This window comes from Uloborus diversus, chromosome 3 (assembly GCF_026930045.1).
Source record: "Uloborus diversus isolate 005 chromosome 3, Udiv.v.3.1, whole genome shotgun sequence".
Lineage (NCBI taxonomy): Eukaryota > Metazoa > Arthropoda > Arachnida > Araneae > Uloboridae > Uloborus > Uloborus diversus.
Window position 1 is genome coordinate 188,279,639 of NC_072733.1, and position 144,179 is coordinate 188,423,817.

General features: G+C 32.7%; 1 protein-coding gene across 1 annotated transcript; it reads right to left on the bottom strand.

The window, feature by feature from the left end:
- Positions 1–5,814: 5,814 nt before the first annotated feature.
- On the bottom strand, positions 5,815–94,409 carry LOC129218454 (integrin alpha-9-like). The gene is made up of 27 exons (XM_054852729.1): positions 94,093–94,409; positions 61,019–61,155; positions 59,806–59,918; positions 59,170–59,296; positions 57,514–57,590; positions 57,044–57,092; positions 55,990–56,094; positions 55,700–55,788; positions 53,809–53,880; positions 52,899–53,042; positions 52,280–52,382; positions 49,718–49,809; positions 49,103–49,193; positions 48,845–48,890; positions 41,440–41,597; positions 41,056–41,213; positions 40,097–40,234; positions 38,227–38,309; positions 34,713–34,935; positions 33,261–33,424; positions 33,099–33,174; positions 30,673–30,774; positions 25,202–25,465; positions 23,210–23,332; positions 10,616–10,717; positions 10,165–10,287; positions 5,815–8,806 (listed from the first exon to the last, which is right to left on the bottom strand). The coding sequence occupies exons 1-27, from the start codon at positions 94,269–94,271 to the stop codon at positions 8,690–8,692; spliced, it is 3,255 nt and encodes a 1,084-aa protein (XP_054708704.1). The 5' UTR covers positions 94,272–94,409; the 3' UTR covers positions 5,815–8,689.
- Positions 94,410–144,179: the final 49,770 nt, after the last annotated feature.

Consider the following 144,179-nt stretch of genomic DNA (forward strand, 5'->3'; position numbering starts at 1 on the left):
ATTAGCAATTCATTATGAAACATTGAAAGTGTTCGTTCTTAAACCAAACACAAAAAACTAATTTTCACGGTATAAGAACTTCGGAAGTGCACATTTATGTATGTGAAGTTTCCATTAATTTTCACGCATGATTTATATATTTGTTGACATGAATTGGAATACATTGGTTTGACCAATTATGGCCACCTTCGCTTAGTTATCGGCATACCAAAAACTAGTAATGGTGAGCCTAGTTGAATTCAATTGTTTTCAGAAAAATTATTTAGCACTTTTATCAAATTTTAAGTATCTTAAATTACTAATTCGACATTAGTAATTTAAGATACTTAAAAGTAGTAATACATTAAAATTTAAAAAAATAATTAATTTGAATTTTGTCATCTTGAATTCAAATTATGTTTTTCGCAATCACGAGTGTGTGTATGTAGGGCGTGTGTGTTTGTGTGTGGGGGGTATGTGTTTTTGTGTGTAGGGGGTATGTGTATGTGTGTGTAGGCATATGTGTTTGTGTCTATGTGCAGGCATTAATGTGTGGGTAGTTGTGTGTATGTATGTTTTTGTGTGTGTATGTATGCGTGTGTGTATGTGTTTGTGTGTGTATGTGTATGTAGGTGTTTGTGTGTGTATGTATTTGTGTGTGCGCGCGTGTGTGTGTGTAGTTGTGTATGTATGCGCGTGTGTGTAGGACATGGATGCAACCTGTAAGCGGCTTTTGCTATAGGAGCAGCATCGTGAGGAGCCGGTCGACGGTGATGGTGCGGAGGGTGGCGGTGGGAAAATAAAATTATAGGAATTCAAAACAGTCAAGTAAGAACAATAAGCAATCGTGATTGCTCAAAAAAAAAAAAAAAAAAAAAAAATCAACTTCGAAATTTGCCACCCATAAAATCTGCCGCCCTAGGCTGCTTCCTAGGTCGCCTACCTCAAGAGCCGGGACAGCGAGTCCAGTAGCTAATCTGATATGCTAATGCATTTTGGAAAAAGAAAATATTTTAAATATCAAAGTTATCTCCACTCTAAATATCTCTCCGATTAGTTATTCTTCAATTAGAAACTAAACTTTTGTGCCAAGGTTGGCAAAGTTTCGCCTGTCCAAAACTTTATTTTAGGTGAAATTATATTTTTTGAGCAAGTATCAAAAATATAATTAAATATTTTCAAATAATATTTTGTCGTTTAAATAATAGTGCAAATAAAGGTGTTCAAAATGTAGTTCAATAGTTGACTGAAATGCAACATATAACAATTTTTCCACTGAAGAAAAAAATGTAACTTTAAGACTTTGAAAGCTTTGGTATACATTTCCTTCTCTTGAGTGATGAAATGACTATTTTGCTATTTTATGATCTGAAATAAAAGGATCCCCAAATCTACTTTTGTTTATCGTAGTTAGAGTGTAAGTAAATTAAATTTAAAAATAAAAAAATGGACTAGTTTTAAAATATAAGTGCCTACATTTTATCACTCACCTATGCTTTGAGAAAAAGGATTATTGTTAAAACATCTTGTAATTTTTTTTACAGAAACAATTGTAAAAATTGAGCTTTTTTGCTTTAAATATTACATATTTAATTTCATTCTTTTGAGTTATAAGTGGAACTGAAGTTAGTTTTCCTTGGTAGTGTTGTGAAATTATTTTCATAATACTACCAACTCTTACATAAGGAAGTTTTATGTAATAGATTTATATTCTTATTTTTACGTAAAATATTTTTTCATGAACATTTCAGAGAAAACTATTAACAAATATTCATTAATTAAAACTTATTAATATTTATAAATTACTAATATTGAAGTAAACGCAAATGGATTCGATTTAGACCCCTTTATAGCTTAAGCACACTTTTGGAAAGTCGAAGACACTTTCCGACTTTTGGACGGTAAAAGCCCCCTGTCCTGTCCAAAACCTACTTCGGACGTCCAAAACCTAACCCTATTTATGCCGTTCAAAACATGACAACAGGGTGCTGATTATATTTCTAAGTTGAAGAAAAATAATGTAGAGGATATTCCACCTTAAAATCAGAAGCTGAAATCCTTTCCGATAAAACCAATAATTCTAAAGTACGAAATCGTTAAAAATACATTGAATTTAATATCTAAAACAAACACATAATCCATTTTTTTTTAAATTTAAACACAAATAGTTACAAACTCGACCCCTCAAATGAAATGCTGAAATGCCGCCCCTGGGCGAAAAGATTGTGGAACTGGTCAGTGAATCTGTAGAAATTCATTTAAGGTATTAGACGCAAGGGATGGATGTATATGGAAAACTTTATATTTGCAAACATCAATGCCAAAACTGAGTGGTAGTTCAAATTCAAACCTTGATTTAAACGTAGACAATTGTTTGAAATGACATAGTTATAAATTTATATTATTGAGAAGATTGGATTATACAGTAGACCCTCATTTTACGCGGTTTAAGATTTGACTCCTTTATTTTATTTTACGCGGATGAGTTTCGGTTTTACGCGGACGCGGCAATGCAAACAGATAAAAAATTTCCCCTCTTTCAAAATCCAAACTCCTAAAGATTGCAAATTACATCTAATAAACTGCATTTTGGAGTGAAAATGATCGAGCTTGGGCCACTGGAAACATTTTATGCAATTGTTTCCAAAGCTCTTTCCAGAAGTAAAGTTATTGAACTCACCCAGTTCAGAACTCACTGGAAGAGCTTTTAGGAGTGACAAAGGCGGCCAAAACCAACGAGGATACCGACATCGGTGACACATAACCAAAAACGTTCACATTGAAAATATCGAGCCATTCCTAGAAAACAGAAATGATCTTTCTGATCTGTTAGTGAAGGAAGATTCTATCATGGAAATGATGCAAGTGGTCATGAATGCGTTAATGCTCTGATAAGAATTACAGAAAAAAAAATCTTAATGTCTGCCAAACGTCTATCATTGCCAGCTTATCTTTATAAACAGAACACGAAATTAATTTATGTTTTCTTTATGCATATTGTGCATAAAAATCGATATAAGTACACATTAAACTTATTATACAATTAGTCATCACTTGAATGAAGTAGTTTTTTCTTAATCTACGGAATCAAACCCCTATTTTAACACTACTATTAGGTCTCGATTTACGCGGTTTCGTTTTACGCGGCATTTCCATGGAATGTAACCACCGCGTAAAACGAGGGTCTACTGTAGATACAACGCAAAAAATTACCTATCAAGAAACATTTTTATTAGCTACGATAAGATAATTTCTTTCCCCAATATTGAGATTTGAAGCTTTGAAATATAACAGTTAATTGATTGATCAACGTGTTTACTTTCCTCCACTTTAATGTTGATTTAAAAGACAAGGATATTTTATCATTTCAAAAATTGTACATTTTCTTAAGTATGCAGTCTAAAACGGGCAGGTGAAAGGATTGTGGAACTGGTCAGTGAATCTGTAGAAATTCATTTGAGGTATTAGACGCAAGACATGGATGTATCTGGAAAACTTTATATTTGCAAACATCAATGCCAAAACTGAGTCGTAAGTTAAAGTTCAAACCTTGATTCAAACGTAGAAACTTGTTTAAAATGACATAGTTATAAATTCGTAAAGTAACTTCATTCGCAATAAATCCTGTAAATAACTGCTCTTCTTAGGAATAGCTGAGTGGAACACAAAGTGCAACCACATACTTGTGGTGGGTTCTGGGTTGCTAAAGCAATAAAATGTAATTGCATTTCCAGAAAAGAGCTGCATAGCGCACATTTATTGTAAAAATATAACTGAGATCTGAAAGAAGAAATATTGCAATGTGCAAAATAAGCTAAAGATGCCGATTTGTGGTTAATTTCAATTAACTTTGCGGCCTATGTGTGCGCTAAAAAGTGCAAAGGAATGTAAATATTTTCAACGATATATGGAAAAAGGAAGCATTTAAACAGTATTAGAATAAAAATTTTAAACATTTGGATTTTTATAAAAATATTTGATAATTGACTATTTTTTACCTTTTTTTCGAATTTTGCAGCCAATGCGCGATTTGAAGACATAAATATTAATTTTTAAAATCATTTTCCCCATGTTTAGGATGGCAATACACAACTGTTTTTTTTTTTTTTTTGGCTATTAGAAATTGCTTCTCGAAAATATCCTTTTTTCGCCCCACCCTAGGGGTCCTAAATATTGATCCACAACAACTTGATAGATCATATAAATTTTCGCGACATGCTTCAGTTCCTTGTATTCAAAAGGACGTAGCCAAAGGGGGGGGGGTCCGGACCCCCCCTCCCTCCTTCCCGAAAGACCACGGTCTGCTTTTTGTCAGTTGTTGCACTTCACGTCAACAAAAATTTTTCAAAAGAGAAAAACTTTATGAAACCCAGTGTTTACCCCTTAAATATTCCCATTGATTGGCAATTTTCCCGCGTCTGAGTCAATTCAGAACACGAGAACCTCGTGCATCTGCAGTTCCCTCTTGCCACATGTCTTGCTGTGTCGCGTACTCCGAAAATGACGAATTTCCGTTTCTTCTTTCAACTCAGCTGGGTTGTGACTTTGAAATTCGGCCCATTTCCCTTGGTCCACCAGATTGCCATCGGCAAAGTAATTGAAAACAAACATTCTTTGTCACTTTCCCCGTACCCCAGTCTCATTGGCGTGGTTTTCCTTCTTTCTTTTTTGGTTTTGACTTTTTTTCCCGTTTGGACTTGATTTCCTAGACACATGCTGCACGAAGGACAGCCAGAGTGGGGTGCCTCAATCGTGAATCAATAATTGAAATTCCTTTTATTTTCTGTTTTAACACACAGTATTTTTCTACCATACACCTATAGGAAACATATCTAGAACAAATTTGTAATCAGAAGAAAATTAAGTTTGTAGTTCCCTTTTAAAGTTTTCTTAACAATATGAGCAATTTTATGTGTTAATGTGTTTTTACATTTAAAAATTAAGTTCAGACAGCAACGTTAAGGAAATTCTACACATTTTGTGTGTTTGAGGATGAGAAAAAAAAACATATTTTGATTAATAATCTTGCATAAGACCATCTTCTTCATCACTTTTCTCTACTTTTTGTTTTATGGAGTTAATTGATTTGACAAGTGAGGTATCCATTTGTCAGTGACATTGTTAGACATAGTTTGATGTGTGACGAGGTTCTGTAGCTGGGGAATAAGGAAAGGCTTTTTTTCGGAATCAGTTGATTGTTTATTTTCAGCTCTGCTTTGAATTGATTGTGGGGTAAAATGAACGCAAATAGGAACGACGTAAGCTTATACGCTCAGTTAAATGCTTTGGAAGCACTAAAAATTAGAAAAAACACAGACGGATGGTTGAGAAATAATTTGGGATTTTTAAACTCAGGATTCGAGAGTAAACCAAAACACTGATAAAATTGAGGAAGAGTTCTTTAAGAAAAAATAAAACTGAATGTAATTTTTTTATCTTTTACATATAAAAACATTAAATATTTTAATTTTGATGAAATTCATGTCTATATTTAAGTAACGAAGTATCATTTATGATTTATCATAGTAATAATGAATACAATACCAGCAAAATACTTAAAAATATGTTTCTAGTATTCCCCTTATTATCGAATACCCCGCTTAATTGAATATAACGCAGGTCAGAATTGTTGATATTTGTTTAAGCGGTGCTGACTGTATCACTCATTCTTTCAGAACCTCTAAGAGTTAACTCTGAACATGAACAAATGTGATGTAAAGCTTAAATTTGCTTTTGAAATTTTATAGAAGTAAAAGATGACAGTTTTTCTAAAACAATTTTTTTTTATTTAAAACAATTTTTTTGGCACACTTTACAAAAGATTTTTAACAAAAAAAAAAAAAAAAGAAAAACTTTTATTTTCAATGTAAATCACATACATTTACTCATTTGTAATTCCATAAAAATATGCACTTCTATTAAAAAAAATATTTCACTTCCAAAACTTAATGCAGCTTTTTACAAAAACCAAAATGAAATTTTAAAATTTTCATATATTTTAAATGAAGAAAATTAAGTTTCAATGAACATGTTTTCTCTTTGTGTCAGCATTCTGTAAAATAGTCAATCACTTGAATTCCAAAATAAAACATTTATTTTGCTTTATTTTGATTTATAAAAAAAAGGAAAGTCATTAGTAATTTAAATGAAAAAAAAAAACTAACCTATAAAATGCTTATATCACATTATTTCAGCTTTCTGACAATGCTAAGATGTATTATGTAACAATGCTTAAAAGTAAAGACATAAGGGGGGGGGGGGACTGATATATTTTGTTCAGGATAAAAGGTTAGTATTATTCCTTTCTCAGTAATTAAGATTGAATGTAGTTTCAAGTATCACAAAAAGTGAATTTTCAAGTAAAATTTAAAGAATTGTATGCTTTTGTTAAAACAATTATTTACAGTACAGAAAGCATAATGAAATAAAATGTTCAGATAAAAATAAATTACACAGATTTCAATTAATTTTATGCACAGTATTTTATAATATTTAATATCTACTATTTTTATGCAAAAATATTTTTTTCAGCAAAAAGCACTCATGCTCTTTTTTGAACATAATATCTTGTTAATTTGTCAAACTTACTTGCATATGTGTTTCAAAAACTTTAAAGCATATAGCTTTGGTAAAACGTTGAATATAGTAATAAATTTTCATTATATAATAGAAACAAATGAATGTGCCCACATTCATTGAAACTGTACTTTTGTTCATGTCAGTAAGAAAAATTCAACGTTTAGCAGTTTCCTGTTTACATAACTTAAGCTCTAAATTATCCACATGAACTTGAAGCAATATGGTACAAATGTTCATTTAAAAAACAATGAATGAAAGATGATAGATATATATACAATGGAAAATAAATAAAATGGAAAGAGCTTTTTTTCATATCTTTTATACAGAGTGAATATCAAATGAAGAGCAATCTGCATATACAACAAATAAAATTTTAGTGTACTAGCAAAATAAAATTTAAAAAAAAGTAAAAAAAGAAATATAAAACTAGACATATTTTCAAAAACTACTTATGCTAATAATAGTTATTCTGCAGTAAATATTTACTATGATGCTTTCTGTACAGATAATAGATTAAAAGAAATATGATCGATTGTATTCAGCATATTTGAAAAGAAACTTGTTTTTAAAATTCAAAAGCATTTTGTCTTAAACCACTGTTTTTCCACTTTTGTCCCGTAAAAATTTCAAATCCACATAATATAAATTCCGCATTAAATTAACAACAGCTTACAAAATCAGACTGAAAGAAATTTTAAATCAATGTGAAAAAATCTTAATATCTACATTGAAATTATAACCTATTTTCACAAGCTCATTACAGTTGTATGTGCTGAAGTTAAAGTTATGCAAACTAGAAAAATAATTATTTACTATTATTTATAGTTTATGCAAAGCTAAATTTCTTACAATGGGTAAAACCATCAAAGATAATTTAAACTGTGTTTTAAAAATATGACCTTTAAGACAAAATATTTTCATTAGAAAGCATGATTTATGTAACAAATTTTAATTCCAAAAATTTTTGTGCACAAAAATGAAATATTTACTTTTGCATGATAGATTTTTTACTAATGTAACTTTTTTTTTTAACAAACCACAAAATTGTGTGTATTGATGGGGGAAGAGTGTAAAACAGTCTCCTCAAAAATAAAGGAAAACATCTTAAAATATAAAACTAATGCACAAAAACATTTAAAAGGAACTTGAGAATGACAAAACACTACACACTTCAACATTAAAGCTATTTACATGTGCAAAAAAAGACAAAAAACAGGACACCAAGTTTTTGTATTTTCTTATGTTATATAAGAGAGCATTTTTTCTATTATTCATTGGTTTGTAAGTTTTAAGCTAAATAGTTGCAACAAGGTAAGAGTTTTAAGAGCCTGCTCAAAAAATACGCTGCGGTGAACTAACTTTCCTTCAGATTTGGAAAACATCACAAAGAAAGATCACATAAAGTAAAATATAAGTACAGCAAAAGACTCAACCATTTGAAAAGTATGCAATTATTTCAAGCATCAAAATCCCATGTACTAAGAAACTGACGTGACATTTATGATGTATGAAAGAACATAAAGCATCAAAAACCCATGTACTAAGAAACTGACATGACATTTATGATGTATGAAAGAACATAAAGCACACAACATATATATATACACTTACGTTAGAGTCTGACAACTTATAGTCTCTCAGCTGTTTGAATTGTTTGTTGAAGAAATACTTCTTTTCAGCATTAAAATTTGTATTAGAAAGTGAATTTCATTCGAGTAGTTCAACAACAGAATCTATAAGTAATTTTCTTTATCTCCTGCTCTCATTTTCTTAATATATATGTGTACACAAGATTCACAAATGCTCAGTTTCTGCATTTAAAGTTAGTAGATGAAGATTTTTGCTTTGTGCGAGACCTTCAGAGGAACTTGAGATCCGTTGATTTTATCACATTATAAAGCTTGGTTGTACATACATGAAATTTAAAATGCATTAATGGATAAGTTTCTTATATTTATATGAAGATGGCACATTTGAATCATGCTTAACCACTTCATACATTCGTCCATTCAGTCTTCAATTAGTGGGCATTTCAATTGAATAGCTTTTCAAAGGAAACCCTACTCTGCTTTTTCAAGTTTTTTTTTTTTTTTTTTTTTTCACATCTCAGTCTCTTTGTCTAAAATCTCTATTAATCTGACAGCTTATCATTGCTTTCAACATCATTTATAGGCTCATAGTCCTTTGCGTTGGATTCTGTCATCATTTCCTTCATTTTTTCCTTTTGTTTTCGTTTGAAAAATCCAAACTATAAATAAAATAAACATTATTTCACACTGAAATAAATTTCAAAAAGCATCTAAAACATGCTTTGGCAATAAAAAATGTTCTAAAAAATTTTATTGCATGATGCATTATCAAGCTCATTTTTTTAACAACACCAAAAAGCAGAAATTTTTTAATGCCCCTACAAGCGAGTTTTAAGCATTGATAATTGAAAATACAACTCAAAATTTTAATTAAGGGTCTTTTCAAGCTTTGTAACTTAAATAAAAATTAAGCATCACAGGAAATAAAGAAAAAGGTAATTTCAATTTTAAAATTTGTATGTTTGAATGTTTCTCAACTTGATAAAATTTACAATGTCAAGCTTTCTATAGGTTAAAAAGAAAGAAAAAAGTACACATCTTTTCTTTTCCTCCCATTGTCTATCTTATCCTTAGAAAATTTTTTTTCTTTTTTTTTTTTACAGAATTGAACACTATTATGGTCTTTACTACTTCTGTATGTTTCACTCCTTCAAAATGAATTTCTCTCCTCTAAAAAATATCAAGGAGTGCTAAAGGTTTTCCTACACATTGGAAAAAAAAAATGTAGTAATACCTCAAGCCAAATTACTTTCATAGCAATAAATACATTATCATTAATTAAAAGACTTCTTGTTTACATTTATTAATGAATAAAATGCAATCTTTATAATCCTCAACATTTATGACAAAGTTTGGGAATTGCTAGTTTCTGTTGATTGAAAATGAGCTCAATTTTTGTCTTTCTTTAACTAAATCACTTTAACTATTGTAAAGTTCTGATTTATACCCTTTTTCAAACATTTTAATTTCTTTTAAAAAGAATCGAGTCATGTACTCTTTAAATCATTGTACCTGTAACTATTAAATAACAAATTTTGTTTCACAGAAAAAGTTACTAATAAAAATATTTGTTCTAAAAAAATAAAAAAGAAGACGGGGGAAAAAATTGAAGATTTGCTTGCAAATCAGGAGATCTTTAATGCAAATAAATGAGAAGTCAACCTAATAGCTATAAAGTAGACCAACATTTCAGAAGATAAAGCCACAAAAATTTAGAAATTCGAAAAAGATTTTGTATTCCTGAAGCTCTTTTGATAAATATATAATTTTTATTAGCTTCAAAACAGTAATATTTTAGCATCTTGTTGTGAGTTTTACTATGATTTTTCCAAACAATCTATATCAAATATTTCGTTTCTTAATTTTTTGTTGCTTCAGGTTTCCTGTCATTGTTTTCGCAAGTTACATTTTTTATGAGCTGCTGACTTTTATGTCAAGAAATTATTTTTCTGATATTCCTCTTATTTGAATTTATAAAACTTCTAAAAAGAAAATCAAAAAATTATCTCCTACTTACATGAATCAACAAAATAAGAATTAATATTAGTAGGAATACACCAACACCTATGCTAACAAATATGATCCACTGGTCGATTTCTTCTGAAGGTGGAGGTCCGGGATGAACAATAACAGTTTTCACCTATGAGCAAATGTTCCAATTTTATTGGCATGTTACATATAAGAGCATGATGTGCATAATTTATGCAAACATTATGGCATTAAAAATATAAGATAAGCAAAACTATGAAATAGTAATATCATCCCTCAACATTAACTAAAACCTGAAGTAAAATAAAACTAATACACTTTATCACAAACGCTAATATTTATGTTTCACGACACAAACATTTATTGCATTTTTGATTACTTAAGGGGGGTGTAAGATGAAAGGTTCAAAAAATTTTAAATACTTTTAAAAACTAAAATTAAAACATCAAAGTGAAAATGGATTTTGAAAATGTACGTACTGCTGTACTGTCAGGATAATGTTCCTTAGGTTGAAGATCTCCATTATCTCCTCTAATAGTTACTTTTCCTTTCGTCACAAATTCGATTTTATACCAAGGGTCCTGTTAAAATGCAAGAACATTACATAAAATTAGGACATTCAACGTTTTGACCAGTACATAACGAGCCATCAATTACTTTTGGTTACAATTTCATTGTTGTGAATACTTTAAAGGTTTGTTTTGTGCAGGGATACCAGTAAGCTTCTTATGATTACTTTTTTTTAAAAGATAAGTAAAAAAGCATGAAGAATCCCTAAATGACGAGGTGTGATCAAAAAGTAAGGTGAATGAATTTTTATTTTTATAGCAGCAACTGTGTGTTGATGCTACATGTATATGCCATAGTTTGTTCAGTAGCGTGATCAGCTGAGACAGAGACAAGTTATAACACATTCAAATTTGTCAGTCAGTTGCCAGAGCCTCTAGAGAGTGGTAGAGTTAATCGTGTCTACAGTGCAACGTGGATTTCGAGCACCACATTAATGGTAAGTTTTACTTTAAGTTTCAAAAGAAGTTTACAAAATGTTAAAATTGGTGTATGGCAATAAGTGGCAACTCTGAAGACAGTGTACAAGTGGTATGAGTGATTTAAAAACGGAAATGAAACTGTTGAAGACGAGCAGCGTGCGGGACGTCCAGTAACCTTCAAAACAGAAGAAAATGAGCAAAAAGTGGAATCATTGATTCGTTCAAATGAGGAATGACTATTAGATGGCCGTCAAAAGACCTTAACTTCTCATACGGTTCGCTTCAAAAGATTTTAACTGATGCGTTGCAAATGAGACGAGTGAGAGCAAAATTTGTTCCCATTCCTAAAGGAAAATCTTGTTTTGTAAGGTTTTTGGCCGGAAAAAGTGTTTCTCTCTGTTCAAATTCGCCATACTCACCAGATTTAGCACCATGCGACTTCTGCCTCTCTGAGAAAATTAAAACTGTGCTTAAAGAAATATGTTTTAACACCATTGTGGATATTGAGAGGGCCACAAACGAGCAGCTGAAAGCCCTTCCGAAAGACGCCTTCAAGAAATACTTCCAATCATGGAATCAAGGTTTGGATAAGTTCATTGCTCGCCAAGCAAGTACTTTGAAGGAAATTAAATCAAATTCTATGTAACCAAAAACTTTTTTAATAAAAAATTATTCACCATATTTTTTGATCACACCTCGTAAGTATTCTTGATACCAAGAATGGATTCTTGCATAGGCAGAGTAAATGTGACAAGTGGCAAAATTTGAATTAAGGAATTATATGATACAATATAAGTTTTTGTATGCTTAGATATGTTTTTTTTCATAAAATAAAATGAAGTAAAAACATATTCATTAAAATACACTCTGTCTTAAAAAAATATATGCACCTAGAAGAATTAGAGCCACAATCATGAAACTCGGCTGATATGGTAGTTGCTCGGTGTTGGCAACAGTGGATCACGGAAGGGAGAGTCTACCGTCGCGGAGGGTCAGGGCATCCCAGGAACACAAATGAAAGCGAGGATCGCACAAACAGAAGAGTGGCTATGTCGGCACCAACAACGTCACTTGCATCGATTCAGTACCACTTAACTCCTTCCAGGCATCACATCACAGGCAGTGTCGATTGGATTTTTTGCAACCTCGAGCAGCTTGGAGTGTAACAGACTGGAGGCGTGTGATCTTCAGAGATGAATCTCGATTCAGTCTCAGTGTTGATGATCACCGTACACATGTGTGGAAGCGCACCAGCCAGCACTCCGATCCGGCATTTGTTGTTGAGCGGCTTACAGCCATTTCACAAGGTGTGACAGTGTGGGGAGCGATTTCTTTGAACACATGATCACCTCTAGTTGTTCTCCAAGGCACTTTGACAGCTCGCAGATACGTGGACAGCATTTTAACTCCGATTGTTCTGCCCATGCTATCAAGTCCCCCAGGTGCCATTTATCAACAGGACAATTCTCGTCCACATACTGCGCGACTCTCTCAACACTGTCTTCAGGGACATGACGTACTCCCATGGCCTGCCAGGTCACCAGACCTTTCGCCAAAAGAGCATGTCTGAGACGTGCTGTGAAGGCAACTGAAGTCATTCTGGGATACAGGGGAATTAACGACGCAATCATAAAGATTATGGCATGATCTTCCGCAGGGGTCATAAGTGACCTAACTGATTTATTACCACGTCGTATTTCGGCTTGTATAGCTGCCAGAGGTGGCTTTACTACTTACTGATTTGTAACCTTTTGCATGCTGTAACTACTTAATAAAATTATCTTTTACTCTGAATTTTTAATCATCTTATCTCCTTATACACTATATGCCTACCAAGTTTCGTGAGTGTAGCTCAATTTCTTCTGGGTGCATATATTTTTTTGCGGCAGAGTGTATTTTTTAAAAAATAAATCAAAACATAAATATGCAACTTGAGCCATGGCATATATAGTACAGAATATGAAATCCAAAATGCTTGGGACTTTGAAATTTCCAGATTTCGGAATTTTCTGATTTCAGGGTTCATACTCAATTTGGATAAAAAATTTCCATGACTTTTCTAAGACTTTTTCAGGACTTCATAAATTTTTCATGACCTTGTTGCATGAAGAGAATAGTACTATTTAGTGTAAAACTTGACAATTTCCGGAAATGGGCATTAGAAAAATTGCTACGTGAGTGCCTCTACGTCATTGGAGCACTTGAAAAAATATCAGTGCACACTGCAGAAACTAATAAATTATTCTTATTTGTCTTTTTCATACAAATTCAAGCAAAATAAAAATATAATGAATGCAATACACTGATGTTTAAATGTCTAAAAAATATTTAATATATAGGGGCGAATAGTAATGCATGGGACAAAAATTGAATGTGTCATTACTAAGTTTCCAATAATAAATTTACTTCATAAAAACATTGTCCTTTGGAGTCAATAGTGTATCTAATCATCCATGTAACTTGACAGTATATGCGTTCATTAAAATAAAGCCACGTTTTTCAGTAAATTCTTTTTTCTAAACCAGATATTTCAGTTAGCCACAAGGATCAGTTTTGCGAGCTGTATGTAGGGCACTACTGTTTTAGAGTATTAGAATTCCCCTATTTCTATGTTCTATAGCCTGACTAAAGTCTTCATTTTCTAAAGCCTTCAACATATTAAGATAAACTCTGGTAAATTTAATAATGAATTTTTTTACAAGTAGTTGAAACAAACTCGGAAGCAATTGAATTACACTTTTTGAGGGGGCATGGCAAAAATCAAGAATGTGCAAGTCCACTACTACAGAATACAAAATATAAGAAGTGCTGAAAATAATGGTGAATTCAAAATTGGTGACGCCCCAGTAGTAAAATCACATTACAAAAAAAGGCGAGCCGCTGTTACAGAAGCAGATGAAGTTGGATTCCAAAACTCGGATTTGTTTTTGAGATCGTTCAATTTACATGCAATATTACTAAATCACTCAATATTTCTAGCGCTCTTTTAGCTATTGTTACTTTTTTACTGCCCAAGACATTTTTCCATGACTTAAAATAAATTTCCATGACTTATAATGAAAATATTAAATTTCCATGACTTTTCAAGGTCTGAAATTTGTTTATTTTTTTCCCATGATTTTCCAGGATTTCCATGATCCGTACGAACCCTGGATTTTGACTCAAAAAATAGTGAAAACTCTCCTGTTGTGTGGTATTTGTCACGTTTTTCCTAATTTCACTAATGTCCGTGATAAATTTCCTCTATGTTTTGACCAATCTGAATAAAAGTGCACTTCATTATGCTAAAACAAAAGATAGGAGACAATTTGCAGCAGCATATATTCTGCGGATGTTACTTTTTATTATTATGCAATGCACCGATCGATACCATAATTAAATCATATTTTCCCTAAAAATAATTTTGTACTTTTGTTCAATAGACTTTGTATTGCAAACTTATGAGAAGAAGAAAAGTAGTATTGTTAACCGAAAGTAGATGTTAAAAATTGCAGCACAACTCAGCAAAACGCTTATTTACACCCGTGGCAGTGGAAAAACGTTTAAAAAAAAAATGCTGAACTGAAAGTACTGTGTTTGTAACAAGTAATGGCTAAACGTTAACAATTTTGAACATTTAAAATTCTAAAAGAAGTGATGAAAAAAAAATATTACAGAAAAAAGTTAAGTTTTTCGGGACTTCCGTATTTTGTGATTCTCAAATTTGGATCTCAAACTGTGCAACGTAGACAGGTGTTGTCAACTACAAATTGCATAAAATGTAATAAGAATATTTTTTTAGTTAAATCTATCTGAAAGTCATCACTTTTATATTGCAGTGTATTGTAAAACACCAATAAAACACTTAAGGAAAAAACCTTAGTAACAAAAGGAGGAAGTGCTGATCAAGCATGATCCAAAAACCGAAGTTACCATGAAAATATAACCGAACATAAATTTTTCATATTAAGACATTATCACATTAATAGTGCTTTGGCTATAAATTCAATATATTTTTTTAAGTAATAAGATGTACTTCAATAAATAAAAGGTATAACAAAAAATAATCAGATAGGAAATTGCACAGTAGGATTCATGCATACAACCAGTAATATTATTCATTCAAAATTTTTATTTTCAAATTGCTAGATTTATAAAAAAAATCATAGACCATACATTTCCTGATTTTTTTGGTAGAAATATAAATCACACGCACATTACTTCAAAGTGAGGATAAATAGTTTTTCTGATAAATAGTTATAGACCAAGAGCTGACCCCCGAAAACGCGATTTATCTCTTTTATGGCTTGTGGCCGGTTAAAATAATAAAAAAATGCAATTTAAAACTTTGGCTCGAATCCCCCCCACTAATTTTGGGTCACACGGCTGCGTGGGTGGATGAAAGGTCAAAAAAAATGAAAAATATCAAAGTGATGAGTTAAATGGCTAAAAACTATATAATAGCATTAAATTAATAAGAAAAAACCCGTAGCGAATTTCCCCCCCAGCTATGTTGGGGCGAAGGTGGTGCCCCCCCAGGGGAAAAGTATCGATTATGAAACTTAAAAAAAATGATCACTTTCGTGGGGGGGAATTTTACAGGGTATTAGTTTCATTATTTTGATTGCCAAAAAAAATTCCCCCCCAGTAACTATGGGTCAATTTGTCAAAAAAAATTTTTTTTGTTCCTCTTTATTTGGTTCAAGTCGAGTATTATTCGAACTTAACGCATGACTGTTTAAGTTGCAAAAAAAAACCCTAAAGTTTGAACGTTTTTTCATTAAAAAAAACTCGTAGCAATCTCCCCCCCACACCTATGGAGGGGGTTGCTACGCGGTGCGCAGCTTTACAACGTGGTGCCCCCCCACCCCCAGGGGTGAATTGTCGATTGATTAAATTAAAAATAAATGATCACTTTCGTGGAGGGAATTTTACAGAGTATACATTTAATTGCAAAACAAAATATCTCCTCCCCAGCAATTATAAGTCTACTAGCTGCATTGCCAGGCGTTGCACGGTCTACCTCAAAAATGTACGTGTATTCGGCGTTCTAAGCATTTTATACAATTATATAAATTTTCTCGCTTTCATTACATTTCTTATTGCTGCTCCACTCCTATTAGTCAAAGCGCAATGTTATATAGCCTATAGCCTTCTCAATAAATGGACTATTCAACAAAAAATGAATTTTTCAGTTCGAACCCGTCGTCCCTGTAGACCAAGAGCTGAGCCCCCAAAATACGGTTTATCTGTTTTATGGCGGGTGGCCGGTTAAAATAATAAAAAAATGTGATTAAAAATTTTGGCTCTAATCCCCCCCCCTCCGCCCACTATTTTCGGGTCACACGCTGCATGGGTGGATGAAAGGTCAAAATAAAAGAAAAATATTAACATAAGTGAAATGGCTAAAAATTATATAATAACATTAAATTAATTAAAAAAAACACGTAGCAAATCTCCCCTCCAGCTATGTTGGGGCGAATGTGGGAGCCCCCCCCCCCCAGAAGTGAATATCGATTGTTAAAATTAAAAAAAAAAATCACTTTCGTGGGGTTGGGGATGGGGAACTTTACAGGGTATTTGTTTCATTATTTTGATTTCCAAAAAATCTCCCCCCCCCCCAGTAACTATGGGTAAATTTGTCAAAGAAAAAGTTTTTTGTTTCTCTTTATTTGGTCCGAGTCCAGTACTATTCGAACTTTCCCATGACCTCTTAAATTGTAAAAAACAATTGCAATTATTTATTCGGTAAAAAAAAACACGTAGAAAATCCCCCCCCCCAGCTATGTTAGGGCGAACTTGTTGCCCCCCAGGAGTGAATTATCGATTGATTAAATAAAAAAAAAGATTACTTTCGTAGAGAGGAGGGATTTTCTCAGAGTTTACATTTGATTGTAGCCAGGGAAAAAAATCCCCCCCCCCCCAAAAAAAAATGTTTTTAATTTAAATTAGAAATTTTGAAATATTTTTCAAAATGAAAGGAAGCAATTCAGCGTCCGTACATCTGCTTCTACCATTGTGTGCTCAGCATGAAAAGAATGAAGGGGAAAGTATACGCCTGTGATGATTTCTTCTTGCTGTTTCGAGAGCAGTTTCGTCAGTGATCAACTGTAGCCAACACAGTGAAGTCGTTATAGCTGTTGGTTTTTCTTTTCGGAGCACGCTGTACCGCATCCTTAAACTGAAAACGTAAAAAAATCCTTTTTTCAAAAATATATTTTGATGTTTTTATATTATGAGTGTTTTAAAGGGTAATTTAAAGTGTAGCCAGCCACCAGATAAAAGATAATGTTTTGACAGAAACTTTATTTGAAGGAATAAAAGTTTCAAAGATTCGAAAACACTGAAAACTGAAATTCCGTGATTTAGATTTTTCCGAGTTCGTAACAGAAGCAGATCTATATAATCGAGATTTCAGGAACATTTTTATCAAACTAGATAGACACTATCACAACCAATATGCTGAAGGTAAATAAATCTATATGAATTTCCAAATTATTATTTTAAAAATTCATTTAACGCATCAGATTAACGCATTAACATTTACAAGTAAAAAAGTCGTTATTGCAATTTTAACATAAAATCACTTTTGTTTGTGAAATAAACTCATAATTACTGGGGTAGGGGGAGATTTTTTTTTTTTTTTTTTTGCAATTAAAACAACTAAATGTATACTCTAGAGATAATATACTAAATTATCTTTTATCTGGTGGCTGGCTACACTTAAAATTACCCTTTAAAACACTCATAATATAAAAACAACAAAATATATTTTTGAAAAAAGGATTTTTTTACGTTTTCAGTTTAAGGATGCGGTACAGCGTGCTCCGAAAAGAAAAACCAACAGCTATAACGACTTCACTGTGTTGGCTACAGTTGATCACTGACGAAACTGCCCTCGAAACAGCAAGAAGAAATCATCACATTCATTCTTTTCATGCTGAGCACACAATGGTAGAAGCAGATGTACGGACGCTGTATTGCTTCCTTTCATTTTGAAAAATATTTCAAAATTTCTAATTTAAATTAAAAACATTTTTTTTTTGGGGGGGGGGATTTTTTTCCCTGCTACAATCAAATGTAAACTCTGAGAAAATCCCTCCTCTCTACGAAAGTAATCTTTTTTTATTTATTTAATCAATCGATAATTCACTCCTGGGGGGCAACAAGTTCGCCCTAACATAGCTGGGGGGGGGATTTTCTACGTGTTTTTTTTACCGAATAAATAATTGTAATTGTTTTTTACAATTTAAGAGGTCATGGGAAAGTTCGAATAGTACTGGACTCGGACCAAATAAAGAGAAACAAAAAACTCTTTTTTTTTTGACAAATTTACCCATAGTTACTGGGGGGGGATTTTTTGGAAATCAAAATAATGAAACAAATACCCTGTAAAGTTCCCCATCCCCAACCCCACGAATGTGATTTTTTTTTTCAATTTTAACAATCGATATTCACTTCTGGGGGGGGGGCTCCCACATTCGCCCCAACATAGCTGGAGGGGAGATTTGCTACGTGTTTTTTTTAAATTAATTTAATGTTATTATATAATTTTTAGCCATTTCACTTATGTTAATATTTTTCTTTTATTTTGACCTTTCATCCACCCATGCAGCGTGTGACCCGAAAATAGTGGGCGGAGGGGGGGGGGGATTAGAGCCAAAATTTTTAATCACATTTTTTTATTATTTTAACCGGCCACCCGCCATAAAACAGATAAACCGTGTTTTGGGGGCTCAGCTCTTGGTCTACAGGGACGACGGGTTCGAACAGAAAAATTCATTTTGTGTTGAATAGTCCATTTATTGAGAAGGCTATAGGCTGTATAACATTGCGCTTTGACTAATAGGAGTGGAGCAGCAATAAGAAATGTAATGAAAGCGAGAAAATTTATATAATTGTATAAAATGCTTGGAACGCCGAATACACGTACATTTTTGAGGTAGACCGTGCAACGCCTGGCAATGCAGCTAGTAGACTTATAATTGCTGGGGAGGAGATATTTTGTTTTGCAATTAAATGTATACTCTGTAAAACTCCCTCCACGAAAGTGATAATTTATTTTTAATTTAATCAATCGACAATTCACCCTGGGGGTGGGGGGGCACCACGTTGTAAAACTGCGCACCGCGTAGCAACCCCCTCCATAGGTGTGGGGGGGAGATTGCTACAAGTTTTTTTTAATGAAAAAACGTTCAAACTTTAGGGGGTTTTTTTGCAACTTAAACAGTCATGCGTAAGTTCGAATAATACTCGACTTGAACCAAATAAAGAGGAACAAAAAAAAATTTTTTTTGACAAATTGACCCATAGTTACTGGGGGGGAATTTTTTTTGGCAATCAAAATAATGAAACTAATACCCTGTAAAATTCCCCCCCACGAAAGTGATCATTTTTTTTTAAGTTTCATAATCGATACTTTACCCCTGGGGGGCACCACGTTCGCCCCAACATAGCTGGGGGGGAAATTCGCTACGGGTTTTTTCTTATTAATTTAATGCTATTATATAGTTTTTAGCCATTTAACTCATCACTTTAATATTTTTCATTTTTTTGACCTTTCATCCACCCACGCAGCCGTGTGACCCAAAATTAGTGGGGGGGATTCGAGCCAAAGTTTTAAATTGCATTTTTTTATTATTTTAACCGGCCACAAGCCATAAAAGAGATAAATCGTGTTTTGGGGGGTCAGCTCTTGGTCTATTAGGTTTTTATGATAAATCCCGGTTTGACTGGACAGTTTCGATTTTCAGCCAAAATCCCGGTGTCCCGGTCAGGGCCGCGTTGTCCCTGTGCAAGGTCATGCGGGGCATGACGGCACCAGAGTCAAAAAGGCACCAAGCTCTACCAATCAAAAAATGCTCCAAAAAAAAAAATTAAAAGAAAAAGGGAGAATCTTTCTTATCAAAAAAATAAAAATGAACTTTTCATTGAATTCAGAGCCTGATCAAGCCAAAGTGACGCCCAGGTCCTGGCAAAATTTGAGCCCCTCTTACAAGAAAATCTCCACATTTTTCAAGTGGCAGTTTCCAAAAAAAGGAAGAAGAAATTTACCCTATTTTGATATCCTTAAAATTGTGGTACACAGGTCCATGGACCTGCCGGACTGTGCGTTTACCAGGCCCTGATTATATCCAATTGTGGCGGTGAAATTACACTGCTCATTAAAACAAGCAATCCGCTCACTGCCTATCCAAAAGGAAAAACTAATGCCTTGTTGTGTCTAAATATGCTATTCAAAAGCACAATCTTTTACAGTGACACAAATAAACACATGATGCTAATTATTGTATACATTAGCAATATTCTTCCTAATGTGGAGCCATGAATGCTATTTTGGTATGTCTATAGTACACAAGTCTGAGTGAACATATGAGGCGCAAGAAATTCATTCCCCATTTTGGCTTTTGAGGTTATTATATTGTACTGTAATTTGTGAAATATGTCCTTTTTTGATTTTAAACTATTGTTTTTGGCAATTCCAACAATGCTATTATACATGGAAAAATACTACAAGCCCATTTGCATATATTTTGCTTGTGGGTTAAAGCAGTTTCATACTGCTCAACTCTTCAGTATGAGCTGCGTTTGTCGCACGCAAAATATCAAGCCGAGATTCAATGTCACGCTAAGTGGTTTGGAGCCTTTCAGAAAGTATTCCTGAAATGACTTGAATGATTATAGGCTTTAGCTCATCGGTATACAGAACTTCAGTTGCGTATATGGGTCATTCTCCAGAAAACGTAACTTTTGAATGCAAATATTTTTAAATTTTGAAACCTTTTGTTTTCTTTTTTTGTTGTTACATGAGAGTGGTACCTACTAAAAGTAACCATAAACAATGGAACAGTTAAGCTCCAATTATTTTACTCATAAATTAAAAAAAATTAAAAAATGCCTTGTTCATAGAAATAATAAAAAAAAAACCTTTTAATATTTAAAAATTGAGGCCAATTTAATATCAAAGTAGTACTTTTGTTAACTGTGCAAACAATCAGCTGTTTTAATGATTAAGGGAATATAATATTAAGCTCTCTTAATTAAAGTACGGCTTAATTAGTAGTTTCAAATTTATGTTAAAAAATAGTATTTAGTAAATTTGAGGATATACTGGTAATTTATAATCTTGGTAGAATGCCTATTATTTATGTACTTCTCCTCCATCATTTATTTTCACCTCAGAAATAATGGCATTGATGAGTGCTGGCATGGAGGAGAGATTCACGGAGGTGAGGAATTTTCCATTAATATAGGCCTAAAAGATACAATTTTCAGGGAATTTTTTTTTTCTTTGTTGCTACAATCTACACATATTAAGTATATGAAAACATGTTCAATTCTTTTTTTATATTAATTTAAATCCCTGAAATTCAAGTTCACAGAGGTGAGAAGTCAGAATAATCATACACTAAGTTTTGAAGCAAAATTAATCTTTTTGTTTTTTGACAAAAATCTCACAACTTCAACTATAGCTAAAAATAAACAAGGGGGCTACCTTGTATCATGGAAAATAAAATTTGATGTCATCACTGCCATGTGTTAATGAGGAATGGCATTTTGTGTTTAGGTAACGGAGGTAAGAATTTATTGTGTGACATGACTTCTTGTCGTACTAAAACAAGCTAAAACACAATATTAAAATATTAAATATACTTAAACAATTAGTATTTGAGACACTTGTGAAAGGAATATTTAATGAATAAGTATATACTTTTAATTAAACAAGTTATTAAGCAACATAAACAGTCGTACAAGGTGTGTGACATGTCACGGAGGTGAGAATTCACATGATGTGAACCAAAAATATACTAAAATAAAAATTATTATTAAAAAATTGTTGGCAAGTTTAAATAGATATATTTTTTGTGAAATTAAAAATCATTGTTAAATGAATTGTCCCTTAAAGTTTTTACTGTAAAAGGCATGTGACAGAAAAGTTACACTTTTTGAAGAATGACCCTTGTGCGTAATGTTTGTTATTGTTCCAAAAAGTAGAGACTTGACCATAATTTCTTGATTCCCTCCCCTCCCCCTCTCTCTCTTTTTTAAAAAATTATTTATGTATTGAAAAAGCTATGGACAATGAATTTGTTTTAGATATCATATTCACAATGCCTTTTTACTTATTCCGTGTTTTAGAAATATTGGTTTTACCAGAAAGGATTTCAGTTTCAGATTTTAAGCTAGAATACCCTCTATACTTCAATCTAGAAATATAATGAATTGAGTACCCTGTTGTCATGTTTTAACAGGCATAAAAGTGTTTAATTATTCATCAGTTACAGATTAGAGAGATATTTAGACGGGCGTTAACTTTGATATTCAAAATATTTTCTTTAACCAAAATGCATTAGCATATCAAAGGAGCTACTGAACTCGAAATGGCGTCGAGATATGAAGTAAAAACATACACTGTAATCCAAAATTTCATACACATATTTACACATTGTTGTTTTTTTTTTACTAAATTAAATGCCAAACGTTTTCTTTTTTTTTCCCATGTCATTTTTGTCTAAAAAACATCATTCCGCATATTAACTGTATTTTCGCAGGAAGCAACTGCATAAAGGCACTTAAAAGACATTTGCACAACGGCGCCGATCTGGCTTGGCCGACCTGGTCTCGGTAGAAGATAAATTTGATAACAGATGTCCATAAAAGTCTGAAGATTACTTTGAAAGATTATTTTGAACTTACTTTTGTTATTTTGTCATTTGAAACATTGACTTGTAAAATGAATATTGTATCAGCTTGTCAGGATTTTTACAACAAGATTTGAACCAAAAAGGATATTGCTCAAACTTTTATTTCTTATTCAAAGTGTTTCACCTTAGTAAAGTAATTGATAAGTATTAACATGTAAAAAGAAAAATGTTATCTGATTGTGATATTTACTAATACCCCTGGTTTAGGCTCATAATTAGTAACCAACTGTTCATTGCATTGAGAATGAACTACCCTCTAAAACAATCAAAAACCAGCCGGTGTGGGTACCCTTTGGAATACTTATGATATGGGGGGGGGGGGGCACTCTGGTGTCCCGGGTTGAACATTTCAGATATCTGGCAAGCTTTAGCTTTGCAGAGAAAGTGAACTGATACATACCAAAAATTCATTTAGCAAGGACATGTTGACTAAAACAGAAACTTTGATCTTTGCATTGCTTCTTGTGTTTTGAAATGGCGATGTAGAGCATTGAATGGCTTTACATTCTGCAGTATCACAATTCTATATGAATAAGAAAGGGAAACTTTTATTCTGGGAAAAGTATTATCAAGAGACATTTATGAACTAATCAGCATTAAAGTAATTTAACTCATTTTTATATCCATTACCTGCATTACTAAAAATTGAATATACAATGAAATCCTGTTACAACAAATACCAATACAATGAAATATCCGTTCCAGCAAAAAAAATTTTCAACTCTGATTTAATTCTTTTTTACACTGCTTCAATTGCATTACAATGAACAAATTTGCAGTCCCTTGAAATTTATTGTAATGGGACTTCACTATATAATAAATGAACTTATAAAGATACTTCCGATTCAAAGCAAATTTGAATACTTCATAATTATTTTAATAACAATATTAAATATTTATATTTTTAATTTTAAAATTACTATTATCATCTAATCTATTAATTTTTTAACAAAATATATTAGTTATGACATTACATGCATAATAAAGCAATAAATCGGAGAAACTGACAAAAATGCCAAAATGTGACATAATTTTGAAAGCAATATGAAGCACTATCAGCACTTAGAAGCGTAAAGCTGAAAATATCTTGAAAAAATCTAGGAATTATAACTTTTACTGGGGCTATCCACCTTGGTTCAATTTTGTCACAAGGCCTCATTTTATTGGGTTGAAAGACTAGAAATTAAAACATTTGGAGCAATCATCTTCTGTAGCTGTTTCTAATTGAATGTTAGAAGTAAGCTTTTTTCAGAGGCAGAATCTTTGAATGATGTACTCAAAGTGAAACAAGGTTTAAAAACCTTTAGGTTTGTTTGAAGATAAATAACATAAAATAACTATATTAATTTGAAGGATAATCTTTTGATTCCTTGCAGTCTGACTTGAAGAGAAACAACTTTGCAGCAAATATCCATATTAAAAAAACATGTTTCATTTGATCAATAAAAATATTGCTAATTGAAACAATACATTTGATTTAAATGGAATTGTAGCTATTTGTTCTAAGGGGGAAAAATGCAAATCTTTAGACACACTACCATATTCAACATTAACAACTACTTTCCAAATGGTGCTATTGTAAAGTAAAACATGAAAACATAAAAAGAAAAGCTAAAATCATAATTTTCTTTCAGAGGTTAGTTAAGAAAAATTAAAAGTTTAGATAATGCTTTTTACTTGTGTTTTATTTACATAAATAACATATCCAATGAGTAATAATTACATTATTCTCTTACAGGATAATATTTTTCTGCCGTTCATCATAAATGTTTATCTGAATACCTTGTAAAGCGATGCTTTTTCTTTACTTTTATTTTTTTAAATATTTAATTTTCATCAAACATTTGAAAAAACTCTTTTACTTGATACCATGGTTAAATAGTTGCTTTATTTACCTGTTTAAAATCATACACACTTTTTTCTAAGACAACATTAGTTAAAATAATTTAACAGAGTATGTATTTTTTATACATACAATTGGAATTCTCTCAATTTAATTTCATCAATGGAAAAAGCACCAGTTTAGTTAAGTATTATTTTTTTACTTCATTAGTTTTGCTAATTTAAAAGCAGGATCTTTTATAATCATGAATGTCCCACTTCTCTTGGAATATGGCCCAGATTTTCACTGCAGTAGTTCAAATATTCATGTTCTAAATTCATTAGAATATTGATTTGAATTTTACTTCAAAACCAGAGTATAGTCATTTAGCATTAAGGAATTACAATGATTTATAAATTATGTCAGCACCCAGACTTTATTTTATCTTAAAACATATACTGGTCTCCAATGAAATCTTGAAGTTCACTTTTTTTGTAAAAAGGATTTCAAAGAATAGGTAAAATTTATCGTTATTGAATTTTTGCAGTTATCTGAGTGATTATTACTTACAATAATGAAATCTTTTCTTTTTTTAGTAGTCATAGTTGCACTCTTTTTCGAACGAGATGTGACAGACATTTCCTCTAAATTGGTTGGCTTATTAAAAATGTATTCTTCACTATCATTGATATTTGAACCATTTCGTTCCTTAAAAACTAGTTCTTTCTCAGGACTTATACTTCCATGTATTTTTTCATCTGGTTCAATAGGCTTAATCTGAAGATAGGTATCATTGCACTTTGCTGAAATTATACCAGGTTTTCCACTGTCAGCCTAAAATATAAAATTTTAAAATTAATTATGCTAAGTATTCTCTTTTTGTTTTTTTAAATACTTGAAAGAAATTGCAATAATATAAAAGTATGATCTCAAAGTTAATGCAGAGTAAAAGTAAGTAGGAAATTATAGATAAAATATAAATCAACTTTAGTACATCTCACTTAAATCTACCAACCTAAAACTGAATATCCCTAAACGATAGTAACTGAGATGTAAGAAGTTAAAATTTACAGCAAAGTGTTTAGTATAAATTCAAAATGGTAATAACGTTATAAAAATAAAAAAAAGCTTTTAAAAAATCATTCTAATCATTCCAAAGACAATTTTAAGGGTTAATAAAAATATGATGCAAATCAAAAGTCAAGGCTATACCTCGTCACATAAGTTATGACTCCTTTAATTCTTATTTTTTGCAACATCTCCTATCAATCGATCATCTTCAAGATTAAATTACATTTTATTAAATCATTTTTTTAGATATGTTGAGAATGAAATAGATGCATAATGATGCTACAAAAAAGAAAAAAAAAAGAAAAAAGTTATAAAGGGACACCTTTCACAAGTATTAGTAGCAGAGTTAAAAATTTAAAATTCTACAAATGCAAAACTTGCTATTTTTATTGACACTCCCAGAAGTCTGAATTTCATGCAACTTTTGTTAGAAGGGAAGTAAGGGAGAGAGGAGGGAGATGATGGTTTTGTCTCTTTGGAAATCTTTATCTATTTTCTTTCTCAAAACCTAAGCGCTGAGTATTTCATAACATCTTCAGGTCACTAATTGGCCCTTGAAACTGAAATTTTGGTTAAATTTCTAATATTCAGAGTCGATCTACAGTCTACTCCCGCTACAACGCGATTCGACTTACGGGAAATGGCTATAGTGCAAATATTTTACGAGTAACGAATTTTAGAGCTAACGTGAATTCTTGCGATCAAAACGAAAATATTTGTAACGAAATCCTGGTCCTAAGTCTCAGCTTCGTTATCTACAACTAAATATTGGTTTTGTAAATAGACTTTCATCTTTTTAGCATCACAGGCTGCACATGTTCTCATACCACACTAGTCTAATAAATATCGCATTGTTATTGTGCATAAAAAAAACCACTCCACATTTTTCATTTAATTTTTTTAATTCTAAATACAAAAAGTGATGAAATATTGGGCAACTAGGCACGCTGTTTCATCTAAAGTTTGTTAAGATGGAAAGAAAAAGCGAAAGTGTGAAGGAATTTAAGAAAAGGTTAAGTTCCATGATAAGCTTGAAAAAGTGGATAGAAGGTAGCACGAAAATTTTATGAGGGAATCTTCTGTATGTACGATTGAGTCAAGAAAAGGCAATCCGTAAAAGTTCAGAATTAAGTTTTAATCTAAAGCTTGCAGAGTAGTGTCTAAGCAAAATGCAAACTATGAATTTAGAAGCTACGCCTGTATTGTGGATCATAGAGGGGCGTCCTCATATATGGAAAGATAATAAAAGTAAACCCAAAGCAGTTGCATTAAAAAATATATTAGAACAACGATCCAATTGCACAACTTAAATTATCATCTTCAATTTTTTAGTTATAAATAGTATAACTATTGTATCTATAGTGTAACGCTACGATTTATCATTGATTTTGTGCATCATATTTTATGTTGAATAATGCAGCTTTTTAAAAAATACAGTAAAAATTCAGCTTTTTATGTAAGAAACGATAATGTATAGTTGAGAAATGGTCTAAAACGGTTTGAGGGGAATTTAAAAATGTTCAAAATAATTGGGTATGATAATAAAAAAAATTCGTTTTCCACAACGCAAAATTTCAGCTTACGCGAGGGGTCTTGGAACGCATCCCACATGTAAGTCGGGACTCTACTGTATTCCTGTATGGTATCAGTAAACTGAACACTTGGAATGCGCAAAAATTTTAAAAGAGATTTTTGATTTTAAAAGAAAAAGTTGAGTAACTGACAAAAAATTGAAAAGGACTTTGTGCTTGATGACACTTAAATGTATAAGGGTGATTTCACACTATTCGTTACATACAGTAACATTTCACAGCTTCATTTCAAGAAATTTGCAATGGAAAAATATATAGGAAAAGGTTTAGATAAAAATTTTGATGCATTTTTTATCCGTTAGCTACATTCTACTGTTTTTTTTTTATAATTTGAGACAAGAACTATCTTTAAGAAAATTAATAATATTTGTTTCGTATGGGACATTATAAAACATTCTTTTGAAAGTGCATCTATAAAGTTGTGTTTTGCTCTGAATTTATTGAATATTTTCAAATATAAAGTTTATAGCTAGAAAGAGAAATGTACATTTTATTAACTGACAAGAAAATTCCTTTCAAAAATATGTCACTAATTAATGGAAGCTAATTATTTGCATTATATAAGGAAAAATTCAACTTGTTACATATGGGAGGTGTAAATTAAAACATTGGCCAGCAAGTTAAAGTTTTGTATAAATGTTAAATCAATGGACTGAATAATTTGCTAAATGTGATCAAGGTAGTATTATGTTTAAATTATAGAAAAACTTCAAAAAGCAATCATTTTGTTTTCTTTTCTGTCAATGTGTCTTCATTCCTTCTGTCAAAATAGGGGCTATTCCTTCTTATGTGAAGATTTTTTAATTTTAAAAACTAAATATTATCTTTTAAATCAAAAGTATAATTCAAATCGAATATTAAACAATATTATACAAAAAATTATAATCTCATTTTGGTTTTCTTGTAAAAAATGATTACATCGGGTAGTGTTCAAAAACTTTAAGCTGCAATTGAAACAGTAGCTACAGCTTGCCACATATGAGGTAGCGAGAAGCGAAGTGATGTAGGTGGAAACTTTCAAGTTTTGAATAAAACAAGTTTAAACATAAAGTCCTAGGTAGGCTTTCCTTGAAAAGTTTTTCTAAAGCATGCTGAATAGCAGATCTTATTAGGGCTACTAGTACTATCTCTTGCCTCAAGACAGAGGAGAGGTTCACCTACCATTTGTGCTCGTTATCTCGAAATTTTTGATTTTGCTTTTTACATCCTTTTGCTTCTCACTGCCTCATATGTTAACTTGTACTTTGCTTTCTGTTTATTGACATCTATCTAAAAATATATTTTCCCAGGGTTTTACACTTTGCATTTTGTCCCATATGTAACAGATTTACCCCCCCCCCCCCGCCCCAAATAAAAAAATTCCTATTTGTCAGGCCACACTTATAAATAAAAAAAAAACATAATATTTTAACCAATAATTTAAAAAGCCTACTGAACAATTGAAGAGAAAATAAAAAACTGTTTAGCTATCCTCAGTATTTTCAGTTGAAAATTTAAAAAGAAAAAGTTTAAAACTGTTTTGTACGGGACAAGAAAAAAAATCATTGAACATTTATTAGAAAACATTTTTCTATCTTCTTTCTTTTTATTATGATACTTATTAGAAAGCTGTCATTATATACACAAAATCCTTTTTCTAAGTAACTGCAAACAAAATGTTCTAATTTTTTTTTTTTGCTTCAAAATACTGAAATTCTATTTATAAATTTTAAAATAAGAGAAGTGAAACTTAGGTAACTTGACACACGTATAACTCGACTACCCTGGTAACTCGACATTTATTTTTCTTATGGTTAACCCAATGCTACTTTATGTGGGCGAAAATCTCTCTAACTTGCCACACAGTTGCAGGAACTCCTATAAGTCAACATCCAATTTCTATTCTAGTCCAATTTTGGCTAATAATATTCTTTCATATTGATCCTTTCTCAGAATTTTCCCTGCAATTTCTTGGTCAGTCAACCTCTTTCTGGAAAGCTCTTTTAGAAAATTCCATCTTTTATCCAGGGGAGTCATTTAACCCTGTGCTGTTAGTGCAACTCTAAAAAGCTAGGAAAGGGTGGGATAAATGTACCCAGAGGAGTTCTTCAGAGAGAGAAAGCACAATGATATGTTTTTCAAACAAGTTTGAGCAGGACTTTTTACCGTTAACAGACCTGACTGACAAGAAGCTTTTATCTCTTTTTTTTTTAAATTATATATTTATTCCTCATGAGGGATTCAAATACTATTAGTGGTTTCATTATGTACTTTTCAAAAAAAGAAAAGGAGAAGAAAAGAAAATTCATTTACTGGAATTAATTTTCATAATAATGGAAGAATATTAAGCATTAGTAAGTAAGTGATATAGAAACTCTTTAGGAATTAAAACTATAGAACCTCCGTAAGTTGACAAGTTTTCATGTTCCCTTGGGGTGTTGAGTTATCACCACTGTATTATTTTTTTCCAAACTTTTGAAACGAAATACTGTAAACCCATAAATGTGGCAGAATGCAAATAAATGATTTATTGAAAAGAAAAACTGAAATACAAGACCAATTGCATGAGAAAAATACTAATTTAAAAAAGGGGTGGGGGAGGATAAAGAATAGAAATGATGATCTTGATTTTCTGTTATTAAAGTGGTTGGCTAACAACTGGCAAAACGTTTTCATTTTCTGAACAAATGAACTATAGAAACTTAAAGTTTGGAAAAATATTTAGGCAAAAATTGAAGTATTGAAGTTCAAGCTGTTGCTGTCTAAGGAAAAGATCACGATTGATTTATTTACTGTCATTTCTCTAAGTATAATGCATGTGGAAAATAAAGTAATTTGGGGAGGGAGGAGCTATAGGATCTTACCAACAAATTATTTGAAGCTACGGTTTTCTATGTACAATGTATGCAAAAAGACTTGAACAAAATTAAAAAGATACATTGATGTTTACTTAGTTTGCTCACTTTAGATATTCAAAGCTTGATTTTTATTTTTCAAGGTTCTGACTCCCTAAATAATAACCAGCAACCACTGGGTTGTTTATTGGCCAATGTATGGAGGTTACGTTTTGCTTGGAGGATATAGAAACGCTTACATTTAAAAATAATTTTTACTAAACAATTTTAGTTTCCTAACATTTTATGTTATAAACAAATAAGCAATAATATTGATGAAAAAAAGGTGATAATTTTGTGCAACATCACAAAATTTGTAAACAAATTAGCTCACTAATTTATAAACAAATTAGTGAGCAGTAATCTCAAAAAAAGCTATATGGATTTCAGTGAATTGGTTGCAGACAATGTTAGCCAAACAGTAATCTCAAATATTAAGTTATACTCATTCAGTAATGAAAACAAACATAAAAACATTTTGAGAATTACAGAACAAAATAATTACCTCTAAACTTGTAAAAGTCACAAATTCTTGACCTTGATATGATATTGGTACATATAACTCGATATCAACTGTTTGGACTGGGCTTGGGCCATGATTCGTAATCTAAAACAGTAAAGAAGTATTATTTCTCAACATACAATAAATTCATTGAACTGTAGAGTGTCTACAGTTCACACTCATTTTTGAACCATTGATGAAAATTAAGATAGTAAATTTTCACTCACACTTCATTTCACACTTCATTTTTGAAACATTGATGAAAATTACGATAGTAAATTTTCTAGAGACTAATAATCTATTGACTAGTTTTCAGTACGGTTTCAGGAAAGATAAATCTTGTGCAACTAATTTATTACATTTCTATGACAAAGTTACCATGGCTTTGGACAATAAGAAGCCTGTAGATGTTGTTTACATTGATTTTCAAAAAGCTTTCGATAAGGTACCGCATGTTGCTCTACTTAGCAAATTAGCTGATATAGGAATAGGAGGGAAAACTTTCATTTGGGTAAAAAATTGGCTGACCGGAAGGAAACAAAGAGTAGTTGTAAGGGGATATTATTCTAATTGGAGTGAGGTCTTAAGCGGGGTTCCTCAAGGATCAGTGTTAGGGCCTGTTTTGTTCATTGTCTTTATGAACGATATTCACAAAAATATTTCTGGGAACATGAATTGTTTTGCTGATGATGTCAAAGTTATGGGGACTGTAGAAAATGAAGAACAAGCAAATCAGCTGCAAGAGGATCTAGATCATATTACGGAGTGGGCTGATAAATGGGGCTGTTAATGTTGGGAAATGTCAAGTGCTACATTTAGGGCATGGAAATAAGTGTACAAGTTATTATTTGCAAGGTTCAGTCATTAGTCAGGCAGACAAAGTTACTGATCTGGGGGTCCTAATAAGTCAGGATTTAAAGTTTAGCCAACAGGGCAGCATTGCTAGCAACAAAGCCAATAAGATGCTTGGGTTTATCAATAGATCTATTTCAAATAAATCTAAAGAAGTTCTTCTGCCCTTATATAGAAGTTTGGTAAGACCCCATTTGGAGTATGCTGTTCAGTTTTGGTCTCCTTATCTTAAGAAAGACATTAATGTATTGGAAAGGGTTCAAAGGCGGGCTACAAGGCTAATAAGTGGACTTTCCCACTTAGATTATGATTCCAGGCTTAGAAGGCTAAAAATGTACAGTCTTGAGCAAAGAAGAGACCGAGGGGACATGATTCAGCTGTTTAAATTTATTAAAACGAAAGATGTTACGGGGTTAAAGTTTAGCACTGAAAACAGGACAAGGGGTCATTGTTTTAAGCTATTTAAATCTCAGGCTAACATGGATATTAGGAAAAATTATTATTTTAGCAGGGTAGTGGAACCTTGGAACAGCTTACCGGAAGAGGTGGTAATGAGCAAAGGAGTAGACAGTTTTAAGAGGGCCATTGATCTTCACTGGGGATTGTAAATTGACTAGGACCAGTCTAGCTGGGCCCAGAGCCTGTTGCTGGTCGTCACTTTTGTATTTGTATTTGTATTTGTCTACATAATTAAAAGCTCTGAATTATCTTAAATATGTGTTTCCTACTTACATACGATTCAAATTTAAATGCTTGCTAAATTATTTTTATTTAATCTTCTATACATGAAATTGGAGGATAAAAAAGCATATCTTGCATTTTTTTATCCACAGGAAAAAACTATAGTGCAAAAGAGTAAAAACAAAAAACAAAAATCAAAATTCTAAGAAGTCATGTTGATATATTTCATGTACAACACTTATGAGTATTAACTCTGCCTAACTGTAGAATGAAAACTTTGGACAGCATAAATTAAAATGGTTGCTAAATAGAAATACTGTGTATGCCTTAGTTTGGCAGTAGCTATTCTTTAACATTAACCAATTTATGTATTTCAAACATATAGCTATAGGTAACAAACTTTGGATACAATTTGAAGCAAACTTTAGGTTTGAATCAAATGGTTTCTTCTAGAGCTTTATTTTACTCATAAAATATTCCCTTGAATTTGTGCTGATTACTTTAATTTGCATCTACAATCCAACAGTTCCTGGTAACCCTGTACTTGTATCTTTGCACAACTTATGAGGCCTAGTTCAAGGCAGTTGCATATGAATGGCTCCCATCTTTAATTTAGAAATTTCAACAAGCTTTTTCTAGAATGTTGGTTTTTTTTTTTTTTTTTTTTTTTTTTTTTTTTTTTTTTTTTTTTTTGCTAGTGTAATAACTGAAGAGTAAAGAACTCAACAAAGAACTCAAGAATAGTTAATACTTTATTAACTATGAGCAACATCAATTTTGAATTAATGTTTTTAAATTATATTTTCCTTTCACAAGTGATAATTTTTAAGTAACAAAACTAGCTACACATTTTTAATAATTTTTTTTTTTTGTAAGAAATCTTAAGTTATACTTACAAAATATGTATGGCTTATAGACACTGGAACATATCCATGTGCTTCTTCATTGTAAGGAATCTGTTCCGAAGGGTTACTGAAATAAACACAATTGGTAAAAACTTTTTATTAGAAGATAATTTTCTGTTAAACTAAATATCAGAGGAAATATATTCAAATTACCCAGAAATGCTAATATCAGACACAGCTTTAAAGTTGATAGGAATTAAGACACTGTTGTCCTTAGGAAACACTTCTGTGCTCACTGTTTTTGCATCCAAAAAAATGAATATCTTCTTTTTAGCTGTTGGAACTCTACTTACATCAAGTTTGATTTGAATCTTTGTCTAGAGAGATAAATAATTTGGTGAAAAGCAGATTGAAGACAAGAAGTAAGTTCATTTTTTTGAATAGTTAATGTCCTGCAAAAAATCATTTTTAATTTCCTTTTTTTATGAAAACTCTTTCAACAATTTTCATATAGTATTAATCATACTTACATCACATAAACATTTGCTGAAGTACAAATTTTGAGTTGGAATGAAAGTACAGTCAACTCACGCTACAAAGCAATCTAACTTACATGTAATGGATATTATATGAATTTTCACGAGTAGCTCTCATGCAAAATCCTCGTTCAAAACATGAACTTTTTCGGAAGTAAAGCGTGAGTATCTGCTATTTGATTAGGCACTGTGATTTAGTACTTTCATCTCTAAAGCAATATAACAACTAAAAATAACATCCTTCACAATAGAGATGTCTGATTCACCAAAACTATTTTCACAAAAGCAGGAGTTTAACAAGCATTTTTTCTTATTCTTCTTTTGACAAGCTGCTTAATGTGTTGGCATGGTCAGAACCACAATCTGACTAGGGTCACAGTACCAGTCATCATTATCTTAACCCTACACAGTTATGATTATTTATTATTACAATAGAGATAATTATCATAAAAGTACAACACTTTATCTATACAGCTCATCATCAATTTTATCTATTTATAGTACTATACAGAATTATATTGAAGAACATTGCTCTTTTTAACACAGTATTTTTTCATTAGTTTATCAGAGAAATAGTAATATTTAGTTAGTTTAGTTAGTAATGGTTTAAAGCATTGTGAGGGATGTTCATAAGTGTCTAAAATAAGTGTAACAATTTCACAAAGTCATATTATACACATGTTTCATATTTCACAACAGAAAATTTTGGCTTCTACAAGCGGTCTTGGTTGAAAAATAGGTTGAATGTTTCATATTATTGTATGAATCTTTCAACGATGCAGTGAAACTGCTAATGCAGCAATTTTATACCATTAATGTTTTTGTACACATTCATTTATTTCCTCCTTACATGAAGAAGCAAAGATTATAGAATGTTTTTTTTTCACTAACTCAATGAAGAAGGTCTATTAAAGAATTTGGTTTCAATTGTTTTTACTGAAAGAAACAATTTCATACAATGATTTCTTTTAAAAATTAGACTGTTACACTGATCTTATGAGCAATGGAAAGAAATTAGTTTCTTTCCGTTTACAAACCTGTATCAAATATAGAGCTCAAAAAATTTAAATAAAATAACTATAGTGAAATTTACAAATAAAACTTAAATGAGGCAAACTACATGTCATACCTCTTTTCCCTTCACAAAAGGATTTCCCAAGTCACAAAATAAGCTTGCATTGCTTTTCTGCTTTTGTTGATCGCTCAAAGAGGAGCAAAAATCTTGATTAATACTAGTTATCTCTGTAGGTAGGCGTATCCATAATTCAGACAGATATGCTGGTTCTCTTTTGTTACTGACTTCTATAAGCAACGTAATTTTTGTGTCCCTTCCGATAATTAAAGTATTATCTCTGAAAATAGAAATCGAAAACTTCAAAAATCAAGCTACTGAAATGTATAAAATGTACATTCAGCTATAACTTAAGAAACACAATTGAGGACTATGTAATATGTAACTAAATGGAGTGCTGTTTGCCATAGTATTCACAAGTAGCCCAGTAAGCAAAAAATGTTTTCTTAGTATTGCATAAAGGTTCACATGTCAGAAAAGATCATGTTGTATAAATGCTGCCTCACTATTGCTATGTTACTGCATTTAAACTTTCACAAGACTGCCACAATATTGACTGTCAAGGTGTACGCCCATCTAAAAACAGATTAATACCAAGGTAGGCTGTGTTTGCAATGCTGCATACATATTGTCATGAGAGCATACATTAGTATGACAGCATGAAATCAGTCTTTAGACAAGATGTATTTGCTTTTGCAATCCTGCTTACATCGCCTGTTCCCATTTAATCTGCAAGACCTCTATTTTTGGAACCGTTAGTACTAGATACATACTTCGAATTGCAAAAACAGTTTTAAAAAAAGAAGCAGAGTTAAAGCATTAAAAGTTTGAAGCAAAAAATATAATGAGTATAAAACTAAGAAGACTAACTTTTTATATGGACCCAAGGTCTCATTATTTATGTCAGGGAAATTTTCTCCATTGAAAAACAATTCTAACACAAAAAGTTTGACATTAGTACAACAAATATTCACAGAGATATCAAATACAGCGTTTTGTGTCACACCACTTTACACTGACAGTCAATAACAACTTTTGGAAGGAAATCTAGTTGCCAACAAAACTTTAAAATTATATGTGCACTTACAGTTTATTTTTTCAAACAGCATGAGCATTTGTAGTCTGGTTTTATGCAACATAATTTAACATATGCCTTTTTTTTTCAATATCAATGAAAAATACAAATATTTCGTTTTTTTTTTTTTTTTTTTTGAAAACCTGTTTTTCTTCTGATATGTTCCTATCTCACCTTCTGCACAGTCCCTTAAAATTTTGAACACCAATACCTCCTTGAGTATTGGTCATAACGGTCTCAAATTTTGTGTGTTAGAATTATTATTCAATGAATATTATTTCCCTATAGATGAGTTGGGCGACATAGGGTCCAATAAAAAGTTAGATTTTCATATTATTTCACTAATTTACCTTTCAGCTTCAAATTTTCAAAATCATAACTTTGTACATTATTTTGACCACTTTTGCAATTGTTAGTATGCATCTAAGATTAACCATTGTGAAAACAGTGGTATTGCAGGTTAAACGGGACATGCTGTATATGTCATAGGCAAGATGTGTCTTTGCTTTTGCAGTGCTGAATGCATATTGTCTTGACAGGTTACATAAATATGACGGTGTGAAATCAGGCTCTAGGCAAGAAGTGTTAGCTTTTGCAATCCCGCATTGATGTTGTCATGACAGGATACATTCAGGGGCCGATCGAACCAAAATGATGCAAAAGTACTGGTAAAATTTGGTGCCCCTCTCACAAGAAAGTACATTTTCAGAGTAACCAAAAAATGGAAAGAACAAAAGAAATTAACCCAATTTTGGTGCCCCTAAAATTATTACAGCAAATTCATGTGTTAACCAAATCAGGTCCTGGATACATCAATATGACTGTAAAATCACTCTAGTCAAAGTCTGTTTGCTACAGTAAGGCAGCAAGCATACATATTGTCATAACAAGATACAGTGACACGACAGAATTAAATCAGTACATCGGCAAGGGGTTTTATTTATTTATTTTTCACATTATTTTTGCTCCAAACTCAAAAATAAAATTTCATTATTTAACTATCTCTGTTATTCTTCGTTTTTTCCCCCCTAGCTTAAGAATGTTTTCAAGGCTGACACCTGATTTTTCAGTTTAGCTTGTAGACTTCTAAACGATGTAAAGCCCTTAGAATTTTTTTTGAAAATCATAGAAATTACCTTGATGTAGTATGGTGTAATACTTGATTTATTTTTTAATTTATGCTTCTTACAGTATTATAAAGATATAAAATGCCTACATGGAAATTGCCTACAATTTTTTATTGCACATTAAATAGTAAAAAAAAAAAAAAAAAATCAAGTAGATTTCTGAGTGGATGACAGCAGTAAAAATATTGCCTGAGCAAAAAATTAATTTATTTTAAAGAACAACATAAATAGTGAATGAGTAAAATTTAAACTTACTCATGAGCATGAAGTCGTTAAAACAAACTTTTTATTGATAGTAAGAGCCTGTAGTCAGCTACGTTTAGGACCGAAAAAATTTATCTTCAGTCAATTATCGCACATTGTCTGTGACACGGCTTGTCTAGCAAAACTACATTAATAAATAAATGCAGTTATGAGTCATTCAAAAATATTTCCAAAAAAATAATTTTCCACGCTAATAGTTAAGCAACTGACTGCTCACTGAAGCAATAATCAGTCCACGCGATGCGGCTTCGAGTTTCAGACAGGAAACTACTAGAAAATTACCAGAATGAACAATGGATAAAATAAACTTCCTTCCTTTTTCTATGTATGTGCAACTATTAACTAAGATTCACCCGTTCTATTATCTACTAATTATTCTGGTGGCAGCAGCATGAAATCAATGTTATTGCAACTGATTATTTTTAATACTGATGCTAATAACATGTACGCAGTGTGGATAATGCAGCAGAAAATCAATATTAAGTTAGAAAGATGAATTAAAATATTGCAAAATTTACTTCATTATAGATAAATCAATATGTATGCAACCTTATAACAAGATTAAAATATTAATACAAACCCTGTCAATGTATTTTAAGGCTCTGGCAAGGTTGCTGCAATAAATTTTGCTAATAGTCTGTGGTCTGGCTAAATAATACAAATTGCCTACTAAACAACTTGATTTTGAATTCAAGTGGGTATTAGATCATGTTAGGCCATCGATTGTAACACTCAAGTAAAGTTTATTTCTTCTTATTTTTTAAATTCATGCTAGTGTGCTGTATACCACTCTCACAAGCTGAATGATGAAAATCATGTTATAAGTACTCAAGTTTTCATAATATTTGAAAAAGGACATTTATTCCTTGTTATGCTTGTTTGAAGGTGGTTTGAGCTAAATATGAATTTGGTACCAAATTTGTAAGGAAAGTTTTACATTTGTTGATATATTCCTTTACATGCTTGGAAAAACTTTGAATCAACAGGACAAAAGGAGACAAGAGCAAAAAATGTTTTAGGTGATTGGAGCAGATGGTGGTAGACTGTACAGATCGTAGTACTCAGGTGAAAATATTAAGAATAACACAAAAGAGTTAAAACTCACTTTGGATCTTCCAGTATTTTTGCAGTTACAACTAGGTCAGAAAAACATTCATCAGTTTTTCCACATCCCGTTTGGAAAGTTACCTAAACATAAAAAAAGGAATATAATTAACATTCCGGATCAAAAATATTTAAAATATATATTTTAAAAAAAATCTCAAATTCAAAAGAAAAGTGCATCTTTTTTTCTGACTTTTCAATAAGACAATTATTAGAATGTCAGTCAGTTGTGCCCATTTTTCCAAAGTAATATTCCTCTTGTGTATTGTCAACAACTAAAATTAAAAATGTTCAAATTAACTGTTGTCGAAAGTTGTAAATAAGAATTTGTTTGGCTAAACTTTGCAATAAGAATTGTTCTTCATAAATATTTGGAAACAGAGCACAATATAATTCTTACAGCTGAAACGGAAGCGCGTTTTAAAGTAAAAAGAAATTAAACACTGGAAATTACTAATGATGAACCACAATGAAAAATATTTAGTTTTAATAATCACCAATTTTTTTTTAATCTAATTTTTTTCACGGCAAAATAGCAATAAAAGTCCCCCTCTCCCCTTAAAGAAGTTTAACTACTGTTTAAGAGATCCATATGCATTCTTTTACTGCAACTGTACAATATCCACTATATATTAAAATCTGTTCGCGTCCCTGTCTGTCTGTCTGAAGATCGATCTTCGAGAACTGCTGGGAATCGAGAGTCAAACGAGATACCGATCAATTCGAAATTTTCCAAAGAAAACAATAGGACCAATCTCGTAATTGTGCGACTTTAATTAGCGGAGATATTAATTAAAACGTTAATTAACATAATGTTATTCAGGAATTTTTATTTCTTTCCTGTTGCCATTTTGCATATGGGTGAGCAAGTAAAATTCTAATAATTCTTTTAAAAGAGATTTTTTGGCTGCTGTCCAAATCTTAAAACAACGTTTCCATCCAGAATTTTTATTTTAAATTAGTCTAAAATTGGCTGCACTATTCGGACATAGCCTTTATTTTATCGTCTGTCTTTTTTTAAAATTTTTACATTCAAAGTTCTTAACTCTTTTCAGCATAGGAAAGTTGTTTCTTTAGCTATGTTTATTGATTGTAGTGTAAGTTTATCATTCACCGGCCTCATATTTTGGTACATTTAGGATGTGCGACTAATTATGTTTATTTTGTTGGACCTTTTCCCATCAAATGGGTGAGTTTTCGAATTGTAATAACTATCTTTTTCCTTCCTGTTTCTGTTTTTGAAATACAGTTTGTATCGTTAAAAGAATATGTTAAATTAAGACTTTGAAATTCTTTAAGTGAAACAGAGTTGAACAAAACAGATTGTTTTTAAGGATTTTAACTAAAGCTAATTTGGAATCTGATGACTTGGTATTAAATTAATGCTTATTGGTATTTATTTAGTCTTGGTGCTTTAGTTTCACGTAATCAACCAAAAAGTGTGTGTCATTTTAAGTAAAAAGCTGATTGTAATTGTACATAAATATTTTCGATATAGTCTATCAGATGTAATTCATTTTAACGTGAGCACAGATTATAGTTAATAATGCATATATTTTCATCTTTTCTGCTAATTGAAAATGCTCATAACTTGTATCATTGATAACTATGATTAACGCTAAAGACATTTTTGCCAAAAATATGCTCTACTGGGGTTTTGAAACCTTGCATTACGCATATTTTTTTACTCCTTAGCGCTTTAGAAACTGATGTCAGAGTAATACAAAAACAACAATTGGACATCTCTTTCATTTTTTAAGTAGCCCGTGCAACGCCGGGCACGCAGCTAGTGGTGAATTATTTGTTGACCATAAGTACTTCACAACTTCAGATTAAAATCTTAAAAAGATACAGATTACATTATTACTTACGGCAGAAGTAATATTTGTGGGAGACTCGGGATGTATCACAGGAAATGATTTGTTGAAATGTATGTTATTGTTTGCAACCTCCGACAACTTGCAACTATATAAAATCTGAATTGGAGTTATGACATCTTTTATACCAGGCTATAAAATAAAATCAGACAACCATTAAAATAGTGCAACAAATATAATCACTTTAAAGTCAAGAACCTAAACAAAGGTAAAACAGTAAATCTTTAAATGCAACTTTTCTGATATGAGAGCATTTATTTATCCTTTTTCGACTTAAAACTTCAAGGTGGTCTTTTGTTAAATAAGTTTATAGCTTTTCTGTTATTAGTAAATAATAGAAGCTATGAAAATACATTAATTTCTGTATATATATATATATATATATATATATATATATATATATATATATATATATATATATATATATATATATATATGTATATTGCTGCCTCAGAGCAATATTAAGACATCTAATCCCAGAAATAATCTAAGATATCCTACTGTTGCTCTGAGACGATGATATACTGAGTTCCAAGGCAGTCAGTATTAATGCATGAGATGTTTAAAGAAAGTATCTGCTGGTAGAGTATCAGTATATGCTGCCTAGTATCACTAGAGAACCTTGAAAACAACATTATTTTTCTTGCCACTGGTTAATAAAACATCCCCTCTCCCAATTTAAACTTGATTTTAATACTATACCAATATGAACTTCTCACAGTGATTTAAACTTTTTGATTGCTCAGTCTTTTTAAATAGTAGAACACTTATTTCAGCAATATAAAACTAATGAAATTCCTTAAAAATAAAATCATATATTTGAAGGAATTGTTTAATGAATTTTTCATTTTAAAATACTTAAATCATACCAAATTTAATGACTTTAATCAATTTTACAAAAAATGGATTTATGTTTAGACTTATTGGGAAAACTTTATATATATGATACTCACTTGAATAAGTAGCTCATTTGTTATGCAGTTATTTTCATCAATTACCAGTTTTGACTTTTGTTTGAAGACAGAACTTCTGATTCCATTGTGAATAAAAAATCCTCTGGAGGAAATCAAATTTTGAGCTGCATATTCAATGAAGACTTCATTCTCAAATTCTAAAAGAAGGATAAAATATTTAAACTTAGCATCTATAAGGTTTTTTTGGCAACAAATGAACTAAACTTAGTATAATGGCATAAAGCAGCAGTCATACTGAAAATCACCTAACTTAATAAAAAAAGCAAAGCTACACTTCAACTAGATTCACAGAATTATTACTTTCACTGTTATGGAACAAATGATTCTCAAAATGAAAACAGATATGAAATGATAAATGTGTACCTAATGAGAGTGGAGCATGCTTTCCTCTGTAGCTTAGGCAAATTGTAACATTTACACAAGATGTTTTCTTTCCTTCATATTCACAGGAAGTAATATTTGTATTCAGTTGTTTCGGATTAAAAGAAATTTCTGGTAACACTTGAACAACTGGTCGGGTTCTGGAAAGAAATGTAATTTGCTTAAAATTCTATCAACATTCAAGTCTATTCGTTTTTTTTTTTTTTTTTTGAAAATTATTATGATTCATGAAATTTTACAGCAATAAAGTCAATAATCATCACTTAAATGTTAAACATTAATACTAAGTCAGAAGACAGAGCATCCCAAAAATGAATACCAGCTTAGTAAGTAAAATATACTGTTACAACAAAATATTTAGGCGGATAGGATACATCAGCAATGAGCATGATATAAATATTATACCAATCTTACTCTTGTTACGATGTGAAGAAGCTACACAGCAACATTGATTGTCAAAATATATGCAATGGTGCAGTAATGCAGTCAGGATTTCATTTTGGAAGAGAATCAATGAAACTTATATGTACTCGAATTCAAATTTTCTTATGTATACAACAGGAAAATTATGCAAAAATTTAAATGGTAGTTTTTTTTTTTTGAAGGCAAGGTGCATGAACTTTGAAATAAAATAGAAAATAAATATAATTATACACAGAAACAAGCTATGTAATTGAAAGCGCATGTTTTGGAGTAACATGGAACTGCTGTATCACTACATAAAATTGATTTCAAGATGATTTTCATTCCAAAGCTCACAATTTGATGCATTGACTAATTGAAGAATTACACGCTATTCAGAAACATGCCTACAAAATTTAATTACTAACTTGTGCATTTCACTTCAAACTTGCCTATAAGTTTAATTTTATTCATCAACTACTTATATAATTCTTTAAGATAAATTGCTCTTCTAGCCTAGCAATACTTTTAATATGTTGTCTGGTTATAAATGAACTTGGAATATTTGTTTGTTAAATTAGTAATTTGACGTTGCAGTAAAAAAAAAACAAAAAACTTCCAATTCAGTATTTTATATATTGGAATTTTAAATTTGTTTAAGCCTATTCTTACATATGTTCTTGTTCATTAGAAGTCATCTTGATGTGAGGTGGCATTTTATTTTGTTAAATTATTTAAAAAACAAAAAACAAAACTGCATAACCAAAAAATAATAAGGAAGACATTTTTCATCTTGCATTAATTTGCAAATAGAAAAAATAAATAATAAAATTCATCTTTGTGTGAGCAGATATCACTATAAAACTTGAACGACTGGGCTATTAATTAATCTTGAAGAATAGCAAAAATGTAAATGAATGAAAAAAAAACTTACTCAAGAAGTGAAATGAATGTTTGAAAATCCTAGCTGCATATCACATACAACCAGTGCCTTCCACATTTTAGAGTGGAAAAAAAAATCTTTCCAGCCTTTTCGATGGTAAAGCTAACACGTTTGCCTAGTAAGCGAAGAAAAATCGACTTTTTAAAAATATCTGACTGCAACTTATTATTTTTTTTCATGCAATGATTTTGATCTACTTTACAAAACATTGCAACAATTGCTCAAAGTGATTCCGCTACCGGATCCAGCGGCAAGTCGAAAAGATAAACAGCACCATGGTAACAGCACTAACAATGTCGTTGCCAAAGCAATAGGTACAAATAAGTTATAATACTCAAGGCAATAATAAATTCAAGGCAGATAAACTATTTTGGGAAACACAAATGTATGAAAATGCGATAAATGTCAACGCAAAAAATAAAATAATAGTTCTAAAGTAACTAGAATATCCAATATGCACTATGTGGATGTGTCACTGTGTTGGCAACGGCGTCATTATTTGAAGATGTAACTCGGAAGTTGCGTTTTAGGGCCGTGGTAGCCTGATCGGTAAGGCATTGGACTCGCGGCCGGAGGGTCTCGGGTTCGATCCTCGCTGGTCGAAGACCCACCGTCGTCATTAAAGGGGACTGGGCGACGTTAAATATGCTCGTGGTCTCAATGTCCTCCAAGTGAAACGATACCTCTGGGGGTGCTAGCACCAGGTAGCTATTAGCTCTTGGACTAGTTCTAAATTCTCATTAACTGTTCGATCCGGTGATGGTGCTGCTATCTATCGGTACATAAAATAATGGAGGCAAGGCACTCAGTATGCAGTCCTTGACATAAATACAGTTGAAGTCAATTGTGACTCTGAATAGGAATAGGAAGTTGCGTTTTCATTGTTGTGTGTTTACCAGTAAGATGTTAATGGAAAAGAAAAATACATTAATGCTGCGTGACCAAGTACACGAACTCGAAATGTATGTTACCAATAAACCGAAACTTAATTAATGCTGTGTCATAAATGGTCCGATATTGACAATTTATTTCTCAGTAGTTGTCGGTTGTGTTTGGGATTAAACACAATGTGAAGGTAAGATCTCAATATTCAAGAAATTGTAAGATCTTTGATGACTGTTAAAACTTTATGCCAGTTTATGTACTGAAAGTAGAAAGGTTATTGTATTTTGAAAGTTAAATTTTATTGATATCTTTAACTAAGGTAAATTTCTTGTAAAATATCACAAATTAAACGAAATACCTTATTGTTATTTTACTTCCAAAAAAGGAACTTCTCTTACGAGCCCAGTAGCTATAAAAATAAGTCAACTTTGATTTTTTTTTAAATAATGTATAATGTACAGTGGACTCAAGCTACAACGCGATTGGACATACACGAAATGGCTATAACGCGAGTTTTTCCAAAGTAACGAATTTTAGGCTACATTCGGAAACAGACTCCGATGCCACCGCAAGCGGAAACGATCGAGTTCTAATACGTTTTATAGTGGGAATCAACCGTTTCGACCGCTTTTGGTGGGCACCGGCGCCTGTTTCCGAATGTAGCCTTAGAGTTAACGTGAATTCCTCGGCCGCAACATAAAAATTTTGGACGAGAATCCTTAGGTTTAGGTATCGACTTCGCGGTCTAGGAAGATTGGGCGCCGAGCATATTACACGTCGGGAAAGTTGGGCGCTGTCGATTGGATGCAGGGGCGGATCTAGAGTGGGGACATGGAGGCCATGGTCCCTCCCAAAACCTTGTAATTGTAGGATTTTTTTTTCAGTAGAAAAGAAAAGTATGAGAAGATAACAAAACTTAACACATGTGTTTTACTTTTAAGAGATTTAGGTCTTAATTGGGAGAGAAATTCTATCCCTCTTTTCGAAATAGATCTATTACTTCTCAAGTTTTTCTTCATCGTTTACATCATCTCTTGATTCCAACTTCAGACACTTGGACGATCTCTAAATGCTGCTGTCCTGAAATACACCTATTGCTCACGGGGCCAAAGAGAGCCTAAATTTGCGTTTTTATGGCTTTTATTTCGAAACTTTTCTGGGGAAGAGCCCCCTTTTGCTATGCTTCTTCACAAATGTCAAGAAAGGTAACCAAAAATTGCATTTCAGGACAATTAAATTCAATTTTTAAAAATTTTCAACGGAGATTAGCTTACCCAGCCTTTATCCCCTAACTTGCCCTCAAAAGCGGCTAAAATGGCCTTTTGGGGGTTTCAATTGCCATCTATTTCCATTAGAACCCTTTTCCTACCCCGCCCTCCGGTTAATATTGTAAAGATAACTTTTAAATGAGGTTTTTGGAGGGAGAGCTCACGAACCATCCATCAATTCCTCTAATAAGTCCGAAATTAGCTTATAAGTGGATTTTTAGATCCTCAAGCACAAAATATTTCCAGGAAGGGGAGATTCCAATCACACTCACTCTCTCTATAATGTGTTTGGTTTCTAAGCTTCATTTTCAAAACTATTTTGGGTTCAGCGCCCGAACCCAAACCTTTTTTCTTACATTGTCAAAAATAGCCTAAAACGAATTTTTAGGACCCTAATTTTCAAAAATTACTCGAAAATTTCAGTTTTGAAACATTTTTGAGGGAGATTCCTAAATATATCCCCCTGACCTAACGTCTAAAGATAGTCAAGACTTGATTTTAAAAAATTCATTTTTATAAAATTTCTAGACAGTTTTTTCAAACATTTCGGAATGTCCCTCCCAAAATGATCGGCTAGATCCGCCACTGATTGAACGCACAGTTTTTGGGCACCGAAAATGTTGAACAGCGCCCAAAACCTGGGCGCCCAATATTCCCGGCGTCAAATGTTCCCGGTGCCCAGGGCCCGATTAAGATATCAGGGAGCCCAAGGCCATATGCTTTTTCGGAGCCCCTGTGTGGTCAACCCTTACAATTTTACCTATCGGCAAAAACAGTTTTAGCTATTGGTTTTTTTTTAAATTAGCCATTTGGGGGCCCCTAAAATGTGGGGGCCCTAGGCCACGGCCTAGTTGGCCTATTCAGTAATTCATATTGCATCACTGAAGTGTGGAAGTTCTACACTCTACTAGTCTAAGCATCGCTTTGTTTTTGTGTACAAAGAACAAACTCTGTACTTTCCGTTCAGAATGTTAAAGTTAATTTGATATGGAGGCATCTAAGCACTTTGCAACATCTTAACCAAGGGCCTAGGGAAGAGAAAGTTTCTTATAACTCAAAACTCAAGAAATAGTGGTGATCTTCGATATCCAGAACACTGATATCTATCTAATCAACTGCACAGCACCAACTATCATCATCTTCATTTTTTTCTTTAGCAGGGGTGCCCACCTAGAAGGGGTTATGACGCAGCCTGCGCCATTGAACTTTTTAGGATAGGGGAGTTGAGGGGTATTTTTTTGAGGTGCGATATTTTTTTTTTGGGGGGGGGGGATTTATCCTTTTCACGATATTTAGGGGTGCGCTCTTGCTCTTAGAGAAGGGGGCACCCCTGTTAACTTATTACTATTCTAGCAACTGTACAGTAGTACAATAGTTCTGCATTTCATTATTATTGTATCGTACTGAACATATAGTATTGCACTTGGTGTATTTCTCTCCCATTGATCATTGATTTGAGCATCATTACAGTATTTTATATCGAATAACGCAGGTTTTTTAAATACAATATAAATTCAGTTCTTGATAGGGAAAACGTTGACATATACTTAAGGAAGTGTTTAAAGCTGTTTGAGGGGTGTTTACGAGTGTCTAAAATAATTGTTTATGTTTATCAAAAAGTCTTACCTTTTTTTATAAACGCGAAATTTCGACATAAGCGTGGGGTCTTGGAACACAGCCCTCGCGTTAGTCGAAACTTCACTGTAAATAGGTATAGGTAATTAATTTTTGCTATTTTAGTAGCATTTCTGTTCGCACACGACATTTATGGTATTTTCACGCATTTTATTTGTTACGTTTACGATGTATTTTGTTGATGTTTTCATTTTTAAAATAACGAAATTTAAACCACATTGCTTTTCTTGGAGACTACGGTGAAATCTCTTGTGTGCGTAAGTGCTTGTTTTTGAAAAGTTTTAAAATCTGTTACTGGTATATTTTGTGTTCTGAACTGGGGGGGGGGGGGCTGTAGAAATAAGCTAACTTCAACACGTTATTAAATAGTGTTTTTATTAATTTTTTTAAAGATAGCATACAGTTTTTGTAGCGTTTAATCGCGATGAGTTTTACCGTTGTTTTATGTTTTAATACGCACTAGTTATTCCATGTTAAATTATGGCACATAATGTTTGGTTCTTTTGTCTTGTTTGCTGAAGATTTTATTTGGCGTTTTAGAATGTGGATGAGACATTGTTGGAAAAGCATCGCCAAGACCAATATACTTGTTCACTTTATGGTGTCCTCTTGGCGAAATAAAATTGTCGTATATGTCCCACCCTTGACGACGCTTTTTTCGTGCCAATAAGAAAAAACTGCCTGGTTTTTTTAGTGGTACCATATGACATTTATTCCTTTTTAACACGGCTAACAACGTCTTTGAATTTAATAGCTTTTGTACTTATATTCCAAGAAAAAGAATTAGTTCTGCTGGACTGTCATTTGATCTTTCTTTCGAGTCTTCGTTGTAGCATTCTTAATTGAGGATTCTTATCATGGTAAACCCGATGTAGCGTGATTAAGCCATGGTTTAATATGGCAATGTGTGTATCATCTTCCATAATAAGTATGATACGAATTTGTTTTCCTTGTACCCGGTGTGATTTTGTAATGTCCATTGTACGCAGTTCGGACAGCATCCGTTTTAACAAAAGCATGCACTAATGTGCAGGAAACTAAGAGGTCATTCAACTCTAACAGAACTTGATCGAATCGAAAACGAACAATTGTATCTGAAGAGTAATTTATCAAAAGGGAACATATCCACTCTTTAGAAAAACTCATTTTATGACATTTTTTTAATTCTTTCAAATTACCTTAATCAAATCACATACTCTCAAGAAGTCCAAACGGGGCAAATGCTATTTTATTTAAAGGTAAAGTTTTGACTTTTTGAGCAAAAGGTAACAAATCCGTCCTCTACACTTCTTATTTTGAACAGAAGGGAAATATATCCTGAATAAAAGAACTTATGTCCAAAATAATTAAATTAATCCATTACTTTTAGGCTCAAGTACTTCGATAAGAGAATGTGAGGAGGTACTAAATATAAAATATACATCAAAACGTAGATTTCAACTACATACCACGTGTACTTATGTTTCACGGTAGGGGGTGCAGCGTTCCTGACGTTCCGCTTGCGGTATATTGCATGTGTTTCGCTTACGGGTTCGTGGGAATGGTGAGCAACAGCTAGCAGAGGCAGCAGCCCCCCAGTAGTCTTATAATAATTAATTTTGTTTTTGTTGTTAAGCTGTTCTTGTTCATAATTTAGTTGTTTTTACTACTAATATTGTTTTAAATTTAAATAAATTGAAAAACTAATACTGCAAAAATTGAGGAATTTGGCTATTTTATTTCATCCCTCCCTTTGCGACACGTGTTACTCAAAATTTTTTAAGATAATTTTTTCCAGTTACTTACTATCCTAAAAGTAAAAGAAATGGGGGATGTATGTATTCTGTTGTTTTTCATGCAAAATGTATTGTGTATATACTCCCCTTCGTCGGAAAAAGACGACGAGTTTGATTAAAACATACTTACTTTTGGAACTAAAGAAATTTGTATCATTAAAACAGAAATTGCGCGATTTTATTCACATGGCTATTTAAGCAAAGAAAACAAAACTTTCGTATCTGATTTTATTCACTTTCTACTATTTAGAGCACATTATCTAAAAACTTTCACTTGTTGATTTTGAACAATGTAGCTCGAAATTTTAAAGCGATGATGCAAGATTGAATATAAATATTTTTAACGATTTCTTGTAAAAGTTATGGCTTCTATTTTCAAAGGAAGCTTTCTTGAATATTTATGAATAACTAAAAAAGAAATTTCCGAACCATTTAGAAAACTGGAAAACTCAATTTATGTGCGTACATAATTTCATTACCTGAAGAGTACAGCTGTGGATGAAGAGTAGGCTCCAACAAGGACATCTAAATCCAGCAAAAAATAAGTAAATAAATAAATGAATGAATAAAACAATAAGTAAATAAAAGCACCAGGTATTTAAGACTTAATACAACTAATAAAAATGATATTCACTAAAGTATACAAAGAAGTGTTCTTTGTCTTTTAAAGTGATTAAACAAATACTATATAGCATATAAATGAAAGTTAAACAAAAAAATTTCCTATAGATTATTACCAGGATATTGATTGCTATCTATATCCAACCCTCGGGAAATATGAATTCCAAATCCTGATAGAGAAGGACTAATATCAGCAGCAGAAATTTTCTGTAAAGAAAAAATACTTGAGGTAGATAACTTGTGGAATTATATAATTAATATCACACGCTATGAGCACTTTCTCAAAAACACCCACCTGCCTCTAAAAAATAAACAAGATCATAATTGTAAGGGATCGCTCACAAATTAAAAATGCTTGCCTGCAATCATTCACTGTGATTCGCGATATAACCGATTATTTGAGAACGATCCCTCACGATTCATCGTCCGTCCGAGAATAATTAAAATGCGGCTCATTAGGTCACCGATAGCTTTCCTAGTTTTTATGATATTCAATTGGATTTTTTTTTTATAAGTTGACAAATCTATTTGGCCACAAAATTTTAAAAGTTATAAATTACTATCTCTCCTGCATGCGCAGTGAGAAATTGCTTTAATTGTATTAATTGTGTAATAGTTGCACTAATTTTCATATATTCCTCATCGTTGTAGGGGTGCAATACTTTCGGATATATAGCGTTTCGAAAACGAATGAATGATTTTTATCGAAATGAAAACTTTATATATTATACCTGGACAAACAGTTTAGACAATCCACTCTTGGAACCATGGTATACGTAAATAGCGCCGCTTCCGTCTTCGTAAGGGGCTCCTATTACAATATCTGAAAAATAAATTATGATTTTATGGATAAAGACGTAATAGTTGCGGCAAAAACACAAAAGTTTGTTTCTTCTTATTTTATTTATTAACAGCTTTAATAGGTTGAATGTGGTTTGTTTCCTGAATTTCTTCTGTCTAGAGCGCCTTTAAACTTCTAAGGTTACAAATGTACATACGTATTGAACAGAGGATAACCGGGAAATCACCAATCAAATAATGTCATAATAATTTAAACGTGTTAAACTAACCATCTCACCTCCTTGTGTCTCAAAACAATGACTAAAAACACCGGGATCGGAACGCGTGATCGTTTAATTTTGAGCCCTATATCTTACCGATGGACAACTAATTCCGCTGAAACCATTCGATTACTTTAATTCAAATATTTAAGCATACATTTTAAAGTTCAACTTTATGAACATAACGATTCACTATGTAATTTCTAACGAAATTGAAATTTTTAAAGTGTGCTGAGTTCATATGACTTAAGACAGTTGGAGCAGTATAAAACAGGGATGGGGGTCCAAGAGAAGGGAGGGTTTTTTGAACCATTGACATTTTTAGCGGTGTTGTTTTGAGGGATTTTTATCTACTGGAGGTATCTGTGACATTTGAGGAGGTGCACCGTTGCTCTAGTAGGGATAGGCATCTCTGAGTAAAATAAAATACACACTTTAGTGCTATTCAACAGCTCTTGCCTTTTTAATTCTGCTCACTGAATACTGCATAAGTAGTGTCTAGGTGGAGTTCTTTTATTGGGAAAATTGTTCAGAAAAAAAATTCCCAAAATCGTATCAAATTTCAAATGTAAAACCAATGACCCGATTCAGGCCCGTAATTGAGTCGATTACCCCGGCCCCCCGGTTTTGGAAGCATAATGTAATTATGCATTCTTGCTTGTCTTTTGATGTTTTTTTTCCTTTTACAATGCATTGAATTCGCATCTTTTGCACCCCCCCCCCCGAAACTTTGAAATGGCGGACCTGACCTAGGTCCCTTTAATCTATCATCAATTCGTCTATTGATGCAAAAGAAAAAAAAAATGTAGGGGAAAAAAAAGAAATATTTCTGTGTTAAAGTTTTTTTTTTAACATGCGAAGAATTAGCCAATTTTAAATTGCTATCCAAAAATTATATACTTCTTTATGTGGATATATTCTTCGTCTTTGCTCTATGTCGGACCTCAATCACCAGGATGGAATTTTCAGGATGGAAAAAAAAAAAAAAAATGCAGAAAATAAATATATTTCGCTTTTCCATAAATTATCTTCTCTATCCGTGTTTCCGTCATTTTTGGGCCTCCTCTGGCCCAAGAGATTTGTCCCCTCTTTGCCCTATCGACGGTTCTGTTTTCAAGTTCATGAGAGCCCCCAAACCTTATTTCACAGGGTACATTAGCACACATACGAGGGGGGGACCCAAAAATAACCGGATTTTCGTTCTAAAATATTTATATATTAGTTTATTCACAAAATTTCTTTAGTCTCCTTCAAAGTGTTCACCCTTCGATGCAATACACTTGTTAATTATTTTTTTCCTCTGTTAGAAGCTTCCCTGGAACTCTTTAACTTTGACCATGTCCAGTGCCCGTTGCGAAACAGTTTTTCAGCCTCTACATCATCAAAACGCTTCACTTTCAGAATTTTTTTCATCCTCGAGAACAGAAAAAGATCACGGGGGGCTAGGTCTGGCGAATACGGGGGTCGAGGAACGACTGGCCACCCCTGAGAGGCCAAGTAGCGGTTAATAGTGACGGAAGTGCGTACGGGAGCGTTATCATGGTGAAGGAACCATTCTTCCGATCGGCCCGCGCGAGCTTGGCTCCAACTCACTCTTGTTTCTTCTAAAGTTTCGTCAATCGTAAAACGACGACTCTCGTTGTTTTTTTGGCGGATTTTTTCAACGTTTTTATCATTTCTAGACGTTGCAGAGCGCTCAGAGCAAGTACGATCTTCAACATTCATGCTACCACGTTTAAAGCGCCCAAACCACTCGAAAACTTGTGTACGGCTAATAGCATCGTTCTTGAAAGCTTGTTGAAACATTTGGTAAGCTATTCCGTTGCCGACTTTTCCAGCAGGAAACAAAATTTCAAGTCTACAGTTTGTTCTTTCAAATCTGCCATAATGAGTTCGCAGACGGAAAGCAACAACGGCTGAGAAAACCAACACTACGATCAGACGTTCACAGCTGGTTTGTGAAGGTCTCTACTTGAGCCATCTAGCTGGAGCATCGTTCTACAACATCTAAGATTGGCATCGCACCATTAGTCCGGTTTCTTTTGGGTCCCCCCTCGCAAAAATTCTAGTAGTGATATATTTCTACGCAATAGATGTTTTAAATAAGAACAGGCAAAAATTTTAATTTTTTAATAGAATTTTCAAAAGCAAGTTTGGTTTAAAAGTGGCAAAACTCCTGAAATAGTAAACTTAAATATATGTCATTAATTAACTTTAAAAATATTTTACTACCGTTATAGCCATCCTGATTCAAATCTCCTGCATTTGCAATAGCTGTACCAAACCGAGAATTAGGTTTATTTTCTCCAGTTAATTGTGTGTACTCTTCTAAGCCCTGTAAAAAAAAAAAAAAAAAAAGTGCAGTTTAAGCAACATAAGTATAAGACACATTTCAAAAACGTTTTCAACGCAATAAATATCTGTATACATATAATTCATAAATAATGTAGTTAATGCAAAATTCATATAAGCGTGCAATATATATATATATTCTGGCTCGAAAGTGCTCTCAAGTTTTTTTCAAGTTCACTTTATGTTTCTCAAAACTATTTCTTGAATCGGATTTTATTGCATCATAAACGGACAAGTCGATTTTTTTTAATATTAAAAATAACTTCATGTCGCTTTTTTCACAGTTTTTTTTTTCAAGCGAAAAATCCAGCCAACCAACCAAAATCATTCTTCGTCATCTGTGTATTCCCAAAAATGGATCTTGTGGATATCTTAAGTATGAGTACACCACATTAGATGTGTTAACAATAAACTATTTCCAGCATTGAAACCTGCGTCATTATTAAATGTTGCTAAAAGTTTGAATAATATTTTTTGGATAATAGAGATGGCTTCTTACCATTCCATTGCTGATGTAAACATAAACTTTTCCTTCATCACCTTCTAAATCAGATGACGCAAAAGGAGCTCCCACGAGTAAATCAGTCCGTTTATCATTGTTAAGATCAACACCAAGAACAGCTGCGCCAAAGTATTCACCAAACTGGAAAAAAAAAAAACATTCAAAAAAAAACATTCAAAAAAAAAAAAAACATTCAAAAAAAAAAAAAAAAACATTCAAAAAAAAAAAAAAACAGTTTGTTACAAAACAAACTGTGCCAACGATTAATAATTATTTAAAGAGCAATTTAGATTGGGTTGTTTTAAAACAAAAGAACCTTCTTCTCAAAACAGTGGCCTTTTTTTTACTTCGTTATTATGTGTTTTGGAACTTATAGATTCAAAACCAAAATGAAGAAAAAAGAAACTGCCATGCAGTTATTCTTATTTTTCAATATTTCTCTCCTAACGATATCCAATGAACGACCGAAATAAACCAACGTCACTGAAATCAAAGGGAAAATTATCTAAACAAAAATTACATTAATAAAAAATTTAAAAACAAAATCGTCGAATTGAGCTAATTTAAACTCATAAAAGCAATACCCTTACACCAAAAATGATATATAGACAGTTGAATCCCGCTTCAACGAAGCCCAAAGGAGCAGTAAAATCATTTCAGTAACGAAATTTAGTTGTACCGATATTACTAATGTTGAAATTGTTCCTTTATTTGAACTGGGGAATACCAAAGCTTTCGCTAAAACGAAATTTTCGTTGTAACAGACTTGGCTACAGCGGGATTTGACTCTAAAAAGGTTTTGATTCCATAAATAGATAAGAAGGTTGTTGTGGGCTTTTTGTTAGACTTTTGTAACACATGAAGTAACACTTAACAAGAATACTTAAAAAAGAAAAAAATCATATACCTGCAGTCCTTCTTTTTGTTGATGAGTCATGATTTTACTTGCTGAAGGCAGTAATGTTTTAAATATGTACACCTAAAATAATAAAGAAATTTTACTCCTCATAAAAGTAACATTTTCGTTCTTCAATGACAAAATAGTAACATTTCAAAAATGAAACATAGCGTAAAATGGGAAAGTCTAAAGTATGGAGGTGGAGTGTATGCTTAAACCCATGAAAAAAAGATCTATTTAATCATCTTCACCCATGAAGTATTAATAAGGATCAATATCTCTATATGGGGCATAGAAATACAAAAATAGTCAGTAACTGGAAACAAATATTTGTTTCTGGAGCGAAACATTGGTAAAACGGATTCTGTCCCGATGCAGCAAAGCCTCTTTATACAAGGTAAAAATACAGTCTCATTCAACTCTTTTAGCAGTACATGTTCGACATCCGCCGAGCCCAGCCGAACGGAGGTCCCACTACGGGGACCCCTCGTGTGATAAAACCTAAGGCGTATTCGGTAAAAGGTGGGGTGGGGTGGGCAAAAGTACACGTTCAGCAAGGGAGTCACAGTTCACCAACGAGGTATGGTTAGTATCAAGACACACGTTAAGGTGTAAACTCCAAGCAGGACTGGCGCCCAGTGTGGAACCTTCCCCGGCGCAAAGCACCTCAAACGTAACCCACTTTCACCCTCCACTCCCAACCGTGCGAATCTTCGCATAGAGAAACCTAAGGTTTAAAACTAAAAGGTGGGATGTGACAGGAGATAAGTACATGTACAACAGTATTTTTATTTCCGAGATGATCATTAAAACTGTAATCGCTTCTGCTAGAGTATGATATGTAAACTGCGTGAAACACGGAAATACATTCAATATTTTTATGGAATTCATTATTATAAATAGTAAGTTAGCTACATCATGCAGATGGTAGAGAATTTGACAGAAACTGTACGAAAACATGACACACAAATGCGTTCTTGAAAAAACTTCAAACCTGCCAGTTTGCATGCCTGTACAGAAAATATATTTTTCTTTGGATTAGAACGGGTTTATGTTCTGTGATTAATTTAGTGGCTCAAAATCTTTCATATCCATTTATCTACATATCTATATATTGTTTTTATGATAATCAAATCATCGTTGTTTTTTCTGAAAAATTCTACCTTCTGCAGAATGTTTATTAGTGCAACAATGAATGCAATTTAAATAAGTAGCAATGGAAAGAGCATTGCGAAACATATTTTTGACGCATAAAATCAATTGCTCTCGTTCCCCCGTTATAGAGATAAGGTTTTAAAGTCTGCCAAAAGTTTAAGAAAAGTTGGCAAACTTAAAAGCCTGATGAGAAATGAGAGGTACCACACGACTTCAGCGCCTACATCTAGCAAGAACCCTCATTGCTTGTTTGCCAAGAGTGTGAAAGATGTCTTTTATATCTCACCGAAGCTGGCTAAATTTGGCGACTTTTCTTAAAATGTCAGGTTTAAGACCTCATATTTCGATAGCGTGGGGACGAGGACAAATAATTAAAGCATGTTTTACTATGATTAAGGTGAAAAAACAACGTAAATAAAGCACAAATATTCGAGAAAATACAGCATATAGCTATTTCAAGGCTACAATGGAGCCTTTTCATCAGTGCAAAAAGCTCACCAACACAACCAGAAGTTGCGAGAGAACTGACTCATGTTTTACTATGCTCTTTCGATTGCTATTTATTTAGATATTTTTCATTATTATACTCTCATATGGTTTCCTGGTAAGCTTTCTTTTCAGTCTATCCTCCCCTCATCGTTCTTTGCTTACTCCAATTACTTTTATTTTGCCTTTATGATCATAGGCAAAAATGGGGAAGTTTCAGTATCGTGCCAAACATTCCAAGTACAAAAATAATACTTACTCTTCCATGACTTCCACCATCTCTAGGAGCTCCTACTGCAACATACATGTCGTTGCTGTCATAAAATTTTCCCGATGTAACGGAGTAACCTAAAAATCATTAAAGCACAACTTTTACTTTCAATCTTTAATACTTATTTCGTTACGTAAACAGTCTAAATTACGCTTAGTACATAAAAAATTCACATAGAATTAAACAGAAGTTTATGAGCTCCCATGCAAATTAAGTCCTGATAATAATTAGTATTTAACGATTCTAAATTGCTTGGATAAAATAAAATATTACATTACCAATATAAGAATATGAATTCATCCCTCCAGGTGGGTCAGGGATTATTGGGCTTTCATAATTATCATGCACTGCTTTCGGATCAGAAGAGTAACTTACCACAGTTCCTATAGAAAGGGGTGGAAAATATCTGATTATTAATAAGAAATTTCTGACGAAAGACTAATTTTTAAAAAGGTTCGATTTCAAAGTACATATGATTCAGAGAGAAGCAAAGGGATGTAAATGCCAAAATTAAAAACTTGGAGATAACCAGTACAAATGGAAGGCGAACCTTTCCTCTGTGTTGTGGCAAGGTAAAGTACTAGTAGCCCTGGTAAGCTCTGCTATATAGCATGATTCAGAGAAAAAAAAATCAATGAAAGCCTACCAAGGACCTAATCGAACGCGTTCCACTCAAAACTTGAAAATGTTTACTTACCTCCCTTTGATTCTTACTGGTGCATATTAAGTTCTGAGCTCGTTTCGGGTAGAAAAGTTCAGACACATTTCACAATGCATTATTCTTAAGCGACATTTTTAACGTTAGGCTTTTCCCTTACTCCAAATGCTTATCCGTGAACTAGATTGCACTTTTGAGTGATACTCGAAAAGGTCTGATTTTATGTAATGTATCTATGTCTTGCGTAGATTTTTAGAAACACATTGCAAGAAACGCTAAGTAATCTCAGTACAATGGCACATTACACAATATTTCGTACAAAGCAAGGAACAAGTAAAACCTGCATCATAATCAAAATGTAGAAATTCAAACAAAGAAAAAAAAAATCTTAATTCATATATTTGCTTTTTTATTTTGTTGTGACAATTTGAAAATTCGGTGAACTCTAAAATGAGACTAACCTGCTGCTGCTGGATGGCAATTACCATTATAACTGACAAAGAAATAAATACGCATTGGTGATATGAAAGCTATTTCTTATTTAAAGATAAGTTGGAAATAAGCATAAAAAACATTTTCAGTAACTTTTTTCTGACAATGAAAAACAGAAGTATTTGAAATAATTTTAAGAAATACACAAATGTAATGTAAAGTACAGAAATGCATACACTTACCAGACCAATCAAAAAATCCGGGCGCCCCGAGAAGCAAATGGTTTCCGTCCTGTTAAAAACGTTGGTTATAACAGTTACACATAAACAATAAGTATCAATTACGCATAACATAAAAAATAAGTATCAATTAGAGTAAAAAAGTTTAATAGTATAAAGTTTAACAATGCAAGAAGTAACAAGTAATAATTTTATGTTTACAGTTTCAGTCTTAAATGTGCTTCTTAAATGTGCTTTTCCATTTCCCAAATATATAATCTGCATAAAAGCAATCTTTGGACTTAAAACCCAACAATAATTATGTAAGTTAAGAACAATATGTGACTAATATAATAGAACCTAATTTAGGTCACAACAAAGCATGTTACGGTAAGTAAATCAGGTAAATTCGAGATATTTTAAATATCTTAGTGCAATACATGCTCTATCAATCAAAGTTTAAGAAAAATTACGATTTTAGATAAAGAAATTACCTCAGAAAATGCTGCTGACGATCCAAGTTGAGAAAAAGCGTAGTAATAAACACCCGGAGAATTTATTGACTGTTTTGCTACGGAATGTAAACACTTATTACTATAAAAATATTAAATACAGCAAACAGAAACGACGTAGAAAGAATTTGTAAAAAATAACAATTGTAAAATTATGATAATAATAATAATGAAAAAAAATGGTTCATGCATAACCGTGATTTAATTGTGAAAATAAAGTACGTAAGTAAAATTTTAAACACTAAAAATAATCTTCTTTGGTATAACTTCATGAGAATTGATAGTAGCTAAGAACAAATTTTCATACACTGGAAGGGGGGGGGGGCAACTAATTTTCAGCGCACGAAGTGTATTTTCTATCAATGTGAAACCTATACATATAGAGAGTACAGTACATATGTGAGCTATATAAATTCATTTTTCTACACACACATTAAGAGGTTACTCCAGTCAAAGTAGCTTAAAAACAATGTCTTTCAGGTCTTTCAGTGACTTTAGAGGCACGTTTAAAGCCAACTTCGCAAAATCAGATATGATGGACCGTGCGCTCTGAATCTACCACAACTAGCATCAAAATTTATTTCAAGCTTCTTGATTTATATATCTATTTTGATTAAAATATTGAATTTTAATTTTATTCATTTGATTATTACGTAGTCTGACAAAAAGGTCTCTAAGACATAATTCTTCAGAAGAGGAAAAACAGTTTATATAAAAAAAAATGTGTAACTACAAGTTAAGACATACTTCATCAACTTTAATGAACCTTATAAAAATAAATAAATAAAATAAAATACCATAAACTAAACCGCTATTTTACCAGTACTTAATTCTTGAAAATATTAATTTATTTTTCCGTACCCATTTCATGTAAATTATTGAAAAATGAATCGTGTCGCTAATCGGCACTACATTCATAGGCGTTGAGTCAGTGGCGGTGAAGATAAAAGATACAAAATCGTTTAGTCATTTAAATTTTAAGATATGCACGAGGGGAAACAAAAATTAACTATGCAAAGGAAACAAATAATTATTAGTTGATGTATGCCTGCATTGTAAATCTTGCGTCGTGTCATACTTTCGTCATTTCAAATAACAGAGAACGAACTCACGCTTGAATGAATGAGTTACTAACGTTTTAAGGCACAAAAATTGTAAACGTTGGTAATTCTATCATTCAATTTGCAAGCACAAAGATATTTATTCGTTAAATCATGCTTGTTTTCTTCATATCCTTTCTTTTAAAGGCATTTTTTTTTTAATTTTGCTATAATGCTTCGTTTAATCAGACATAATAAATTTCCTTATTTCAACATAAGTTCATTTCACAAAAAATGTATTGCTATTGCAGTATAATATTTTTCTTAAACAAGCATGTCATTCATGTGCTTTTTTTATACTAGAGCATTTCCTATTTTTTATTTATAAACATCTAAAATCATACTAGTTTTCTTCAAAAACAAATGAAATTAGGAAGAAGAAGCGCGTAACGCGAAATATTTCGCCTTTTTTGGATAGTAAATTTACTTTTCCCCCTCATAATCATATACATGTATGAATACAGCAGTTTCATATTTACACGAAGAACTTAAGTATCAAAATCATGTCAAAAGTAAATAATAAAATATTTCCACTTACATTTAGTGACTAGTGGTACCAACTTTTTAACACTGTTTGGATCCAGTTCGCTATTGATAGTGTAGCACACCCCATTTGGTAGGTAAAGACCAATGTAAGCCTGGTTCTTCCACAAATGACCACAAGTCTGGTAACGTAACACAAAGCAATTGTCAGGTGCGGTAGAACACAAGCATATTTTTTATTAAGCTCATTCAAATTTAAAGTTACTTATTTTTCCAAATGAATATTTATTTTATACAATGAATGAATAAAAACCATGAAGATAAACTGTTTATAATTTTGATGACATGTTCTCACATTTTGAATGAAGTTCTTTTTTTAAAATCTTTAATCAGAAAAATTAACTGATATTCGTTGTGAGCGAAAGGTAGCCATAGTTAAGCTTTGATTTTTCATAATTTTTGGTTAGGTGTATTTAGTTGAAATTTTTTATGTTTTTTAGATGAAAAAAAAAAAAAAAAAAAAAAAACAATTTTTTGATCCACCTACTTTTAAGCTTAACAAAAATGCTTGCCAGATCAGGCTTGCGGCCTGATCTGGAAAAGAAGAATCTAAAGAAATGTGAGGACCATGCCAAAGAAAAAAAAAGGAAACAAAAGAGAATCTATTCATTTTCATTGTAACGATACTTACAACAATATCTTTTTGTTCGGCATGTTGCTGAATATCCAAGCTGACTCCAAGCCACATATCATCTTTTTTATCATAATAAGTGTGCTCATTTCCTCCTTCTGTCTGTGTATTTCCTATACATACAAAATATTAAATGAAGTTTAAACAAAATATAAACGCTTTTTACTTTATCTTCATTTTGAACTGAAGAGAAGTTGAAGAGGAAGTGGGTACTTTGTATTCAGACTTGGCAATCCAAAAATTGCTGCTACTTTTTTTTTAAAGTGCTTTTAAACATTACAGCATGAAACTGGAGATATAGAGTGAAAAGTTTACTGAGAATTATAGGGACTTATGCGCATTAAAAAATATTTTGATAAATAAGTACACACTATTGGTAGTGTCGAGGTTACACGTTTCGTTTTCTTCAAATGCTTCTAATTTTACCTTACGCTAAACCAGTTACCTGGTTTATTAACCGACTAAAAAATTCCACAAATGTCTTAAAGTTTAATAAAAAAGGAAGCAATCAACAATGAACAAAATTAAATCGATTCGAAGTTTGATATTGTGAAGGTTCCCCCCCCCCCCCCGTTACATTTTTTGTGTATTTTTCTTCAACGAAAATTAAACATCGGGAACGAAAAAATATGAATGTAAAAAAAAAAAAAAAAATTCCCCCCCCCCCCCAAAAATATAATTATATAAACCACCACTAGAGATGACTGTTAAATACTTTCAACTAGAAAATTCTTACTTAAGTTTCTCATAAAAGTATACAATTACTGAGTATTTCAATTCATATGTAAAGTAAATGCAAAAGAAAAGAAAAGAACATGAAAAAACCTGTCTTAATGAGAGCAGCTGTGCTAAAACCAATACATTAACTGCAGGACAGCTGTTTTTAAACATACAGTATGTGAACGTATGGTCGTTCAGCAACAATAAGTATATACTCGTAAAATAATAATAGATTTTGGCATAATGCCTGGCACACATTAAAATTGTTTTTAAAAAAATCATTATGACCTTTTTTTTTGTCTTTCATGTATCACGTTGTCATGTTTAAAACATGTTTCAAAAAAATTCTGTGTATTGTATTCGAAATGAAACCGTAAAGAAGTTGAAAATATTAAAATAATTTTGAAAAGATGAAATGTACTGAACATTTTTAAGGTTTGCTTTCGCGAAAAAAAGAATTTTACAGCAGTAAATATCACATAAAATATCTCACCTCTACCATCCAATTTTACTTCTAGACATTCAACATTTACATCATCTTGCAATATCGGACAGCTGAACAACACGCCTGGTTGGTGAAGTTGTTCCCTTAATATGGATGAATTTGCTCGAGGGGCACCCACAAGAGCCCTGAAATTGAGAGGAGAAAAACAAAGATCAGTTGTCATTCCGTGTAACTCTAAGCCGCAACTTTATAATGCTCCTCTCATTTTTTAGTACTTTTAATGAAATTTTACCCTAAAACTTCTAAATTATTGTCTAGTTATTCAAAATTAAGACAATAACTATTAAATCTATTTAAAATGAATTATTAACCTGACTTAAAGTTATCCGACCATTTAGGGTAACTTGGAGCCACGTCAGAAATAAGATGTAAAATAAATCATTTCAATAAAAGAAGTGCAACTTTAAAGGAAAAAAAATATTTATAAATATTTAAAAACTCTGCTTTTTCGTACTTCACAGCATCACAAGATTTCTATTTTTTATAATATTGCAAAGTTGCAATGTAGGAGGAAAAATTTCAACAGCTGCAAAAAAATAACCACTTGTAAAGAATTATCATACACTCACTGGCCAATGTATTAGAACTTTTTGAGAGAAACTTCTTGCCTTACTCGCACTGTGCAAGGGTCTGCAGGGAGCATCATGATAAGGAGCATTTTCTACTGGCATGGAAGTGATGCCCTGGTGTTCCTCAAGGGTAAACAAACAACCATGCAATACCTAGATATATTGGCAGATCAAGTGCACCCTGCAATGTTCCATTTTTATTCTGATGGCGACGGATACTTCATGGCAACTATACATCGGCCAGGAGTGTTGAAAATAGGCTCGCTTAGCATCAGTCTGACTCCCAACACCTTCCCTGGCCACCGCATATCCCGAATATTAACCCCATAGAAAATGTGTGGGATATGGTGGAAAGACGCATCCGACAGCACTCTCCTCTTCCACCATATTTACAAGATCTAAAAAGCTATATAGCCAATGCATGGTATTATGGATGTCAATGCACTCCAGAAGCTTATAGACTCGATGCCCAAAAGAATCAGAGCAGTTATTCGTACAAAAGGTGGTCCAATAAATAGCAATCTTGGGTTTCTAATTCATTGGCTAGTTAGTGAGTGTTTTAATCATGCATTCTCTTTTTGATTTTGCATACAATTTGATTTTTGCCTCATAAGTTTATCCACCGGGTAGGGGTCAACGGCAAGAATCTGTCAAAAAGTGAGTCGATTGATTACTCGCTCTCTTGCTTATCTGCCGGCAGTCGCAACGCGCCACTTTTATTATTTATGTTTATCTTGTTTTGTATATAATTAATAAATACGTTTTTCTTTTCAAAACGGTCAAGATATCCTACTTTCTTTTTGAGATGTTCGAGGTCGGAATAAATTATCAACTTTGAGACCGTTTAACTACTATTGCCAAGAGTAACCCATGTTTTTTTTTTTTTTGTACTTTTCTAGGATCTATATTAGGATATACAGAAAATACAATAGTTATTTCTGTGGGTGACTTATGACTTTTGCACACATTCAGACAGGCAACAAGACAAACTACGAAAACAACAATTTCGAATGACTTTTGCCCTCAAAACCACGAGTGTCCCAGTGACCAAACAAATTTTTATGTTACTATGTACCTAGAATCAAGTAACATCTGTGTTTTAAAAAACATTCAAGAGTCATTCATTCCTTGAGAAGCAAAACAATCATGTATGCAACAACATTTATTCACCTCAATTAACTTTGACCTCTATTCAAGGACAAATAAGTCAGATTTAAGAAGAAAGAAGTTTCCCTTTTCTTATAGTACTGCCTTAAACGTTTTTCGAAAATTCAAGACATCAACTTTCACAATTTGGACATATTTAGAAAACAATGTCTCTCAACTACCAACTGCAACTAGTTCTAGCTAATTAATGGCGAACATTGGAAGTCGCAGTGGTTTTTAGTCTCGAATATTTTGCACGAAATACATATAGCCTGATGCGTTTTTGCTACATTTTGTTTATTGAATTTCGAGAAAAAGTTGTTGGCGAGTTTTTAAGGAGAAAAAGTAAAAGATGTTCATGAGCTTCATTTTTTAATTAATAATTTTGTGTTTTTTCATTTTTTTAACAACTTAATTTAAAGGGTTATGAGTTACAAGTTCGGAAATGAAACAAAACAAAAAAAAAAGGTCCTAAGTATTTTAGCAAATGAAAAAAAAAAAAACAGAAAAAGCTAACTGTTAGTTGACGTTTTATGGTCGAAAATGTAGACGATGGTTGAGACGGAAAAATAGTGAAGAAATTAAAATGGAGAAGAGAGTAGATTTCTTTCTTTTCCCATCATAAGCAAGGGAGGATGGTAAGAGCATCGAGATAGGAATCAAATTTAACGCATCAGATTCTGTTGAATTTGATGAGACAGTCATTCCATTTATAAACAATCATTCCATACACTGATATTTAATCTGAAATTCTCATTTTTAGAGACGTTGAAATATTTGAATTAAATCAAAATGCTAATTTCTACGAGATCAGAAAGATCTATTGTTACAAGGGGTTTTTGATAACAAAATATAAAAAAACCCTCCACAATAGTTATGGATCTTTGAAATACAGATGAAGATAAATAAACTTGAAAATAAATAAATAAATAAAAATAAAAGTATGAATTTGAGGTGGCACATTCATGAACGTTATAAAAAAAAATAATTCAAAAAATTGATTAATTGGCCACATTTTCTAATTTTCTGAAACAATAATTTGTTGAAAACTAAGACAATAAAATTTACAAAAACACTCGCTAATTTTGAATTTGTTGTGGCAATTATGAGCTTTAGAAAGAATGGATCCTTCAATTTGAGGAATTTTATACATTTTTCATATTTCATTGACGTTCAAATTTTTGAAATAAATCAAAATCTAAATTTCTCCATAACGAGGAAGAGTTATAGGCTTTATCGCATACTTTTAGGAACTGTTACTAAACGGTCAAAGTTATGGATCCTTGAACTACAAACCAAATTAATTAATTTCTAAAAAGTATGTCCTTTCTAAAAAATATATTAAAGCGTATTGTAAAAATCTATTACAAGATGCAGTAAACTTTTCTAATAGCGTATTTACAATTTGCTTCCTGAAAACTGACTAAGGGAATTAAATATTCTATGATTTCAAAAGGATTGAATAAGCCCAATCTCATGAAAACATGTGATTGGCACTAAGTCAATCATTGTACCAATTTCCACACATGGTTGTTACTATGTTAATATGAGTTAAATTGCAAGCAATTTAACATGTTATTTTTTAGAAAAGTACAGTCGGATCTCGACTTACACGAGGGATGCGTTCCAAGACTCTTTACGAAAGTTGAAATTTTGCGTTGTGGAAAAGTGTTGTGTAATATGATTTTTTTATGCACATACCTAATCATTGTAGAAACTTTTAAACAAGTTTTAACCTGTTTTTAACCATTTTTTAACTATATATTACCGTTTCTTACATACAGAGTTGAATTTTTATCTTATTTTTAAAAAAGCTGCATTATTCAACATAAAATACTGCTACGATGCACAAAATCAATGATCAATGGGAGAGAGGCATAAAAATAAAACAGTACGGTATTTCGTAATAATAAAGCACTACACTGCAAAAGTACTATATAGTAGATACAATAAGTTGCATCCATCCACTATAATATTAAAATCTGTTCGCGTCTGTCTGTCTGTCTGTCTGTCTGAAGATCTATCTTCTCGAGAACCGCTGCGAATCGAGAGTCAAATGAGGTACCGATCAATTCGAAATTTTCCAAAGAAAACAATAGGACCAATCTCGTAATTGTGCGACTTTAATTAGCGGAGATATTAATTAAAACGTTAATTAACATGGCGTTATTCAGGAATTTTTATTTCTTTCCTGTTGACATTTTGCATATTGGTGAGCAAGTAAAATTCTAATAATTCTTTTAAAAGAGATTTTTTGGCTGCTGTCCAAATCTTAAAACAACGTTTCCATCTAGAATTTTTATTTTAAATTAGTTTAAAATTGGTTGCACTATTCGGACATAGCCTTTATTTTATCGTCTGTCTTTTTTTTAATTTTTACATTCAACGTTCTTAACTTTTTTCAGCATAGGAAAGTTGTTTCTTTAGCTATCTTTATTGATAGTAGTGTAAGTTTATCATTCGCCGGCTTCATATTTTGGTACATTTAGGAGATGTGACTAATTATGTTTATTTTGTTGGACCTTTTCCCGTCATATGGGTGAGTTTTCGAATTGTAATAACTCTCTTTTTCCTTCCTGTTTCTATTTTTGAAATACTGTTTGTATCGTTAAAAGAACATGTTAAATTAAGATTGTTTGGATTTCTTTAAGTGAAACAGAGTTGAACAAAAATATTGTTTTTAAGGATTTTAACTAAAGCTTAATTCGAATCTGATGACTTGGTATTAAATTAATGCTGATTGGTATTTATAAAGTCTTGGTGCTTTAGTTCCACGTAAGCAACCAAAAAGTATGCGTAAAAAGCTGATCTTAATTGTACATACAAATGTTTCAGGTATAGTCTATCAGATTTCATTCAGTTTAAAGTGAGCACAGATTATAATTGATAATGCATATATTTTCATCTTTTGTGCTAACTGAAAATACTCATAACTTGCATTATTGATAACTATGATTAACTTTAAAGAGATTTTTGCCAAAAATATGCTCTATTGGTGTTTTGCAAACCAGGGGCGTAGCTAAGGGGGGTTTTTGGGGACAACCCCCCCCCCCCGAAACGTTAGTCTCAAAAAAAAAAAAGAGAAAAAGAAGAGGGAAGAGAAAGAAAAAAAAAAGAAAAAGAAAAAAAATCAAAACGACTTTTTCTGAATAACAAAGGTCAAAAATTCACTTTGTCCCCCCCCCCCAATGCCATTGAAAATCTGCTCCATGTGTGACCCTCAAGTATACAGACGCCTCCCTCTACTGAGACAGTTTTTTGATAATTGAGTGAAATTTGACACTTCGCTTTAGAAATGAGATTGATTTGTTAAATCCACGTATATGCAGCCTTTCTTTGTCATAGATTCTGCATATTGTTAAATATGTGTAATTTTATGAGCCGCGCAGTGGGAATATTGCATACAGTCGAATCTGTATATTTCGAATTTCACATTAAAGAAAAAAATCGAGATAAAGAGGTTTTGAAATACGGGGGCTTTAAGAAACTTTTTATAGAAATTTGAAATATGATGGTGAAAATTTGAAATCGATACTAAAGACAATATGGGCTCTTGATTAAAATTCCTCTTTATTAGTTTTGTTAGGTATTTATTCTATTATTACATTGTTAAATGTAATGTCTCTGATTTTTTTTTTTTTTGGATTCATTATTTATCTTTTTGAGGTTAGCAATTGCTGCAAATCTAACTTGGCCAGTATTCTACGATTTTCCTTTTTTCATCACTTGAAAAAAACTTATCCTTTTTTTTTTCACTCTTATCATTTCAATTTTCTAAGGAATCACAATTTTAAGAAAGAGAGCAACCAAAAAACAGTACTAATCCAAATCACAGAGCGAAATGGCTTTTAACTTGAATGACCTTTAACCATGAACTTGAAATGTTCATCTTGCATGTCAAACCTGTGAATTTCACCCCTTTACTCTTCTTCCAAGAAAGTGCGCGAAACGACTGTCCTTTGGTTAATCTTCCTGGAAAGCCTATTCGTGGAACGCATTTCTCCCTTTTTTCCACTGCCTCCTCAGCTCTTGAAGACAATTCCTCTGTTTCTGAGTCAAAGAAAATGTTTTTGTTTGCTGCTTTAAAGGTCTGGACTTCGAATCCGAAAATGATAGCATAACCGGAATTCGAGACGATAAAGGTTTTTGTTGGTCTGGTCTCATGTGTGTCATAGGTCATAGTCAAAACGACCTTTGCTAACAAGAGTATCCATTGCAATCACATTGATTTTTCAGCCAGTATTTACTGCGTATTCTTTTGGAACAGTACAGTCTGTTTAAAATAGTACATTCTAAGTGAAAGTTGTTGCATAATGAAACGAACAAGACCGATAGCAAGCTTTTTTCAACTCAAAGAAAAAAATTAAAATGACGAAATTATTGCTCTAAAAAGAGAAAGTTAACTTCGTCTGAAGAAAACGAAGTTCAGTCTGCAAAGCAGCGTTAGTCCCATCGGACCCTTCTGTAGGTAATTTTATTTTAATTCAAAAGAAAAACTGCATAACATTACATGAATAAAATGTTTAAAAACGAGATGAATCTAGATTATTTCTATTAGCTTGGTTCGGATTAAAAAGTAGAAAATAAAAAAGACTTCTGTTTATAATACCCGAAAATTGCTGTTGCTCTCCCAAATAGATATTTATGTAAATTCTAAAGCAGCTAATAAAATTAAAAAATAAATATCTTTATAGATATATCTTTATAAATATAATATCTTTATAGTCTGACCACCGATGAGATTGAAAGTCAAACATCCAGTTTACAGGCGGAAATGGAAGTATCTATTAGCTTTCAGGGATGCCAGCTTTTGTAGATGTGTGTTAGCCTCTAAATTAAGCAGTCACACTGAAATGAATGGGACACGCTCATCAGATATTTGATTTTCCCCTGATTTGGATAGACTGGTTTTGACAAGACGTTGCTAGAAAATTTCACTTTGAATTAAATGGAGGGAAAAGAAAAAAAAGTTGAATTTTCCATAACATTAAAAAGATAAAAAATTCTTTGCTTTTGTTTTGTTTGACACAAGTATCGGAATTGGGGCACCCCATTCCAAAGTATGTAAGATTCACCTCCCACTTATTTTTTTTAATACTAAAAAAAATTACACACCCACACTATATATATATATATATATATATATATATATATATATATATATATATATATATAAAAGAAGACCCCCCCCCCGAAAGTCGGGTCTAGCTACGCCTCTGTTGCAAACCTTGCATTACGCGTATTTATTTACTCCTTAGCGCTTTAGAAACTGATGTCAGAGTAATACAAAAACATCAATTGGACATCTCTTTCATTTTTTAAGTAGCCCGTGCAATGCCGGGCACGCAGCTAGTTTATAAATTAAAAATTGAAGATGATGATTTATGCTGCGCAATCTGATCATCATTCTAATATTTTTAAGTACAGTAGCTTCGCATTTACTTTTATAACATTTACATCCATGGTAACACCCCTCTTTCAGGGTCTCTGTAATCTACAATACAAGAGCAGATTCCAGTTCCCTACTGTTTGCATTTTGCTTAAGCACTACTCTGCGAGCTTCATATTAAAACTAAGGTCTGGAATTATACGGATTGCCTTCTCTTGACTTATAATTCTACATACGAGAATGAAAGATTTAATCACACCTCATGGCGTGCTACCTTCGACCCACTTTCTATTTAAATGTATCAAGAATCTTTACCTTTTTTTAAAAATTGTCACAAACTTTCGTTTTTTGTATCCATCTTCAAACTTTAGATGAAACATCTTGCCTAGATGCCACAATATTTCATCACCTTTCATATTTCGAATAAATAAATGAAAAATGAGGAGGGATAGTAAATACACATTGTGACAATGTTATGTTTATATAGTGCGGTGTGTGGGAACTTGCGCAGTCAGTGATGCTAAAAGGATGAAAGTATATTCACGAAGTCGATGTTTAGAAGTCAGGGGCGTGCACAGAAATTTTGGAGCCCGTCACAAATAACTTTTCCTGGCCCTCCTCCATATTGCTTACCCCTATATTTTACTCCTAGTTTTAAAAATATTGGGCCCCGTTCAGGCTCCGGCCCGGCCAACAGGAGTCCCTTCTCCCCCCCCCCCCAGACGCACGCCCCTGTTAGTAGTCAATAACAAAGCCGTAACATTGCACCACGATTCTTTTCCAAATATTTTCGTATTGAGATCGAGAAATTTGCTTTAGCTCTAAAATTCCTCGCTCAGGAAAAACTCGCGTTATAGCCACTTCGCGTAAGTCGAATCACGTTGTAGCGGGAGTCGACTGTAGTGATTTTAAGTTTAACTCATAATTCGTCATTTACTTTTATATATTAAATGCTGGGACTTTGCGTGAAAAACTAATATACTTTTTGCATTTGCCCGTTTTAAACTGCGCTGAATATAAAGAACTGTTGCCAAATCATGTTGTAACTTTCAAGATACTATTTTTCTTCAGAAAATGAAATAAAGCGTTTGTATCATGAAAAGAAATTTTGAAATTAAAACTGAAGGAAGTTAAGTTTTAGGAACAAAAATATTTTAGACACATCTAGCTGCACATTGATCACATAGCTCGATGGATAAAGTTATGAGTATGCAGAGGCTGTGTTTCTTTTTCTGGCATACTTGTTGCAATGCCTGATTTTTAAAATAAGATGATTAAGATTTACATTCATATACGAGACGATGCAATATCGTTTATGAAAATGTTTTTAAATCTATAAACAAATGAAAACCCTCCACCTTCAGAATTGGTTGAGTTGGATCTCTTTTCCCCGCTTTAAACCTGATTTCTGTACTGTATTTTTCCTACAATATGTTCATAACATCTGTAGTTTCTGTAGTAAATTAAAACTATTGTCATGGTAAATGTGCAATCGGACATCCAATAATGTCATTGTTTTGCTTTCCTATTATCATGATATTAAAGTAATGAATGGTAGAACGTCAAAAGGCAAAAGTTGTGCAAATGTTTTAATTAAAAATAAAAAAAATCCAGAGGGGTAACTCTATATAGCTTTAATACAATAAAATTAATTTATTGTTCTTTCCTGTAATACAATTTAAATAAAACATGAAAATCTCCTGAGCATTTAAAATAAATTAAATAACATGCAGAAATCAGGTTATAAAATAGGTAACACAAATAGTAAATATTAGTGTATTAAGTTCTACAAATAGATGCATTTGTAAATTCGTTTTCTAGGAAAATAATAATGAATGAAACGAACGTTCTGCTTCCAGTAACAACGCCCTAAACTAAGTAATTAAGAACATTAATAGTAGGGAATGAAAGTATATCAGGGCAGAGTAATAGAGAAAGAAAATAGTACTTATTAATGTGTGCGCATTCGATCGCTGCGCCAAGAGATACATTTTCCCATTAGGTAGGATGCTTCTGAAATGACACTCTGATTAAAATAACCCCAAAATATGGGTGCATTTCAGTACATGAGATCAAGATGCATGTATTGAAAATACCTTTATAAACATTTCCAATATGCAACGCATTTTGTGTAATAACTAGCATTCCCGTACCCGGCATTGCTCGGGTAATGGAATTAGGAGGGGTTAACAGTGCTTGGTTTACTTAGTTTCGAAAATCCCCTGTAATAATTACTTATTACCTTTATTTTTTTCTAATTTTGGGAGGATCCCGGGGCCCCTGGACTCTTTATATATATGCCATTGTCCTTAACCGATGTTTAACTGTTATTAACGATCCTTTTAAAGTATTGATTATCTTTGCAAACACAGGCCATCCACATTTTATTGTTATACCTATGTTTAAGCAAGAACTTCTTTGTATACAACATTTTTAATTTTTTTTCTGGTGCTAAAATTATTAAGCTGCTCGACTTTGGAACAAGCTACATGAAATTGGCCGAGTGAAAAAGAGTCTTCTCTTAAATTGATCCCTGCTACTTTTAATGTCTGTCCTTGTGACTTATAACGGTTATTGCAAAGCAAACTTTTACAGGAAACTGCACTCTTATAAATTCAAAAGGATAGTCCACCTGTGATGATGTTCTTAAAAACTTCGTTTCTAGTTTTGAAAAATTGAAAGCAAAAGACAGAAATATTATTATTTGACTTGAGAAAAGCCTCGAAGAATCACGTGAGAAACAAAAACAATATCAAATTTAAAATTTGCTATCGACCAAAAGTTGAGATGAAGTACTGAATAATGATTTGAATGGAGGAAAGCCTCTGAAAATAAAGTATTTAAATTTCAATGACAGGTTTTAATTTCACAGATATTAAGGGGTATTAATTAATTTCTCCCGAATTAATTGATATTTCGAAAAATCCTTTCTTAGTGGATACTTTCGTAATCATGTGGACATGCCTGCCAAATTTCAAGTCTGAGGCTTCAGCGGTATTGGCTGTGCGTTGATATATATATGTTATCTCAGGACATTGATTTTTATATATTAAGATTAACGTTATGGTAATTTAAAAGGATACTTTTTATTACATAAATATACTTTAGTTATGATTTCATTGATTATTGAGATCATCAACATTCAACGGATCGCCCAGGTTTTAGCAAGTGGCACGGCAAAGTCCGTTAACAACTTAACTTGGGAAAATTATTTGAGCCGGCACATTTAGCCGGCTAATACCAGCTTCCTTGCCAGGTAAAGTAATGCCTCGCTCAGTTTCTATACTGTCCTAAAAAGTAGGCATACTCTTGTAAGGCTGTGTGTCGGTATTATAACAATGATAGAAATATATTTTTGATAATTCAATTAGGGAATTCACTTTTAGTACGAGATAGGAAATTCTGTTAAGAGTTTAATTCTGTTATCACCGTATCAGAAATAGCACCATAGTTGAACTACGAGTAAGCAAGAAGTATACAACTTATATGATAGTGAAAAAAAAAAATCAAATGCAACAAAGAAAAAGCTTTGGAATTTTATCCTTCTTGTTCCGAACACACCCATGATCTTTCCCATAATTAAAATGCCAATGTTTATAAATGCTTTTATCACCAACTTACATTCTTCTCAAAACCGATAAGATACTTTTTTTTACTTTCCAAACTTAGTTCTCATAGTACGCAAACTGTATAATACGAGGACGTGCACTCAGTAACGGACATATTTTTTTTATCAGTATATTACTGACAGATATCAGATCCATCATTCCAGCTCTTGCTTTTTAAAGCTACATCTTTTATCGTTTCTAAAATTTTGTGTAGTTTATCGTCGGTATCATATCATATGGAATGAGACGTACGGTATCGCCCTTGTAACTTTCAATCAATCTTTCATTAAGAACATTCAACGCGGAATGAGAGGGAGCGGTTTATGTTAAAGGTTTTTATTCCTCACTTGATTTATAAGGTACAGAGTGTTTGAGTCAAGTATTATCTCAACGGAATTGATAACATTTCGTCGTTTGAAACACATCTATGAATTTGATTGTGTTAAAAATGTCCGAGAAAAGTTGGCGTAAAATTTTATGGATTAAAGATTTAAATTACAATTTTAGAACAATTTCACGGAGCTTTATGTCATGTCTTGGATTATTGAAATTGAGAATCAGATGAAGCTTGAGAGCTGAAATGATCTAAAAGTTCAGCTTTTTTTTTTCGTCTGATGGGGGCTGCGTTTTTAGGCTATTTAGCCTTTAGCAGACCTAGTGCGATCCCCGATACGACATCAAGTCTTTCATGTGCCACCATTAAGACGCGGATGTCCAGCAGATGGAGGCACCTGGGCTCTCTTTGATGCGAGATTTGCACTAGGAAATTTAATTTTGCCAGGGGAATTCTAAGTCAAACGAATACCCAAGGGATCTTTTACATGCCGCATAATCATACGACATGGGCGCTGATGCTACTCAGATAAATATTTAACATTTTAACGAGTACTGGGTTATTGGCAGATTATTTTATCGAAAAAAAAAAAAAGAAAAACTGAACTGTTCGGCACTGGGGCACGGAATTTTTTTTTAGTTTAAAGCCATATTGTGGATCCTAGTATGTTAATATATATACTACTAGTGGTACCCGTATGGCTTTGTCCGTAGTAGTAATTTAAAAGGTCTTTTGGTTCGCCTGTATATTTACAAATAATGTATCGTGAATTTTTAGAGTTGCCTTGCTCATGTTACGGTTCCACGTTATGATAACTTAGTAATTTACTCGTCCATCTTATGATAATTTTGCTCGGGAAAATGTTCTTAAAATTGGAATAGAAAAGAACAAAATCGAATTTTCAAAAAATCGCTTCGAGGTGCACACCCCCATGCTACAAACTAACTTTGTGCCAAATTTCATGAAAATCGGACGAACGGTCTAGGCGCTATGCGCGTCACAGAGATCCAGATATCCAGACAGACAGAGAGACTTTCAGCTTTATTATTAGTAAAGATAGTTTCAAGAAATGCATGAACAAAAAGTTCAGGCAACGTTAGTGCTACTCATACTTATATGTTGCTCTCTTGTACCACTAAGTCTATTTCATCGCAAAAACATTGACATTTTTTTTGTTTAAGAGATTTGCCACGCATTTCATTTTGGTGTTTTTTTTTTTTTTTTCTTTTTGATCAGAGCATTTTTCTTCTGTTTTAAACAGTTCATACGGCAATAAAATAGCAAAGTCTAACAGTGAATTTTATTTGCGCGCTTTGATTAAGATTTGGTGGAATTCGATACTGTCACGATTCATCATAAAGAAAAACTGATGTAAATCTATCAATAAACAGATTTAGCATGCAGAAAACTGTTGAACAATAAATCGTACAGTTAAATCCCGCATTAACAAATTTCAAGGAACCTCAAATTTTGGAAAAACGGATATCTCGTTGCATTGGTGTTCACTATAATCAGAATTTACTGTATTTACAAGCGAAATTCAAAGCTATTCGTTTAGGGGAATTTATAATAATAGAAAGAAAGTTTTAATTATAAAATCAAATAACTAAATAAATAAAATTGAAATAAAAGCTGTAAATAAGTAAACAAAATAAATACCTATAAATAAATGGACGAATTATAATATTTTAAATGAATGCAAGTATTTTGAATAGATTATTTCTGTTCAAGGGAATAATAATAATAATAAAAAAAAAAGAAATTCTCAAGAAAATGCCAGGCGACTAAACATAACGAATTGTTCACGTAAGTTTATAAAACTATTCGTTTAGAAATTCAATAACGATAGAAAGCGACTTTGTATTATAATATCAAATTAACAAATAACTAAAATAAAATATAACTATTAATAAATAAAATAAAACCTATAAATAAATGAATGAATAATAATAACAGAAAGCTATGCAATTGTTTTGAATATATTCTTTCAATTCAATTTTTAAAAAAAGTACAATAGGGGGGGGGGGGACTTTAGCCAAGAGATAAAGCATACGAGCGAATCGCCGAAGTAAGCTTATAAAAAAAAACGTATCAATAGACGTGAATCAATAAACGGTTTTATTTCTATTGAAAGGACCTCGATACTTGCTCGGTATAACAGTGTCCGTAAAAAAATGTTCGCGAAAAAAATAAATTGAATTAACAAGAGGTAGTGAGAAGCAAACGGATGTAAATACCAAAATGAAAAATTTGGGTAGGTGAACCTCTCTTCTGTTATGGAGCAAGAGATGTAGGCAGGGGCGGCAAATAGGGGGTGCGAGAGGGGGCGGTTGCACCCCCAAATTTTTCACTAAGAATAATATAAAATGGTAAAATTCAATTTAGATAACTTAGAAAATCATTTGCCGGGTCATTCCATAGTGACTAACGTAAGATTCGCAGCTGATTTTCTTACTCTTTTTACTTACACCGGGAGTAAAAATAAATGTTTTTTGATTTAATATGCAGATTTAAAATGTACAAAGTGACTATTTTTCATTTCTACCAAGAATTTGAAGCAAAATAAGCGCTGGCAGATATTTTTTTGCCAAAAAAGGCATCGTGACTAACGTAACATTTTTGCAACCCTGAGAAACAATGCTTATGTTACGAGGCAAATTTTTCTGAAAGTTTCGCAGGCATTTAAAATTGGCCGATATATTTGTAAGAGGTGAACAGTCTATTTTTTAAAATATACTACAGATTTATTACACATAAATCTTTTTTGGCCCTTAATGGTGCGTTTACGAAAAACTGTATGTGACTAACGTAACCATCGGATAACAAGCAATGAATGCATATAAAAAACTTTTTGTAATTAATCTTTTGCTCTTATATTACTTTTACACTTTTTAGGAACCTCCTTTGTGTTGCATTATGGTTCTTTCTTTACTTTTTTTCTACATTAGGGTAAAAAATTGAATGGAAGGATTCAGTTCAATTAACTCAATTTGAATGTGCGAAAAAAAATAAGCAAATAAAAAAACTGCTTTTACAAACTGAATAACCTCATTTTTGGGCTAATTAAATTCTAAATATCTCTCTTTTAAAAAGTTAACTTTATACAGGTTGATAGTTTCACCAAATTCTAGTATTCTGCCGATATACTAGTTATTGTCATAAGAAACTCCGTAGTACTTTTCAACGGCATATTATTTTTTAAGGTATACTGATTCATCGAACGAATAGTGTTGTGCATCCTGAATCAAAATGTAATATTGAAAAAAAATATTCAAACGTTTTTGCAGAATGAATTTTAATTCCGGATATCACCGCAAATGTTTGAATTTCTAAATGATCATTCTTGCATTTTCTGAAATATATGGCAGCAGTGCTTATTCTCACTGTATCATGTAACATCTTTAAATGTTTTCCAACGAGCTGCCATTACTTCATTTTAATAATAGGTGGAGATGTATTTTCTAAAAAATAGACGTTCTTCTTTGTTAAAACTCTTTCTATTTTCTTAATTATTTAGCTTGGATTCTTGTGTTGAATGCACGCACATTCAGCAGAGTACTCATTTTGCTTTACTCAACCTTTTTTTTTAAATAATAATTCTTTAAATTGAAAGTATATTTTTAAAGACCTTTAAAAAAGTATTTTTCTAAATAGACAGAAGGTCTACAATGTAATATTACTGGTATTTTTCACCCTTTATATTTTTTATCAATATAGAATGCCTACTTATTCAAAATTGTTCATGAAAATGTACATTAAATTAAATGAGTTTTAAATATTAGCAGTCATTTTTTAAAATGTTACGTTAGTCACATGCCAACTGTTACGTTAGTCACATCTCAAATGTTACGTTAGTCACACTAATTATTTTATATCTACCAATACAAAAATAAATATTTTGCACTTTTTAAGTAGATATGACATAGATGTAAGAAAATAAAAAGTGATGTTTGGTTCAATCATCTGGTTTAGTTTTTGTGCAGAAAATAGTTCATTTTCGTGACTAACGTAACGTAAATATTTTCAGTGAAATAACCAAACTAATTAAAATACTTATCTTATAATGTGTGCAAAAAGAACAGTCAATTTTATTGGGCCAACATCTAATCTTTCAGAATAAAAATAGTTCTTTTAAAAATTTGCAAAAAAATTTACGTTACACAAGAAAACTTAGACGCATGTTTTTAGCGCATTTTAAGCCTTTTCTACAACTTCGCACGTTTAGAACTAGAAGAAAAATACCGAATGAAATTTTTGCAAACTGTTACTGGATTAATGTATTAGAAAGTATGCTGAATGAAATGATAAGTCACAATAAGGGCTTTGTTGAAAAAAAATTCTGAGGTTGAGGTTGACATTTCTATGGAATGACATTGCCTGAATTTTCAGAACAGAAAAAACTGATGGAGGATAAGTGTTTGCCTTAACTAAAGAAGTAATCTCTTCAAATGGGTTAAATATTTCAAAATTGAGTAATCTATGTTATGATGGTGCATCTTGTATGAGATACCCGTACAGTGTAGAGACTGCAATTTTTACGTGTAAATTCCATGTCATTTTACATAAATTTTTATGCTCATATTATAACTTAATGTTCAGCTAGTATGTGTTCATTGATGCCATGTACTAGAAACACCTTTTAGCAACTCGGTGTATCATATGCTTTCATGGAAACTTTTTGTAAAGATATGCTATTTTTGAAAAACATCTCACATCAAAAAATACTTTCACATCAACAAATGTATCTTGAGGCTCTTTACTTGACAATCTCTGAGTGACACAAGATGGTCTTCAAGAGTTATAAAAGCCCCCTGGAAGAATTACTGGAAAGCGACCTTTTCATTGATAAAAAATTTGATGTCATTTTAATATGTATGCCTTTGTCTGAATTTTTTGTTTACTTTATTTACACTTCGGAGCGTTTTTTTTTTTTTTTTGATAACTGCTACACTCTCATAAAAATTTTAATTCGCTAATCTTAATTCTTGGATTGACAATTGAAACTCATAGTAATTTTCGCATTAATGCATACTTGAACCAGGTGCGGAACTTTGTGACAGAACTTTTCGTAACAGTTTTTAATGTATGCCAATGTGGAAGAGGTGACAAAACCCAGATGAAGTTTTAGTCAAAATATTAAATCAATATTTTGAATAAACTGATCAATTCAGTTTCTCAAGAAATTGAGACAGGATTTAATGAGATATATTTATTATTGGTCTTAACTTCAATATTATGTAGATCGGTTATAGAAAGCGAAAAAGAAAATATTACACTTATAAGTAATAGCATGAGGGAAGAGGAATTGTTTTGTGAATTGTGACTATACTTTTTAATGACACAAAATAAATACTAGCTTATTTAAAAAGCTTTCTTGGTTATTTTAAAGAGAGGAATTTAAAGGAAATGTGCTTTTTTTGACATAACTTTCTTGCTTTCATTGTTTTTTGACTGTTTCAATCATGTCAGTCATTTGAAAGATGACTTTCGTGATTAAATTGAAAAACCGACGTAAATAAAGCACAAATTTACACAAAAATAAAGCATATAGCTATTGCAAGACTACAGTAATGGAGCCTCTTCATCGGTGTAAAAAACTACGCACACAACCAGAAAGTTGTAGGAGAACTGAACGTCAACCAATTTTGACTTTCGTATCTCAGGAGGTTAGAGAATTGCCTTCGAAGCGCAATGAAGCAAAGCAAGACCTTCCTCTTTAGTTATACTAGCAATAAATTAAGTCTTTAAATATTGATTAACTATAGTTATTTTCTGTTCTTCCTGACTCCAAAAATAGCAGATTAAAACTTTACTAAAAAATAAAAACTAGTACCGGGATATTTTGTGAGATAACTTATAACAAAATAAATTTAAAGCTTCGGTCGAAAAAATTTTGATTGTTCTTTACAAGCCTAATTATTCTTAACATTAAAACCATTTAATTATCAGTCCTTGTTAACCAATATGTATTTTATACCGTTCTGAGGAAATTCATGTTCAAGAAACTCGACCCCCCCAAACGAAATGCTGAAATGCCGCCCCTGGATGTAGGTGCTGCTAAACAGCATGATTTAGAAAAACTTTACAATGAAAGCCTTCCTAGGACCAGAACTTTAAACGTGCTTTACTCAAAACTTTGATATGTCCACTAACATCCCTTTGCTTCTCACTGCCTCATATATACTTGCTTTTTAAAAAAAATAGCAAGAAAACGTTTAGCATGTTACTGAAAAGATTTTAATAAATATGTTGAAATGTCTCAAAAAATGCTTGTCGAAGTTACGTGTTCTGAAAATTAAAAAAAGGAACAGAAATATATTGTTTTGCATTCACTGCACAACTCTTTATTTATATATTAATACTTCAATATAAATGTTGCTATTATGCTAATTTACTACTTATAGTCGAGCTTAAAGTTTCGCATCTATGCGTTAAGTGGTTAAATTAATACTAATAATTTAATAAAAATATCAAATAAGCCAATAAAAATATTAAAAACCAATATCTTTCTCTGATCTTTCAAATACAATTTTTACTTGCTTTACAAAACAGCTACTTAGCGTGAATGATTGATTTTAATTTTGCAAAGCTAATTAAGAGTATATAACTGTAATAATATACATTTAACTTTCAATCACAAATAGTGACTTAACTCAATAGCAGTGGAAGAAAAAACTTCTAATAACGGAAGGGCAAATTTGTAGTAGTAGAAGGATAACAATGTTGTTACAGAGAATGCTAACTTCATAGTTCATGTTTGAGAAATAAAAGTGCATATTTAAATTTAAAATGCATAAAAGATAAAGATAAAGCTTTCTTTCTTGTAAGCAATGGGAAAAGTACACTGTATGCTTTTGCTGAATTTATCAAATAAATGAGTATATTATTTATAGAATAGGATAGCATTCCTTTAATAGCAGTTTTGCTCGTCTGTTCAAACAGAGCATTCAATTTGAAAATTCAACCTTTGCGTAAAATGACTACAACGCGAAGAACAAATATAATAAACATATTGTTAAGAACATAATGAAAATATAGAATACAGGCCTATTAGTTTAGTTAATTTAGCCTGCGGTTTAGATGCAACCAGTCAGCTTGGATGCGATTGTTAATGAAAAATTAAATGGGGGAAAATGCGGAAGTATTAAGACATTTAGTAAAAAAAAGCGATATTTTAATAACGAAGGCAAAAGAAAATTGCAAAACAGCATCAGAAAATTCAGATTATGTTGAAATGAATATGTGCCACTTCAGAAGACATTAATGGCACTCAAATGCAATGTCACTTATTTGCTGGCATCACTGAACTTTGTAATTACGCGATAAAGACAAAAGTTCCAAATGTAGTGCCAATATTTTCAGAAATTTGAAGAATATTAAAGTATTTTTGAAAAAACAAAAAAATAAATCAAATCAAATAAATAAATAAATAAAAACATATTTTTGCTGGTATTTATTAAAACATTTTAAACAGCAATTACAAAAAAAAAAAAAAAACACCTGACTAGCTCACATTAATAGCATTTTATACGTTCACAAAAAGGCACACATTATTTGCTGTTTATGAACGATAAAAAATGAACAGTTTGGGATGTAAAACAATTCACATGTGTTTTAATGTTAAACAAATCTCCATCCTTTTTAAAGACTAAAAATTCGTTTCATACACTTCCGTTCTCCCGGACAACAAGGTCCTGAACAAGGAACCTTTCATTTGAAATCCATATGGGAGAGTATTAGGCATAATATATTTAAAAATATGTTCTCTCATATGGAGTCCTCCCAGTCAACACGTAAGGTATATTTAGAAATTTATTTCTCTTTGCAAGCGGCAGCAAAAGAGTCTGACCCTTTTGAGTCTCTGACCAGCAATTTCTTGACATACTGTTTACGTAAAATGATGACAAACGGGAGAGAACAAATATTTTTTTTCTTTCTTCCTGTTAGGTATTCGCACTTATATCTTCATTGCTTTAAAATGGGAGGGTGACGCTTTTCTCTCTATTTGTGTTGATTTTTCTTTTTCAGTTTCCTCCTCTATGTTGATTGATGCATCCTAAATCATTCCGAGTGCATCAATCGCTCCATATTTAATGAAAACTTATGCCGAAATTTTCTAAATCCATTTTTAGAGGGATACATCGTAACTTATATTTCTTTATATTTCCGATTTTGCTTAAATTTCAAAATGAGTGGTGCTTTTCGCCTTCTGAATATTCACTCCGTTATTCCGTTTCGATGGCTAAAGAATTAATTTTGTGGAAATGTATGCCCAAGAAAAACAGTAAAACGTAGCGAAATATTTGATCTTTTGTCGCCTGACAGTTATGGGCACCGAAAAGGGGTTAAATAGGGTGCTCACTTATGCTCTCTCTGGCTTAAAAAAAAAATAATAATAAAAATAATAAAAAATAAAAATAGTAAAAATCATAATATTAAATAATATTCAATTAATTTTGTTTCACTAAAACACTAGCTTCTATTAGCACTTAAGCTTCTATTCAATAATGATTAATTAATTTTACAGAAAGGACAAAAAACAAAATATTCTAAAAGAACTACAAAATGCATCACGAAAACTATTTATCCTATGTTTATGCTCATGCGTGCCAGTAAAGGAATACAAGTGAGGGAGATGGGTACTAGCACCCCTAGCTTTTGAAAATAAAATTTTACTAATTAAAAAATGACAGTGCTCAAAACATTTAAAAACTACAAAATGTATCACGAAAAATATTAATTTATTTCTTATGTCTCTGAGTGGTGGCAGGAGGGCGCGCTTTCATCCCCATGGCTTTTAAAAATAAGATAAAATAAAATAAATTTTAAAAGAATTCCACAAAATACTTAAAAAACCACAAAATACACCATGAAAAATATAAGTCTTGGGTTTATGCCCACAAGCGGGGAGATCCATGGGAGGATGTGAGGGGAGAGGGAGGCGTACAGCCCCCTAGCCAAAAAATAAAATTTAATTAGCAAAAGGGTAAGTTTTAAAATAATTTAAAAAAATACAAAGTACATCACGAAAAATGTTAATCTCCTGTTTATGCCCGCCGAATCCACTCTTGTCCACCTTGTAGTCATTTGAACAGAATCCTGCGCAATTACTAGGGCTGTGGAATCGGAATGATTTTGGGGTAAAAGAGTTGGACTGATTTTGGATAAAATAGTCGGTAATTTTCTCTCTGAGTTCGCAACTATGCCAGTGGTGTGAAGCCAAAGTCGGAGTCGGAGTGATTCTGAGGAAAAGGAGTTCGCAGCCCTGGCAATCACACGCAGGGCACCATTTTCACTCATTTCTCAAGTCCTAAAGAAAAGTAAACTTGTTTCTCATCATATTGCGTGTTTTGCCGATATTGCACCCTACCTCCTATTACGCGCTGATTTTCATTCTGAATAACATGCATCAACTTCGCTTAAAATCGAATAAATACTGAAAAAGCATGCACTTAACGTTAATGCACCACCTATTTGATAATATTTTAATCGTGTATACTACTGCTCATTAATTTCAATATTCTTGCAGAAATTCACATTTCTACAAAATATCTCGAGAGATATGAGACAAATTGCTGTGTAACTTTTCTCGCATTAAATGTATGCTCCTGCTGTCATTTTCCAATAAAAATTATACTACCCATGTTTTAAAGTAAAATATTGAAGGAAGCAAAAACGTTTTTTGATCATCCTTCACCGTAAATAGCATAGAAAAAGCTGTAAATTTCAGAGATTACTATGTACAATTATTTTAGTGTTTCGTGATAGTATCACTTACATTCACGAAGATATACGCATTTCTTTCAAAGATATCAATTTTTTTCGCATATTTCTGGCTCATAAAACTCAGTTTTCTATCCTGGCTTACCAAACTTAGAGAAAAGATATCAGACAGCAAGATAATCATTATATCAAGGGAATCATTAAACTAAAATTTGAAATAAAAATCTTGAAAGTTTAATTAAATATGAACATTAAAAGCAGTTAATTTGTCACTGCGTATGCACGAAAGATGTTACTTTATAACTGTCAACATTATGTAAACCTATAAGTTTGGCAACTTATTGAAAACAAATACAGTTGCATATCTTTAAAATTTAGAAAAGTATCGGTGATTTAATGAGCTGCAATTCAATTATTCTCAGATAAATAAAGAAACGGTAGGGATCGTTCGCAAACTTGTAACATTTACTAACAATTCGCTCAGTATGATTCGTAATGAAAACAAATCATTTGTTAACGATCCCTTATGATTAGCATGCATCTAAGAATAATTGAAATGCGGCTCATTAGATCAAATAAGTCTTTCGAAACTTTAAAGATATGCAACTAAAATATTTTTAAAAATAAATTGCTAAATTCATTTGGTTACAAAATCTTGAAGGTTTTAAATTGCTGCCTTTCGCGCATGCCCAGTGACAAATTAACTGCTTTCAATGTTCATATTTGATCAAATCTTCAAAATTTTTGCTTCACAATTTAGTATAATGACTTTCTTCTTTGCTATCAAGTTTTCAGAAAGTTTTGTGAGCCAGGATGGGAAAACCTTCCATGTTATGATCCAAAAACATAATCCGAATAAAATTGATATTTTAAAAAGAAATGCGTACATCTTCATGAATATTAGTGATACTATCACGAAAATCTATAAAATAATTGGAAATGGAAAGTAAACTAATTCCAGAAATTTACAGCTTATTCCATGCTACTTACGATCAGGACAGCATTCTAATCTTATAATCTTATTCATTAATTTGTTTCTCTGCTTTAGTATAAACAAACAACATAGAATCTGAAAACAGAAAGCCCAATGAGCTAAGTCTGCGCGCATGCGCAGTCGCTGTGGCAAATTTGTGATATCCGCGATTTAACGTCTAGTTGCAACTGTTGGATATGTTTTAGTCTTGATTGAATTTCATTTCCTAAGACAACTTTGGAATAACTGTTAGATCTGTTTTAACCTTGCAATTGCAGTCCGAGATAAACAAACCCTATGAGCTGAGAGTAAGTACATAATAATTTAGGGAAAATTAGTGATTTTCAAACTTCAATTACTCCGGCCCATGATGTCCCTGGGGGTTGAATTTTTGTATATGTACTCAATAGCCCCCCAAGAATATGTATGTAAAAAATCATTACCGTAGCCCCCCGGGGGGCTGTGATAGAACCCCGGGAAGGTACAATTTCGGGGGTAAAAACGAGAGGGGAAGGGGAGGGGGTCAAATGGCACAAAAGGCACATCAGTAAGGCACAAGGAATGTGTGCGCGGAATTTCAGCTTGATTCCTTTTTTCGTCTGGGCTGTAGCCCAGTCAAAGAAAGCGAAAACTTTTTTGAACAGCGATTTTATAACTTTAATACCTCCTCCCCCTGATGGTCCAGGGGATTGTATTTTGGTTTACGGCGTCAGGGGCTACTAGAGATTGAGTGTACCAAAAATCAACTCCGGGGGTCTTCATGGGGCTGAGATACAGAGGGCTAAAAAACCCAAAAAACCTGAATTCGTTCTGTCGTGTAATCTTGTTCTTGGTCGCTTTTATTTCCTTTCGTCTTTGGCGGTGGATTTGCTTCTGTTGGCTGCTGTCGTTTGGTTTCCTTGGCGGGGCGGGACGCTCCTGCGTCCGTCCCGTAATACTGGAGAAGCATAAAACTGTTTTCCTTTCCTGTTTTTGTGCATGACTCGAGGTGTCCTCAAAAATATCTTAGTTGTATTTATGCAACACTGCGTTGCCACTTAGTAGTTTTCAATAATTAAATTCAATATCAACGTTTTCTTTTATTCCTGTATTACTTACTATAAAAAGATAGGAAATTAGGATAGAATTTTTTAAAAAGTTTTCTTAAAGCTAAAGTTAATTACTTTAATTACCAATAATGTAAAAAACTAAACTCAGCTAACTGATGAATTGTGATTAGAAAACACATGAGATTACTCTCCCCCCCAATTTTTTTTTTTTTTTTTTTTTTTTTTGAGGTTGGGACAAACGTTTCCTTTTAGTTGGGTTTAAATACCTCAGCTTTCTATAATGAGTACAGTGGCCGCCGCTTCTATGAACCACGATTGTTCTAAACAGTTTTGATTCCTTAAAGCGGCTGATTCAATACAGCGGCTTATTCAATAAAGCTGGATTTTGTTCTGTTTTAGACGGTTTGATTCATTAAAGCGGCTGATTCGGCTGATTCAATTAACCGGCGTCAACTATACACATTTCTATCTAAACAAATAACACTAAATGATCACATATAAATAAGTTATAAAACATCCTCATAAAACACTGGAGCGTTTTCAAAATTTGGTTTTTATAGAACTGGCACGAGCTTGCTTCAAACCAATGTTGCTATTCCTAAAACGAAGAGAACTTTAATGGGAATGCGTCAAGAAATTAAAAAAAGAAAAAAGAAAAAAAAAAAGGAAAAAAAAAAAAACGCCCACAAGACTCTAATAGAATGACTGAAAGTATGACGCTTAGATTTCATGAAGCTGTTAACCTTGATAAAGGTTCATGATCGGCCTTTACCCTTCGAAGGCTTTAGGGCAAGGAGTAGAAACTGGGTGCCTTCTGCCTTCATTAACTATACCAGCAGATAAACCGGAATTAAAGTCTTCAGTGTATATGTCGTCATCTCCATGTATTTAAGCAAAAGTTTAATCAAAAGTAATATTAAAATATAAACAATTAGGAATAACGCTTAGAAATTTATATTGAGCTGTCAACGATAGTTTACTTAGTTCAGAACACCGCATTTCACGAATAAATTACCTTTTCAAGGTGATTCCACCGTTGTGTAAGATAGTTGGACTAAATTTAAGTAAAAGTTAAGATTAAAGTGATGTTAAAATTGAAATAATTAGGAATAATACTAAAAAATTTCTATTGGGCTGTCAAGGATAGTTTACTTAGTTATGAACACCGCATTTTACGAATGAGTTACCTTTTCAGGGTGATTAAACGATCACGTGTGGGATAGTTGGACTACATTTTTACATAGATACAAATATTTTAGGACTAAAATTAAAAAAAAATTTCTGATCTCGTAAAAATACTTTACTAACTTGTGTAATTTGGTTCAGCGAAAACATTCCTCTCAGTATTGCTTTTAATTCTGATTTTTCGAATAAAGTTTACTTGTCAAGTGCTGGACACTTTTTTTACTAAACTTACTCAGTTCTAACAAAATATCCTCCGAATCTATTGTTGCAATTTTTTTTTGAATACTATATACTTTCCTTTCCAACTGCAATTAATTCGTGATAGCTCGAATAATACTACAACTCGAATGTTTTATCAAGTCCCAACCCTTTGCCTTCAATCTCAAGTTAATTATCCTCCATATTTCTCAATATTTACCCTTCTTCTAATTTGAAAGTTTTTCTTTAAGATTACTTGAAATTTGATGAGCAAAAGGCAGAAAAAACTTGAAAGTAAAAATGTGCAAATTATTTTCCCTTTCTTGCAATCCCTATACAATAATTGGACTTCAAAATCCAAAGGAACACCTGTTGAAGAAGTATGCAATAAAGGAGTAAACCTAGTGGAAATGAGTAGCTTGTTTGCTCTTGTTGTCTTGTTTGTACTTAGTGGCAGTAAGGCCAAAGACCTTATAAAGGCGGCAGTAAGTTGAACAAGCAGAATCAGAATACTCTGACTTGGTAAAATTTGATTAAAACAATGGATTTTTTCGTGATATTTTAAGCAAAGTGTGTGAATAAACACAGAAAAGAAAATGAAGGTGCTGCTAAAGAAGAAATATTTGTACAAGAATTTAAGTATATATTTAGTGTTTTTCGATTTCCAAACTATTTAATGCCGCTTAAAATACATGTCTTAAAAAAATTAAATACAAATAAAAAGTAGGATTTATGTTCGCTTTTGTTCTTCATATTTCAAATTAAATTGTGAATATTTTCTTTTATAACTCTATAAGTTATGTATGTATTAGTCAAAATACATTAGGTCTTTTTATTATATTATTAAAATGTTGTAAACCGAAACTAGTGGTAAGTTGAACTTCCGATAAGTGGAAGGTTTTCTTCGATCCTGCCCTATTCAAGTTATCGAGAATTGACTGTAATCATTTTTTAGTGTTAGTTTCAAAAAAAAAAAATCGATGGACTTTTCCACAGAATATTGTCGGATATTTTGTCCCGCATGTCCCAGCTCTATATTTTACTTCAAAAGTAATGTTTGAAAAACGTGACAAATATACTTTTTTTGTTTTTTTGGCCTTAGAAATAACACATATATATGTGCGATTTCGTGGAAAAAATGTTTTGTTTAATACACGTTTTGAAATGAAATCTAGAGCTTTCATAAGCAGGACAAAATGCCTGCTTTTCCATGCAATGGCCCTTCAGAAAACGCATCTGTTATCTTTAGCCACAAACGCAAGGAAATTAACTATTTTCACAGTTAACAACTCCTCTAAAATTTCCCATTTTATGTTCATAAACATCATTGTAATGTTAAAGTGAATACTTCAAAAACCTCTTTTTGAGTCTTTCTCTATCCTTTCCTCTCTGTCTTTTTATTTTTTTGGTTAAAAAGCATTGTCCGAGAGCCAAAAGCTTAGCTAAAAACTCGTTTGAAATGAATATAAAAATAGAAATGAGAAAGTTCCTGCGATTGCGAGAATGAGATATCAATGAATGTCATATTCAAAGTTTATATTCTTTTATTTACGTTTTTAGTATGAAAACTTAAAGCACCATTGCTATTGTAAAATGAAGGGCTGTGTTATTATAAGCTATAAGTATTATTGTTGTGTTGGAGCTGCACGAAATTGTAGTAATTACGCTGGTGTTGTGACGGATACTGTGATGATTATTACTTTTAAAAAGTTTTTTTTTTTTTTTTTTGAAATAAAAAAGATATTAAGAGCAATTTTAATTCAGAAATATTTTCTTTTTTGCGAATATATTCACATTCATTAAAAAGTTGTAACAACATAATTATGCTGTTTTAATTTATTCTTTATCTGAAAATTGTAGCTAAGTAAAAAAAGAAAATTAGTTTCGAAAGCATCAGAAAAATGCAAAAGAAAATTTTTTCTTTTAAAAGTTAAGTTGCTCTTATTAAAATGACGAGTAACCAGCTACATCACACTGAAATCTTGAAATTTTGTAAAACAAAAGCAATAAGATTAGAAAATAATTTGTCACGTGTGGAGACTAAAATTTTTTCCTGACGCCTAAGATTTTATAACTTTTGCAAGACTCGACTAATAGGTAATTTACATTAAAAAGCAAAGAAATTTTATTTTATTGGACATTTTATAGCAAAGTTTTATTAATCAGATATAAAATTGAAAAAAGTATCAGGAAATAATTACTAGGAACGCTAGGTTTGTTTTTATTTGCAAAGTTCATCAATGTTATGTCCAGCTCGATCAAACACAGCTGTAAATCATGGTCGACATTAAACTTGTTTCTATAACTTGTTCTAAGGAAAAGTTTTAGTATAAAATCCCTTTTAGCCCATGTAAACTGTCGTAAATCCCCAGAAAGTAGTTCGTAGCAATGTCCGCTAGTTAGTTGTTCTTTTTCCATACTTGTCTTGTCCATAAGTAAATAAACAAGGTGTTTTAATACTTTCGATTCAAAGTAGGATCACTCATCATTACTCAAACGTTTTTCGGAATGAAATTCTAGCATCATCAGTTTTTTAGACATTTCAGTAGTTAACCACGTACCCGTTACATATTTTTGTGTAACCAAAAGACGCGTACGCCACGCTGGTTGGGAAGCTTTGATTTCAAGAACTTTTCCACGCAATCTTGATGCAATGCGAATTTGCACGTTTTGTTCATTTAATGATTAATCAAACACGATTAATGATTTGACTTCATTAAATCATGGTTCATTTATGATTGAAAAACCATGATATAAATACATGTTTTATCTAAAAGTCATATGCTGAAAAAAAAAATGAAAACTATAAACATTGACGGAAATTGAAAATTACCTTGTACCCAAGAATATATAAGTTAATTGTTTAAATTATTAATTGCAGTAATTGAACAAAATGTATTGCTCTTTGTCGCAGATTATAATCTCCTTCATTTTGCATTTTTCGCAAGATACTTAGATATAAATTTATAAAAGCATTATATTTGTTACATTCACAAGAAAACGAGACCCCATTATTAGAGCGAGATTCTGTTGAGATAATAATTATAGACGAAAAAGCACAAGACCTTTTGGCAGGGCTATTATCCTCACATACTGACAGTAAAGGATTGACGCATTCATCTTTTCGAATTAGATCATGATTACTTCATTTGGCAATAAAACCAAAAGGTTGCCAAAAAAGGTTCCGTGAATGCGGAACTAAAATGAAAAGAAAATCGTTTTATAAGTACAGTGTTTGAGATGGATTTAAAACTGACTTAAATGTTCTCTCTCTCTCTCTCTCTGTAGGGAAATTTCTCGCCGGCGCCCGCGCTGATAAGAAAATCAAAATTTCCTGGCGGCGCCCAAAATGATAAGAAAATCAAAACTTCCTAAAGACATTCATGATAAGAAAATATAGTGAAAAAAAACTATGTAAACAAAACCCCTGAAGATAAAGCTCATATTGTGTAACTATTAACATAAAATGTACTGAGCCTTGAGGTAAAAAGTGTTAATCAGGATTTACTCTAGTGGCGGCGAAATTTTATGACCCGTGGGTCAGACACTGACCCAAGAATACTTTTTAGATGACCCACATGTTGATTTTTTTTTAATTAAAAAGAAAGCAGACAAAGGAAAATATTTAAAATTAAAGTAAAAGTTTCTTGTGTCGATTCTAAAAGTGAGAACAAAAAAAAAAAAAAAAAGTCAACTTTTAAGATTTTTTGTTAACTAACTTTTGATGTCTCCGAATTATTTGTACCCTTTTTGCCCTGGGTCCTATCCCCCATGGCGTTACTGACTTCGTCACCACTGGCTAGTACTGAAAAACAAATTTTAGCCCACTTCCAGAAAAGGTTCGGCATCGATTTTATCTACTTTACCAAGCAAAATAAGATAAGTAAACTGCAACATTTTAAAAGATAATATAATTTTCTTTGAAAAAATCAAACGAACTTAGTATGTCCCAAGATTTACTAAAAGTACATTGAAATCATTAGCTGCAACAACTCATGCATAGGTTATGTATGAGTTGTTTTGCAGATACGAAACTAAACAATAATTCAAAAACTTTATTTTTTTGCTATCCGAATCTAGATCCTAACTTTTTATGCAGCGTTCGTCCTTTTTATTCTCTATCAAAGCAGGCAAAACATGGACACAACAGAAAATGTATTGAAATAAAATTTCCGAAAAAAAAAACTTTTATATTGGTTTAATGCGAAATTTTTATCACCACAAAGCAAAATGTTTAATCATTGAAAAGTTTTTATTAATCAGACATAAAATTGAAAAAATTTTAAGGAAATAATTAGTAGGAACGCTGAGCTTTAAACTACCATTTAAAAGTACAATTCTTATACGTTAGCGACTTAATCTTTAGTTATTCCCGCTCACAATATTCCCAAGTCAGCCAGACAGACATTAAAAACGTCGCGAAGCAGTAACACGCGCAGCATTTAAGCGTCATAGGGAAAAAATGCATAATCTTGTGTAACTGCATTCTTGATCACATTCCGCTCACGATTCGAATTTACAGGTAACATCGCAATTCCAGTCACATTGATTTCGAAAGCTTCTTTGCTAACGGTTGAGCGTTAGTAAATGCCTCTGTTTAAGTTTCCGACTGCACCGATTCTGCAAAAATCGTTGGAATAAGTTGTCTCAAAAAGGCGCAGTTGAAAGGGATTTATAGAAAATAGAGGGCGAGGAGGAATCGACATAACTGCACAGTACATGTATTTTTTAATATTTGTTACTTGGTTATAAGAATGCAAAGGCAGGATATCTAAAATAATTCTGAGGTTTTGAAGTAAAATGTTTTAATTCAATCATAAAATTAGGTTAATGTTACATATCGTCGCTTGAAAAGAATAGCGACACAACCGAAAATGAGTGACCGAAAATGAGATTTTTAATTGATAATACTTTGAAAAGTTGGTCTTTTAAATGGAATAAAGACACAAGTCGTGGATTATCAAAGTTGCCGGTCTATGGCAGCTTTGTTTAAAATGTAATTTGACCTAAATTTGATTAAATTTTCCAGGAACCCTTAAAAGCGAGCACAAAAACTGCATGAAATGAACATAAAGAATAGTATTAACAATTTTTAAGGGGCACTATAATAATTAGTAATTGTTATGTCTGCGAAAACAATAAATTACAAATCGCAACAATTTAAAAAAATGATCTCCTGAAAAACTTGCTTTTTTGAGTTGCGTCACTTTTTTTTTTCAAGCTGCGATATAGGTACTCAGATTAATTTATCAAGATTTTTACCATTAAGTAGATTTCAAGGTGTACCTACTTTGTGGTAGTATGACACATTTAAACGGTACTCAACCTCCTGCCCAGCATGTCTGGATTGTTGTTTGCTACACAAGTAATTATAATAGAGTTAAAAAACAAACTGAAACTAGTGCGTATAAAATTTGTTTTCTCAAATGTAATCAGAATCACCCCAGATTTATATTTTTGAGATTTCGATGAGATAATTATAAGGGGTTAAATATCCCTTTCAGGGAGATAACTTAGCAGGTTAATTTCTTTTTCCATTCTTAAAGAGTAAAATCACCATAAACCATTAAAACAGCCTCTGCCTGACGGTTAGGCGTTTCTCAATCTTTTTTGACCCTCAAACCGGTAAAAAAATTTGCGGAAAGGTGAAAGTTTTTTTTTTTTAATAAAAAAAACTTTACCTGGTATGAAAGCACAGTTACATAAGTTAATTATAAGATTGTTCATCTTATTTACTTCAATCATAATCAAGTGTGAGGATAAGTAATTATGTATTGCATAATTATTACATATCAGTAAATAAACTTTTAAGAAATGAAAAAAAAGAAGAAAATTGTAAAAAATAAAGATAATTTAATGCAAAAGATATCTGCCAAAGGTTATTATTTATTTGGAAAGTTTTTAACATGGAGAGGGAAAAGTCTCCGAGGACCGGTCAACGTAGGTAAATGTCAACTTTAGTCAACCGCCTCAATTTCCGGACCAGCTGTTAAGAATCCTTTGTATAGGAAACGTTACATCGCTTTTTGATCTTTCAAACGTGGATTAAAAAACTAGAGACTAAGAGACCGTTCATAAGCATGTGCACTTGCACACCTACTCGCACTGCAAACATTTTTTTACTACAAATTACTAATCACAAGATTACATTACTGTCCCTTTTGAGTGAGCTCTTCGATTTACTTTATTGTTAAAAGAGAATAACATATTTTGTTTCATTATTTTTTGATTTAAAATCTGAGTTATAAAATGCCTTTGGTGGGGTCAAGCAGTTGTGGATTAACGCAACGATTCTCAACCGGTGGGTGGTTCGGTGGACGGACACCGGTCAGCAGAAAAGTTTGACTGGTTCTCAGAGATTTTTAATTATCCCAAGCTAAAAAAATAAATAAATAAATTTAAAAAAAATCTAACTCAAAAAAATTAAGAAAAGAAAACACCACAATACAAAATATTTTACGCGAGTTTTGTGATTAAATTTCATACTTTTCTATGATTTTTCAGCAATACTTATTACTTAGGTGTAATTATTACAACAACTACTTATCTTATTTTAAAAATTTAAATATTTTTCTAAGTTATTTAAGACTAAGAAAGTTTTATTTATGTATTTACTTATTCATTTTTATTATTGAAATTCAATTTTGAAAAAAAAAAAAAAAATGGCCGTGCGAAAAATGTTTGACGGACACCGGATCCGAAATTATTCATTTATTTTTGTGTTTTGTAATGAAAAAAAGAAAAAAGAAATGGAAAAAATCTCACTAGTCCGTTAAAAAATCACGATTTTAACGGTCCATAAAGGCTTATTATTATTTTATTTATTTATTTTTTTTTTTTTGAAAAAAAAAAAAAAAAAAAAGATGGGGGAAAAGAACATTACTAGTCTGCGATTTTTTTCAAAAGACAAAAATTCCGGATTGCAGTCCAGTTGTGTTCTACTGACTTCATTTTATGTTATTACATGAATCAATGCTGTCATCAGGAATAATTAGGATAGGAACTGCTTTGTTTTTCAAAAGTAATGACAAACGTTGAAAGTATGTTTTAAAAATAAAATTCCTATCTATGAAATTATAAATTTATGGATTTCTCCCCATAAATGCGGTTTATGCTTGGAGGATAAACAAAAACAATCTTGTCAGCTCAAACGATAAAAATAAATAATAATAATGAACTAATTTAGTTCAAATAAATGGCATACAAACTTCATTTCCACAAACTTTTATTTTTTCTATTGTGCAAGAAAAATTCTTTTATTGCGATATTTTATGTTATTGTGATTTGAGCTTCTTTAATGCATACTTTTTATTCTGATGAATCGTTAAATATTGTTTTTCTTACATTGAAATTCAAAGGGTACTGAAATGTCTCGAGTTTTAACATTTACAGAAGGACAAGTGGTCAAAACAATTGCCTTCAGAGAATCAGAGATGCTTAAGAAAGTGCAGGGCCTAACTGCTGAGTTCACTAAATGTTCACAAAGAGCGGGAAAAAAGCCCTCATAAGCCAGATCCACTCGCTTAGGGGGGGGGGGGGGAAGCATTGGTTAGTATTCGAAAATAAGAGAGGGAAGTTGAAAAGAGAGAATTTACATCGTCAAACAAAAACAAAACAATACAAAATTCAAAAGAAATACCTTTTTAAAAACAATTAAAGTGACGTGACAGAAAGAAATGAAATGCAATTTGCATATGCGCATACTTTTCCGAAAAAAAAAACTGTTTCTCTAACGGTTTTGCAGCATTCGCAAATAATGGTGGTAGAGTTTGGAAGGAATTAGAACTTGGGTTTTTGATATTCCATAAATTGGTTCGTTCAACAGGTTAAGTCACTGCGACTCCGAGTATTATGAGTAGGAGATGTTTTTTTTTTTTTTCTTCTGAAGCTGATCAGTTAAAACCCCAGAAATATTTCTAGTTGTTTCTACTGTAACGTAGCAGATTCTAAAATGTTATTAGGTACCAAGTAAGTGTTTTTATTCCCAATCACATAGATGATATATTAAATAGAAATTAAATGTTATTATAACTAAACTTTGGTAATGTGTACAGACAAATCTTTTCATTGTCATTTCTTAATAGAAATTTAGCTTGCAGTGCTTTTTATGTGGTTTGCTGAAACCACATTAATTGCGTTTTGTCATCAACATACCCATTTTCTTATCTGACATGCTTTCAATTGATACATGTGGATGACTCACAGACCATGTGAATGATAGAGAAATTGTAAATTAAATAATTATTTTTAAACCTGAACGGATATGAGGTTTAATCTAATGATCTTAACTTCCACAAGTTTAACTTTTTCTTTTTTTTCTCCAATAAAAGAAGCAATATTAAGGAAGTTGTAAGGAAAAAGTATGAGACAGAATTGCAGTAAGCTATCTCTGTGTTTGTTGTAAAAATCTCATAGTCAGAAAAGAATATCTTATATTGAAAACGAAATTTGAATTTATTCGAAAAGAAAAAAAGAGAACCGGAGAGGGACGAAATGTAATTTCCCAATCGCCGTATTATTTGATTTGGGTCTTTTTTGAAAAGTGTAAAAAAAGTGTAAAAAGTTGTTGGATTAATCAATTTGTTATTAAAATGTATTATATTTACATATCAATATTATAACAATTTTACTTTACTTACAAATCATTTTCACAATTTATAAGTTCAAAAATATCATTAACATGTCCATAATTTCATTTGCTTTTTTTCACATACTGCCAATAAATTTGTTTTGGAAATTCCCCCTCAAAATGTTCCCGTATTTTTAGAATTATCCGTACAAAATGCGATGAAACTTTGAACAGTGCAACAAACTTTTGTAAATGAAACATATTTTCAAGGTATGTTGATACCAAAGTTACTAGTAACCAAAAAAAAACTAGTACTTACATGGGACCTTCTCTGTTTTCATGCAAGGCGACGGTAAAACCAAAATACTCCCCGATAGGTCTTCTGAATACTTTGGGGAAATTTGTGTCTATATTGTAACTGAAGACTGAAGAAATTGATATAAGTCCACACCACACAAACAAACACATTTTGACACAAATCACAATAGAAAAGTCCATTTTGTCTCAGTATTTTGACATTCCGAAGAGAAACACAAAAATCAAATTGTTTCCGAAACACACAAAAACACGCTCTTAGAATACTTTGCGCGCACTTTAACTTCACTTCTTAAAAGCTGCGCTCACACTAGGTGACTAGAAACAATTCCATGCCGATTCGCTATTCGCCATTGAGTCGTCGGAAATGACGTAATGCATCCGTACTCCCACGTGATTCGTACAGGTTTTCGGAAGTGTGAAATGACGCAAGGGAAAAAATAGTTGAAATCTCGTATCGGCGAGTTTTGATTCCTAGCTGATCAGTTATTCCTGTAAAGAGTCCGAATAGCGCTGACCTTCTTTAACGATGAAGCATCATTTGTTGTCTACTTTCCTTAAACTCTATGACGTAAAACGAGGGATTTCCTCGCCTCGGAGAAACGATGACTGTTTTTCCCTTATTGAGCGGGGGCGGTTTTACTTTTCTTATTAAATGAAAGATGAATGAATGAAAAATATGTTCTTCCTGAATAGAAAAGTACTTGTTGGAATCCAGATAATTTGTCATTTTAATCGAGAGAGAAAAATGTGTTAAACGTTTTTCTATCTCTAAAATTTAATTCCAAAAAATGCAAAATATTTAAAAAATTTTGTGTGAAATGCCTCATTATTGTGGAATTCCGGTTATTTCATTTTCTGAAGACTATATAGGGCTCTCTTATTTCTTTTGTTAATAATTCAATTAAATTTTATTTCAATCAAGGGATTTTTTTTTACAAAAATTCATTTCACACAAAATATAAAACGAAATAAATTAAAAGCACATCAGTATACTTTTCCCTGTCTGTTAGAAACTCCTTGATTGAATATGTGGGAGTAAAGGCTATAATAATAGCCTTACTAATTTGCACCAATCAGAATTGAGCCTTGACTGTCGCGGTAACTATTGTAATGTTTGAATCTGTAAATAGAAAGAAAAAAAAAATGTGTCTAAAACCCCCTTTAAGCTTGCTTTTATTCCTTCTTACTTATGCGTATCTTAACCCTAAAGGGGGGGGGGGAAGCTTGAGCGATGTCTTTTTAATTGCAAATGACATGACTGTTCTGAATTTAGATTCTCCCCCCCCCCCCCCCCCATTGCTATGGAAAAAAAACCTACTTGAATTAGTTTAAATGTTTACCATCTTTTTCCCTTTTTTTTTTTTTTGACAAGCTAGTGTTTGGATAAGAATTTAGTATAGAAATAGTTTTGTGATTTTTATGATGGTTCCATTTCTTAAAGTCTAAAACTGGAATAATTGAATTTCGCTGTCTTATTGACATATATAAAGTTCGTCGTATTATAAACAAGCAAAAAGATTTAAAAAATAATTCGAATTAAATGAATTATTTATCCATTTGCTTGAGATTCAATGAACTATGAACTGTTGATTAAACCTGTCAGAATGCACGACGAAGAAAGTTGTTGAAAATAAGGATTTAAGTGAAGCAAAAGAACAATTTTAGCTAATAAGAAACAAAAGCATCACAAATGGTAAAATTTTCTTAAAAATCAAGTGAAAAGTTATTGGATTAAAAAGAAAAGGGGCTAAGAAGAAATTAATATTCTACTAGAGGCTCCGCCCCCTGGTAGATTCGCTCCCCAACCCCTGTTCGCCGCCTGCGACGAGTGATAAATGATTGATAATTATAAAGCAAAATTTAACAATTCATATCTCTGGCCTCATAAGGGTTAGAATGGATGTTTTGTATCTGAACGATACCAGCATTAGCCTGGTAGATATTGACAGTCCGCAGGATATAGATTTACAGACACACACACACACAGACTCGGGCAGATTTTAATAATAGTATGGATGCTCTAAGACTGTTGTACATAAATCACTTGCTTGTACTCCAATTTTTAAAAACTGGGCCAAGTTACACTACTTTTTGACTAAGGTACAACCACAGTGGTGTACTTTGATCTTATCTACCTTTTTTGAAAACTTTATAATTTTGCATTGAATTACTTCCATTAATATACCGAAAAAAAATGTTGTGTATGAAGGGCTATGTATTGGTGTAAAATTATTTTATTGTCAGTAAATGTGAAATTTAAGTGTAAAAAGTAAAAACTGGTTCGAGGTAGATCACCTCTCCATATAATAAATACCTAACAATCCTTCATATTCTACTCGAGCGGCTATTTGCCCAATTGCCAAATTTTAATGCATTTTTCAGTGATAAAAAGTTTCCCATCCCTGAGAAAGAACAACACGATATCAGTAACGACATTGCACTTTTTACCATAAGAAATTCTGTTTAGGAAAGCTGACTCAGCCTCTTCCGCACTAGGATGTGAAGGAATGAATTGTTCGATATCAATAACGATTGATCAAGACTTCGACTGGGCGAATTTTTATCGATAATTATTTTTTACTATTTATAGTAGGGTGAATGACTAGTTATTAGCATGGTTAAGTTGTTTTTATTTGGATTGTCGCTCAACTATGATGTTGCAGTTCTAGTTCATGAAAAAAAAAACTAATTTTCACGGTGTAAGAACTTCGAAAGTGCACATTTATGCATTTGAAGTTTCTATTAATTTTCACGTATGATTTATATATTTTTTGACATGAATTGGAATACATTGGTTTGACCAATTATGGCCACCTTCGCTTAGTTATGGGCATACTAAAAACTAGTAATGGTGAGCCTAGTTGAATTCAATTGTTTTCAGAAAAATTATTTAGCACTTTTATCAAATTTTAAGTATTTTAAATTCGAGCAACATTAAAATTAAAAAAAATGGATAACTGATAAATTGCCCTTGAAAGGTCTCTCAGGACAACAGCAACAACAAAAAATTAATAAACAAATAATTGTAATAAGTAAAATTTTTCTGCTGCTGTATTTTTTTAAAAAATCGTTTGTCAAATTTAGCTTATGTTTTATAGTCAGTTCAAAATAATAGTTTTGAGTAAAAATAGCCAAAAAATTCATTAGGTTCATATGTGCCCAAAACTAAAATATTTACTTTTATTGTCTAGTTATGGTCACATTAGCTTGAAAGGATCTGAAATATCTCAATTAATGGAAAAAATGTACCCATACAATAGGAAAAAAGCTAAGGAATGGGTACGTACTAATGAAACTGCAAACTGATTTAAAAAAAAAAAAAAAACTGCAATTCAGTTCCTTAAGAAAGGAACCTCTCAGAAACCGAAATGTAAAGGAAATTCCCTCTTGGTGACTTAGAATCATTAACCTATTAAATAGTAGTGTATTTAAAACACTTATATTTGGAGAGAGGAAAATGTGGTGGGGGTGGTCTTGAAAGATATTTTGAGAATTCGCTGATGGTGTTCCCGGAATATCGATTAGTTTCTTGATATTGGAACAGCAGAATTGGAGCAGATGAGAAAAACAGCAAGTTGTAACAGAGATGTTATGTATCTACATTTAAGGCACTTCAGTGGTATAAACTTTGAATTTACATTGTTAGAAAAATACTTTTCACTGACAGTTTTGTTTAAATGACATGTTGCTATCAGATAGAATGTAAGTAATCCGTATAAAAAGAATTGCGCGCATTAAAAATTTAGCAAGAAAAAATTCCGCAATACAATAATCGATCAGTTGGCAATTTTGTTAAAAACAGTTTGTTGTTGGCTTATGTACGCAAAAAAAAAAAAAAAAAAAGCCCTGGAATCCAATATATTTTTTTTTACAGAGACATGGAAATTCTTTCAATGAAACAAACTGGACCTATTCTACTTTTGCATGAAACTATGTCCTATTATCTAATTGAATAATTCATGGGTTCTTGTTCAAGCACAAAATGTAGCAAGTATCTGATAAGAAATTTTTCATGTAGGAGGGAGAAGAAGTTCAATCACATATTCCATGGAAATTATCTTTAGTACCTTCTTCATTTACATGTTAATTTTCGTACCGCCCACTTTCAAATTCGCTTCTTAACATAATTTTTCTTCATGCCCTTATGGAAAAATAATTTATATTTTGTTGACGTTAATTCGCAGAGCCGTAAAGAGTTCAACTATACTAAATGTGAAATTGAACATCAAAACTCGTTTTGACCATTTATAGTACGGTGCAAATAGCCCAAAAAACGACCTAACCTCAACATCCAAAGTAAAAGTTTCCCTTCAACTCTAAAGTGTTCTATACAGTCCACATATTATTTGGTAAAAAGTTACACCGTTTTCAGCGTCGGGTTTTGGGTGGAGGGGGGAAAGAAAGCGGTAAATTAGTAGTTTTTATCCGTTTTTCGGAAACATTAAGAAAACTATGACGTTTAGCACGAAAAGTGCAAAATACAAAATAATTTGCACTAAATTACGAACAAAATGATCCTAAGCATTATTTTTTTAATTGAACGGTTCCAGAGTAACAGAGGGAGTATAAGTAGAAAATGTTCCTTTCTTTTTAGATTTTTCGGAAAAAATATTCATTATCACTAATGAAACTAATGTTTGTATGAATTGTGTTTCGTAGAAGCAAATTGTGATTTTTGGGGTCTGTGGTATGTTTGTGATAAGCCCTTGAAGGAACGACAACCTCACCTCGCCAACCCTGATCGGCGCTGTCGTGCAAATGTCTTTTTAATGAAAAAATTTAAACATTGTCATAAATTTACTTGAATGTTGATACAATGGTTCGTAATACTTAGACTAGCAGTTAGTTTTAAAAATGTTATCACGTGAAGACGACATTGATAAATTTTTTTCAACACCTGCTAAAACAAAGAAGTTGTCACCACAGAAACATAAAATAGTTCAATTGCTCTAAATGTTTGTCCAAGCGATACAACTGATACTGTCTTTATTTGAGAATATTTCCAGAATTTTTGCTTGAAGTAATCTTAGTAAAACATACAATGTTCACATGTGCCCCGTGTTCACATGAGCCCCTTTTTCCCCTATAATGTATATTACAGACTGAATACATCTTTTCTCATAAACAGATTGACACTATCAACGACAGTTTGGATTGAATTAATTTAATATGTTTCATGTTGCAAATTTTAAAAATACTATATCCGCCCCCTGCTCGACACCGTTCACCAACCCCGAAGATTGCCCCTCAACCTTATTTGATTCGCAAAGATTTAAATCGTTTATTAGAAAAAAAATCCGAAAGAAGTTTACGAGTTCCGTTTCGAACAAAATGAAAATCCTCCTCTCGCTTCTGAAGGAAATTTAATTTAAGTAAAGAGCTCATAATTAGAACACAATCCGGCACCCTTCTGATCACAAAAAGAACCTGATAGAAATATGCATAACTGAAATATTTAAAAAAAAGACCAAAAAAAAAAAAAAAAAAGCGCGCTTTGAAGAGCACCTTTTTTCCGGGTTCCAAATTTATTTGGAGCAACTTGCACTGCTATAGGTGCTAAGGGGCTCCTAAGCATTCATTGCAAAACGATAGTTCTATACGTTTGAAAAGTCGCTTTCAAATTATGTCCTTGTTCCCAGTATTTCAACGTTTCAAACCCCATGTGGTGCCCCTTAGCTTCTTTTAGACTACAATACGATTGTACAATATTACTTTTTAATAAAATTGTTTAGTTATTTCTGTTTAAGTGGTAGTTAGAATTTCATTTTTTTTAAAAATCTAAAAAATGCGAAAGTTTTCTTCTTTTATACCCGCCGTAACTCTGGAACCGTTCACTTAACAAAATAATGCTTAAGACCATTTTGTTCGTAGTTTAGTGTAGATTATTTTGTATATTGCATTTTTCGCGCTAAGCCCCATAGTTTTCCAAATATTTCCGAAAAACGGATAAAAACTACTAATTTACGACCTTCTTTCCCCCCTTACCCCAAATCCCGACGCCGAAAACGGTGTAACTTTTTATCAAACAATATGTGGACAGTATACAACAATTTGGAGTTGGCGAAAAACTTTTACTTTGGATGTTGAGGTTTGGGTACACTGTACTATTATTTGTACAAATGAAACTTTTTTAAACACCATAAAAGTTAGTTTGCTTTTCACTAATTCCTCTGAAGAAGTGATTTTTTTCTTCGTTTAGGATGCTTCCCTTTCATCACCTTTATATGAGCTACTCTTGAAAACGTTTACTTTTACTCGCATTGTTGCATGCTTAATTTTTTCTTTACCCTAAAATTAGAACAAAACTCGTCGAAAATTAATGGGCTGTTAATGCAGTGGAAGCGTAATTCATGGGGTTTCTTTTCCTGCTATGACGTCACTCTTGTAGTCTTGTGATACCATGAAAGAAACTTGTTCCACGGTTCGTTGCCATTGGGATAAATACATTTCAGTGTCAGTTATAATTTTCTGCGGTGATATATTTATTATGTACTCCGAAACTAAAATACAACCACTTGCTTCAGCGATACACAAAGAAGAGGTTTATGCTGCTTCCAGTATAATATTTCATTTATTTTATTGGATAATGTTTCTACAACAGACGAAAATTTCTCAATGAATGTTATTGAGCCTCAAAGAAAAAAGATCCATCTCAAAAACAAGCGGTCGTAACTTGGAGGGGTAAACTCAAATAATTCTGTGAATTTAATATTGTGTTTAATAAACACAATATTTCACTGTTTATACAACACAGTTACGCACTTCTTACTGGAAATGAAATGATTCACGAACTGGAAAGTAGGATGTTTTGAACAATCAAATTTTCGTTAAACGTCAGAGTTATGGATTTATTAATTGAAATTTAACAAAGCTGAGTTAAATAAAGATTCAAAAAGAATATTAAAAGAGTTTCCGTGGATTACTTAAGGTACGGTATTTAAGTAACCTTTCTCATCCCATGCACCCTTTTTGTGTGCCATTAACTATGCGTACTCCAACAAAAACACTTTCGTTCTATTAAAAAGTGTTACAAAAGTTAAAGCTTAACTTATAAATTTGTATTTGAGTTAAAAGCAAAAAATTTTATTTAATGGACATTTTGTTGCAAAGCTTTTGTTTTTTAGACATAAAACGAAAAAGTCTCTAGAAATAATTATTGTGAATACTTGGCTTATTTTTGTTTACAAAATACATCAATGTTTGGCTCCAACTTAGTCAAATGTAGTTGTAAATCATCTTCAACATGAGACTTGTTTCTAGACTTGCTCTTCAAGTAAGTTAAACTCGATAATTTTTTCACGGAAGTTAGCTATCAAAATCTTTAGGGCCGCCGAGAGCCAAGGCAGGCTTCTTGTCAGCCCCCTCCCCCTATAAAACTAATTAAATTTATACTACTCCGATCCCGAGCCGAGTTCTCCTCAACGGCTGGGCCCCAAGTTTCTCATTAGGCTGACATGGCTCTCGCCGGCCCTGTAAATACCAAAAGGGTACTTGACAGCAGTATCTGCTAGTTCTTTGTTATTTTTCAATACCGGTCTAGAAGCTGAGTAGCAAATCATTGTATTGTTTTTGTTTTAATAATGTAGGCTCACGCAATCTAACTCAAACTCTTGTAACAATCAAATTTTAGCGTTATCAATATAATTTTGTTTACTTTCGGCAACTAACGGCATACTCTTTACGGACTTTTCCGTACTCTAAGGGGTACGCCTGCCACCGGTTGAAATCCATCGATTTAAGGTATTTTATACGTGAAACCCGAAACGCGTCTACTCAGAGAAAGAAAATTTGAATTATTGAACGGTAGCGTTACAATTTCTCAGCACCAGAAACGTAAATTTAAAAAAAAATAATAACTTTACGAATGTGCAGCTTGGTACTGCTTGCTGACTTGATGAAGCAGCTGACTTTGCAGAATTTAAAAAAAAAAAAAAAAAAAAAACACACAACTAAATTAACGTCGTTTTATGTTACTAAACATCAAACAAAAATTCAACAAGCAAAGCAAAAACAGCTTGAAATTCTGCTTATAAGCTCTGGTTGACGGACAGTTAAGTGCAGCTTTCATAATTTAGCGGTTCAAAAATCTAAATTATCTATTTAATAAGTTTAGCTGTTTGAAATAATTAATAATTTGGCGTTAAAAAAGCACGGTATTATCTGTTTTGGCATATTTGATAGCTGGATATCAACTGGCCAGAGGCAAATTAAAAGTCGGAATAATTTTTTTCCTATGTGTATAAGATAGACCAATGCTACAATTTTAATAGAAAACTAAAATTATTGAGAAACGCCACATGCTCACATGAGCTTTATTTAGTTTATGATCAACTTCTCACTGTCTTTTTTCCTAAGCTTAGTTTTTGAAAGTTGAGTAAACGTTCAACTTAATATTTCTCATTATTTAAAGAAAGCGAAAGCAATTATTTTTGAATTTCTAATAATAATAAGTAACTGATGAGAATGTTCTGTCTCTAATGATTAGGAGGCCCAGTTTATTATCTGGTTGGCCACTGAGATAATCGAGTTCTGAACGCTGCTCACATGTTGATAAAAACTCCCGTCTTACCCGTTTCGAAGAAACATGAAACAGGAGTTAAAGTATTTCCCAAAATTCTATCAAGCTGTCAACACCGCATCTCATCCGTTTAAACAAAACATATAAGTAGCAGTAGCTTTTAAAACATTGTATTACTTACCGACTTCTTACAAAATAGAGCCGTCTTTCAGGGATTTTTAGCGATCCGTTAAATTGAAAAAGTCAAAGTTCGGAAACTTGGGAATTGCGTTCCGATTTTTTACAGCTGACGATAAAGTGATTTACTGGTTGATATTTTTGTTTGTTTGAGCTAATAGATTTACTCATCTTCGAGTTTACATGAGCCAGTTTTTAATTTGTTATTGATGCAATTTTTTTTTTCATTTGCTCATTTCCATTTGTCATTTGCATCGAAATTTATCTAAGTTCTTAATGCATTTCCAGACTTATCTGATAATAGGTATGCCATTTTATAAAAACAGTTTAAAAGAAAAGTTCATTTGATACTTCAGAGAGTTCTTTGAAACATAATCTGATTTAAATCTTCAAGAAAATATAATAAGGTTTCTAGAAATCAAATGGGCAATTCCACGAAAAGTGGTCCTGACAAACCAAAATTTTTTTTCCACATAATATAGAAACAATCCGTATTTTTTGACAGAGAAATATGTGTTCTTTTCAATTCCAGCATCAATTTTGTGTTTAAAATATTTTTATATCAGATTTTAGCCTCATTTGATAACATTAAGATGATTTTTTTAAAAAAGCATTATTAGTCACATAAATGTAAGAGTCATTTTTTACTTAATCATCTTTTTTTTTGTTTTTTTGAAAAAAACTATCAAATATCATGAACTCAGATGCATTACTATAATAGTTAGGTTCCACGGCACACAGATTCTCGGTTAATTATCGGTTTATTTAGTTATATCTATGTACACAACAACTATTCACATATGTACACGTTGATAGCATATATGATGCTCAGTCTTTCACAGTCTTTGTAACTCCACTTGGGGACCCGGGCACTACTCTCCCGTTCGTCACAGTCCACGCTTTACGACAGGCACAATCTCTCCCGTCAGTACCGTCTCTTTCAGGATTACGGGCCCAAACTCTCCCGTTCCTGTTCAGTCCGGACCTAGCTTGGTCCTGTAATAAAACCGGCAGCCCCCGCGACCGCAACTGTCTCGCTCTCTCCTCGGTCTCCCCTCCGTCTCTCCGGTGGGTCCTATTTATAGGGGGTGCCTGACCTTCGGTCAACACGGAGGGCTTAGGGACTCACGTATGCAGTTTTTGGATCACGTAGCCCCTTTGCCCTGTCACGTACGCACCTTCTTGGTCACGTATGCCGTGCCGACCTAGGCCTAGCCTGACACCCCCCACCCAAAACTGGCTACTGGGCGACCAGCTCTGTAGACAGTCCTGCCCTTTTTTTATCGTGGTAGCCCCCAAACCTATCTCCCTCTGAGAGGTTGCCTTGGATGTCACCATCCCCATTTTCTTCCTTGAGTGCCAGCCTTGATAAAGCATCAGCATTTTGGTGCAATGCACCCTTTCTATGTGTGATTTTTAACTTATATCTTTGCAACGCGAGAGCCCATCTCTGTAGCTTCGGACTGGGAGATGCATTCTGTGTGATGAATGTCAGGGGGTTGTGATCGGTGATAAGTTCTACTTCCGCCCCAAACGTCCACACCTCAAACTTTTTCAATGCCCACATAGCGGCATATGCCTCCCTTTCGGCAACTGCCCATCGTCTCTGTGCCCGACTGAATTTTGAACTCGCGAACGCAATCGGATGCACCCTTTCGTCTCTTTTCTGTGCTAGACAAGCGCCGACCCCTACGTCACTAGCATCCGCGTACACTAAGAATGGGCGTCCCACCTCCGGTGTATACAACGCTACCGCTTCACACAACAGCTCCTTTAACTTCCGGAAGGCTCTTTCCTCAACTACCGTCCATGGAATGCTTACCGGTACCCTGCGCTTTGTCAGCTCAGTGAGTGGCAATGCCACCTCTGCAAATTTCGGGACGTAATCGCGGTAGTAATTAAATAACCCTAGAACACTTTTTAATTCCTTCTTTGTGGTCGGGGATTTCAAATTTGTTATGGCTTTTATCTTTTCGGCATCCGGTTCATGCCTCCCTGAACCTATCTCGTGTCCCAAATATTTCACTGATCTAAGCGCAAAGTTACATTTTTTTAAATTTACCGTTAACCGTTTGTCCTTTAAAGTTTTCAACACTGCATCTATATGCTGCAAGTGCTGTTCCAATGTTCCTTTAGTAAAAATGGCGATATCGTCTATGTATGCCCTCGCATATGATTTATGAATTTCCAACGTCTCATTTAAAACTTTTTGAAAGGTACCGGAACTTCCTATTAACCCAAATGGCATAACCAGCCAATCATATACCCCTCTATGCGTCATAAAAGCGGTAAGCGGGATCGCCTTCTCATCCAGCGGTATCATCCAATACCCCTTCAGCAAATCTAAAGTTGTTATATAATTTGCCTCCGCTACCTTGTAAATTAGTTCCTTTGCATTTTCCATCGGAAACGCGGGAGCATCCGTGACAGCATTTAACGCTCTATAGTCCACGCAAAGCCTGATCTCCCCATTTCGTTTTGCAACACATACTATCGGGTGAGCTTCGGAACTTTTACTAGGACGGATCAACCCTTCCCTTAGTAAATCTTGTACCTGTTTATCAACTTCGTCCTTCAATGCTTCAGGCACCCTATATCTATGAATTTTTCCCAATGTTGCCCCTTCTTTTAGTTTTATTTCATGCTTTCCTACTTGTGCTGTTTGCAATTTATTCTTAAATAATTCTCTATGCTTATTCAGAATTTTGCCTAGTCTTACTCTTTCCTCCTTAGTTAATCCGGTACAGTTGTCTTCTATGATTCTCCCAATTTCTCCTGTTTCTCTACAATCTGCTTTCGTTGGTACACAGCTAATCTCACCCATTTCCTTATCTTCCTCAAAAATTACTCCTACGGTATCCACTCTCTGTTTGAAAGGTCTAAGTTTGTTTACGTGCACATGCTTTTTAGATCCATCCCCCAATCGCACTATATAGCTATGAGGTGGCACTTTGCCTACTATGTCCCCAGGACCAATCCATTTAGCTAACATCTTGCTCGTACTATCCGGAATTAATATTATCACTTTATCTCCCTTGTCAAACTCTCTCATTTTTGATCTTTTATTGTAATAATTCGCCATATTACTTTGATTTTGTTCTGCAGTCAGTCGAGCTGCTTTTGCTGCTTCCTCCAAATTTTTCTTTAAATCTAACAAGTAATTCACTGCGCTTTGATTCTTCAAATTTGGAACCCATTCTTCTCCCGTAAAGCTTTGTTTCAATATCGATAATGGACCTGTCGGATCTCTCCCATACAATAGCTTGAATGGTGCTATCCCAGTAGTCGCATTCGGCACTTCCCTGTATGCCCACAATAAGAATGGCACCTGCTTATCCCAGTTTTTAGGGTCTGTTCTCATTACATGATATAACATGTTTCTGAGTACGCCATTCCATCTTTCCACTAATCCATTTGACTCCTTATGCCCGGGCGTAGAGAATCTTGGCGCGGTTCCTAATATTTTAAGAAACTCCTCAGTGAGTTCTGCTGTGAAATTTGTTCCCCTGTCAGTGCAAATCGTTTGAGGTATCCCTGTTCTAGAGAAAATGGTCAATAAAGCCCCACACATTTCTTTAGCCGTAAGTCCCTTTAACGGCACACACTCCGGCCATCTGGTGTGTTGATCTACTAGTGTCATTGCATACTTGTGCCCTCTACCCGACTTAATATCTAGTGGTCCTAGCACGTCACAATTCACTACCTGAAACGGAAGTTCCGGTCTCACGACAGGTGTTATAGGTATCCTATCCGCTGTCCTTATCCTCCCTCTAAGTTGACAGTCCTCACATCCATCTACATACGCTCTGATATCCTTATTCATTGTAGGCCAAGAAAAGGAATATTTGATTCGCTCTGCCGTTTTTCGAACACCTAAATGCCCTCCAAACACTGATTCATGCGCTAATTTCATGACATTCTTTCTTTTCTCTAACGGCAAGACTAATTGCTCAACCTTGCTTCCTCCCACATTTCCCTTACTATATAAGATACCATCACTCAATATGCAATTTCCCTTTCCCTTTTTAACTTCCTCCCACATTACTTTTAATGTAGGACAACACCGTTGTTGCGCTTTCAATTTCTCTTTTTCTGACAGTGCTCCCATATCACAATCAGCGATTTGCGGGTTTTCTGTTTTCTCCTCTCCTCGCACGTCAATGTCAACAGCGCAAATCCCCCACTCTTCATTTTCTTCAGCCCCCTTTTCTTCCGCGCTTTCTCCCTTAACCGGACAAAGGCTATCTGCCTGTATTCTCAGCGTTTCGTAATCGCCCGGGGTTAGCAACAAACTACCGTTCAACTTTGGTGTGCTGGCTACAGTAATGTATATTTCGGGTTTTAATTCACTATTGAATTCATTCTCTAAGCTTATGGGAATATTTATCAGGTCAGCTTCTATATGCTTGCCGAATGCGGGTTGTAATAAGATTTTCCCACTAGGGTTAATATCCTTTTCTAGCAATAATTTTTCATTGATGACCGATATCTGTGCTCCGCTGTCAATAGTTCCCTCTATTTTTTTGTTTCTATAATTAATCTTAACTTTTACGAGATCTGACACAATATTTTCTTTTCCTCTTTCTCTACTATCCAGGAAATCTCGGTTTACGTGAGCTACAACCTTATTATTTTCATCTACCCTGTTTGACACTCGCCCCCTTTTTGTCTTGTTTTCATCAATGACCTTAACCTCCTGTGCCTTTACTCTTTTCTCATTTTCTTTACAATATTTTGCTATGTGCCCCTCTAGTTTGCACTTATAACAGGTTTTCCCGGTATTATTATTTCTTTCCCATCTCATAGGATTTCTTTCCCTTGGTTCCGTATATATTTTCCCTTTATTTGCTAACGTATTTTCTGCCGCCCTCTCATGTATTTCGGCTAAGTAAGCTGCCTCACTTAATTTAAATCCATCATCTTTTTCCTGTAACCCAAGATATTTTTTTGTTTCCCATGGCATTTCTGCCTTTAATCTGTCCACTACGACAATGTTATTCACGTCTTCCTTCGTTTCCACATTTTTACTTTTTAGGTAGAATGCCCACAAAGAGTTTAACCTATCCGCAAATTGCGTCCAGGATTCATTTACTCTTTTCTTCGCAGTATCGAACCGTTTCCTGTACTCATCTGGGGTCAACCTATTATGCTTTAAAATTTCCTCTTTAATCCTTTCATATTTGTCAAGCTCTTCCGCTTTTAAATTTACAAACAACGGCCTTACTAAACAGCCTAACAGTGGTACGACTAGCCGTCCCTGCAACTCATCTGGCACATTTTGTGAGGAAAACACCCCTTCTATAGTTTCAAAAAACAAAGGCAAATCTCCCACGTCCGAAGGTACAGGTGGAATCAATGATTTGAGTACTCTATGGTACCTCTCTATATTATCTGACGGGTTACCCTTTTCTTTTTCTCTATTTTGACTACCTTCAGTTAATTCTAACTTTCTAATTTCCAATTCTTTTTCTTTTAATGCAATTTCTTTTTCACTTAATTCAATTTCTCTCAACCTTAATTGAATTTCACTATCTCTTCCCGCGTCTACTGACATCTTAGTATTTTTACTCTGACTTCTTAATACCGGTGACATACAAGGAACCCCCAAAAGCAGACAGATAGAAATTTGGGGACTTACCCTACACCAGCCGCTGGAGCTCTCGCACGGGGTTCTCGGTGATCCAACACTTGCTTCGGGGTTTCTTCCTTCTCTCCGCTGCTCCTTGTCCAACAATAAGCTCTACGTCACCTCCAGGTATTTCTCAGCATCCTAGTAGGTCCAAGCGACCGTCCGATGTCTCAGCGCCGCAGATCAGATAGCCTTCTCAGGAATGTCAATAATCCAACAGCAGATGCCCACCGATATAATACTTTATCTCGTTCATTTCAGTCTTCTATGCAACCGCGGATGATCCCAGAGATCCTTTACTTTCTTTTGGGTGATGAAAGTCCTGCCGTGCTGCGCCAGTTAGGTTCCACGGCACACAGATTCTCGGTTAATTATCGGTTTATTTAGTTATATCTATGTACACAACAACTATTCACATATGTACACGTTGATAGCATATATGATGCTCAGTCTTTCACAGTCTTTGTAACTCCACTTGGGGACCCGGGCACTACTCTCCCGTTCGTCACAGTCCACGCTTTACGACAGGCACAATCTCTCCCGTCAGTACCGTCTCTTTCAGGATTACGGGCCCAAACTCTCCCGTTCCTGTTCAGTCCGGACCTAGCTTGGTCCTGTAATAAAACCGGCAGCCCCCGCGACCGCAACTGTCTCGCTCTCTCCTCGGTCTCCCCTCCGTCTCTCCGGTGGGTCCTATTTATAGGGGGTGCCTGACCTTCGGTCAACACGGAGGGCTTAGGGACTCACGTATGCAGTTTTTGGATCACGTAGCCCCTTTGCCCTGTCACGTACGCACCTTCTTGGTCACGTATGCCGTGCCGACCTAGGCCTAGCCTGACAATAATTATGGGTGAACTTTTTTGAATAAATACTTTTGATAAGTTTTTAACGCCCCAAAATATCCAGGTCACTTTTTGTTGGTCACACACTTAACGCAAAAGAACAAAAGTTTTCCTCCAAGGTCAAATTGGTGGACTAAGAAGAAAAATATCTCATACTATAAATTAACTTGATACATAGTACCTGTAACCAGACTTTCATCTTCAAGCATTCGGCAGAAAATTTTTAACGAGGCTTTTTGAAAAACATCGTGCTTATTTATATTTGGTCAAAAAAAAAAAAAAAATGTTAAAATGAAATTTTTGCCATCAAAAATGTTCCAAACAAAATATGTTACTTTGATGGATAGTGCGAAATAGTCGGGTAACATGAAATAAAGGATTGAAAATGAAACAAATCAGTTATTTTTGTATAAAAAATAATTTTTGATGAGTCATATAGAAGTAATATTATAGTTATTAAAAATTTGAACATCCCAATTTAATTTCTGTTTCTTTTTTGTTGGGCTACGTTTTTGTAGGACTATGGTTATGTTGGGGCTGTGTTATTTCGCACATCATGTCCTTGAGAAAGTTTTTCTATTTCATACTATATAACATCACTTGCTAGGGCTGCTAGTACCATCTCTTGCTGCGAAAAAGATGAGAGTTTCTGCTACGATTTGTACTATAGTTATCTCCAAATGATTAAGTTTGCTACTTATTACCCCACTTTAGGTTCTAGTTGCTTCACTTGCGGATCCAAGATTCCCTATCTTACTGCAGTTTTTCTATGACTTTAATTTCCTTTCAAAAAAGAAACTGCACCACCAATTCTTGCGAACTATAAAATTATATGAGAAATAGACACATGACCTGTACATTTCATGTTTATCCCAACAGAAGTAGATATTTATACCGTAGAGCTATTTGCTCCGACTGAATTTTAAATGTTAATTTACTTTTCTGGGGTTAAAAGTTTGATAGCAACGTTTTAGTATTGTAGAGATAACACGTTCTTAAAGAAGGTGGTCTTCGCAGGGCCCTTAAATTCATTGGAAACGTTTTTCGTTTATATCAGATTTATTAAGTGAAGCTATGTGTCTAGTTCAGAAGACTAATTTTTTATTTAACTATTTACCCTATAAACACTAATATAGATTTTCCTATTCTTTAGTGTAGAACTTCCATACTTAAAGTATCTTTTGATTACCGTCCATTTTTTTCATCAATAAACACATCATTTGCAATCGAAGTTTGCTTCTACATTCAACACAAATTGAAATCTAAAGCACCACTCCGGATTTCCTTAAAAGCAAAACTCTTTTCTCAAACCGTTATGAAGCTATGAACAATAATATGAGGTACGAAGCTATAAATGTTGCGATTTTCATTGTAACAACCTGCTGTATGTACTGCCTTAATTATGAAAAGCCACCTCTCTAACTCTTATTCTGTCACTTTCGCTACGCGTCATGATGATGTGCCTTCTTGGAACAATTGTTGAAAGCAATAATAAAGAAATTTCAAGGTGATTGATGCTAGTGTGAACTCCATATCAGAGATCAAAGAATTCATTTGTCAAAGTCTGAAATCAAGAAGAACAATGCTCGGTGACCTTCACTCATCAGACAGACTTCACTTTACTTTCGACAAATTGGAAACATTATCTGAAACTGTTAGTAACTTCGTTGCAAAATCTGAAATATAGTTTATGTGTATGGTTAATTTCCTACTATTAGAACGTAGAGAAAATTTAAAATATCACCCAATTAATGTCTCTGCTTAAAACCAGTACAAGGATTTCTGTTTCAAACCCTCATGTTAAAAAATCAATCATTTCTACCGCAGTCAGTCATTTCCTATTATCTGCAATGCAACGAGAGTGCTCCAGATTGCTTCAAGTCTAAAATTCTGATTGTAAAATAATATCAAGCATTTTATTTAATTTAAAACTAATGTTCTTATGGACCCTTAGTGGTAAAGTGGTAAATATTGTTTTTATATATATATATATATATATATATATATATATATATGTTCTGAAGTAACTGAAGTTTATTTTCTCGTTGCATAAATTTTAAGCACTTTTCAATTCATTCAGTGGTTCAGTTCCTGCTTATTCTTTCATTTACATAGAATTGTAAACGAGTCAATATTTTCAAATACAAATAAGTGTTATATTTATCAGATATCGATAATTGATGCTTTAAAGTATCTACCTATACAAAAATTCAAAAATTATTTAAAAAAAATAGCTTTATTTATAAGATGCAGTATACTGCCCTGAGAACTGCAATAACCATAATTCGATCAGGTAAAATAAGAAAAAAAGTTTTCTATTAATGAAATTTTTTTACACTATCAGACTAACCTCGATGACAAAAATACCAAGTAATATTTAGCATACCAACTCATACTTCGCATGAGACACAAATGAAAACTTACTGCAGTCAGTTTTAGAAAATGATAGCGTTCTGCAAATTTTACCAATTTGGAAGATAATTTTGACAGCTACCCACTGTTTCACAGGATTTTGCAATTTCTTGCATTCTTTTTTCCAAAGTTTTTTAGTTTTCGTTGTTGTATATATGTATGTATGCGTGCGTGTGTCAACTTCCTCTGCCATTTTCCACTCAAGCTGTGACTCTCAGTAACTCATTATCTGATACAGGTCAAGAACGTTCGTTCTTTCATCCAGTGAATCATCTTCAACAGACAAATTAATCGAAAACGAAGACATTTACTTGCACAAAAACCTCCTATTATGTTTGGTTTCTGATTTGAATTACCAGCTGCGCCTAAAAGAAATTTTTATTATGCAATTTGTTTCTTACAACGCTATTTGCAGAGTCAATGATAGCATTCTGATTAGCGTCTTTAATTTTGATGTAGAAAAACTCGAAATTTTGTGAAAGATCTTATATGTTACTCATGACTTTCTTTAAACAATTAAGAAAAATGTGGTAAGAGCCACTGAAATGATTCTGTACGAAATGAAATGCTCTCAAGAACAGAATTTAGTATTTATGGGAGCTCACGGGATCTCAACTCCGACACTTCTTTTCCTTTTCGTTTAATTATTGCAAATTAGATGAAACTTCAAACTATTAACGCGTAACTATAAGTTCTAAAGAATATTAGACTACCAAACGTTTTAAATTAATAATTAATCCCTGTTGAAAGCAAAGATTGATCTAAAATAAAAAGCAAAAAGCAAAATCGATATCGTAAACCGTACAACTTTAGACCACTTTATGCGTATATTTCTTCATATTTTCATTATTCTTTGCCAAAGAAGGTTGAGAATTTAACCATACACTACTATACATCTCAGCTGTCGAGTGACGCTTCGAAAAAATTTCTAAGTTACACACAAAGGGATGGGTAATTTTTTGTATAGTGGTATAATGTTTTCACATGGTGATGACAACTTTAGACCACCTTATATTTTCCTTGATATGCACCGCTAAACCGCTTCGGTCTAAAGTTTCAATGCTTAGATCGTTCTGTTCCAATCCTGTACGCTGCAAAAATTAAAAAAGAAAAATATTTGTACTTACTTTTTCCGATTTATAAATTTTTTTATCCTTTTTGAGTCAATTTCAGGTTTTCTTAAATAAAATCAATTGTGAAAAATGCAATATTTTCTTCAGATATATAAATATGAACGTTAGATAGTATGAAAAGCAATTAAAATATACCTAGTCCTGGATTTTATTATTTTTTTTTACAAGGGGGCATTTTTTTTATCATTTTTTGCAGGGGCTTGATACAAACTTTGTCCTACTTGGGTAGGTTTCTTCAATGTCACAATATTTTTTTTTTGTTCCAAATTACATTGGTTGAATGAGGCCAACATCAAAATTTGCCCTTTTTTTGCCTTCCTTGTTGAAAATTGGTTGCTCCTGATTTCTTGAATCACCTTTTCCATCAGTTCAGGCGATTAGTTGAGGTAAGGACGGCCGCCTATCTACTTTCTTTTCCCTGGATTCATGTCTAAAACCAAAGAAAACCCGGAAACTAAAAAACTGCTCAAAACAATACAAAATTGTTCACAAAATATTGACAAACGATAGTAAAAATGGGTGGTCTAAAGTTGCAACTCCGATTCCCGTATTTTGTTTACTTTGAAAAGACAAGTAAACGAAGCAACATCAGAATTCGCCGATAAAACTAAATCATCTTAGATACCTAAATGATAAAGTAATAAACTTACTTTTTCGGAGAAGTCAATCGGAAAATATAGGTTTCGAAGAAGACTTTGAGAGCTAAAGCAAAAATTTCAAAAAACCTCCTAACACAAATGAATATTGACACGAGAATCATAACAATGGCGCTTGAAGTAAACAACATGAACTTCGTTGAACAATACTTGCGAACCTACCGAATTTTTTTTAACGACTTTAGCTTTGCTCCAACGATCACTACATGGCACATACTACCAGATTCCTTCAATGGTCTAAAGTTGTACGGTTTTACGGTATAGAAGTGAAGAAACTATATGAAAAAAAAGGCTTAGTTCAATTGAAAATCTCGGCGCAAGAAGGTGACGAATTCACATTTAGAAAACTTTCGGGGATCATAGAAAAAATTTTAAATTCATTTTTGAATGTTTTCTCTATATTTTACATTATTAGAATTCGCTTCGGTGAAATCAATTTCAATCACCTTTAAGAAAAGTATGGGTTCTATGTGCCTGGTTGATGAAACAGCGCGACGCTGCGACGTCCGTCGCAGATTCTTCGGGGGGTCTACAGACTATTTTCGAACTCGAAATTTTTTTCTCTCCCGCTTTCTGTTCGAATCATTCGAATTTAAAGTAGAAAAACACAGTTCAGAATGAAACAGAAAGAAAAAGTAATATTAAAAAGGCAATTAAATTTTATACAGGATTCGAGGGAAAGGTTAAAAGCACTTGCTCCTGCAGCTACCTGCACCTCAATTTTCAGTTATATTTTGAAGCTTTTTAGTATACATTTTACTTCTGTGTGTAATTAACTTATATACTGGAGCTGTCCCATTCTTGCTCCAAAGACATATACTAATCCAAATGCACTCTAGATTTGTTATTATGATGCAAATAATATTGTTTCTAACAAGAAAACATTGTTACTCTTCTGATAAAAGACACTTCATTTACGAAAAGATATATTGAGTTATTGTCAAGCTATATCGTTCCTCTCCCGAAACGTAACCCATTACAGCTTTTTTCCTTAATATTCTATAGAATATTTGTGTAATATTCTATGGAATATTGGTAGGAGATGTTTCGTTCTCGTACAGGATAATATGAGGCAGTGAGAAGCTAAGGGATATAAGTGGACATTTTCAAGTTTCGAGTAAAACGATTATAAAGATAACGTTCTATGTAGGCTTTCATTGATTTTTTTTTCCCAAATCGTGCTGTACAGCAGCACCTACCAGGGCTTCTAGTACCATCTCTTGCCCCAAGACAGAGGAGGGGTTCACCTAACATTTGTGCAGGTTATCTCCAAATGTTTAATTTTGCCACTTACATCCCTTTGTTTCTCACTGCCTCATATATTTTCCTTTTAGTAAAACGCAAAATCAACAAAAAGTGAAGAAACCCCCTTCTTACGCCGAAGTCTTCCATTGGTATGTTAATTTTACTTGTAAAATTAATGCAGCAGCTATTGGCTTTGTGACAAATAAGTTGTAAGTATCAAAACTACAAAATGTTAAAAATCATAAAAGCTACTTTGTGTGAAACAAGGATTGAATTTTGCTTGAATAGAAGAATGTAAAGCAAGAAGTTCGTTCAGAACCAATGGATCTTACTTCCTCAGATAGCTTTCTCCACTGGGCTACAGTAATTATTTCTTAACTTTGTCTGCCTTTTGAAAAAAGTGAAAAGCCAACGCAAGTAGAACATAATCATTCAAAAAAAAGAAAAGAAAAAAAGGACGATATATACATACATATATATATATATATATATATATATATTTGTTTTTTTTTTGTTTTATATATATATATATATATATATATATATATATATATATATTTGTTTTGATTCAGGCTGATTTTTCACAGTGCAGCCCCTCATGTTCACGTTCTTAATGCGAACTTTTTAACACAAAATATTATTTCACAAAGTTTGAAACAGCTAAAATCAATAATAATACTATCAGTTTCATTAAATATAAAAATTTCCTTTTTGAATTGATAACTTCTTATGGGAGGGTGAATCGATTTGTGACATAACGTGCGTAACGGCGCAACGCTCATCTGGCATTCCTTTCGTTCGCGCATACGACGAGGGAAATTTTGTTTCTTTACTCTTTGGGTCAGCTTAACAAAACCATTTTTGCGATTAGTTATACTAAAAATATCTCGCTTCATTTAGGGTTATGAACTGTCATAATTAGTACATATTTTAAACGAACTTCATCCCCGCAGACTCCACAACGCGGGGGTTAGGGACGGCCGAGAAAACAAAAATATTAAATAAACATTTAATTTGTTCATCACAGAGTAAAATCTGAAATGTTTCGTAAGTTTGAGTGTTTTTTCTGTTGACGATACGTCATCAACAGCATTACTAGAAGAATTTCAAAAATTATCTCTAAACGATTTAATAACTATTGATCAAAGTATCGTTGAGTTCATTTCAAATAAAAGAGAAATATCACTTTTTTCAATTAATTGTCAAAGCCTTAATGCTCATAGTCTCGATCTTATTGATTCCGTCTTTCAACACTGTAATATTCTTTTACTATGTGAAACATGGCATGAAAATGATGATACTAAAATTATTCCATCTTTTTAACGTATTGTGCAATTAAAGCGTCAAAATATGAGAGCAGGAGGCGTAGCAGTTTATCAGAATGATCTTGATTGCATAAATATTGTTACTCCAAATATAGGATTGCATGTTAGTAATGCTACAAGCTTTATTACGGCTACACAAAACGATATTGGTGAAATGTGTATAGTGGAATGTCTCAATGAAGCAAAGCAACAAATTATTATTGCCAAAATATCTCCAAACAAAAGTATTTCAAGTATTATTCCATTTATTCCTAAACAGCTTTTAAATTATACACAAGAAGGTTCTGCTTTTGTTAATGAAGATTATTACATAATTCCTTTAATTTTAATCAGAGATTTTAATGTTAATTTTGATTCTGATCAAACTAAAGATTTAGTATCGTTTCTACAATCCAAATTACAGTTACAAATGATTAATAAGCCAGAAGAAGCCACTACAAGTCACGGAACAAAACTTGATGCAGTCTTTGCAAGATTTTTAGATAACATACAATGCAAAAATTTCGTTGCTTATTATAGCTACCATACGCCAATTGTTACTTTCATAGGATTAAATAATGATAATAGTTTAATCCTATGAAAGTTACCACTTCTGCCAAGCGTCCCGTGACGCACATTTTTTTTTTTATATTTACTGTTTTCAGTAATGATGTTCAATATGCTTAAGTGTTCATAAAAAAGTATTGCTTTATGTTATTTTTATAATGCTTTTTTCTTCTCTGTTGTTTATTTTTATATTTTTGCGAAAGCATTTTTGCTGTAATTCCAAGTTATACACGTCATCTTCCTGTTTTTACGTGTACATATTAAAGTAAAATTGTTTAAGTATTTCAAATTTGTAACAAAAACCTTTACTGTCAGAAATTACTTAAATAATACAAACTACTTAATTAATTACTTAAATAATAATTACTACTTATTAAATTACTTAAATAATAATTAAATTTACTGACTGGTAACCGATTAAGGGTTCGTTGATATTGTTTTAATAAAGTCTTGTGATAACCACTGTTGCAAAACTGATGTTTGCACACGAAAATGCAGGCTAGCTTATTTTTGGACGAAATGTTTGTTTAACATTGTACTGTAATGAATGAAGTCTTTAATACTGGTCCTGATCTTTTTTCCTAAAAAAGATTGCTTTCATGTGTTTTAGCTTTTGCGCATTTGCAGATCTTTTATGCAGCTTATGTTATATTTTTACAGGTGAACAAACTTTATCTTTAGTCTCTTTGCATAGTTTATTTCTGCAGCTGGCAGATGTTTCGAGCGACCTCAATTTCCGACTACCATTTTCTTTTCTTGAACATTTGAATGAATTTAATAACTTTTAAGTAAATTAATTGCCAATAAGAGTGAGGTGAAACTGTTCAGATCTCATTTTGCGCAATATAATAAAGATAAGGTTGACACAATTTATTAGATGTTAATTCCTTAAGATTGAAAATTCAATTCATTTTCTGAACTTCATTTTTAAATTATACGAGAAAATGAATCAAGATTCATTGTTACTTATTTGCAACTCATCAATATTTTTAATATGCGCTGAAACGTTTTACTTGCTAGCATTTAATTTATCTTGTGCTTTGTTTAAGAAGTAAACTTTGTTAAAACTATTCTTATAGTATTAATAAAAACTTGTAGTTTTTCTTAATAAGATTGTGTTTTTAAACAGTACTTGCGAACGGTTTATGTTCAACACTAATATTTTCATTCAAAAACTGAGTGTAGATGGGGAATACAGTGGTCATAAATAGAGGCATATTTGTAATTTTCAATGTTTGAAACATAGCGTAATTGTATTAAAATACCATTTTATTTATCATTCAAATAATAATTTTAAAAAAAAACATGTTTTTTCCCCTTGATATTTGATTTGTTGTGAGTTATTTTTTCGTTTAGTGGTATACCCAGAGAATAATTACATTTTTTAAAAGTCCTGTTCTTGCTTTCCTTATGTGAAGTCCATTAATTATAAGACTTTTTTTATTTTGAAAAATATGAAATAAACAAAAATTTCAAATACAATTTAAACAAATGAAATGTATTTCAACACATTTACAACAATCGGATTTCAATTATTTTTAACAGTGCAATGGTTAAAACTTGATCACTATATGTTTTTGAAAATATGAAATGTAGTGCCAGTATTTAAACATTTTATCCTATAGATAGTTAGAAGATACGAAACATAGCTAAAAACTGAAACTTTCCACTCTACTGTAGAATAACGATTTCAACTGTTTCATAAAATAATGAATAATTTTAGAATAGTGTCAAATCCCGCTGTTAAAATTCTACGAGCTTGTGTGTGTGTGGAGGGGGGGGGGCAGGCTTGCCTTTATTGTATAGAGCGTTGTAGGATTAAATTATTTCAAACGTAAATTTTTCAGTACTTAGTTTTAATGCCTTGAAATGCTTAATTTTCTCCCAAGAAATTAAACTGTTTTCGACTAAAAGAAAAGGAAAGAAAATTGAAATTAATCATCTAAACTTCCACCCTTACACATGTTTAACAATCTCCCTCCTCCCCCAGTCACTTTTACTTCAATATAAAAACACAGTACTAATTTAAATACAGTTGAATGAAATATAAACTTCTCGGCTATTATTGAAAGAAGGAATGTATGTTAGACTTACGTAGTAACTACCCCCCCCCCCCCCCCCCTTGCGAGGAGTTAGCTTTCTGATATCACGACTCGCATCTTTGCTTAGAGGAGTTTTTCTTGATTTCGCACCTTTATTCATAAAAATAGCGCCACTATAAGTCACTAAATGTTTTTCTCTAGAAAATATTTTCGAGAAACAAATGTCGAAAATATTAAGTTTTGAGTTTTAAAGGGACTAGATTTCTTCCGAATGTCCATTCACTAAGGTTCTTCTTTTCTTTCATGAACTTTCTTTCGACAAAGTGAATGAAATTATTTAGTTTCAACGTAATAAAAAATCATGTAAACTGAATAAAGGGAATGCACTTACCTCTATTCATAAAAAGGGCAAAATATCTGTAATAGGAAATTAGTTATGAAATGAATTAAACGAGTGATCTTTTTCTAACAACCTAGCACTAAACTCTTTTGCTATTAGTACTAAACACTAACTTGGCTTATATTAACGTTTTTTTTTTTTTTTTTTTTTTTTTTTTCCATACAAGCTGTCATTCTTTAAAAAATGATATTACTGAATGTTTGACTATGAGTACGAGAAAACTGAATGAATGTTGGGTTTAGAATAAAACTAAGCATACAAAGAGTTAAATTTCTTATATAACGACTCGCATCTTTAATTAAGAGTAATTTTGTCTTGATTTCATACCTCCGTACGGGGGTGCACATCCCCCCTCCCCAAGTTCAATGGCGCAAATTTCCCAAAGAAAATTTCGCAACCTTCTTTCGCTTTATTTTTAAGCTCTCATTTTTTTAAATTTATTTTTTAAAAATATTTTTATTTATTTATTTATTTTTAATTATTGTTATTATTATTATTTTATTAGAAAAGTTCTGTGCTACGCCAAAGAAAAACACACAGACACACAAACTAAATAAATAAATGAAATGAAATGTAAGCAGAATAAATAAAATAAATACTTTAAATTTAAAATAAATTAATAAACAAATTTAAATAAATTATTAAAAAAATTAAATCCCCTCCAAAAATTTAGATGGCGCAACTTGCGCCATTCCCCCCTGTAGGCACCCCTGCCTCCGTAATGTACCCAAGATGCGTATAGAAATATATAATTTCTCACTTTTGAGTTTTTCTCTTAATTTTTTACTAATATGTCGCTTTGTAATCCGGATTTTACGACACAATTCATTTTCTGAAACATGATATCGGTAATGAAACTTAAAATCCATGCATTAAAATATTCAACATTATGCAGCAAATATTTCGTTCAAAAATACAAAACTTTGGATACATTTTCAGGAAAAGGAACATGTGAATCGCAAAAATCTTTTTATGAGAAAAGACGAAAAAAGTACTTTTCGAGCAAGTAATTCATTACATTACAGAATCCCAAGATTAATACAAATAACTGTTCTTTGCTGTGTTTGAGTCTTTTTAGGATTTTTTTCATTAAAACTTTTTTTTTTCTATAAGTCACTTTGACACGTATATTTTTCAAAGTTTTACCTTCCTCAGTGTGGCTCAATAAATCTTAAAAATCCTAAGTAAAAATTTTCATATGTAACAAGCATAATAAGAAATGACAACGACGAAGAGCACAAATTGCAGATTATTACGTGTTTCAGCGTTACAAGGAACGCCTTTTTCAATGCAAAAGAAATGAGATTATGGAGGAAAAGACACACGAAATACGTGTCTGCAACAATCTGCAATTTGCGATATTTGGCGTTGTTATTTCTTATTTTACTTTAGATGCACAAATGTATTTATTTAACTTAAATGTAACAAGTATCTCACAAACAAATTCAAAGCATGAACTATTACTTATTTTGAGAAAAACACTTTTGCAATTTAAGAACGCATTTCAGAAAATTAAATGCAGGGTGGACCGAGAAAGCACCCAACACCGTTGAACCCGAAGTAAAGGAAACGGGGTTGGTTAATTTCTCGTGGACCACCCTGTATTCCAATAAACGTCAGTACAGGATTAATAAAAGCCAGTTTTATGAGAAGGATGATTAATTTAATTCTCCTCAAATGTGTGAGAAACAAGTATGGAGATTTTGCTTGTTTCGAGTTGAGGGTGATTCAAATGCGACGCCCACTCTTGAACTGTTTCGTTACAAATGCAGTGAAATCCCGTTAGAACGAATGCCAATGCAGTGAAATCTCGCGATAACGAATAACAATACAACGAAATATCCGTTTCAATAAAATAAATTTTCAGTCAGGATTTAATTTCCAGTACATTGGCTTGAATTCCATTACAATGAAATTCCCGTCACAACGAACGAAAGCTGCGGTCCTTAGAAGTTCGTTGTAACGGGTTTTCCCTGTACAACGAAACATGCGTTTCAAAAAAAATAAGTTTTCAGTTCCGATTTAATTTCCAGCACACATTGCTTGTATTCCATTACAAAGAGATTCCCGTTACAACGAACAAAAGTTGCGGTCTTTTGAAGCTCATTGTGACGGGATTTCACTGTAATACATTTTCTAAACTTCCCTGATTTATTAGTGTGATACACAATTGGAAACTAGATCAATCGAGATATCATTTGAAACAATAAATGGAAAAATCAATATTTTTGTTCATTTTTTAACCCACCCTTAAACGAACAGAGGAATAAATAAAGAAGAAAATTAATAGGAAGAGAGAAAGAAAGCAAAATCATAAGAAGTGTTTTCTTTTCCAAGAAAAGTTAGCAACTTTTTCATATTCTATTAATGTTAACCTAAGAATTATTTACATTCAATAATATACATCAAGTAGAACCTATTGTTAACATTATCTAAATATACATTTAAGAAATTTGACTATATGGATCTATTTCAAAAAGGAGTATGTATTTCAAGTTATTTGCTACAAGTTCTGCGATTCTTATGTCCTTTTCCTTCCTGGCGGAGAGAATGAAATCTCTCCGCGAGAGAGAGAGAGAGAGAGAGAGAGAGAGGGGGGGGGTGAGAGATGCTTTTTTTTTCTCTCTTTTTCTTTTATGTTTAATTTTTCAGAGCTTAGAAATGCATTTTGAAAAATGCTGAATTTTCATGCGTGATTTTCAAAATGCAGACTAAAAAATATTTTATTATTAAAATTAATTGTTTATAAACATACAATTGTTTATTTATTTTTGTGGGACAAAACGCGTGAGTAAATTTTTGAGATAGCAGAAGAAAAGGAAATTCAACAAAAAAATTTAAAATAGATGGGCAAAGAAATTGAGTTCAGCCGAGAAATTATATTAAATGACTATAAAACAAATCGATTCTATATTTTTATTATCGCAATAATTCATTATCTTGCTAATTACACAGAAAGTGCGAGGAGGCACTTCGCGAAACAAAAACCGTACATTTCTTTTGAAGTTTGAAGAATACCTTTGACTATTAGTACATTCCTTTAACGGAAACGGCGTAAGCGGAAGTTTGTGATAATCCATTCGGAAATGAATTTTGTTTATCAAGTTTGCAACAAACAACAAAACAAAAATTCTCAAGACCTGAGAAATAATATTTTCGATAAAGAGATTGAAATGCAATGGAGATATTAGGGTCACTCCGCGTAGCTTAGACTTGAAGACCTGTGGAGGTGAATAAACCACCAAGTTATCATCATATTCAATAAAGATTTTCATTGTTTAAATGTGAAATATATCATTTCTCGAAAAGCCTCGGATCACAGCTTTTTCATTAAGGATTTTTTTAATGTAAAATCAAACAATCAGTCTTGTCCAAATAGTGGTGTAAAATCAGATAAATTCTTAATTTTGAATGAAAATGTAGCATCTAACTAAATTTTGTAACACAAATTTACAACATTTTTTACGAAATTCAGTTATAAAATATTTTTCCTCTTGAGCTTCATTGTAGCTTTTGGGGATCATTACAAAAATGCTACTGCAATCTGGGATTACAGTGATAATGTTAGAATATATGAATATTACACAATGGTTCTGTTTTTCTATTTTTGATTAACTGATTCTTACGCACCTTCAAGCACTGAATCTGAAAACGCTCTTCATATTTGCCCAATATTAAAAAAAAAAAATCCATTTCGTTGTTCTGTAAAACCTGAAAAACGATGTTGCACATAAAGTGGGGAAAATAAAATTGCTAACTAATTGTTTAGTTTAATTAAATTTCGAAACTGTTCGTCGAATTTGTACCAAAGGGTAAACTTTCCGAAGTTTATCTCTTTCTTTCTCGAAACTTAAGTTTTATTCCAGAAAAAAATTCTCAGCAGTAAAGGATATATATCAATGCAATGAATTTTCAAAATAGTATCCATTTTCGTATTTAAAGATGTCTCTACGAGAGAGGTTAATAATACAATACATTAGGTTAATTCCTTACTCCCCGGGAATAAAGTGTTCGCATAAGATATCCACATCTGAGGGGTGTCCATAAGTAAGTTCTTTACTGCAATTAGGGTCGCCGAGAGATAAAATGGGTCAGTTAGGTCGCCGGGACCTCTCTTCATAAAACTATTTCCTAGCCTCGGCTAGTTTCCTGAGAAGCCTACGGGTAGAGCAGGGCGGGGAGTCTCACTGGGTACCCCACTATAGTATTTATAATACAATGACTCCAAGCCGGGCCCCTAGTTTCTGATTAAGCTGACATGGCCTCTCGTCGGCCCTGACTGTAGTATGTATATGCTTAGTAAATATGTATCGACTGTAGAAACTGGGGGAACCGAGTTCTAAGGGTGATTTTTCACTATTATTTTAGCAATTGCTTGAGTTCTAGCGGTGTTATATGTTGTGTCCGTATACTGTGCTGCTTTATATATAAATTCTGAATTGTAAATGATGTACATGATATTGCTATATTTATACCTTCCATATCGCTTAATTTCTGTGAAAATAATTGTGCAGGAAGCCGTTTAGTCATCATAGCTTTTTTAGTGAGCAAATTACAAGATCCGACCTAAGCTGGATCCAGAGATGATTGCTGTATTTATTTGTATTTGTATAATTTCAAATCCGTCTAATGTATAAAAATTCAAAATTACAAAGAAGTGCAAAGGCTGAGCTCCCGTGAGCTTCCATACAAATTAAGGATTACATTTATGTATATATTTTCCGTATGTGCGCTTGTGTACATGCGTTTTCAATATAGCAATGCCGAAAATAAAATTTGTGTTCTTATAAAAAAAATCTTGCTTTTCCGTTCTAGTATATTTTGATATTACGTCATGCCATAAACATTCTCAAAGCAAAATTGCTGTAGATATTAACTTTTAGTTCTTGCATTCTGTTGAAAGCTTTTATTGACGAAAGATTTTATTGGACACCATCTTATTAGTCTGAGTCAGTGGCTTGTCCACTTAATTTATTACAAGCATAAGGCCTGAGTTTAAACCCTTAAACTTAACAGAAAGCTTTTATGGCTAACTGCGCTTGATAATGAAATCTAAGCCGGAAATCGAAGCACTAAATAAACGTAAAAAAGTCAAGCGCTCTGGCGTCAGCCTAAAGGCGCCCCATTCTTATCATGTAATCATTATTTCTTTCGCCTTTTTTTTTTTTTTTTTTCTCTTCCAGTTTAGTAGCTAAGGTGATTTTTTTTTTCTTACTTGGTTTTCTTTTCTAAGTTTCTGCGTTAAGAAAAAATGACAAGTCGAAATGTAAGAACTATAAACAACCCCACTACAACAAATTATTTATTTTTTGGAACCATTGATATGTAAATGAAGTACTGGATATGTTTATCGAAGGGAATTATGTTTCAATTTGCCATTGCGACTTTGTTTTGATTGAATTTGATCCGTGCTAAGTTATTTTAACGAATGTCTTCCGCATTAAAGATTTGATCTCAGTGATAACTAAATTTTGCGTTCTCATACTCTTTCAGATTCACTCTTCTATTAGGAGGTTAACTGATTTATTTTGTATCCCCAAATCATTAAAAAAAATATTCTGATCTCCTATATTCACTTACTGTAGCGGATAAAAACTACATCACAAGTGAAAAACAGCAAATCCTGTTTATCATGCGAATGCTTTGCACAACGATGGTACTGTTTTGAAAAAATACAGTGGTAGGATTAATTTTAATAACATTTTGTTCGGATAAATAAATAATTTACTCTCAATTATTTCGCAAAATCAAAAAAAAAAAAAAAAAAGTGAAAAATACAATATTTAAGAAAGCGTGGAACAAAGCAACAGACAAACAATTTATGTGGTTGGTATGGATTCTACATTGCTGCAATTATATTTCATGTATACTTAGAAATGTATATTTTACTGTGAAAATCCGAAACCTGGTAAATGTCGACATATTATCCAGAGAGTATCTACATTCACATGCCAAACACACCGGCCAAAGACCGAATATTTCCTCACCCCATACCGGTGAAAGTCGACATTTTCTGATTATGGTCTCTCGCGGTAACATATACACTAATGATGAACATTTCAATATTTAGTAGATCCTTCTCGAGCAGCCAGGAGAGCTTTGCAATGGTCCCGCAAAGAAGATATCAACTTTTGAATGTTCGTACTCTACCTATTTCATGAAACATCAGTGTTCTTCTTCCTTTTCACTTCAGGAAATTCAATAAATAAATGTAATTCTGCACTTCAATAAATAAAGCAAATTCATAATGTTTATAAAAGAAGACTTTTAAACTCATTACTATGTAAATAGTATAAATTATGTTATCCGCCGAAATAAGGATAGGAAAAAAAAAATCCATTCACCATTCCATCATAATAGCTAAACTGTTCTGTATCATTTCTTTTGCTGTTGTCATTACAAAAAACAATAGAAAGCGCAGACGATAAATTAAAAAAAATATATATATTTAGAAGAATTTTATACATTTCAGACGATAATAAATAATAAAAAATATATCAAATATTCGGTATTACGACTGTTCTAAGATTTCAAAAATTGCTCGCTAGTCCCGATTTGACCTAGTAATTTGTTATCAGGATTTGAAATGTGATGGAATAAGACAATTCCGATCTTTTCAATTTTATTTTTGCAAATAAACTTTTCATTTTGTTTCTCGACTAGGTAATGCGCTTCAGTTAGAGGAAAGCTGTCATCTTTCGAGATTTTTAAAGATGGCTAAGGAGTTATTTTGAAAACTACAGAGTACTTCGAGTACAACTCCTGCATAGGTTTTTCCATATTATTCACTCTGAATAACTTACAATTCGAATAACGGACATACATTTTATCGAAATAAAATCTATTGCTACATTAAAACTTTCTTTAAGTTAGCCATGCACAGTATGATAAAAATTACGAAAAGAAAAGTGACCTTTTCATTACCTGCGAATCGTTTTATGGTTCAGGAAATACAAGCATAAAAAAACAAAAAAGGTATCAGCAATATTAATAACATATATTTTACTTTTAATTTAAAGCAACTGCGAAATTTATAGCAACTTTACTTACCTACTCGAGCAACATTTAGATAAATAAATGTCTAACCAATAAATCCCTTTTGGAACACTTCGTCTGAACAAACAAATGACAATGGTTATTAAATGACAAAACAAAATTTATGTAAAACCTCCCTTAACGGACACCCCCAATTTCTTTGAGTACAAGTCCTATATATATAAAACCTATATAGGTTTTTAAGAGTTTACACTCCGAATAACGGACATTCATTTCATCGAAAAAAAAAATCGATTGCCACATTAAAACTTTCTTAAAGTTAGCCATACACAGTATGATAAAATTTACAAAAAGAAAAGTTACCTTCTCATTACCTGCAAACTGTTTTATGGTTCAGGAAATACTAACATAAAACAAAAAGCGAATCAGCAATATTAATAACATATACTTTTACTTTAAAGCAACTACCAATTTTATAGCAACTTCACTAACATATTCGAGCAACATTAAGACAAACAAATGTCTAACCAGTAAATCTCTTTTGGTCTGAACAACAACAAAAAATACTAAATAGAATTATTTCACTGATACATTTTTATTTATCGTCTGCCAAATTTAACTTCCTTTTTTTCAATCAATCTTATTTTACAACTAATGCATTGGAAATCAACCCTTTTATTCAATAGGATGCATTACCAGTGTTTGAGAAATAATGCTAGGAGTAATTATTTTGCACGAGGATTATGACTTTTTTTAGGACAGGAGTCTGACACTTTTTTTAGGACAGGAGTATGACAAGTTCCATACAATTTGTCTGTGACGTTGACCCAGGATTATATTTAAGATAAATAATGTTATTTTCTTATTCTAACCTCTTAGTTCAACCACACACTATGAGTAAAGTTAATTTTTTTTGTTTATTTAAAACAGAAATATTGTCCAGGAGAATGACAGCGAAAATGTTTCATACCCTATTCTCGAAGTTCAAAATGTTAATGAGAACAGTAGACAAATCATATTGACAAAATATTCGAGTAATCCAACAAAATGGAGATAATAGACAGTTTTATAGCACAGCAGATTAAAAATTCTTTTTTTTTTTTTTTAATCTATAATAATTGAACTCATTCCTAGGGCAGGAGAATGACACGAAAACCTTGGGACAAAGTTTAAAACGATGTATTTTGATGATTTAAATAATTTAATTTATTTAAAGAATGCTATTTTACACCTTTAAGTATGCATAATTCTGTACTACAAATTGAATTTGTGGAATGTTGATATAAAAGTTTTAAATAATTAAAGTCCGTTTGAAAAACAGATGGGGACAAGTCAAAAGTGTGACTTTCTGATTATTCAAAAAATTTTGTAGAAAAAACTAAATGAGTTATTGTTTTAATAAGAGTAGAATAACATCGGATAAATTAAACTATTAAAAAAATGAAAACACTTCCTGGGTTAAACAATTTTTGTGTTAGGCTACGGGGACATAATATTGTTAGGATTTTGGAGAATCGCCCATATGCTTTGCTAACATTTCACTTTTTAAATTTCAGAGCAAGTAAAACCATGACAGCATTGGGTTGAAAAAAAAATTATTGTAATTTTTTTCCTTCTAATTTCCTAGTAAATATTTTTCTTTTGATTTAACAATGTATTATTTCTGTAGAAGAAAGAAATTTAAGCGGTACATTTTTTTTTTTTTTTTTTTGCTTCTTGAAATTGATTTCAACGCATGGGCCACCTTTGGAACACTATGGTTCAAAGGTTCCCCATAAGCTACAGCTTGCAAATTGTATTATAAAACTCTTAGTCTTACAAAAAATAACAATAAATAAATAAATAAATAAAAAGAAGCACTATATATGTGTTATAGATAAATGTACGATTTATCATGAAAAAACAGAGCCAAATACAGCTTCCTAGCCAGAAAATTATGAATAATCATCAAAGCTAAAAAATGGCCATCTTTGGCTTATTTACCTTATAACAAACTCATCCGATGGTGATCTCAACAATTCATTTAAGTTAAAATTATCTGTTAGTGGTTTTCATTTCAGTTAAAGTTTCTAGTGCTTGAATCAACTAATTTTATTATGTTTAGTTCTTATCCAAGCAATGTATTTTCTCATATTATGTTCTACGAAAGGACAGATGACCGTTATCACTTTCATGTTGATGATCATAGAAGATTAGCTGTCGTGACAGGCAGTAGATAAGAGTACATCTGTTGCTGCACTTTTAACAGAATCTGAAATCTAAGAGATTGCTTCTTAAAAAAAGTGTTTTATACTGATGGTGCTGAAGGAGATATAGAAGATGCGTTTAATGTTGAAACGGCTCACAGATATTGCATTTGATGTTCAAATACGCGGCTTATAGCATTGCACCGCGAACTCACTAAATGCATATGAATGATGAAAGAATCGCTCAAAACAATAACCCAACTGAAATTCCTAATGTGTTTGTCTAAAATCTTTTTTTTTTTTTTTTTTTTTTTGGTTTCTGAGCTGAATTTTTTACTTTTATCTTAAAGAGAAGCGCAATTTCTCTTTTATGAAGGTGCATTCATGCATAATTTGTAAATTGCCTTTATTTTTATCTATTAATTATTACACAGTCATTTGGTGTCGAGGTATTTGCAACTGATTTCACACGGAATTGGTGTCCTGAATTCCAATACAATTTGTTTTTGCCAATGAACTTGAATATATAAGCTATGAAACTTTAGTAAATATACGTTGCATAGTTTTAAGTGAAATTCATAGATCCAACAAAACATAGAACATTGAATTTTTATTAACATTATATTATTCAACTGTTAGGAATTTAAGTACCAAACATAACAACTAGGTCGTGGCATAGACGGTACGAAAAGATTAAAATTGTTCTAACCTATTATTTAAGAAAAGGAAAGAAAATTAAGGTCTTTTCCATTATTTATTTAATTTTTTTACGTGTACTTAAGGTGTGGGATGTTTTGAACTCCAACAAATATTTTAAACGAGTAGTTCAGCACCTCAACACACCTAAAATGGCTTTTCCTGGTTCTCCGTGAATGTCCATGTTGATGAGGTTTGACTACAGATGACCCCGAAAAATTTTTTGGTCTAGTGTCACTCTATCTTAATCCGTCTTACAAACAGGAGCGGACTGGCCCGCGGGCCAATGCGCGCTCAAACCTGGACACCTTTTTTTAATTTTTATTTTTTTGTTTATATATTTTTATTGTGCTATTTTCTTTATTTTATTATTATTATTACTGCTATTATTATTTTTTGCGCTCACAAACCTGTGCGACTTCACTTTTTTTTTCTTTTCTTTAAACTCGTAAACCTGTGTACCATCGTTTTTTTTTTTTTTTTTTTTGGTACTAGTTTTTTGTGCACCTTTTTTTTCCACATTTTTTTGCACCTTTTAGGGGCCAAGGTTGGCGCCCTCTTGCGGAACCCAGTCCACCCCTGCTTACAAATACTATATACACAGATCCAACCCGTCATACATCGCGTGAAGGGCACATACGCGAAGCAAGAACTATAATAACCTAGTATCATAAATATTTTAAAAATGAAAATACAGCCAAAATCAGTTCTAAAACTCTGGTCTTCAAGGGATTTTTTTTTTGTTTCCCTATAGTCGAATTCTTGTTTCACGCTGTTAACACTAAGAGTAACGTGCAGTGTTTATGTAGACTTGGGAGCAGATAACAGAGGCACCCTGATGGGAGGTCACAAAAGGTCACTGTGACCTCTCAAGCAATTTCCTTAGTTAGCACTTTTTTGTTTTCTGATGAGTAGGCAAGTTTGGATACAGTATTGCATAACTGCAATTTTATACAACAATTATGCCTTTTCACATTAGATGTAGGCAGGTAATGTGTGTATGCCCTTATTTTATCATTCGGTAAAGTTCAGTGATTCATTTGGTGAATGGAGAACTTCCCCCCCCCTCTCAGAAATTGAAGTTCGGGGCGCCCCTAGCAGAAAAAGCTCAAAATCATTGCGGATTTTCTTAATCAGATGCTAAAAATTAGCTAAAAATTTACATGAGCTGATTTCTATAGACCTATATTAAGAAAAGAAGGTCTCGAAATATCACCCAATTTTAATTTATCTATTAAATATCACACTAATTTTTAAAAAATAGAAAAGGAAAAAACATTACTTTCTATGAATTTTCAGCTTTACCTAAAAAACTCTGAGAAATTGAAACGAAGACAACCTAATGTAATATTCAAAACGTTACAAGCGATGCGAAGGGCACTATTTATTTGTTCTTGAACTTTCATACTAAGGCAGTCGCGCCGAAAACTGTAGACCTTGACCGCTCTCACTTTCCTTCGCTAAGAAGAGATAATATTTTGACCATTACCAAAATACTTGTTTGAGCGCTAAACAACACGCCGACAGCATCTTAATTTTCACTCGAATATGCCAGCAGCATTCTTGAGAAATCTTGCGCTGTTTGGGAAATTTGTCTGTCAGTCTTACTTTTTTCATTCCTGCCAAGATAAGGAAGTAGCATCGACAAAATTCTTTCCAAGCGAACTTCTATCCTTCAGCATTAGTTTTTCTTGATTAATCAATCCCAGTGCTTTTTTTTCTTTTTCTGTCTTTGATGAAGAGTTAAAAAAATAAATACTGGCATGTAGTAATTGGAGAAATTTGTAATCAATCTTCAATATTCTTTGCGTTCGCCGCTAATTTGAGTGAAGTTGATAAAAAATATCTTACACAAGCATGGATACAGGGGGTGGGTCATGGGGTCATGACCCCCCTTAATGATTTAACGCGACCAGAGATAGCCCAAAATAGCCTTTTGATAACTTTTGAACCCTTCTTTCATTCTGATTTGTGAACTTACAAATTAAAAATGATCCCCTCCAACACCAGAAGCTGGATCCGCTCTTGATTCCTACATTTATGTGCACGAACATTCACTGTATCGTGTTTTTAGAATTTTCTGAATTTAAAGTAAAAATATTTATTTATTTAATTTTCTTCATTTAAAATTCTGTCCATTTCAGCAATTTACAATTACAGCTTTAAATTTTATTCATTGAAAAATAACATCCATTTTTGTCAACAACACCTTCATCTAAAGATATTTAAAATAAAAAAAATCTGAACCATATTTAGAGAGAACAGTTACAAATTAAGGTTGTTTATTTTTCGCGGAAATTAATTGAAAGGAATTATGAATTTTTCAACTGCAAATTGTTCAGCTAAAAATTACAATCTTTCAAAATTGGAAACAGTTGGATCTATATCAAAATTTTTTTTATTTTTGCAAAAATTGTTACGAGAAATAACTAGCGATATATTCGTAACAAAACTTCGACACCACTGCACGGCAAAAAAAAAAAAAAAAAAAAGCTTTTGACCCCATTCTTACAACAAGAATGGTGTCGTTTCTATTAAAGATGTTTTCTTACATAAAATGACCATCTGAATCCAAATATGACCACCATTTTCTCTCCATTATACGTCCCACTTTTTGGAAACCAATGATTTTTCGTAGTCGAAAGTTTCATAACCATTATTTTGTTTAGAGCGGAAGGAAGCATTATATTAACTATTAACAACTTTCTGAGGGGCTAAATAGGTGCAAAGTTCAAAAGCATGAACATTTGAAGAAAGCTCGGAGACTCATGGGAGTATTCAGCCGAAAAATATTTAAAAAAATCATTGAAACTGTTTTTTTTCCCTTCCTTTTACACAGTAAAGGAAGTATTGTATTCGCGAAAAAAAATTCCCTCAAATTTTGGCGTAATTTTATTTTACTCATCTTCGAATGAATGCTGTGTGGTTTTTTTCGACCCTACAGCACGTGTGGACGACTGAAATATCCATTTTGACCATCCCCGATTGAATTACCACGAGTTTTCTCGTGCCGTCTGAATGTGCGTATGTATGATGTATGTACGTATCTCGCATAACTCAAAAAACGGTAAGTCGTAGAAAGTTGAAATTTGGTAAGTAGACTCCTAGTGGGGTTTCCTTCTTTTGGTTGTATTCGGGTATTCCAAAAGAGTTCTTTTACACCTTTTTGGGGGAAAATCAGTGTTAATATCAATGTAAACTCAAGTGATGCTATAATTTGGCGAATATTTGACTTATTTCGAAAAGCTGTTGGTTGCCAAGTTTTGTCATCAACTTGGCAACAAATTTGGCAAAAAAAAAAGAAAAATTTTCGACTTTGGTTTCAATTTGGCGACATTTAGAGAGTTTTCCATTAAATCACGTTAAAATTGTCGATATTGGGAAAATTAATCTCTGTAAAACGCTTTTTTGCATCGGTTCGTGACGAACTAATGGTGAAAATATTAAAAGTGCTTCCTTGCTTACTCCAAGGCACTATTATCATTAAATTGGCGTAAAATGTACACATCAGCTCGTTTTCTAGGGGTTTTTTTTTTTACAATTTTTTTCCTGATATTCCAGCGTAAAATCAGAGTATCGGACGCACTCCTACTGAGCAACAACTCTGAAAAAATTTCATGTAGTAAAAAACAAATTGAAAAAAATATTGGAACCATGAATGTTGGGTAGACTGAGTCGCAACGCAGATCTTCAATTAAGAACCTTCGTGTTTTAATCAACTTACATTCAAAGTATATAATTAAGATTAAAAATGAACTTAAATATGCTTATTGACTAATATATTATACTAGTTGGGGTTTTGCATCCTCAGAAATATAAATATGTACATTAATGGTACGGTTATAAGAATACCCAAGTCCATTCTTAATCTTAACTATAGCAGTGAATATAACTTGAATAAATATAAATACTACGGGAATGTTCTTCACACTGAAAATGCTTCTTTTTTATCCAGCGTAAATTTTTTTTTTCGGACATGAAGCTTAGAGAATGAGTTCAATGCTCTGGTTTTAAGCTGAAAAATTAGGGAAACAATTATAAAACAAACTCTTCTTGTAAAACAATTTCTTCCTTCATATTAATATGATAGTTCTCCTATTTAATATTAAAGCTAAGCTCTCCATGGTTATTTTCCCCAACTATCCACTTCAGCAGCTTTGTGGTTTATAAAACTAAAGGTTAACGCGAACATTTTTTTTTCATTAAATCCACTAATTGCAATTTTTATCATTTTACTAGCAATATTTCAAAGTCGAATATAATACGTCGTATGAAAATACGGCACATTGCAACATTAAAAGATAGGAAAACATGAAATCAGAAAGCAAATATTTAGCCATGTCAGCTTATATTTGACTTTTCCATCATTTTTGGCACATTTTATTGTTAAGGAATACATAAAACCGCAAAGGTTTGGCTATAAATTTTATCTGAACTCTGATAAGGAGTCGAAGTGATTTTATAGTTGGAATTGACTTTGAAAAAGTAGTTAGGCATTTATTTCATTTTCTTTATTCACACCTTCCTTATTCACATTTACTGCTGAAATGTGTAAATCAGTTATATATCAGCCAAAGGGAGCCCCGATGAGAGGTCACGGAAAGTCTCTGTGACCTCCCAAAAATGTCCTCATTCCGCAATTTGATGACAGCTTTGCAATTTTTTTAACATTTTTATAATGATGATCAATGTTTCTTCTCATTAGATGCAGATAGCTATATGTGTATGATCATATTCAATCATTCGATAAAATTCGCATTTTCATTCAGTAAATTTAAATGTTTCCTCCTCCCAAGAATTTATATTCTTGTCGCTCCGACTACAATTTATCTACATAGTAATGCTTAAATTGACTCGGGTGATGAGTTAATGTTCCGAAAATTGCTAAATTGTTTCTTATTTCTAATTATGTTAGTTATCTGAAAATTACCAATATAATTTACAAATTATCTAGATAATCTAAAAGTTATCAAGATAAATTGCACATTTTCTAGTAAACACTCGATGAAGTGAAAATAAGAGCTTTTCTGGAAAAAATGCAACATTTGCGTAGGCTTAAATAAATGTATAGTTATTTTTGTTTTCCAGTGTCGCAAGCAGCGGGTTCCAACCTTTTTTCATTTGAGAACCTCGTCTAAAATCCCAACGGAATTGGCGAATCCCTTGTGCAGATGTAAATAACAGGTAAGAAAACTAATATTTGGGATAATTTTTTTCCCATGTAACGCAATATTTCACAGCATCAAACTGAAAGATAGGTAAGAAATATAACAGTACATATATTCATGCAAATTTAAATAACAGTGGCAAAAAATGAATACAAAATCAATTCAATCAATTCAGATTGTTGTAAGAACATACAATCTGATTCTTACTGCAATCAATTTCCATCAATCAAGAATTGCTAAAAAATCATTTTGGCAATAAAAATGGATATATTACCCGTACCATAATAAAGAATTATTTTACGCATGAAAACGTGACTTACTCCAGATTCATGTTGCATATGGGTCATCTAGGATAAATAAATTCAATAATAATCTAGCCATTCTATCTTTACTGGAAGGAAACTCAGACGGGCATTAGAAATAGAACAATGCGAGATACGTACAGGGGATGGGAGGTCACTGTGACCTCCTAAAAAATGTCCGAATTCAGCCAATTTTGTTTAATGATTCGGAAAAACTATCATCATTCGGCGAAATTTGGAGTTCCATTAGGCAAATTGAGAATATCTGTCCTCCCGAAAATTTAAGTTCGAGGCGCCCTTGGGTACAGGAGCGTCCGTGTAAGTTACGGGCATGCGCAAATTTGCCGGTAACGATCGCCGGTGTCAAATATGGGCAAATGCGTTAAGTGGAAAAGGAAGTGAATTTGCATTAAGCTTATTTATTAGTGAAAAATCTAAAGATCCAAACCAGAAGTGGAAGAAGAGAGGGAGGCAGTAGGGAAAGAAAATGAGTTTTAACCGCAAAAAGGCAGCTAATGTGACCAATAACTAGGTAAAGTGCGAAAAGCTCTTGATTCCGCACGATAACGAAACAAATCAGTTAATCTGTAGATTAGCTAGGTAATATCCACATTAATGGCTTTCGAGCTTTAGCGGTTATGTACATCTATATCGGATGAATTTTCTAGCACTGGAAAGCAGATAAGGAATCGTTGAAGTCTGAGTCGTTACCAATTTTATTTGAAGAGAGAATTTTGGTTTCCAGAAAAGCAGTGTCTTAATCAGTGGCGTAGCTAGACCCGACTTTCGGGGGGGGGGGTTACTTCTTATATATATATATATATATAATATATATATATATATACTAATATATATATATATATGTATATATATATATATATATATATATATATATATATATATATATATATATATAATCGCTTGGAATTTTTCCCTTTTCTTCTTTTTTTTCTTTCTCTTCTCTCTTCTTTTTCTCTTTTTTTTTTTTTTTTTTGAGACTAACTTTTCGGGGGGGGGTTTTGTCCCCAAAACCCCCCCCTTAGCTACGCCCCTGGTCTTAATGTCGGTCGTTCCGGACCCAAATCATCCCTGATATATATGTTCATTAAACTGCAATTATTACTTTGCAATGAGAAAGGAAAGGAAAGTTGGTTTGAACCTGAGTCCTGAACTTAAACTAGAATTCTTCGATTGTCTTTCGAATGCTGAAACAGAGAAATCGCTACCGCCTGCTGGGTTTCAAGTGACTTAAAATGGTAGCATACGGGAATGGGAATCCGAAAGTAGGGACCCGTTGTTTCAGGGGCCCTGCTTGGCAATCTGCTTGGTTCAATATAAGTTCTTTAAGTTTTATGGATGGAGCGGGCCCGGTGTTCAAACTGACCAGCCTTTTCTCTTAGTGGTTCTGGGTTTGATCCCAAGTCCAGGAGCTGCTCCACTTGCCTTTCTAGTTTCATAAGTCACTAATTAGAATTTGCTCTCTCTCTATGCTAAGTCCAAACCAAATCCCGGATGACTAAAAGAAAATACTTTGGTGACTAGTTCTTTCGGAACAAGAATCCTTAAATCAATGTTACATTTAATTTTCTTAACTGTTAGGAAAAAATAAATCAGGCGCGTAAATTTTTTCTGGCTCCCAAGTTTTTGCAATTCTTTTCGGTATCTGCAGCGCACGTTTATAGTTTCGTTTCATTCTAATGTTTAGGACACATATTTTTTTGTTGTTAAGAGATTCACTTTAGAATGAGTGCATGAGTGTTAACCACAGTGAGCCATTTCCGTTTCAGAGTCATATGACACATAACTGAAATGTTTCACTCTGGGAACTGCACGAACGCTCGAGATTTTGCCTCAAAACCGCTGAATTCATTTAACAGACGGAATCGACCTCGGGCAATAAAAACAAAAACCAAAGCGTGCTATTTGCTGTCTGCCCGTTGCACCCTTACTCATTCTTCATCTGTCATCATTTCCGAAACAATAGGAGTTCTTCGGTTTACCGTTGAAATCGACGGTACCTGAGTCATTTTCTACCAGACTCGATTGAAGGACACTTTTATTTTCGCAGATTTTCATTCCGTGACGTCGAATAAGTTCCTCCCATCTAAAAAAGGACCTTTTTTGCCTTTCAGGGTCAAAAGGCATAAACAGAATCACTTTTATGAGTCACTGGACATTGGTCCCGAGAACATTTCATCGTCGCGTCGTCTATCGCTGCTGAAAGTGGTGGCAAATGTTTTTATAGATAATTTCGCTTCCGTTGGATTTTTTGTTTCATCCTCGTTTTTGAAGCTCACTGATAAATTAATTGAGCGGAACTTGGAACTAAGAAGACAGCTCTGTTCTTGTGACTGAAAGATGAAAGCAAGGGCGGGTCACGGCCAACAAATTTACGAGGCGGTTAACTTTGTAGTAGGAATTCTTGCCCGCTGTATCTCACGTAAAAACAAATAAAGTTCAAAATGTAGTGTTGAGTTGCATATCGGGTAATGACACGTTATTTATTTTACGTTAATTAACCACAAAATAACTTTTTGTGCATCGTACTTTGCTCAGATGTGTTGAATTGAAGCATTCAGAATCTTTTTTCGACAGTTTAGAAATACTAAGTTCTGCAAAATTCAGAATGGAAGCTTTGAACTGAAGATCAAGATTAGCGGTCTCCACTCGCCATGTGGCGACTAAGTAAAAAAGTTGCGACTAAAAACAGCTTCATTCGCCATCCCATCACCATTCTATCTAAACCCACCCATATGTTATCCCTTCTATTTCCAAAAACTTCAACACAACGACATATATTGGCCTAGTAGGGCAACTAGTGCTATGAGGTACTGTGGTCTGACAGTCCATCTTTTCTTCAAGGCAATACATTTCACATAAAGAATTTCTCAGTGTTAAACTTATCTTACATTTTATAAATTCACTCATTTCTTTTCTATAAAGTTCACTTTAGTATAGGAAATTGAAACAAAGTGGGTAAGAGTGGCAGCGTCAAGTCTCCGCCTAGCCTCGAAAAAACAATGATATGGCACTGGGTGATAGGGCAGCTAAAACCGCCATCTTTGTGTACTTTGGTTTGCTCGTCCCTCACATGAATCGTGGCTACAGGCGCGCTGAGCGCTTATTAAAAAAAAATGTGGATGATGTGTGGGGGAGGAGGGGCGTGGAAGGGGGGGGGGCAAGCGTTAACTGAAACATCTGAATTGAAATATTGTTGGATTGTTGGCCACCCTTGCCTCAAAAACTTTACAATGTGGCCCTTGAGCAAAAAAGATTGGAGACCCCTCCCGTAACCAATAATACTTTGCAGAAATTAATAAAAGATAAAAAAAAAGATGAATAAAATAAAATTTAAAAAAAGTTTCGAGTTATGAATTTTTTATTATTATTTTTTACATGATCAAAATAATCATAATGCTAAAATTGAGGAAATTCGTAATGTGTTTTGTCGATTAGTTTTTTTTTAGGTTTTTTTATTTCTCTCTTCGAGAAATTGTATCTGTGTTTTCGTGCTGAATTAGGTCTGCCGTACTCGTTTTGCTACAGAACGACTTTTAAATTAGTTTGTAGCAAATCGCGTAGAATTGAAAGATTAAACATTACAGTATTTCCGGGAGTTGAAGTGATCGCAGCTTCACAGTAGTCAAAAATCTCAAAAAGGGTAAATATTATAAGAGCAAGTATATTTGTATTTCACAGTAATGGACAGCTGCAAAGCAATTGCAATAGATTTTGAGGGACGATATTTTTTGGGAACCAACCCACTAACCTAAAAAACAAAAATATAAAACGGAAAGGAACATTTAATTCTGTTTTGAGCTTTGATCAAAAGCTACATTGTCGTACAAAACTTTAAGAAGGAAAAAAAAGGCTATTTCACATGTAGGGGAATGTAGGGCAAAGTGAAGTAGCGGGGTGAAGTGAAATGGTGTAATATTTACTCTGCTTTTTAGCGTCATCTATCTGGTAATATTTTAACTATGTAGTAGCTTTTGTAGTCGATTCCAGTCAGGAAAAAATTACCTCTGAGAACTAAAGTTAATTATAACACAGGCAATTTTCCAAAATTGACTCATATTTTAGTATTTTGTTGAAAGTAAAAAATTATTTTTGCCATTATAAAATGATAAAGTTCTTATTGTTAATGTTCTAAATATTAATTGAGATCTTCTAATATTCGATGCAATACTTAGTTAATATTTAGCTTATTTTTATTTTAATTATTTTGGATAATTAGTCTAGTACATTCGGGCAAAGTGAAATAGTTTATTTCGTTTACTTATTCAATCATTTACTAAATATCACTTACGCATTCACTTATTAATTCATTCTTTTCCATTCCTTCATTTAGTAATTTACTTATTTATTCATTCATACACCTATTTTCTCATTCATTCACTATTTTATTTACTCTTTAATTTTTCTTCACGAATTAATTAATTAATTTATTTAATTACTCTTTTATTGCTTCATTATCTTTTCATGTATTCGTTCAACCTTTTATTTACTCATTCATATGATGAAAAATATTTTTTTAAATATAGAATCGAAAATATTTCATAAAAAGAAAATATTTAATTTTTCACTTTACCCCCATGGGAAAAAGTGAAAAACTTCCGCTTTTTTTTCTGAAGGCATAAATTTACTGACAAAAATGTTTCAATGCAAGTTTTATTTCCAAATATAATATTATTTTTTATATACTGTAATTTTAAAAAGAAATTTCCAATTTGCTCATTTTGAAAAATGTCAGTCATATTAACTATTTCACTTTGCCCCACAATCCTCTACATGTTTGAAAATGTATCGAGCAACATTTTACGTGTAATTTTTGTCTTCTCAAAAAAATAAGCATGTAATATTTTTCGGAAAATGCGTTCTCAAAATTAATAGTGACCTGTTGCTATTTTTACCTACAATATGCAGCTTCTGCAGTATAATACCTGTGCGGAGGGGGGGGGGAGCATCATTTGTTTACATTAAAAAGTCATATCTAATAGTATACTAACAGCCAAAACTTTTTCTAAAAATAATGAAGACCTTAATTCTACATCAGATTTTTAAGAAACAAAACGGTTTGAAAATCTCTATTTGTTATGCCTGAAACTGTTTCTAACCGGGAATTTTTGCTTAGGGGTGGTAGAGCATTTGTACCAAAAGTTTTTATCTTTCGAAAAGAAACTGAAACGTCAAAGTAGGAAATGGTTTGTTTTTTGAATTGAAAAGTTTCATTGGAACTTATGACAACCGAATTTTAGAGGAATTATAATGACCTTATGATAGCCGAAAACAAAGGGCAAAGTTAATGTACCACCATCAGCAAAAGGTTTTAAGTTTAGCATTTTGTCCACCGTAAAAATTCCTCGGAAATTTACCAATTTAACCTGATATTCTGGAACGTACTGTAACAAGAAAATTGATTTCGGTGGCGTCAACTTTGAACAAAAGAGAATTCATGCGGTGGAAGCTAAACGAGGTCAAGAGCAAAGATCGTCGTTTCATTCTTTCTTTTTGAAGCTTTTTTTCTGAAACTTCTCGGTCACTTTCTTCTATGTGAAATGCAACAACTCGTATGTATATCGTGCGTAAACGTTGCCAACTGTATTACAGTTATTGCTATGATTTTAAATACAAAAACATTTTCCTTGAATATTGCAAACTCGATTATTTGAAACTCTTTAAAGCAGAACCTCGTTTCCTTAAATAGGATTTATTAATTCATTCATTTTAGAGAGTAAAATTTAGAAAGTCGCCGCAAGAGTTGCAGCAGAGGAGATAAGAGGGAAGAATGTGTGGGCGTAACATTGTGAAATTTCAACTTCGACTAAGCAGGAAACTAGTTGTTTGATATTAACTTTCCTCATTACAAATTTAATTTTGTCGACTGCTTTCGTTTCTCAACAGTATTGCTTAACTCATGGCCAAAACCAAATTAGTTGCTTTAGCTGCCGTCAACTATTCTGTATTTTTTATTTATTTTTCTGTATACCTTTAAGTCAGGGGTGCCCACCTCACTAAGGGCAAGAGCGCACCCCCTCTCAATATCGGAGAGACCCGACCCAAAAGCAAGAGCCCCCCTTCAAATGAGAAAAATATCCCTCAAAACAACCTCCCCTAAAAATTTCAATGGCGCATGACCCCCCCCCCCCAAGGTGGGCACCCCTGCTTTAAAAGGGAGAGAGACTTCTTTAGCGAATAAGTGAAGGAAGAAAAGTAATTTAAACAAGTTAAAATTCTTCTTTGTCATTTTTTTTTTTCATCAGCTTCGTTGCCCTGCGTTGCACGTCTACCTCGAAAGTAAAAGTTGTGTGAAGTGACGCATGTTCAACAATCAGCTGAAAAAAAAAAGTGTTAAATTTTCCGTCAACGTGTAGAAAAGAGCAATTTTATGTCTCAAGATTTAAATTTAGACCTCCTTGGAATTTTTTAAACTCCAAAAATTCAGTCAGTATTATCAATAGGCCTAAGCATTCCGTTTCACGCATTTTCAGGCAAACACCCTTTTAAGAGGGGAAAAAAAAAAAAAAAAAAAAAAAAAAAAAAAAAACGCTGCGAGAATCTCTGAACATCAAAGGACCTCTGTGCCAAATTTCGCAAAAATCCGACATAAGCTTTGGACTTGCATATTTTCACTCCCCCTTCATATAAGGCGACCCCTCCCCCATGACAATAGGGAAGTTTTCGATTTTTCAATTTTATTTTTATATGATAGAGTAACATGTATGAACATCATAGGTGAAAAAATTTTTGCTATACGATAAGTAGTTTTTTTAAATTAATTTTTAAAGTTCAAGCGCCTGTGACGTCAGATGGCATAGGAAGTGACGTCCGATAGGAGAGAAACGCTAGCGAACCGGTTCCCATGTCATGGGAGAAATCGAAGAACGTGCATTCGACTTCGAAGATGAAACGTAAAAGGCTTATTTCCTCGCATTAAACTCCTCGCGTTTCTGGAACATTAAACCTCTCATCCTCTCGGAAATATTCGAATATCACCATTGATATTATTTGAGGAAGATTATTTAGATTGTGCTTTAACAAATCCGGCCTCCATAGTGTGTTCAAAAGGATTATTGAATTTCTAAAAAATAAAAATATCAGCGCGCTCAAAATGTCCCTAGCGAAAACAAGGGATCTTCGGCGGAAGGCTGCCCATTCGCGCCCTGTGACGTAGGCTCGTGACGTTTCAGAAGAGTGCACTTTTGCGCGTGGATTTTTAAAAATTCATTAAAAATCAACCACGGTGTTTTAAAATTCGGCGATGGTGAATTTTTTAGTTTTGAGGGTCAATTAACAATATGCAATAGCCAAAATATGAACATTTAATAGGTTGCAACTTTCCTATTCCTGAGCATCAAAGAACCTCTGGGTCAAATTTGGCAAAAATCCGACTCAGACGGTGGATATGTATAAAGAAATCCCCCTATGTTCTTTTCTTTTCTTTTTTTTTTTTTTTGCCTCCTATAGGGAGTTGCAAATCCGTCTATGTGAATTCCTGAACATCTAAGAACCTCTGTGCCAAATTTGGTAAAAATCCGACGTAAACTGTGTATTTGTATCAGATCCGACGAGAGGCCATGTCAGCCTATTCGGAAACTAGGGACCCGGACCTTGGGGGGGGGCGACACTGACGCAAAAAAAAAGTAAAAAAGAAAAGAAGGAAAGAAGAAAAGAAAGAAAAAAAAAGAAAGGAAGAAGGAAAGAAAATAGGGGGTATCTGATCTGATCTGATTAAGAGAAAACGTAAAGATTAAGTAAAATGTATCTTTTGGTATTTACTGTTGTGGCACTTAAAATAGAGTTAATTGTTTTAGTAAGCAGTTTTTTTTCTCCCCCCCCCCCTTTTTTTCTTTTCTTTTCTTTTGGGGGGTGGGGGGGTAGGAGGGGCCTACGGTGACATAACTGTCAAGGGGCCCGCCTTGACTCTCTGCGGCCCTGATTTGTGTATGGAACATACACGTACAGATACACTTCCATTTTAATACATATAGATAATTTACTTCTTAAATGAGTCGTGAGAAACATGTTTTGCGATTCTATCACACAGCTTGATACTTCCAACATCACAGCGACTGCTCAGTCAAATCGCTTTAACTTACCGCCGTTGAATAAAGGCAAATCGTAATCAATGCTTTTGTACACTCATAAAAGTTCTAATTAAGGGGAAGTAATGAACTTGTAGAAAAGGAAGGAAATTAATGAGGTTCATAACAAACATATGACGTCGGATTTGTGTAAATTACAGCAAATCCTCGTTACACCGCACCTTGTTATATCGCTCATTCGGCTATATCGCGCTACTCCTTTGTCTCCCTAAAAGTTATATTAAAACAAAAATGCTGTTTTACATTTGTGAAGGACATCACAGAAAAATAAGGTCATGTTTCTCAGAGAAAGTATTTTCTTCTTTTTATAATCAATGAACAAAACTGACATATTTTCCAAAGATTTAATTTGTTGCAGTTTGAGTTTCAATTTTCGATTCGTGTTCCACCATTTTAAAATTATTTTTCCTTAGTTTAAGAGAAAACTTGATAGACAAATTTTCTTTTGTTTCTATTCAGAAAATCGTCTGAATGTGATTATTTACCAATGTTTTTGTAGATGCCCATTGCACAAGTTATTAATTTTTACGTTAGTTGAAAGGTTACTTTTTATGACCTCGATTACATCGCATTTTCGGATATATCGCGCTTTTTTGTTGTTTCTCGAGAAGCGCGATATATCGAAGGGTTACTGTATTGCTTTGTAAAGCATCCAAAAGAGAACAAAAATTACACGAGAAATCCGTCATTTTTGATATTTTCATGTGAGTCATGTGTGTCGCTCATTTTTAAAAATATTATTGCATTATGTCATGGTTCATACATTCATAAACGCTCAGTCACCTCACTCCCCCCTCCCCCCACGAAAGCAGTTTCCGAACGCACCTGCGTAAATACATGTCGGTAAATTACTTGCAAGTTTGACATCTAAAGGTTGTTTGTAACTTGCGGCTTTGTACATTTATGGAATGAGATTTAACCCTCTAGAACTCGGGTAAAAATAAATTATCTGAGATTTCGCCGGGCTATCTACTTCCCTCAAACAATATTTAAAACATATTTTAGTTGAAAATATTTCATTTACTATTTATTCTAAACTAGAAAGTCGCCCGTCAAGGTATGACCGGTGAAAATTGCTACGTTTTAACGAAGCAATCGCCTGTTTAGTAATATATTTTGATAGTTGAAATTTTAACCCTAACCCCAGTGGATGAACCCTGAACTAAAGTAGATAGCGTTAATAGTTGACCACTTGGGTTAGTTTCTTCACTCTCCTAAAATATGAGTCTTACCAGTGAAGCAGTTAAGATACCAGATCCAGTTCAGCCTTGTCAAAATAAAAGCATTTCCGTGCATGTCCAACATTACCAAAAAAAAAATATTATCAAATTATCATGCCGTGGCTAGAGTTTCATCGTTAATGACGTCAGGAGCGTAACTCGATCACTCGCTATTATATATATGAGGATACCACATGTTGTTCCAAATAATAATACTTGCTGAAACACGTACAATATTTGATGAAACTTAGTAAAACAATTTTTTTTAGTATTTTGTAGGACTTAAAAAATTAAATTATCGCAAATTTAATAGTTTTTCATGCAGCCAAAGGTGACTCGAGATTCAATCCCCAAGACTACTAATATAATTTTACAATGGGTGCCAAATCGTGTTAAAATCGGCGGGTGAATATGGCCGTTATTTACGGAAGTGAATTGAGTTTAAATTTTCAATCCTTCACATATTATCCGTTACGCACAAAATGCTGTC

Excerpts from the sequence above, each read along its gene's own strand:
- LOC129218454 (XM_054852729.1), bottom strand. The coding sequence starts at position 94,271 with ATGGACTTTTCTATTGTGATTTGTGTCAAAATGTGTTTGTTTGTGTGG. Across the intron at positions 55,789-55,989 it reads GAATTCATATTCTTATATTG|GTTACTCCGTTACATCGGGA; the intron begins GTAATGTAATAT and ends AATGATTTTTAG. Across the intron at positions 53,043-53,808 it reads AACAAAAAGAAGGACTGCAG|TTTGGTGAATACTTTGGCGC; the intron begins GTATATGATTTT and ends TTTTTTTTCCAG.